Below are 144,179 nucleotides of genomic sequence, written 5' to 3'. Positions count from 1 at the left end.
TTTTTTACAGGTTTCAAGGTATTTGTAACTTATGATATTACAAACTAAAATTGAAAATAGTGAAATAAGGCTATGACCTAAATATTTACCATTAACTACCCACACTTTTTTATTTGTTTATGCACCTGTAGTCGTCTCCCTCAAGTGAAATACGCTTAGTTAAAAGATAAAAAGTATTCTACGTCTTAACTTCTGGTATGAACTCAGTTTATACCCGCGCAACTCAATGTCATCTTAGTGCACTTAACATTAAGACATTAAATAAATTTCTTTAGTATCCATAATGACAAATAAATATTTATAATTTAATGCAATCCAAAATTATAATCATTAATTGGAGTTAGTATAAACATTTAACCGTTATTATAAAAACATTTACAGGTTAATCTCGTGTTGGTTATAGTCATCGGAAATCGTAAATTTATTTATATGATTTTTTTTTTTATATTAACTAATTTTTTTTAGCTACATTTAACCAAAATATTAATAAAATCATTATTTTATCATTATAAAGAAATTATATTAATATTTTAATATTGTATTAGCGTGTTAATTTTGATCGATCCCTACTCATCTGTTCTATATAGACAGAAAACTTAGTCATAGGATGTTTAGAGGATGATTAAGAATAGTACAGCTGTTATTTACTCTCTTCTATTACGGTACATATTATATAGACATATATATGAAGTTATATATAGTTCTCGACTGGAGGCCACGGTTCGGTGAACGTAGCATTGCCCTCCAACCAGATGTACCGACGACTTGTAGAGGGTAGCAGGTAATAACAGAATTTTGAAATCAAAAGATTTTGTCTTGTGGCATACTCAGGGGCAGGCTTGCGTCCAACAATGGACTGTAATAGGCTGATGATGATGGACTTATTGTGCTCACGGTTTTGGGCCACTATAAATTAGCTTCTGTAACTGTGTCTTGGTCTTACTGGGGTTTTTCTGTGTCCAGTCGGTCTTCATTGGAATCTTAGGGCGGAGTTCACCGACTATCGTTTAACCAATGTTTGAGTAATCAGCCGATGAATCCCTAAACATCGGTTATGCACCCGGTAAAGTATTCACTGTTCATCACGAATATTTTAACCGTGGTTACTAAATCAGGCAATCACCATACGCTCACAGCGAATGAACTACTAATGAATGAATGCTATAAGTCTACTCATTAGGGAAGTCACATAGTTTTATTTAGTCGACACGAGTTTTGGTGCCATCTATAGTTAGTAGCATAAAATAAAACGCTTTCAACTTGAGAAGTTCGAGAACGCATTGGATACTGTTACGTTAGCTTGTAGTGTCCAATTTGGATGGGTAATAACATCACGGCGCTGCCATTGTCAAGTGTTTTTTTTATTATTTCTTTGCACGTGCTAACATTCTCTGTGTTGATTATTATTTTGTTCTGTTGTGAGTGTTTAATTTTTAAATTACGGTTTACTTGAAAAATGGCAGCTTTAAAAAAGAGAACAAACGATTTTTCAAGCGATGATTTTGACAAACGGAATCTAGTTTTAAATGAGGAATCATTGTATTCTTCGTAATAATTACGACGCATTTGAAACAGGTACTCTAGGTCTCCTTGTTTTGGTCTCTATATTTTCTAGATTTTCAAGAAGGCCTAAAGTCTTGATAGTTATCAATTAATACATTGAAATTGAACACTGACTGCGTGTTTATCTCTTACCAAAAACTTTCAACTAATAACGAAATGTTGCAACTGTTGTAAAGTCACAGCAGAATCTGTTGACCAGATGTCCGAATATGGCATTGATGGACGGTTAAACAATGCTGTAGAGTTCGGTTATAGTAATCGGCTGTTTAAGGGCTGTAAACACTGGTTAACGTATGGTGAACAGTAAAAATGATTTAATCAGTTGTTTAACTGATAAACACCCGTTTTAAAAGTCGGTGAACTCCGCCCTTAGTCGTATATTCTTATCGTCCATTTTATAACGAAACTTATGGTGCTTGGTTTGAATTTATTAATGATATTTAGTTTTTTTTTCTTACGAGTACCTATGTACTGCTCTGTCTGCCCTATTCTTGCTATAAAAAACACAGTTATAGGCAACCAGTATTGTATCCAATATTATAACTACTTTAAAATAGGTTCTGGCGTAACTAGATTTTTTTTACGGTACTTGGCATACTGCAGAAGTTTACTTCTTGATATTAATAGTATTTGTTGTTGGGTTGTGAGTGAATTTTTTTCAATAGTCACGCGGAGGACATTCTTTAAGATAGAATAGGAAATTCGATTATATATTTTAGTCGGTTCTCATAATTATTCTAAAAGCCGATGGCTTATGTCTAGGTTTTACACTAAAATTACAATTTTAATCTTATTAACTTGCTGTGATTACTGGCATTATACATAAATAGGTACTACATGTATCATACTCATTTACGTACCGTTTTCCTGGTAGGGCTCATTTGATTATCTATTTGTTTCAAACATAGATTAGATAAACATGATAATCGTATAATATCGTCAAAATAAATGTCCGGTTACGCGGTCTTTTAAAAACCAGTTTGCGCTGTTAAGCTCGTGCGTGGGGACGGTAAAACGGGCAAGAATACTCAAAAGCGCGTTACATTGTTGCGTTGCCAAAAACCATTTTTGCATAGTTTTGAATTTGTACAGTCGCTTTGCCGAGACAACTGGAGCAGTAATGTATTTTGCGTAAAAGTGATCTCCGATATTTCGTGCTTTTGCGAACTTGTACATATTATCTACGGGACAAAAAAATAGTCACCATATTAAAATAGGACTATTAATAGGTACTTTAAGTAAATTCAACCGTCGTACTGATGAAATCTAGTCCCATTTATTAATTTTATCACTTGACACCTCATTCCTTGCCACTTATCAGCCACTAAACCTATACGATTTACTTTCAAAACCACATTAATGTCAGTCTTGGAAACTTCTGCTTTATGTAAAGTGCATTGATAATAATCTGATCCATTCTCAGGTGCGAGAACGAGATAGAGATATGGGTAGTTTCGGGTGCGAGCAGGATAAGTTATTTTGAATAGAAACATCAAAATTTTACAGCGTTTTTACTGCGCCCGAGCCGATCTGTTTACTTGTGAGCGTCCGGTACACTTTTGGCCCATGGCGAAGGTGGAGTTTTAGATGGAATATTGAGGTAGGTACGCTGTTCTAACCCGGTTTATTTATTATAAACATGTTATTATATAGAGGTGTAAAAATTTTATAGAATAAACGATTTTTGTTTTAAATTTTGTAACGTTCAGGTGTATAGGTGAAATACTAGTAGGTAGCATATTTAAATTATACTTCTTATTAAAAGCAGATTTTATAATAATAATAAAAAACGTACAGAAAACGTAAAAAGGAACCTGCAATCCTAAACTGTTTCATTTCAGCCTATCGCAGTTTACTGCTGGACATAGATCTCCCCAAGTTCACGTCAAATATCGTGAACTCTTGTATTTTGCCCATTAGTCACTGCACTGGGCAGACGGTGACGGTGACGTGTGACCGCAGGGCTGGCTTTGTTGCACCGAAGACGCTGCTACCCGTTTTCGGGCTGTGTATTTTAAAGCCCGCAGTTAGATGATTATCCCGCCATCTGTCGGCTTTTGAAGTTCCAAGGTGGTAGTGGAACTATATTATCTCTTAGTCGCCTCTTACGACACCCACGGGAAGAGAGGTGGTGGTTATATTCTTTACTGCTGTAACCACACAGCAAAAACTAAAAAGCGCCTAAACTGCTCAAGGTTCCTTAATTTAAGTTGTATTGAATAATAATTTTTGACATTCTAGAATATTTATACTAATATACATTTTTTTTATTTAGAGTAATGTAAGCTCATTTACAATTTATTTAAAAAAAATATACCTATATTCCCTATATTCCTGTATTCCCTATATTATATGGGTAACTATCAGATATCTATAATAACAATCAGGACCGAGAACTTTTTTAATAAGTTATCCAGGCACAGTGAAAAGATCTGAGGGACAGATTCTCATATCGGTAAAAAGTATTCGTACAAATAAAAATAACTCCTCCGAGTGGGAATCGAACCCGCGACCGCCTGTGTTAAGGCACCTACATGGCACACGCACAATTGCCACAGAGCCGAGAAAAGTAAAAAATTATGAGTTAACACACAAAATAATAATTGTGTTTGCTCGCAAACGAAAAAAAAACCGACTTCAATTACATCGACAAGTAATACAACGTAGATCGACGAAAAAATAGTCAAGTAACTACGCGTTATCAAAGATTACTCAAAAAGTAGTTATCAGATCTCAATAAAATTTATATGTGACCACATGACAAACGTCAGCTTTCGATTAAATTAAAAATTATTAAAATCGGTACATCCAGTAGAAAGTTATGCGGTATAATACAACGTAGGTCGACGAAAAAAGCGTCAAGTAAAAACGCATTATTAGATATAGCTCGAAAAGTAGTTGTTAGATCTCAAATAAATTTAAATGGGACCAATTGGCACACACCACCTTTCGATTAAAACAAAATTTGTCGAAATCGCTCCACCCAGTCAAAAGTTCTGATGTAACATACATAAAAAAAAAAAAAAAAAATACAGTCGAATTGAGCACCTCCTCCTTTTTTGGAAGTCGGTTGAAAATACAGTAGAATTGGGAACCTCCTCCTTCTGTAAAATCGGTTAAAAACTAGTAATATAGCTCTACTCAGTTACCCAACAAAAAGCAAACAAATAAAAGAAAAAAACTGACAACCATCAAAATTTGACATAAGTAAATCTATCAAATTTTTTATAATGTTCATTGAAATAAGATGATATCTAGAAAAATCATTTTTTGATATATATATAATTATTTTAACGCATACAATCAATGAGAATAAAGTTGATTTGTATATTATCTTTCTTTTAGTTTTTTTTTATGTATTAGGAGAACAGGAACTTTGTGGTATAGGTTTCCTTACACATTTTGATATATGAAAATTTTAAATTAAATGCCTACCTTCCTTCTAATTTCCTTCTTAGAACTTAGTCACGAAATAGATAATTGATATAATTATACCCGACAATTTTTAAATTATTTCCATGTTTTTTTTTAGTTCCTCAAAATTATATTGTTGGAGTGAATTAATGTATACTTTTTCCTTTAGTTTATAGTCCTCAAAAGACCCAGAACACAATTTTTATCGTTAGCTGACGTAGGTAAAAGATATCTTGACTCTTTTCGTTGTTAACTTTGTTAGCAAAAAATATAATAGCCAACTTAGTTCGTACCTACTAAAGAAATAATATTTATGGCTTTAGTACAACTAATATTAAAAAAGGGTAATAAAATAAAATATTTATATAAAAGAAAATAATACACGCATCCTTCAATTGTTCGATTATTTCATCTAGTGTTACTGAGCACTGCTGGTGTAGTGGTATCATGCAAGATTCCCATTCTTGCGACCCGGGTTCGATTCCCGGGCAGTGCATGCTTCTTTTGCTATATTTTTTTACGCGTTTTAATTTATATTTTTAATAAGTTTTTTTTTTAAGTTTTCTTGAAGATTAAAAAATAGTAAGAATTCTTTATTCTATAATTCTTGTCTTTCTAATCAGTCTGTCCATAAAATTAATAATGTTTTAAAATATTTGTACTATGGTATTGTTTTATTAATCGTAACAAAATGCCAATCGTATTTCAAGTGTGAACGCGGTAGGTTGACATGGGAATCGAACCGCATACAAGCGCCAAAATTCCACCGAAAATTCCAACATAACTATGGGAACTTAACAAATTAAGCGAATTCGTTTTAGCATACTTTCGCAAATGTGAGTCACATTGGAGACAATCAGAACTCATACAATACTCACGAATTAACAAATAAACTTAAGTGTGAAATTTCAAAATATCGTTTATAAGTGAAATTATAAAATTTATTTACGGTTTAAAAAACACTAGATTTGACCTAAAAAATTACCAACATTACAAGATAAGCTTTTAAAAGTACGACAATAAAACATTAATAAATAAAATTCAGTATTTTATTTATATGTGTATTACTATCATATCTTTAAAATCGTGAAATATTAATTTAAGAAAGCCTAGTCATATTGCTTTTAGGAATAAGGTAAGTAAGTCTTTGAATTGTCATTTTTATCAAAATTAACTAATTTTTAAAAGCTCCTCTTGCTACATGTAGGGTTTTGGAAATATTTACTCTTTTTATACGACTTCATAACAGTCTTCACATCGGTTGCACTTTTTTATGTGTTTTTTTATACGGTTGCTGTTATCTGCTCTTTTTTAAATTTGAATGAGATCTGACGACCTTTTAACTGAGGTACAGCACAAACTGACAACACTCTTACAGACGATCACAGCTAAATAATACTTTTTTTAAGCAGTGTTGTGTTCCTGTTTATGAGTAAGGTGACCAGAGCTCCTGGGGGAATATAGGGTCGGCAACCTGTTTGCGATGCTTCTGGAATTGCAGGCGTCTATAAGCTACGGTAATCGCTGAACCATCAGGTGAACAGTACGCTTGTTTGCCGACCTAGTTACATAAAAAAAGACCTACGTTGAGATGTTCTCAATTTATTAATTTTTGATGTACTTTGGAGTTGGTATTTTTCATTGATAGCAAACTAAGAATTTCATTTAAAAATGATATAATAACAACCATGGTTAATTAGATTTGCAAATTCAACTCACTATAAACATATTTAACTCTCGTGTATAATTTATTAGCTATAAATTATTTATATATGTAAATTGTGTTTATTTACGTTAATCGTTAGTGTCATGTTAATGAATGATAGGGTTAAAAGCTACGTTTAACTCAAACACTGACTGTTATTAATACCAGATTAAAGCTATGATAGTATTGATCAAATTTTTTTATAGTTTTACCAACGAAATTACTTAACTATTTTTGTTTGTTTATTATTATTATATTAATTAAAATCGATATCATTTATTGAAAATACCTTTTTGTTTGCTTATTCAGTTACACTGTATACAAATATCCTACCGTACTTAGAATTACAGAATGTATGCTAATTAAGATTAATAACGAAAACGAATCTTAAATTATTTTTGAAAAATATTCAAACATCTTTATAATTTTTTAACAAAACTTAATATGTAAAATAGAATATTTAAGTGTATTCGTTGTAACGAATATTAATTAGTATTTTAATGGAAAATTTAATTTATACTTTAATATAAAGCAGTTGAAGAGGAAGAAAGAGGCGTTGATTTTATACTGAAATTTAAATTGTATGTGTATAAAAGAAGAAAAAATATAAAGACATTGGCTACGAGGTAATATATCATTAGCTATACTACCTTTTGGAAATCGCTATGGTTGAATTGCTATAGTCTAAATATGAGTATAACACGATGAAAATGTATAATTTATATTATTTTGATGATCAATTACAAGAAATAAAATTTATACTTTAATTTATCTAATCGAACATATAAGATCTTTTTTGCGATTTTTTTTTAAATCGCATGCTAATTAATAATTAACGCTTTGTTGTATAGGTACTAGGATTATTTCTATTATCGATATTAATCAATCTTGAGATATAGTCATTAAATTAAATTTAAAATTCCATTATTGAACAGCTAATTTACGATGAATTGAACATGACGAATTTTCTTCGAAAATATAGACACTTGCGTTGATGTATCATCATCAAAATCCCCAGCGTTTCAAGTTCATGGAAATCTTTAGGACCAATTCCTTTTGGGAATTTAAATTAATTCAATAAAAGTACAACAGTGAAGTAGTAAGCTTGAAATGAGTATCATAATAAAATTGATTACTCTATAAGTGGGTAGGTGTATATATCATTTTTAATCGACGTTAAGAAAAGGATGAGGTTCAGGTCATGAAGTCCCACTTGTAGTGAAATAACAAAATCCAGTTGTTACAAATAACTTTATTCACACTTGATATCCTCCACTTCACACAACTTACTTCAACTTTACTATTACAACTTCTTTTTCGACTTCTAGTCTGTGCCGTTGATATCAGAAGACTGCCCTTTTTAATAAGCCAACAACTATTTATAACCAACGACCGGAAACAAATGCTTTTGACAATCCGTATTTAAGAAATAAAAAGGCAATCTTCTCAAATAATTATTTGCTTACAATAAGTATGAAAATATAAAATAAAATGTATAATACAAAATAAATTTGATTTTACAAACAATTCATTAAAAAGTAAACCCAGATCCATAGCACCAAAAATAGTCAAAATCACTACTCATTGTAAAGATATTTTTTAAAAATCGTATAAAATATTTGAAATTATTACAAAATCATTACATTCGGCCGTCCTACTACGTGCGGTCTCCTGACGCACGTACAAATATAACGGATTATTATTTAATAATCATTGTTGAAGTTTTAATCATTACATTCGGTCATTATTTGGTCTCAAATTGATTTTGGTTTTATACACATACATATATTGAACCTAGAATTATCTGATTAGTGCTTATGCCTCGCAACTGCATTTACTATATGAAACCTGTTGAAGTGAATGAGCTACCTCGATCCGACACTATTCGTGATGGTAACACAAAGTCATAAAATATTTCATAAATACAGTAGTGGTTTTGTATTTTAAGAGGCTAATTGGCCATTTTTACATCGTGATGTGTCGTCTTTATTATATGCACATTTAATACATGTTTAATCATATTTTTAACAAACTATTCTCTATTTCGGAAACCAGTAAACATATTGAATTGTATCAGTTGTTTTGGGAAAACCTAAGTAACCGGAGTCATCGTAATTAGACCTACTATCTGCCAGCAAGCACGAGCAGGTACAGCTAGATAAGTGCTTTTTGCCTACTCTCCTATACACCCTATTATTCTTAATAACGTAATTTTTTTTTATATCTTTAGTTCCTTCATCAGACTCATGATTAATTTAAGAAGAGAATTTTAACTATTCGCGAAATATTTTGGGTTAGTTATTTGTAAGGTTAAGTGCTAATCACTAGTTTTAATACTATACACGTTTATTGAGTTTTCAGTCACGTTAGGTGATAGTATTATAGATAAGTATTGTGGCTATATACATCTACATGACCCATACGAGCCCCTGGAAGGTATTCTATACTGGAATTAAATTCACTAATTAAAAATTACAATCTCGCAATCCGGGGAATGAGATCGCGCTTGGTTAGTGTAGTACAGAGAGCTTTACAATCTGTCACTACCTAGAATTCTAACCCTCATAAATAAAATCTAAATTTCTTTAACGCGCACACGACTGCTAACGTTTCTAACTCGAAAGAGGGTAAATTGAAACAATCTTTTCTAGTCTCATTATCAAGGGCCCTATAATCAACGCATAACCTAACTACGTGACATTTGTCTGGAAACTTTTAGGTCTGATTATACCTTGTCTAACCCGCTTGACAGTTCACGCCTATAAATGTACCATCAAATTATGAGTATAAAAAGTGAAGTTCCCTATGCTTAACAAACAACCAAAACTAAGGAAACAAAAGAAAGTATCTATGATTCCGATATTGATTTTTTTTTGCAAGGAATTAAGTCGAAATCTAGTTAAGTCTAATCTCTATTAAAGAACAATAACTCTGTTCATTCATTTATCCTTTAAAGACTGCCTTAAAATGTAAAATTCAAGAGCTAGTGAAATTTAACTTTCAAACGCACAGTTAATAAAGTGTAACTTAAGTTTACTAATAAATATACTTAGAAAATCACATGCCTACCTACTTATTTGTTTAAAAAAACAAGCTGTTAGTTTGTTTCGCTTTCACGCGAAAACTACTTAATCAAACTCAAAAAGTACTACATGGATTTACTTCAAATTTGGCACGAATATTATTAAGAAGTCGGGTCAACATATAGGCTACAAATTATTACGCTATCACCTACGAGGAACGAGCAGTGAACCCTTATTTCTTCAACGCATTCTGTAACAGCGTGTAATCTAACGACGCAACGGGTCGCTAGTAACTAATAAACGAATAATTAATATTTTTAAACTAAAATATTTCATTAAATCGATTGAAAATTGTTTTTAAATAAAAGCAATTATTACTTCAAATCGGATCGGTAACGTGTGAGGGACTCGCTAATTTCAAACTTTTTTGAACTCTCAACAAGAAAAACGAATGGAGAGGGTATGGACAATTTAGTTATTGCTAGTAATTATTTACCATTATCGACTCGTATAAGAACGCTGCTGTATTTGATATTATTTTTCAGTCTTATAGCTATATCATCACTAAACTTTGGGTCAGATGTGACAATTTCGACTAATTCTGACATCGTAATATTATTTTTAGTAACCAAATTTAACTGTAGGCAATCCGAAGACTGAGATTTATCATTAACATTAGGACTTGGGTAAAATAATAAACTGATAATAATCAGTATGATATATATCATCCTTAAAAACAGTCTCAGATGATTGTAGAAATCAGATCTCAGTCAGATGATTGTAGAAATTCGGCTTTGACTACCAACATCTCTATGCTAGCCACAAATTCATCTAATTTTAATTCAACGCTACTCCTAAATATAGGTAAAATGTAAAACCTTTTGAATCGCCTAATCCTTTGATAGCAGGTAAGTTTAAGTATTTTAGCAAATAAAAACCTTTAAGAATCAGATTCACGAAATAAGCTTGAGTCGCTACCAAATTCGATAAAAGCTACTAAATTTGTATTATTAACTTTTACATGTTTATAAAATTTGTTTCCAGCATTATTTGTGGTCGAAATAGTATATTTTGTTTGATTTCGTTTCGTAAAGTTAAGGGATTAAGCTTGAAATTATTATCGTTATAGTCTTCTCTGTGAAACTGAGCATTTAAGAAGGGACTTGGGCATCTAAAGTAAGAGCGTCCCTAAGCGGCAATTGAGAAACTAATAAGGTTTTCTATATATTAATACATGAATCAAAAACTTTGTAACATTTTTTTTTTACGAATGTTGCGCGGACAGAGGAGTTTGAAATTTTGCACACTTATAGTTTATATAGAGAAGGTGTGTAGACTACCACTATTTTATTTTTATTCTTATTTTTTTTTTTTTTTTTACATTACACCCACTACCTTGTATTTGACAAACACGCATATATACTCTTTTTTTATTTTTATAGAAGAATAGGCTTGGACAACTAAACCATAATAATGTTCAAAATCATAATTTAAATTATTTGAAGTTGAACGCTACTTGTTCGGATTTGACACGATATTGTCGCTACGTCTCCTACCTACAAATGTACCGAAAACTTATATTGGTCGTTGTGAACTGAGAAAATTCAATAAGTCTTCCGGTTTCATTACATCTTAATGCCTCGGCACTATTTCTAATTGACTTGTATGATATCGAATCACACAATCTACGGCCTTTTACCTCTCATTTCACAGCTATTAAAATAAAATACCTTATCGTAAAATATTCGTGTAAATTTTCATTATTCCTAGTGATTCGGGCTAACATTTCTTCAAGAAGCTGACCATAATTTTACTCGTTAGGAAACGCCCTCTTAACGCTTGGAAGAGGATCAAACTACCTCTTTGCCTAACCAGAAAGTTTTTGTAAAGTAAAATGTATGGTCTGCTTCTTATTTCATTCGTAAATGGCAGCATATTCATGTACTTTCTTAATACCACTATAAATAATTTGAGATTTACTAGCCGGACCGAATACCAACATGACAATTATATTATAACAATTATATTACCTTATGTGACGTATATTTTTTTTTGTAGGGTATCAAATAGTTGCAATACCTCTTTTGTGGACCAATTGCAAGTTCTTTTTCATCTGACCTGTCGTCACTCTAATATTCACTGCTGAACGCGGACGGGCTGGGCGCCAGCCCGCCGTCTCCTCTTTGATTTAGTCCCAGACCACACCTTATCGGTCTTAGTCGCGGAATTTCGCTTCCTTTGATTTCTCCTTGACCTTGGCGCTCCTCCTTAGGAGTCATCACTTTGTCGGAGTTCATTGCCACAAAAAAAATCAATATTAGATTCATATCATTAAAATAAAAACTAAATAAAAGATGTACGTAAAATATTTTTCTATACACATAAATCCTCCTAAGATTTCATTTAATTTGATAGATTTAGCTTGTTATTGATATATCGATAAGCACACTTGGCTTCTAAATAATTAGAGCTCACATGGCTCGCTAGGTACACATGACCTCTGTCGATAAGCACACTTGGCTTCCTAAATAACTAGAGCTCACTTGGCTCGCTAGGTACACATGACCTCTGTCGATAAGCACACTTGGCTTCCTAAATAACTAGAGCTCACATGGCTCGCTAGGTACACATGACCTCTATCGATAAGCACACTTGGCTTCTAAATAACTAGAGCTCACGTGGCTCGCTAGGTACACATGACCTCTGTTGATAAGCACACTTGGCTTCTAAATAACTAGAGCTCACATGGCTCACCAGGTACACATGACCTCTATCGATAAGCACACTTGGCTTCCTAAATAACTAGAGCTCACATGGCTCGCTAGGTACACATGACCTCTATCGATAAGCACACTTGTCTTCTAAATAACTAGAGCTCACATGGCTCGCTAGGTACACATGACCTCTATCGATAAGCACACTTGGCTTCTAAATACACGTAAAATTATTGCTGGAGCATACATAATAATTCTAATATCACTTCATTTTAATAATCTTTAATACTTAGTAAAATTCATAACCCAATAAAATGTTACATATATGTGGGTAATCTATAATAAAAACTGAAAAATTATTTATCTAAAGTAACTTTATAGAAAACATCCAATTCAAAATCATATATAAAATCCATTATGAAGAACCAAAAATCCTAAAAACTTATGGTCATAAATTTTTTTTTTTTCATACCTTAACTTGGGTCCTGATCGCACTTCTGACTTGTAGTGAAATAACAAAATCCAGTTGTTACAAATAACTTTATTCACACTTGATATCCTCCACTTCACACAACTTACTTCAACTTTACTATTACAACTTCTTTTTCGACTTCTAGTCTGTGCCGTTGATATCAGAAGACTGCCCTTTTTAATAAGCCAACAACTATTTATAACCAACGACCGGAAACAAATGCTTTTGACAATCCGTATTTAAGAAATAAAAAGGCAATCTTCTCAAATAATTATTTGCTTACAATAAGTATGAAAATATAAAATAAAATGTATAATACAAAATAAATTTGATTTTACAAACAATTCATTAAAAAGTAAACCCAGATCCATAGCACCAAAAATAGTCAAAATCACTACTCATTGTAAAGATATTTTTTAAAAATCGTATAAAATATTTGAAATTATTACAAAATCATTACACACTTAAATTTGATCGATATCCGACTAGTAGGTAGGTTTTAATTATCAATAATAATGCGTCAAATACCCACTGCCTATTTTTTTCGACTACCTACGTTGTACTTGTCGATGTTAATTGAAGAAATTTTTTTTTTTTTTCGTTTGCAACCAAACACAGTTAAAATAGTAATTCTCATTTCAACAAGTGATGAAATTGACTTTACCAGCACTTACCTAATTCTAGGCTTAGAGCTCAAACAAACAGTTTCGTGGTTCTATTAAATATACGCAATCAGCTCGGTTCAACACCATTGTTTAAATGTAACTAATTAAGTAACCGATTTCACCGCGAACCGGTGCTAATAAAATATTATGTTATTATGAAATTACTGTTGAAGTTTGCGACTGAACAACATTAAAATATTCCATGGAAACGTAAGTTTTATAAGGATACGCTTGAATGAAAACGTTTTTCCAGTTTTATAATAGTTTTGTGTAAAATAGGTTACATCAGATTATTATATATACGGTATATATAATTTGCATGCACCCAAAATGTAATATGACATATAGGGAAATCTTTTTGTTTATGTTCCATATATGTAACTTCATCAGTTCAAAATCCGTTGCAAGATACAATATTTGTGTATCATCGCTGATTTCAAAACCATATTTTAGATTAGACGGAGTGAAAAAAATTTAATACAGCTTAAACACGTACCTAATTTAAAATAAATAAATATATAAATGACTATCCACACTCATCTTTCGCGTCATCAAAGAACAATAACTCGTAAATATTTATCACCCGTTACAAATGGACATTTTTCAAAAGGCACTAATTATTTCCACAATCCGCTCAAATCACAAAAACAATTGGTTTGAGGCCGGTTTTTCACTTTGAGACCGTAATTACTGCGATTGTTATTAACGATTTATTTTTCACGCGAACTGATTGAAAAGTAAATATTAATAGCTTATGCGTTTAGAGATAATGAAAGTTAACTAATAATTGTGTTTGCTGGCAAACAAAAAAAACCGACTTCAATTACATCGACAAGTAATACAACGTAGGTAGACGAAAAAATAGTCAAGTAAATACGCATTATCAAAGATTACTCCAAAAGTTGTAATCAGATCTCGATGAAATTTAAATGTAACCACATGATAAACATCAGCTTTCGATTAAATTAAAAATCATCAAAATCGGTACACCCAGTAAAAAGTTATGCGGATTTTCAAGGGTTTCCCTCGATTTCTTTGGGATCCCATCATCCCCTCCTCCTTTTTTGAAGTCGGCTAAAAATATAAATAAGCCTTGACCATTAACGCGTTAGACAAAGTAAAAAGTTAATTTCTTGCGAGCTTCATCCATGTCCTTGTACTAACTACTTCACGCATCTTATTCTACCAATACATTATCAAACTTCCATCCCCAGTTTGATACTCTTTCACGCAAAATGGAAACTTGGTACATAGGTTGCAATAGATCCTAAATATCACAAATTTAATTTTTATCTAAATATTCCCAAGGCATCGGAAATTACGTAGTAAAAACCTCGAGCTAGTTGAATATAAACAAAAATATTATAAACAATTAAAACTATATGATTATAATAGGTCATGAAAAAGACTTCGTATTTTCTAGTAAAAACTTGCAATAAAATCTTTTTGGTTGTATTGTTTGTAAACTGGCTCATTATGATACTATAAAAAGGCGGAATTTTAAAAATTAAATTCAAAAAATTAAAGACAGTTTTCCGCCACTTTTCTGTTAATAAATTATTGAACTTTGTAAAATCGAATGAATTTCTATATTAAATACGAAGAAACTTTTTCGCCGACTTAATATTAAAACTGTAATATAAATAAAAATATTTTAAGACCCCATCATTTTACAATTAAGTAAATTCTAACAATAATAACGTTAAAAGTAAAGATTAATACACGATTTTATTATACTGTATCAATTACTGCGTGTCTATTATTTCTTTTCCATTTGTCCCTATTTGGTTCGTAAAGGAAAAAGCAAGTAAGACATCATGGATAATGAATTTATAATGCATTCTCATATGACGGATAGATTTTATTTTTTTGCCCGGGATTTGAGTCTCCGTTCTTTTCTAACAATTATAAGATTTTATAACATCTGTCTAATGACGATACAAAAAGATATTATTTCCTAAATCAGAAAATAAAGAATGCCTTTGTATTTTTTTAAATATTTTATGAGAGTACCTATGTTTTAAAAAAGCAATCAAAGATTAAAAATGGAAAGTTTTAAATTTATATTGTTCATTTTTCATTAAAAAAATCAAGTTTGAATTGTATTTTTTTGAAATGTTTGCATACAATTTACAATTAAAAGTTTTAAATGGATCTAAATTATTTACGTTACTAAAAATCATCGTAATTTTTTTATGAATTCTAATAAGTTGATTATCATTTAACCTGTAAAAGTTATAATGTATTATAAGCATTGTTATCAACATAATAGGATCAATATGATATTTAAATTTTCATAAGGTTAAAATATTCGATTGTATCTCAACTGTCCTTCCATTAGACTATACGCAGTCAATATTCTTTCTACGTGCGTCATTATAAGTCACAATTCATTAAGTTTTTCGTCAAGCTCACGATTTCAATAGGGATGTCGAGTGTCCGTTATCGCATATATCGATATCGGAATCTAAGATTATTATCAAGTCATTCCTGCACAGTCACTTGCCTGGGGTGGCATCATGTCTCATTGTATTACATCTATCTAGTACCACATTAAGCGTTTAATGTATGGAATTTAATTTCTAAAACCTGCATCAGGTCAAAACGACAGGTTGTTTTATTAACCGTAATGGCGTTTAAGACGTTTGGTTTAGATTACAGATTATGACATTGCTCGTAAGTTGAAAGCTAATCAAAATGTTTTAATCGATGACGCGATAGGATCAGTGATGTGGCTATTACACTGACTCGTTTATCGATAACGCTGTTTTTATAACTGTGTGTTTTCATTTATAAGACGATAAATCATTTATAAAATAATGTTAATGTGTTTATTTATTTAATCATAATACGATATTTATTCTTAATTTACTCAACAATTTTGTTATCTGATTAAAATACAAATTTCAATATCTTAATATAGTGTTAGGTATGTCGATTTAAATACGTAAACAGAGAGAAAAAATCTTCCAGACAAGGAATTGATATGGCGTAAATTAAATCAGTTATTACTTAGAATTTATCGGAAAAATTATTAGAGCAGCACTATTTCATAGACCTCCGAGGAATTTTTGATATCATGGAGAACATTGACATGAAATATTCACGTCACGAGAGGTGAAGGAATTCTTTGCATTATTTTAATTGATTTGTATGATATATCTCGTTAGGTGAGCCTCTATTAATTGGTATCAGATTCTCGAACAGAAAACAGTTGTTATGATACAATTTATATAAAAAGTAATAATAAAAACGTCTATAAAATGTTTAGTTTATAAATTCTTTTGAAATCGTAAATTTAATTTTTATGAGATAGTTCACTTATTAAAAAATCTAGCAGTGAATATTTAGTGCTTTTTTAAAGAACGTGCTAATTCTTTAAAAACAGACTAATTGATTAAAAAATAATTAAAAGGAATTGATTCAAAAGTTTGTTTAAAAATGTTTAAATAAAATTAAAATATAAGTAGTACTAATTTTTGTTGAAACACATGATTATTATCTACATACAATCAATTTTAATATGCATAAATGAGTTAAGCTTAATTTCATTAAATTATTAAACGTAATTAAGATATTTTAATATGACAAGACGTTAAAATAACAAAAATGCATTACACCGTTCACTACCGAATCCCTTCCAAATCGATATCTCGTGAAGCGGACCGTCAAACATCGATACGAGTAACCGATTATTCGATTGGCTTTACGCTTGAGAAGCAAAAAACGTCGAGCGTTGAGTCCGACATCAGAATGGTTTTAACTCAAGAGCACTCGATGTGTTTTGTTTGCGCGAGAGTGTTGGCCCTTTGCATTCTAGAACTAGCAAGTGGGCTATTTAGTTTGTCGTGACAAGTGCTGTCGGTATTATGTAAAGGTTTATAGTCGAGTGGGATGAAATCGATTTTATTTTGGTTTAAATTTTTATCGATAGTTGATAATGGTCTATGAATAATAGCTAACCTACCTTACACTGCGTAAATTTGAAGAATTGTGTCGATATTATGTGTACATATACATAAGTATGCTGTGTGGTTACGGCAGTAAAGAATATAGCCACCCCCTCTCTTCCCGTGGGTGTCGTAAGAGATAACACTGAATGTATGGCTTAAAAAACAAAATTATGAAGAGACTAAGGCTTTACTTGAAGTAATTACCAAAAAATATACCAAACACAACACTCACAGACACACACACACACACACATTCATACACAATCACAGAACTCATACACACAGAGAGACATGCATAAATAATTTCTTTTTTTTTGATTGAATTATAATAATATTAAGTTATTTATTTATTTATTTATTTAATTAGAACCACCAACAGAATTGCATGTTTAAAAAATTTACAATTAGATATATGCAAATAATTTTTTTTTTATTTATAATTTTATAATTATGAATGTGGAAGAGTGGGACATCCTGACACAGGTAAAACACTTACTTAAAAGGTTGTCCCAACAACGGTATCATGTTATGTAAACGTTTTTTTAAATATATATATATATATCACTACATAGTATAAAACAAAGTCGCTTTCTCTGTCCCTGCACATGTATGTACGCTTAAATCTTTAAAACTACGCAACGGATTTTGATGCGGTTCTTTTTAATAGATAGAATGATTCAAGAGGAAGGTTTATATGTATAATAACATCCATTAAATAGTGGAGAAATACTGTTATTTTTGAGTTTTCTAATGTTATGTCGTAAATAATTATTATTTTTTTCGCTTAAATTGCAAACGCAGGCTGAACCTTACGAGATTTATCAAAATAATGTACTAAGTATTGTACACATTGAAAAGGTCTACAGAAAACTCCGCGATGGTATATACCTATCTCTTATGGATATCCCACAATAACATTTTTTTGTCATTTACTTTTTACGACAAATAATGGCTAATTTTCGAAGCGATTTTAACCAATACAGCATTAATCCTTATCCAATTAAATACCTTAAATATATTTTTTATTTAATATAGATCTATATGGCCCTTTACAGCATATGATTTAAATGAATATTTTCGAAGATATTACAGAATTAAAAATTGCAGTACGTAGCGTTTGCGGCGGTTCCGGCCGGCTTTTACTCTAAGTTAACGCGTGCGGGCCACGGGCAGTAATGAATAAATCAAAACTACTGGATCGATTTTAATCATTTTTTCAGTGAATGACATAGGCTATAATTATATTTTATACCCGTGCGAAGCCGGAGCGGGTCGCTAGTATATATATATTTTATAAGACACTTCCACTACAACCTTGGAACTTAAAAAGCCGGCCTATGGCGGGATAACCATCTAACTGCTGGCTTTGAAATACACAGGCCGAAGTCGGGCAGCAGCGTCTTCGGTGCAACAAAGCCAGCCCTGCGGTCACCAACCAGCCTGCCCAGTATGGGCAAAACACATGAGTTCACGCCGTTTTTGACGTGAACTTGGATAGGCCTATATCTAGCAATTGACTGCGATAGCCTGAAGTGATACATAAATAACAGGAAATTATTACCATTTTACTAAATAGTAAAAGGAGTCAGTACAAATGTGTGTTTATGTGTGTATAATTTTTTATTTAAATATGCATAATACATATATTTTTTTATGTATTACTCATGTTTAAAAAAATAATGATAATTTTAAAATTCAGCATTAGCGATTATAGCAATTATTGGTACTAGATCTGCAACTACAGTACTGAGTTTCATACTCGCTTTTAACGAATTTTCAAGGCTATAAGTATTAGTAATGATCCTGGTATTTATTGCCGTGTTTGTTTTCAGATGAAACTACATATATAAGCACCGTCGAGTGTGATGTTCTGTTTCGTGATTTATAATTAATTCTGTAAAACACCGATGATTATGTCGTGTAACTTGGAAATTGTTTTAATTATTAAATTGTCGTGTAACGTGTAACTTGGTTTAAGATTCCTAAAATGTTAAAATATAGATTTTATTTACACAAATAAAAAAAAATTGGCGTGTCTGTTTGTAATATTAAAATAACCTTTTACTAAATGCATATGGATATATACACGGTACATATACCGAAATAATTTTTTATGATTTTTGTCTGTCTGTCTGTCTATCTGTTTGTTCCAGCTAATCTCTGAAATTGCTGGGCCGATTTTGACGGGACTTTCACTGGCAGATAGCTGATATAGTAAGGAGTAACTTACGCTAATTTTATTTTAAAAATGTATTTATTTTATAACTCTGCGAATAGCTTTTTTGTTAAATTCCACGCGGACGAAGTCGCAGGTACAGCTATTTTGAAAATAAAATCAGACAAATAATATTAGTGACAAATAATTGTTATCAATATTATTAGGACTAGTTTCTAATGCTCAAAGATATTTTTTTTAAATATGTTCTTTCAATCATTATACTGTAAACATATGTACATTGCATTAATTAAAAGTACACATTAAGAATCCTTCTCCGACCTACCTGGAGAATGAGGACTAGCAGTGGGATGTCAGCTGAGTCATTTGTGTGTACCTCTTTAAAGTCCGAGTTTTAACGTACATATAGACAATGCTTGTCAATGAGCATTGAAGACAATGAGCTTTCAAATATTTTTCGGTATAAATAATTGTTTTAATGATTATATATTTGGAAGACAAAAATCGTCTGCTTTACGTACGTTTATTACGTTTTTATATACATATATAAATACAAAAGTGTGTCAAATAACTTTATGAAGTATCTAGGAAACAGCTGTGTATTATCACCTGAAATTCAAACATGAAATCAAAAGCACTTTCGCCGTAACGAGGTATTGTTTTATTTGATATTATCCTTTGACGAATACTTTTCAAACAGTTGTAAGCGCACTTTGATGTTCTAAAGACGCTGAATATTCTTTTGAAAGTTATATTGTACACAACTGGTATTTCGTAACGGTTCCTTTACATTTTGCTATTGTTGTGTTTATATATTTAGAATTATCTACCGGTACATTTACTCATGCGATTCATAAGGTGCTTTGCGGTCAAGGAAATCATGAGAAAACTTGTATATTACTAAAGAAATGCATAAATAAGAATGAATTGGAAATGAATGAAAAAAAAAACGATTTAAACGATTAAATCTTTCTTTTTTTCATTTATTTTATTAAAAATAATATTGTGATATACCTTAAATTTTTTATGAAAAATATTTAATTATTACTCATCCAGCACTAACTACTCCTTTTACTACCAACAACCGTTTTGTGTGTTGCGGTTGCGGTTTGCGGGTTCGATTCCCGCTCAAGATGGATATTTAGATTTGGCCAAATATTTTTCTCCGGTTTGGATGTATATCCTTGTGAGACTCCCCACCGTGCCTCGGAGAGCACGTTAAGCCGTCGGTCCCGGCTGTTATCAATAACTTATCATAAATAACTGCTAGCGATCTTACTCATAGCAGGGATAAAATCCGTCAACCCGCAATTGAGCAGCGTGGTAATCTACAATGTCAGTAGCCAGTATGCCCAGTAGTGGGTTGTTACAAGCTGAATCGTGTTACTTATCCAAATTAAATAATTAACTAATAAGTTTATTTAGTTAAAATGTGGGGGATTTTTATTATATTTGTTACGTCTTAGAGTTGTTGTCTTTAACGAAACTGATTTCATATATTCTGTGTGCAAAATTTAACAATAAATAATTTAGCAATGTTAAACAAAGTTTCGATAAAAATATATGATCAAATAAAAGCTTATATATATTTTTTTGTAGTAAAATATTAACCGTACAACTTTAGGAAAGCGTGCCGCCGCAATAAATACGTACTGTGTTTATAATTAAGAATGCTTTTGACATTAATAGGGTAATAAAGGCATTTATCAGTTAAACTGGTTTTATACATTACCCACTATATTTATATTAGCTTCGTTAAGTTGAAATCTATTCGATGCTTATAATAAGAAAGAAGGAAGAAAGAGTTAAATAGCCACAAAAGCATATTTTTTATTGATCTATGTAATATTAGGTATTCTTTATATTTTAATTTTGATTTGCCACTTTTGTATGTAAAGCCGACTAAAATTAGAGTGGCATTTATTGGAAAACATATTAATAATTTTAAGGGTTGACCCTAAAACTTATCTTTTACTTACGAAACGTTTATATACCTATGTGCATGAATGCATTAGTAGTGTCCTAAATTACTCTTTGTTAGACTTGTTAAAATGTAAAAGAATTAGCGAAAAATAACGAAACTATACTAATAAATTTTAAGAGCATGACTTTCCATTTCTTATATTATTTGACACATTGATTACAAAACGATAGCTATTTTTTGTTTTGTACAAAATTCATAAAACGAACGGTCACCTGCCTGCCGTATTTGGCATCGTTCCTGTGAAACAGAGCGCTAGTGACGTTTGCACTCAATGTATCAATTAAAACGTATTATTGACGGTCGATTGGATGCCACGACACCCATGTAGATACGGGGCCGTAACCGAAAACGCGATCAGCGATACTGACGTTTTTGTTAATATTTTTGATATATTTCAAGGCATCCTATGAGCCGTGCTTAGCGGTTTCAGGCATGATATTAAGTTTATTTTAAATTTCCTAGTTCAATATGTGCTTTGACTACCTACTTTTATAATTTTAAAGTTATTTGAGCGTTTAGAATCTAAATATTGATTTCCAGTATGTCCCCAAGTACCTTTTGTAAGTACACATAGATACACTAATTTGGCGGTAGCTTGATTAAGTGATTTTAGTTTAACAGTCATGATGTTTCAGTTTTGTAACGTACCTATTAATGAATATTCCGTTCAAATGTAAGGTTGTCGAATTCTTCGCGATACAGCTTCCTGAATAAGTAAAGTCTGAGTGTGAATGGAGTTATTCGACATACTTTTGCCTCTTAACCTATTTACTTGCTTATAACATTAGTCATTCGTTACCAATGTCAATGTCATGAAAATTAGATGAATAATAGAAATAATATTCAATTTATGCGACTAATCCGCAACCTAAAAAATAACAACTTTTGTTATCTTAATCAATATAAATTTATATTTAATAGTGAACGAATTTAAATGTGGTTTAAAAAATTGATCGCGCTAAGTTGAAGAGCGTAACTCCGATGGCAGAACCTGGCAATAATAACTGGGAACAATAACGTTAAGCAGAAGAAGAAGTAGATTGTATTAAAATATTGTAGTGTATACTACGACGTCTAAAACAATTGAACCGATCTAATTGCTTATTTTATTATTAAAGTAATAATTATTATACTAGTCATAGTAATTATACTAACAAAACTGTAAGACGTGACAAGCATGTGATTCGAAGAGATTATAAATTAACATTTGATCCAAACCCTTTACATCATATCACCGCTTGTCAATTCGTGCGTTCGGGCAAGTGTGTTAGACTGTTTTCTTAACACAATTAGTTTCGCACGTGTTTTCCGCGTGCTATTAATAGACGAAGCCGCTTTCCCTGTCCATCACTTCTATCGTAGAATATCTGTTTCGTATTAGTAGCTATTCGGATTAATGAAAAAATATGTGCAGTCAATTAAACAGCTGTTTACAGTGTCGATCAAATTTACGAAGACCAGGTCTTTCTGATGTCATAATTGTAACGTTAAATTATTTTACGTTTTATTATTAGCGATGATTTTTCTAGCTATAAGTTGTTTTGGTTAACATTAAGTATTTTTGCTACATGCGTAATATCGTTCAAAACAGAATATAGTTTCGTTGTACTGAGTATGGAATGACAAGTTATAAAGTTTCTTTATGCTTGAATTGGAACATAATGAACAGATATTAAAAAAAAAAAATTAAAAATCTCAAACAACTGTTTACGAGCCAAATCTTTATTGATGTCATATAGAAAGAACAACATAATGACACGAATTTAATTATACTCAAAACTAGATTATCGAGAACTCGTTCATGAATCGCTAAAGCGCATACCCGTATATCAGATCGCCCACGCGTGTGGTCGCAACGAGAGCCAGTATCCCCACCTTAGTATTTCTAATCACGCGAAGCCTAATCCGCTAAATATTAGCCAAAATAGCGCGAAAATCGTTTTGCGCTGCGCGTGCGGCGGGGTGGGCACAGGTGAACGTCAGTCCGCGCTGCGATCTCCCGCCGACAGGGATCCACGCACGCAACGCCGCGAAATTTCGGAACCGTATCGAAAAGCGAACGATATTCGGTCTATATAAAAGATCGTCTATCGTATCTGACTCGTTTAATTATTGTACATGAGCTTGTAATAAATGCATGGGGTGCTGTCACAGTTAGGGCCTCTGAGTAGGCAGTGATGTCCCGTGAGCAATGCGGCCGGTCCTCATAGCCGCCTGCCTACTGCTGCTTGCGCCCATCACCGACTCATGGTGGTGAGTCTATTGAACATAAGAGTGTCGTTCGCCCTTACGAATATTTTAAATCGTTGACCCGTCGAGAATTTCTTGAAAAGCATGCTGCTACGTGATTGAGGTTAGATTGCATCAAGGATGCTCCGTAGCGAGATTTATGAATACGGGGGTATTCTCTCATGTTATTGCCTTTTTACTAGATTAAAGTAAAGATTAATTTGTGTATTGCATGAAAAAAGAAATGTGGTTTTATTTTCGTATGAAGAAATCAGATCATTCGAACCAGTAATTTTGAGAAATAATAATAAATTATGAAACAAAAATAGGGAACTTCATTAAAATATTAATAAAATAATCCGCTTTTGTTATACATAATTCAATTTGATAAAAATTAATCCTCAAAATTACATACAAAAATATTCGTTTATATACATACATCCAATTAGGTTAGAAACATTTATTATTATCGACATTTTTTTACATAAGCGCAACTAGCAACAACTGCGTTGTATCTTGAATATATATATACCTAATATCATCACAGCCTTTTAGTAACATTGCCTTTTTTCTTGCAGTATTAAAATTGCATTTATACATAATTATAGGTTAAGCACCTTTTATGGAGCCTTGATTATAACGTTAACTAAATTGGCGATTACTTACATTTATTGCCATCAAATTAATATTTAATTGTGATATTTTTGATATAATTATATCTCTCTTTATGGTCCTTTAGAAATAATACGATATAATATACTTTTAGTTATAATATTACGTTTGAAATACACAATTATATCTGATGATAATATCTCATGATAAATATAGAGTTAGACTCTTCCTAATTACTATAGACTAATTATATTAGTATCAACATAAAGTAGTTAATGGATTAATTATTATTTCGCTTTTAGATGAATAAAATAATACAAAACACCTTAGTCTGACCTTTAAAACATTTTTGCTAATTAATTTATTTTTAATAGTCTGCCCGTAGTAGCTCTATGATATAAAAACTCGTTGAGGCTACAGCTTTACTCAACACAGCACAGTCAATATCGAGTATATTAAATAGGGATCACTTACAACATTTTAATAATAACATATTTTAATTTTTTAAATATTTTGTAAGACTTTGAAACGTCTTAAAACGGTTGGTGTATAGGACGCGAAGCGCTTTAATGAAATTATCTTTTTGTGTTATTGATTCAAACTCTTAATTGAACTCATATACTATATTTTAGCTTTCATAACCATTTATATATAATGTCTTACTTTATTCTGGATTCTCTACAGAGATGTCATATATGTAGGCAGTATATCGTGCTACAGAGATGTATGTACGACGCGGTGACGATGACCGTCCATATCCAAGATCAGCAAACAAGACCTATTTTCCTTCGCCGCTGAGTAAGACAGGGGGATGTATTGTCTCCTCAACTGTTTACCACTGCGCTCGAGGATCTCTGTAAGACCTTGGATTGGGAGGACAAGGCATCACGTTAACGGCGAATACATCTCTTACCTTCGTTTTTCCGACGATATCGTTATCTTTGCGGAGATGTGGAGGAGCTTAGCCCAATGATGGGCGACCTTAATGTATATACGAAGTTATGTTTAACAACCAAGGATAAAACGTAAATTACGTTTAAAAACCAAGTCATACCGAGACCAGTATCGGTCGATGATGCCCTTTTTTTATGTCACTAGGTCGGCAAACAAGCGTACGGCTCACCTGATGGTAAGCGATTACCGTAGCTTATAGACGCCTGCAACACCAGAAGCATCGCAAGCGCGTTGCCGACCCAATCCCCAATTCTCCCAGGAGCTCTGGTCACCTTACTCACCAACAAGAACACAATACTGCTTGAAAACAGTATTATTTTGCTGTGATGTTCTGTAAGGTCGAGGTACTACCCCAGTCGGGCTGCTCCATATTTTGAGCAGGAAATTCCTGCTGTGCCCTACCTCAGTTAAACCCTGTCAGCCCTTCTCGAAGTTGTTCAAGATCATGTCTACCTAGGCCATACCATTCAACTAGGCGGAAACAACTTCGAGACGGAAGCCGATACTAGGATTCGGTTTGGTTGGGTGGCGTTTGGCAGGCTTCGTCGAGTCTTCACTTGGAAGATTCGGCAATGCTTGAAGACAAAAAACTTCGAGTAATGCGTCCTGCCTTCTTCGACATACGGTACCGAGATGTAGCCTGACGAAGGAACTAGTCCACAAGTTTAAAGTCACTCAACGTACAATGGAACGGGCTTTGCTTGGAGTTTCTCTCAAAGACAAGATCAGAAATGAGACTATTCACCAAAGAACGAAAATAACCTACTCAGCTTGTAGAATAAGCAAGTTGATGTGGCAGTGGGCTGATCACCTATGTTGCAGGACCGATAGTCGCTGGAGCAGACGTGTCCTGGAATGGAGATAGTCTATTGGCAAACGCAGTGTTGGGCGTCCTCCGGCCCGCTGGACCGACAATCTACATAAGATAGCCGATGGAGGCTGGGTGAGCATTGGCGGAGGACCGCGACGTTTGCCGAGAACTTGGGAAGGACATGTCCAGCAGTGGACTGCGATAGGTTGAATTAGTAGTAGTAGTAACAGTTGTCTTACTTTATATACTAAAAGTCCTTTGTGGTATCCATGGAAATTAAACAATAAAGACAATTGAAAAAAGAGAGACAGACAGATAGAGAGATAGAGAGAATTTCGCAACTATTTATTTTTTATTGAACTAGACTACTTAAAATACATAGTTATAATAAGAGAGTTGAGATAAAAAATAGATCTATTACAGTACGGAGAATCATTCAACGGACGATCATCAATTTTCATGTATTTGTTACGAGCCAAAACAAAATGTCAGGAGCTAATGAACAGTATACGCTCTCAGTCTACCCAAGAACTCATAAACAGCAATCTAGACAAGCAACAGGCATATTACACTTCAATGCTCAAATTTATTACAATTTTTCCATAGACTAGGTGCTCGGCTATGTCTGCTTTGAGTTTTAAATCAGACCTATGTTATGTTGATAAAACATAAAAAAATAAACAATCGCCTCCTCCTTTTTTAAAGTCGGGTAAAAGTACATGAGATATCACAAACCACACCTCAATCAGCAATCTATCTTCTAAAATTAAGATTCAAAAAGGCACTTTTTATTTTATTATAATAAAAAAAATGGTATAAAAAGATGAAGTTAAGAGAAATTAAAACTTCTTGTTTCCGTGTTTTTTTTTTTTGTTTGGTAATAAGTTTTTCATTTACGAGACTAAGTTATAGTATTATATTTAGCACTTCAGAAATTTCAAACTTGTATTAAAAACTCTTCGATAAAAAGGGATTACACTGTTTAAGATTGTAAGTGGGATAATAAAGTAGCGTAGGTATAAGTATTATGCCTACATTGTTGTTAACATAACCGTGATCGGTTAGTACTTGAGTTCAACAACATTGTATAGAAATATTTTAAAAAAGTAACAGCTGAACTTAGCTGCAAGCTTAAATAAAGTGAGAAACTTGTAATTGATAATTAGAAACTGATTTTATGATTGTCGTCAAAGTGTACTTTGAGTAGAAATTTTGCCGTTTATATTGTGCATTATTAAAATGTTCAATAGTATTTATATATTAATAGTAGAGAGGACAATGAGCTGTTTGTCTATCTCTGCCGTGGATCATGCCAAAATTAGTACATTTAAAAAAAACACTTTCCCGGTTTGAGATCATACGGCGGCTTACTGAGTACTAAGTAGTGTATTACTAGTAGTGTATTACTAGTGTATTAAAATTGAATAATCCCTACAGATCTTAACAAAAAAATTATTGAAACGTTTAATGTGTATTAATTTTTTATTCTAAAAAGTTCTACGTTTGGAGTCTGACTGCTTAATACTTCTGATGATGTCATTGTCGTAGTATGATGTTTCAATTGAATTTGTATATTCTTATATGTTCGGAAACAAACTATTGCCCTTTATTACATTGCCGCCTACGTATAATACGTAACGACCTACTGTTTCACCCACGTTGACATTTATGGCTTAGAGTAGCCATGGATTTTATCAGTCAGTATTTTTAATGGTCTCTTCAAAATTAATAGGAATATCTAGTTGTCAGTCACTAGCTTGCTGCTTGTGTTGCGGAACGTAGACGGTAATCGCTCTACGGAAAAATCAATTACTATACAAACTCAAACTACAAAAATAAGCAGCATTGGTGAAAATCTGAGATTAGTGCTATGTTTAAGAGAACGAAATCTTTTCAAGCTTGCTATCAGTCAAAGCTCAAAATTGATTTGTGTTGTTGCGTTTAGCTGCGTTTTGCAATAAAGTGAATATTGAAAACAGGAATTTATTTGCTCTTTTTTTTTTAAATATTAAGAGTATTTTTATTTACTGATACTATAAATTTATATCAATGTTCCTCTGCACTAGAGTCATTCTCTCTTATAAAGGAATAAGGTTGGAGATTAATATGCCACGGTAAGCTAAGTAACTAATGACAAAAAAAAACATCATAATTGTTATCCTTCTAAATTATTATTATTCATTACACGTTGAGTAATATTTTTAAGCTATTTAAAGAACAATCGAGCATTGACAAATTATTTAATTTTTTAATGCAATATTAACCGTCACTAAACATTTTCAGTCGACAGTCGAGCTGTTTATAAAATCTCGTATATTCTCTGCTAAGAAAACCTATATCCAACCTTCTTTATGAAGCGACGCACCATTAATCTGATTAATGTTTAATTTAAATGTAGCTATCAACGCTTCCCACTTTGTTTTTAAAAACAAATTTAATTTGCTCTTATTATTTTTTATAAAATGGTAATGAATATTTATATAATTAAACGTCGACGGCCATGTCTGTGCACTGTATTTATTTTTTATTTATTATAACACTATGAAATAAACAAAATATTTTGACAGTTTTTTTTTTCGTTTAGGAACCGATTTTAATAATTCTTTTTTTTTTTTGTTGGAAAGGAGATATCCTAAGGGTGGTACCGTGATACAGAAACCAGGATCTGATGATGGACTCTCAGATAAATCAAGGGAAACCCTCGAAAATCGTAGTGGCTACTAGTGCGTTTGTTAATTTTTTTCGTCTACTTACGTTAAATTACTTGTCGATGTAATTGAACGCGGTTTTTTTCGTTAGCGAGCAAACACAATTATAAATATGATTGTATAACATAACATATAAAATTTAATAGTAAATATTTCATATTATATGCAATATACGAAAGAAATAAATGTAGTCTTTTAAGGCCAGAATTTTTATTGAATCTCAGGTATAATAGCTATACATATATCTATTCATTTTCCGAGAAACGTATGTAATATATATGTAAATATAATCTATCAGTATATTTAAAAATGTAATAAAATATTTATATCTAGGTATAACCTGAGTTATATTTAAATTCAAATTTTTTATATTACCTCTTAATAATTCATATTTTAGCTTTTTTGATTTACAAATTGGCATAGAGTATTGGCATATTTTGTAATGATCCACTTACTCATAATAAGTTATTGGCTTACAAAATAACTAATGTTTATTTTTGAAATGTAAATAAATAAATCAGCAGTGATAAAAGTCTACTACGATTAGTCGTTACATAAAATATTTAATGAACAGACAGTAAGATTTTTATTACATGTATAGATAAGAATCGTATGATAACATTTTAAAAGCTCAATTATACAGCTTTATAAGATATTATCGCAATATATTTTATTATATTTCGTTGCATTTGATTGTGAAATTAAATTGGTTTTTTTTTTTTTTACTAATAGCTCAAGACGTATATAAAAAGGAAAATCATTCATTAAGTGCGAATAAATATGTATAAAGTTTCTATTATATAGTATCTTATGTGTACTAACGTTTTCGTTACATAGCTATGTTTTAATAAATATTTGTTTCATATTGAACGGCACTGATTACATACTTTGTCAAGAGTCCAAAAGTTCTGTAGTATAAACGTCTGTAAGTCCCACGTGTTTTTCATTATAAGCAACATAATTTCCGATAGTAATTGTACTAATTTTAATTTGTAAAGTGACGATTTGAAAAACTGCAATAATTTTAATTTGTAACATGGCGACTCGAAAGGGCTTTTGAAGTCTATTTCAATAAAGTTATTGTTTAATTTTAATTTTAATTTTGATAGTCATTTAAAGCAAGTAGTTTTTTTTTTGTATTTGCTCAGTATAAAAAGTCCGTAGACTTCTTAAAGTACCTATCTATGTACATTATTGTCACATTTACAAAGCTATGTTAAGAAACAAATTCAGAGCCAGCCTGTATACATACTACTCCTGGACATTGGACGCTTTCTCCATGTAGGAGAAAGAAGGAAGACAAGAAATTTAGTTACTTGAAAATATATGATATACCCACATGCCTATCGTAATATTTACTCACCATAAATCGATAATTATCAATTTCAATGAGTATTCTCATGAAATAGTCACGAAAAATAAAATACGTAACTCGTTGGAAGAATTGAAAGATTAGCGTTTTTACTTAACGTGATAATCATAATTATGAGTTTAAATCCATTATAACTTACTAGATATCATCTCAATTTCGTTCGCGATGTTTATCATACCTAGTATGCAGCAGTTCAGCTATTTTAATATAATCAATCTTTCTCTTATCTTCTCTATTCAACGTGACATTGGCGAAACTATGAATTAATTAAACTTTTTCAATACAGTCGTATTCAAATGTTCATTCAGTGATGCATATTATGTGAGATTTTATTACACGTAGGTATATATTTTTAGTCTTCCTTTCTTTGCCTACTAGCTACTGTTCTATTTCTACAACAGCATTATGAAATCATTCTAACATCAATGACTTAGTAGTTTACCAAAGAGTAATGTTAATGAAGCTATTAGAAATTATTCGTGCTATGAAAGCACAATTAATAGCAATTAATTCTAAGGAATCTATTAACTATACTATTGTTTGACCACTAATCTGTAGTTGTTGCTCAATTATAATATCATAGTCGCGTATTTGTTCTTCTATTAGTGTACGACACAGTGACAGAAGAATAAATCAGATGTTTTATATAAACCCATATATTATTTAATGATTAAATGGTTAAATAATAAATATTATAATTGGTTTATTATTTTTCAAATCCTATCGATTACAAGCAAACAAAACTCTCATTAAAATATATGTTGATATTAGTGCATCGAGATTTATTACAGGGAAGTGTAATAAAACCGATTCTGCACGGACTTAATTTGTGCGCACCTATGAAAATGTGGGGCACTCATGTCTTTTATTGTTTAAATTTGATTTAATGGCTGACGCTCGTTATTGGTTGGTTTCAATTCATTATGTCGCGTGTTTGATTTATACGCTACTGTAATGGTATGTAATATATTGTATAACACGTGTATACGATTTTGAAACTTATCTTTATCAGTATAAAGGCTTTATTTGTGCAAGAATGTCAAGCAAGACAATAGACGCAATATATTCATATAGATTAGTTGCTGGTTGGTCCTGATCTCTATATGTAACGATATTAATATATGTATACAAAGAGGTTTTATTGTTCTTTTGAAAATTTAGTACTTAGAAATACGGTTTGGTGAGAATGCAAGATTAAATATCGCACATGACGCTAGAACCACCGTTTTCAATATAAAAATATATATATGAAGAAAAAACATCATCAAAATTTTCGCAATTACCGTTCAACTTTCGAGGGGTAATCGATACACCTTATCCGACGATAAATTCGCGAACCGAGACATAAATCACCGAGCATGAAATTCAATAAAGTTATATCGAACGGCCAACCACCGCGGCGGGCAGTTTAATTTGCAATTAATCAAGAAAGAACCCTTAAATTAGGACTTTCGGTACAGTCAATAAAAATTGATGCCGCATAAGGCGTTGAATACAATGTTGTGCCTGTAGCCCTGTATGGACGTTGTATAGCTTTGGTTAATTAATTTTGTAAAAGTAATTATTATGATATTTTGTATGTGTTCATTGTTACTACATAGTTAAAGAACCCCAATCCCTACTAAAGATTCGTTACGAACAATTAAATGTTAAAGTACGCACGCAACAGTACAGATTTTTGAATATAATTATAGTAACAAAAAAATCTATTACCTATCACTGTATTTCTTAGTTAACTTTGTCGCATAAGTAGGGCTATACAAAAGGGTACAAATAGGGTGTACAAAAAACATGGTTGATCATTTTATCCTTAAAGTCCTAAGCGAGACCGTAGATTCACAAACGCAGATTCGTAGTAAGCTTTGTTTAGCTTTTATTTGTATGTTTTTTTTTTTACTTTGGATATTTACTTACTTAACTTAGACAATAGTTAAGTAAGCGAAATACGCTGTCAGGTGCTAATGTAAGGAAGCGATGCGTCTCGAAACGATGCGACCTGATACGACTTTACACGAATTGTTGAAGTGACGTGAATTTATACAGCAGAGTAGCATATGTCTTATCTTATAGTATACTAAATTTTAAATATTTTCGAATGTAAGACAAATAAAACAAGAATTGTGTGGTTTTATGAAACCACGATGTAAGTGGAACTTTAGTGAATAAAAACATTTACATAATACACAAATCAGAACACACAAATGCCTCGGAACAGTTGCGACATGCGACATGCGATAGATGACTGAAAAATTTTGGAGCGATTGAATAAGGTTTAACTTAAAAAAGCGCTACATAGTGTTTTAAGTGTGTGTGAGTATAATAGTCTCTTACTTTCCAGAATGAAATGGCCTTTCAACAAAATCGTTTCTATTTAATCTTATGGTGTACTGTGTGGCTACGGTACTAAAGAATATAGCCACCCCCTCTCTTCCCGTGGGTGTCGTAAGAGGCGACTAAGGGATATCACAGTTCTGCTACCACCTTGGAACTTAAAAAGCCGAGAGAAGAGCTAGAGGCCTATGTCCAGCAGTGGACTGTATAGGCTGTAATGATGATAATGATGAATCTTATGGTTAAGATTTAGTTAAGCCAGGTAATGAACTATTAACTCCACAGTTCCATTTATATAAGCTAACCACCTGTATAGAGGCATCACATATTTAAAAGGTAAATATGTCGATAGTTCATCGTTTACATGATATTTCTACATACCTACTTTCTTATGTCTAAATTTTCTTCCAACAATTCAACAAACTTTAAATTTCAAAAGTTAAATTTATATAATGTCATTTTTTAAGTGACGTCTTCGAACCGGAGTCGATGAACGCGATGAAAATTCCAAACCAGAACATAATTATGACGAATAACTTAATTGTACTTCAACATCGGTCGAGACAGATTGATTAATCGATATTAATAGCGGGAGGGAACATTAGCATTTTTTTATCATTCGCTAATGAAATCAACACAATTTAAAATCGATGTTTACGTGATTAGTGTTGGGTAGCCCCTTTTTTTAATAAATCGAATCTTTAATAAAAAAAAAAAAAAACAAAACTATAAATGATATCAAGTTTATTCATGTTGATTGTTTATAAGCAAAAGATTTTCCTTACAGTTATCGTTTATTTTGCTTGGTAACGACAAGCAAAAATAATTTACTATAGAACATAGTATTATCCCACCAAAAACATTTTCATGTAAAATGTTGCCAAGACGAGATCATATGGCTCGCACTGTCAAAAAGTTATCAGATCTCATGTAGAGCCAAGCTTCAAACTCTACACGCCCTAACTTTACAAGCCGTAACTTTACAAACTCTACACCTTAGTCAAAATATGTGGCTTGGCCGTTTCGCTACCGTCACGTGGGCTTAAGGTGAAAAATTTATTCATTGTTTATTATTCTTCTTTTTATTTTTTCTTTAATAGAACTATTGTATAACAGGTAGCGACGGTAGCGAAACGGCCAAGCCACATATTTTGACTAAGGTGTAGAGTTTGTGAAGTTAGGGCTTGTAGAGTTAGGGCGTGTAGAGTTTGAAGCTTGGCTCTACATGAGATCTGATAACTTTTTGACAGTGCGAGCCATATGATCTCGTCTTGGCAACATTTTACATGAAAATGTTTTTGGTGGGATTTCACTTCTTTTTGTAAGTTGCTTATGGCAATATTATAGTTGCATTTTACCTCCGACACATTTTATACCACAAATATCATCCAATCTTCACCATATTTGGTTTAAGCACGCTGTTTTTGATTTTATGTTGAACTGATATGCAAACGGTGACCTCCGCCAAAACTTAAATACCAAAATTACAAAATGTAAATTTTCGACATAAACTAATAACCGATTTTTTTTAATGTATTTTATTATTATTATTTATAACAAGCAGTAACAAGGAGTTTCTATATCAATTTTCAGACCTCTAGCATCAAAATTTGCGGCAGTCTCATACAAACTTCCACCCCCTAGTTTAAGGGGTTGGGGGGTAAAAGTTTCAAGTTTTATAATTTTTTTGTTGTTTGTGTACTAATACTAGCTTACATACCAAATTTCAGCTTTCTGGGACTTCAGGAAGTACTCTAAGAATTTTGATGATCATCAGTGAGTGACGAAATCGGGGTTTTTTAGACATCAATAAAATCTAAAGTATAAGAGCTATGCAATTGAAACTTTATATGTTTAATAAGTCTACTATCGACATCATATCCTGAGAATTTTGTTTATCTGGTGTAATCCAAACCTAAGTTATGATGGTTCAAAAAAACGACGAAGCACTTCGAGAAAAGATAGGTAGTGCTTTTCGTTTTTTTTTTTGGCTCGTCTTGGCGGGGGCACTACCGTGCCCGCAGATATACTTATAATATTTTTGTATATAATACCCAATGGACGTAAAACAAAAATATTTCTTTGAAATTAGTCATAAGCCTATTAAATTCTAGAGACCTTTTTTATAAAACTATCTAAATGTTACGCCTCAGGGCTAAGTCTGAATGTATTCAATATTAAAGTTGACACCGATATTACACGTATCAGACAGTATACAGTTATAAAAAATAATTACCTGTAAAATTCGTTTTGACTATTTCGAACTGACGACGATGTCTGCTAATATGTTAGTAGCCTAACATACACATCTTGTATGACCTTTGAAATAGTTCGCAAAAGACTGTTAATACTTTATTTTCAATCATTTTGATCAAAAGTGCATAAACTTGCTTTTTTTCTTTATCGTCATCAATTTTTTTACGTTAACATGTAAAAAAGCTAATCTTTTAATGGACAAAAGATACCTTTGAAGATACACAGAAAGCTGAAACAAAGCTATATATAGAATGTATCTACATTTAATTAATGTTAAAAATTATTTCAAAAACAGGGTTCACACATTCAGGCTTCATGATAAACACTTAATTTTTTAGATAGAGTCTCAGTCACGTAGACCAAGTTGTTAAACGAGTTCATCACGTCCCAAAGTACTTACAGGTACATCTAGATCATCGAAGTGACAACTAGATTGTATCCAAGGTTCTTATGAACCGTCTGATAATGTTTAGTTTTCACATTTGTGATTGGCTACATCCGTTATGGTAGAAAATTAAAAAAAAAAAGTAGTACATTCTTAGTAATTCTAATATAGCTGTGTCTTGTACAGTCGGTGAAAGAGCTGGTAGTTAACTTCTCATATCTTAAGCTAATTTCGTCTTTCCTGATGCTGCTTATTATTAAAGAAGATAGTTGATAGTAGAGCAAAATATTGCAATAAAACCAATGTACAAAAAAGCGACACAGGAATGCAACCGAAGGAAATCGAATTCGTGGCGAGTCGATTGATTTCTACAATTTTCGATTTCGTTGATGTAATACTCGAGTCAATCATTTAACCAATCAAGCCTTTCATTAAAATCGTCGACTATAAAAGTTAAGGTGCTGACGACGTGGGTGTGGTTCATGTGCGTACACACTACGTTACATGTTTAATGTGTGTAGTTGTGCGCCGACCATAATATCTGAGTAGGTTCGGGTCATCAACTATTTATATACTAAGATTCATCGCTAACATCTTTAGCGTGAAAAAGTATTAAAATACAATCATTTTTCATATCAACATAAACTTTATAATTTTTTAAATTATACAGCATGTATGGAAACAGAATAATTTGTAAACCAAAATGCGTCGATTATTTTTATGCTAATAAATAGTCTTAATTTTGCATATCACAACAGACTTACGTACTGTAATAGATTGTACTCAGTAAAGTAGTTACGTATTGGGGCGAAATTAGTCACGCTATTCTGTAATACATAAGTGAATATAGTAGTACAAAATGTCTTCCTACGTTATTGTGACCGCTAAGAACAGCTTTAAGCACTTAGGTACTTACTAGACTTGGAAATTTTTCGATGTTAGATCGACGTGTGACCATCGAATTTCTCTATATTTAATCAACTGTTCGTTTAGACTGAATGTTTTTAATTTATTAAAATTAAAGTAAATTTTGCGATTGTTTTCCAAAATTGTTTTAAGGTAACTGTCATTTGTTTGATTACGATACATATTTATTACGCGGGGCTGAGTTAAGTCAAGATAGAGAACAATACGCTATAAGGACACACGGCCGGGGCACGGACACGTCACGGTCTAATATGGATCAGTTCACACAAAATTATAATATACGCTATATATAAGATCTTGGCCGTCGGAGCAAAGGAAGTACGATATGGTTCCGACACGGCAAATATATATTTTATTTGTGTTGTTCATGATCATAAAAAGAATCGGTAAGTAATAAGATTACGGTACGCTTAAAATACTCGTATTAACAAATGAATCTGGTCGGTAAAATAGCGACAAAATAATATTACATAACGTGATACAAAAAGTTAAACACAATAAGTAATGGAATATTTTATTCAATAATCTTCGTAAAACAAAAAAAAAAAACACAATCACTAAAATATTAATCGCTTTGAATACCAAATGTGTACGTATCGCATCGATTTCGTTCGCCCACGATTTGATATAAAGCTAAAACATCGATTACCTAATTAATTACATTTTTATTTTAATGTATCCATCCGTGTAACAGCGGATCTCGTGCCCGGACACTCGATTAAATCAAACAACATTATATCTAGAGCTGACATTCTTGCTATCCATCAAATCGATTGACGATTTATATTGATTGATACAATAAATTATTATAGAAAGTGTCGTTATTTTTTTTAAAATATAAATTATGTAATTTTAAAATGAAAATTATAAACTTGTTTAACGCGGTTTAGAATTTACATTAAATTGCCAACGTTATGATGTAATGAATTTACATGACTTTCTTGTCGTTAAAGATTGTTAGCGCCTCGGTTCATCTATTCAATTAGGTTTTTATACGCGTTATTATGTGCCAAACGAGCCGGTGGTAACTTTGTAATAAACTACTACAAAGTTACGACAAAGGATTAAAACTGCACCTACAAACTTAAATTAGCGAGGCGTTTCTCGTGGTTCTATCTGCGTTAATATTTATGGATATTCTGTGGCTAGTATGTGCCATGATTTTTATAGGCTATATTACTTCTAGACTAATTTAGGTGGGAATTTGCAGAGTTATTGTTGTACTTCTGAGGTAAGAAAGGTAGCCATAGACCCCGATGTTTTGCAGTATTAACAGCGGGAGTAAGGTTGGCAACGCAGTGTAAACAGGCGTTCACGGTTGTCAACCGTAACTACTTACTATTGAGCTGACTGTACAGTTGCTGCTCTAGTAGGTTAGCAAACAAAGTACAATACTTACCTTTGTATTGACTGTTAGTCTCGTGGTTCTCTCGCGTTAAGGAAATTGTCAGAGTAACATTTATGTTTCTTAATTAAGTTAGTTTTCCTACGAATTTCTTTTTTCATCTTCTTCGCTGGCTGTTGCCATTATTGATTATAAATTAATATATATTTTAAATAACTCAGCTAGACGCATATTTTCTATAGAGAGGTATTATAATGAAGCGTATCATAACTAAGCAACGTTCCTATATTAAATATGTAGAAACATAGGCAGACCCATATACACACAACTTATAATTTTTATTATATTATTTCGACAGATAAATTAGGTGTTACACAAACGATATATAAATTCTTAACAAATTTTTATATCTCTATTTCCTATTATAATCACATGATAAAAATTTAAAACACATGACGTTTACATAGAAATAATCACTAATAAACAATAATATTTAAATAATTCACTCATTCCCAATATACTGAACAAACTATACGATGTCTTAATGAGGAGTCTCGAATCCGCATCTTAAAGATTTATGAGGTAATTAATTTATTCATTTAACATTAAAAGCCATTTGGTCTATTAAGGCGACAGTGTTTGGAAACAATTTTTTTTTATTTTTTTTTTTATCACATGTTTAGGTTGAACCTTTTTATACGGCAGTACTCATAAAATATTTCGAGAGATAAGGAACATTTCTAACGTTCGAATATTTTGTCGTAAGAATTTTATCGCAGCCGATAATATTTATGTTTTGTTCAAAAGTGCATGTTGTGAAGTTTGAATTTGAATAATTATATATTGATATTACTTATTTATTATATTCTATTTTAATTATATTTGCTATATTTAAAACATTTTATCCAGATGTTCTTCATCACCTGGGACGCTAGTTATAGTTAAATAGTTATATTTACCGACCATTATTGCTGTGTGGCTACGGCACCAAAGAATATAGCCACCCCCTCTTTTTCCGTGGTTGTCGCAAGAGGTGACTAAGGGATAACAAGGTTCCACTACCACCTTGGAACTTAAGAAGCCGACCGATGGCGGGATAACCATCTAACCGCTGGCTTTGAAAGACACAGGCCGAAGACGGGCAGCAGCGTCTTAGGTGCGACAAAGCCAGCCCTGCGGTCACCAACCCGCCTGCCCAGCGTGGTGACTATTGGCAACACACGAGTTTTTGGCGCGAACTTGTGGAGACCCATGTCCAGCAGTGTACTACAATAGGCTGAAATGATGATGATGATGATGATTGCTAATATTAAGCAGTACCTAAGCAATAAGAACGCTGCAATTGGGCGATCGCTTACGCTATAAAAAAGTATTAATTTGTTACTCATTGATAGTTTTTGAATTGCCATACACACTTTTTGTTTTGAAAGTAGCGATGCTTGTAATATAGTAACAATAGCTAAGGCAATAAATACTGTGTAATTATATAGTTGCAATAACTAACGTACTTTTATTCTAAAATAAGAGGTACTACGAATTTAATTCTTTGATGGCTCATAAAAACCACTATATTTTAATAGCAACTTAATAAGCAATAAATCCACAATTTCAGCCATCAGTTGGCAAATTATTAACAGCCCTGCATTTCTAGTAGCTACCTAAGTACATTTCAGTATTACTAAAACTATTCATAAGCGGGATAACGACGGGAACAAGACATTCGCAGTTAATGTCGAAATATAGAGCTCCGCAAAATGAAAAAAAAAAAACATGGTAAATATTCCGTTCAGGAATAGTTTTAGTAATAGAAGTAATCATATATCTTATACATCTCAGTATGTAATATATTTTTTATTGATACCCTCAACCAGAAATGAAACAAAAAATATCTAAAACATTCGAATTGATGAAGTAAAGTCAACTAACAAAATGAATTTAAACCTATTCGTATAATGTCGGTTAAAAAAACTATTAAATGACACAAAATCCCACGCATTTACTAGTACATAATATATCAATGTGATGTAAGCCAAGGTTAATTCAACTAGCCCTTAATACGTCATAAATTAACAAACATATTGACATCCGCTGTTCTCATAGAATCATGTTGTCACAACACCTGTTTCTCAATCACTGTAGGTACACTCCATAGATAACTCAATAATTAGTGTCTAATTAAAATCATACATTGCTCTAATAACACACATCGATAAAGTGTTCTTGTTACACTTTTAAAATGTTATATTAATGATATTCGTATATTTGGATCAATTCAGTTTGGATAACTGTTATGTTTTACTCTTAATTAATGTAAGTTCAATTTATCAATTGACGATTTTGAATAAAAAATCAATTTTTTATTTAATCGGTTCAAGTTGTGAGCAATGAAGCGGCAGTTATTTGAAATAAATGTCTCATTCAAAGTAACTGTGTGATGTTTTGAATGCTGTATTATATGGAGTAGATAAACATTATTTTCTTTCAAAATTTCCTAAAGAACAATACTCAATAGAGATTTGAAGTCGAGAATTGCGGTTTTTAATCTGTGATACTACTTTATTTTAACGTATGTATCTTTGTAGCGGTGATAAAGTAAAAAAAAATTGGAAGGCTTTTCTCATTGCATTGACACGAGAAAAATAAACGGTACATAGTGATAGAATATTAACGTAATACAATAAACATAGTTATTGGTAAGAGCTTTACGTGTTATGTTAAGGACACAATCCCTTAATATAAACATTACGTTAGTCTGACTGACAGCCATTGTCTCAAACATAGTAAATCTGTTTAATAACTAACACCAAAAAAGTTTAAATCTTCATATTTGTAGTCTCTTGTACTCAGTCGGTGTTGATAATGCTAGTCATAAACTGATACACCACCAGACACAGTTGATCTGGTATTTCTGGGATAGATTGAAACGTGAATAGGCATTAAAATTTTATTACTTGCACCATTTATTGTATTGGTTCAGAGATGGATAATTAAATCCAGCTAAACCATTAATTATTATTGTATTTCAACGCATGTTGTATTAGTCTATTAATTTTGTTATAGAACTATGAAATCAATGTATTTCTGAAATAGTTTTAAGAAACCAAAAGCGAATAGAGGTCAATCAATGTTCAGAATGCTGTCACCACACACTAGAATTTTTAGAAGTAGCAGCAATAGCACCTGTGCATTTTAATTGCCCTGCCACAGAGTTATGATAATAAGGAGGTTTAAAGTGAAAGATTATTTAGTAAGATGTATACCTACGTAAAAGCTCATCTTGATGAAATATAATACAAAAAATGTTTTAATTTTTACTTAAAATGTAAACTAATTGCGCTACGTGACCACCCCCGCGAAGTGTCAGTCGTGAGACCAAACGTGTACACACTCATCAGGACAGATTGGTTCTCATTCAGCGGGTGACAATGAATGAGACTGTTTGCGGACACCGGGCGAGGCGCTAACTTGCGACTTCGACACGATTAGCGACTACATGACGACTTAACTGTAAACATCATTACCATTACCAACACACCACTCATTATACGACTCAAAAATACTATTTTGAACCGTATAGCTTGTACAAAAAGAGTCATACCACGTGTATTTTTAAGTTTGTAGGGTGTGATTGTCAACAGCCTGCAATCGTCAGAATATATAGTTCTGTCACTACGAGTGTAAACACTTTTAAAAGTGTATGTGCCGATGAGCAATGTTGTCGCAGGGTTTTAGTGGTCGCATCATAGATGTTCATGGTTCGTATTTGTTAGAATATTTTAAATTGGGTCTAAGTTGTTCGTCTATTGTTGACATTTTTACGCTTTCGAAAATGTTATGGGATTTGATTGTTACATACATTCACGCTCTAAACGTAACAGTGATTTAGTGTTTGATTATGGTTATTTATACGTTTTAAAGTTTGACGGATATTTTCATATGAATATTATTAAAGTACTTGACAGTTATAGAATAGGCTCTAGAAGAGAATTGCTAAATAAAATTCTGTTTTGATATTATTTACATAAATTATATATTTTGTGGGAAATTACTTGAAGTAATAATATATTTAGAGAATTCTATTAATTCTTAAATTAATTATCAAAACTGCGATTCTTTACTCTTGTTCGTATCTCTGTATATTTTTTCTCTTATATCTGGGCCGAAAACTAATGCTGAAAATGCTCAATTATTTGAATGAATCGTAGCACAATTAAGGTCCATACTATAAGATGGGTTACATGTTACATTCTATTCTAAAATTCAGTACGATTCGCTTGAGGTGAGAGTCAACATTTGCAATTGTAATCGCTTGGTACAGTTTATATTTTGAAAAGTCATTAGAATTTATTAAAAAAATGTATCTAATTATAGAACATTTGCTTCTGTTGGTTGTAGGGCTTTATCTTCGGTTCAATTTTTTTTCATTGTATTTTCTGGGGGCATTCTATATGATAACATATTCAAATATTGGTGTTTTTACGTACATATATAACATATATTTAAGTTAGACTACAATAAATCGTTTTAGCGCCACAGTTCACGTTCATAATGGGTCCGTGTGATAATTGCTGGAGCTACGCACAATGACGCGCTCTGTGCATTGAATGGTGCTCTCGGCAAGATTATGAGAGAAGATATGACACATTTTATAATATTTATATATAATTTATCATTTTGATTCGTAGAAGGTTTTGGCTTTAAAATATACACACGAAAATATTTGTTCTATAGGTAGGACTTCAGACTAAAAATCTATGAGAATTTTCATCAATATTTCAAGTAACCCCCCCATAAATAATTTCGCGGTACTGTGTTTTAAGCAATTTAATCGAATTATTTAAAAAGGTCAGGTAATTATGTCTGTCTTTTGCGTTCGTATTGAAACTTGTGTCATTTGAACAAGTTAAAAAACTTTAAGCAGTAGTTAATTCTGCAACATTATATTTGTAGAACAAATATGTTCTGTTATTATATTGAGATAATCATATATTCTACCAAAAGACCTCCATCTTCAGAAATTTATTAAAAAATCTTTAACAAAAAAATGGAATAATCAAGGATTATGTTTAAATTAACCGTTATTTTAGTATAAAATTTTCTCCTAGAAGGAGTCATACACTGGACTCGTTATAAATAAAACAAGAAACCTCAACTAATAGCTAGTAATGGCTCTGTGCAATAATTTAGTCTTTGGTAGTCCGTATCAGAACGACACGCATGTTAGCGAGGGCACGCTAAACGCAGCACAAATATGCGGGCGGCCGCCGTGCGCGACAGGCCATCGCACCATCGTCGGTGCTAAGTGAACTAGTTTAACTTGGTTTGATTGTGACTCGACAGAGATTTTTGGATATGAAACTCTTTTTTCTTGAGTAATAGTATCTGTTCCATATTATTTTTTTGGTATTACGTATGTCGTTACGATCATTTTTATTAAACTAACCGTTTACTAGACAATTTCAATATTTAGCTTCGTTGGTCCTATGTCTATATTGCCTGATATCAAATACGGTACGGTAGGTGAGATATGCCCTAGGATTTGAAAACTTTAACTTAACAATAAATAAACGAAACAATAAATGACATTACCTACCTTTATAGTATGTAATAAAACTTTGACATAGTCTTCGCCTAAAAACCGTTTACTTCTTACAAAAGCTAAAATAAACCTACTCGTAAGAAATGTCATCCTTTCATAATAGCGATAGTTAATCCATTCGTCACAGACAGAGGTGAGATTGCAAATGTTACTATCAATTTCAAGAAGCATCATGTAAATCGGCCAACCTTAAAGCTCGTAACGAGACCAAGAAATGAAAGTGGGCTAAATAAATCGTTGGTTAATTAGTGACTGTAAATAAATCGGTGTGGTCTAATAAAACTGGGTAGAGCTTGCCAAGTATTGTTGCCGTAGGTCACGGCTCGTTCTGATGTCACAGTAATACGAAGAAAGGAAAGTATTTAGGGAGATGCAAAAATGTAAACTAAATAGACCAACAACGGTATCTTTATACTTTTTCAGGTGTAATCATTAGTGATAATAATTTATTATAACAAATTTCTATCTTCTATATATATATATATATATATATATAATGGATGTTTGTCTGTATGTTCTTTATACAAGCGTAAACTATGCATTTGATCATGTCATGATCCTTAGCAAAAGACTGTGCATGAGCCCACAAAGGTTTCTGGTTGGTTAAGGTTGGAACGACCAAAAACGCCGCGTTGGCACAACAGTCACAGCCATGGATTGTACCTGTTGCGATGGCGGTTGAGGGTTCGGTCCCCGCACATGACAAACATTTGTATTGGCCATACATGTGTTTGTCGTGGTCTGAGTGTTTGTGCAGTCCTAGTGGGTCTCCCCACCGTGCCTCGGAGAGCACGTTAAGCCGTCGGTCCCGGTTTTTATCATGTGCACCTGATAGCGATCGTTACTCATAGTAGGGAATATATCCGCAAACCCGCATTAGAGCAACGTGATGGATTAAGCTCTGATCCTTCTTCTACATGGGGAAAGAGGCCTATGTCCAGTAGTGGGATATTACAGGCTGAAGCTTACGACCAAAAAAAAGTGAAGCAACGCGCGCAGGGTACAGCTAGTTACCTACTTATAAACAATACTTTTTTTAATTTAAAATTTATTTTATGCGGCTTTTGATTTTATTTATATTATTATTTTATTTATTGCGAAAATATTAAAATCTTTCAATACAATGCTCATAAGAAATAGAATAACTACGAAGCATAAATTATACGTAAAATGTAAAAAAGTAGTAAGATACCGTAAAAATTTTAAAATAAATTTCAATCTAACAAAATACAATATTTTAAAAAAATAATTTAGAATAGAATCGGACATTTATTGGGTTATTTTAATTAATCAAATTGCGGAATTAAATCGGTAACTTTTGTTCTACATCAAACAAGATCTGACATGTACGAGCGTGCTGTGAATATTTAAAAATATAAAAAAAAAACTAGTAATCGTTATAATATACGCGTGTCCATCGTTAGGCTACTTCCTCGCTGCGCTTAGCCGACTTTCTCACCAGATGGTGCTTTGAAGAATAATTAATTGACATACAACTTATCACAGTTAATTTATTCGTCTGGATAGACAGAGGTTTGTCACTGATTTGGCAATATTCCATTAACTTTATATTCAAGCAATTATATTTCTTAAGTATATTTCTATAAAGATCAAATTTGCGTAAATATTTTAGTTAAAATTTCTTAGTTCACTGAAACTATCCTGTCACTAAGATACACTTAAATTGAAGCCAAAATAAACCGAAAATTCTCATTGACGTATTTCGTAACTGTAACTCGGAAGCTTGTGACAATAATAATGGCAAATAAGTGACGAACCTACTGACTCATTTAGCATACAATGTGCTAAAGAAAATATATTATTGACTTCATTCGTTGCAAAAATCTTTATAAGTATTTATGGACTGAGTTACATAAGCGAAATCGTATACGATTGCAAGTACATTTAGTAAAGAATAAATAAATATTTAAAGGTATATTTTTTCATCACTAAACATTGAAGCTTATTTTGAAATTAGCAAAAACAAGAAATTGTTTCTGATGAATATTAAAAAAAAATTTATCAGTTTATTATTATCTAAGGCTTTAAGTGTCCCATCCAAAACTCTTATGAGTTCACTCGGCACCGATGCTCAACCATCATATATAATAAAAAAGGTAAATTAAATTATTGTCTATACAAAACAAGTACCATAAAAAGTTTTGAACAATTCAGAAATCTTGACTCGATCGAGTCACAATCTCGTATTTTGAAAGGTGCGTATCTCAGCCGAGACGGACGTCGCTAGGTGTCAGCGCGGCCGCATTCAGACGCCACTCGAGACCGATTGATTCAACTAATGTAAGCGCTGGTAATGATTCTCCTGGAATTGTACCAGTATTATGTTAGAAACTTTTAAATTGATGCGATTTTGTTTTGAGATTTTGAACTTAAAGGTATTTTATTCAATTTAAAAGTCTGGTGTGGCACTGCTTTAAATTTAAAAAAAATGTCAATTTAGAGATTTGGTTGTTGGTTTTATGTTGAACGTTGCTGATAAAACGTTTCAATTTCATTATGAACAAGCTACAACGGTTTTCGTTTTAACTGTTCTACAACACGTTCTCTTATAACTTTCACACGAACTTAACGTTTCTGCGATAATTATCACATAAATTATAAAGTGACTAACCGTCCATATTACGTTGTAATGTAAATCTCGCTGCTACAGAACGCCGGTGATAAAATTCGTTATAATCGCGTAAACATTTTCAGCGTATGGGGTTAATAAAATCGTTTCGTTCGCCTTGCATTTTTGGAGTCGGTCATAACTTACACTCCTCCAGACTTTTACTGTTGTAGAATTTTAACTGTTGTAGTAAAAACGCAAGGTCGATTACTAGATGTTTATAATATGCGATCGAAATATATATACCTATATATTTTATGTAAATTCTTTAGCTTTTTAGTTAATGAGTAATTCAGATCAAAACTTCCTGATATACATCTGTGGTGGTTTTTACGGCTTAAATTTTTATAGCTAATATGTATTATTTATGACGTAAACATTTTATTAGTTGATGTCCTTCGTTGCTTCACCTGTATCGAGATTTTGATCGACGAGATCAGAATTTCTGCTATATCCTTTATCAGTTGTAAATTAGTCTTAAATATTCAAAATATATTCTACAGAAATCGCATAGCTGTTGTTTAACAACAAGTAAATATATTAATTTAATATCAAGTATAGGGGAGCGTGGGGTAATTACGAACACATAAGGGAAAACTGAAATTGAACAAAACCTGACTGAGTTACGAATGTCATTTATTAATTAACGTTTACTTCAACTAAACAACGTTAAGTTCAAATATGCAACACGGATAAAGTTTCAATATAAAATAAAATATCAATAGGAAAACAAAACTATGGGGTTCAGGATTACCCCACAGTACGGGGTTAATGACGGACGTTATCTAACCATCAGATATAAAACCTTTTGATGTACTTTCACCACTCGTTTACTTTCCATGGACCCATAAATTACATTTGTACTATTTTATCCAATCTTCATATGGAGGATCTTCATATTTTTCATCACAAACTAAGCAAAAATACTCATTTTCTTTCATAGTTACTTCTTTGGCCTTTTTTTGCGCGGTACGTCCTTTCATTGAACCTTTATCTTAATACCAGTATCTGCAAATGCTTGACGATTCTTTACATCTTTCTTGGAACCTTAAGTGGAACTAGCAGCCTTTTCGCTTCTTTTCATGTGCTCCTTATTTTTCTTTTTTTCTTCTTTTTCTTCTAAAGTATTTTTCATAAGACTACTGGTTACTATAGCTGAATGTTTTCTCTCTATGACTTTAGTAATTTTGTGGCACCTGAAACATATTTACATAGTAGGTATAAATAAGTTCCTGAAGGTACAGGACTGAAAGCAAAGAAACATAAAAACAAACTTCCACAAATGTAATTATTTCATCTAAATTCATCATTATTATCATCCGCGCAACGCAGTCGACTGCTGGACATAAATTATAAAATAAAAGACAATAATTTAATTGTTTAGGGATAATTACGAACGTTCGGGATTACCCCACTCAAATCGTCCGTCATTACCCAACAGACACAGTAACACAAAACTATATATTTTTTTAAAGTTAGAATTGCGTGATACACGTGGCAAGTCCTTAAAAACGTTCTTGAATTAGACGTTAATTTATAAAAAAATACCGAATTTTTATGTCACACCAAAAATATTTTACATTTATTCAATTTTAATCGAAAATTATATGAAATTGTCGAAAAAACAAAAAGGTAACATACCTTGTACACCGAGTGCGTTGTTGCTTTGCCACTCTTTGTTCGGCACTACGTTCGGGGTAGACTCACCATTTCATCACTTGGAATATCTTCTACCCTTTTCTAACATAGCCACACGAACGTTCCCGCGATTACCCCGCGTCCGTGATTACCCCACTCTCCCCTACTATTTAAAATAACACCAGTTGTGATTGATTATTATTTTTCTTACATTATCTACAAAAAGCATATGGTTAACATTTCGACAGCAAAAAAATACACATATTAATGTAGTAAGAACAAATTGATCTTAAAATGTTTCTTGGAACTAGAGTTAACACTTGCATTGTATAATTTTATCGTATATGCAAGAATATATGTAAATTAAAGTATTTCTTTCTGAAGGTGGAAAATTTTAGTATATTTTTACTAAACTTGCAGAGAGAGCCTCTTAAATCGATTGAATCGAAATTTAGTTGTCATTTTTGTTTATTTTTACTTATTTTCCAATTATCACTTAACTTGATGGATTTTTAACTTTTAAGTACTTTGTGATAATGTTAACATTATAATGAATTGTAACATATATTTAAGACTTATTTATGATTATTATCTTTAGGTAAACGCTTACCAAACGTATGCTATATAATTATCACCACAAAATTATGTAACAAGAAAAAAATATTAAATGTTGAGTAATTTAGGTCGACGGTGATAGCCAAATTTATTTCGCATTCAAATTTTAATTAATTATTATTACGATATTTAATATAGGTACATATACCACATTCATGAGAATAATATTTTTTTTTATTCGAGATAATCGGTGGTATATTTTATAAGAAAGATACGGTAACTGATACTCCGGTTGATACCTCTATTTTCCATAACGATCAAACCAGTTCCACATAACTAGGGACAATCTATCGAATTCAATTCTAATCTGACGTCTGCCCATTATTATCAATTCGATAGATTAAAATGAATGTAATGCAATCGATCTGTATCGAAACCGGGTTCCCGGTAAAGTCTTCAGACACGTCTAAATTTATTTGAACTATCTTCGCACTCGGTGTTCTGACAATGAACTCCTATAGAGTAAACAATTGATCCATCAGCGCGACCTGGCGCTCGTCTCTCATCAAATCCCGTGGCGGATCGTAAATCGATATTTACCGGTTCGAAGTACAACACTACTTGTAGTAAGACGATTTTTACGACCGTTTCTGTAATTAGGAACGTTCTGAATTTGAAATTAACGACATTTGGGTGCTTGATTGGTGTTTTTTTTTAAAATAAAACTCAGTGATAAATAAATCGTTTTACTGTATAAAAATAAGTGTATGAGGTACATAAAGTTGTGATGTAACTATAGTAGTAGTGATTTGTCATAATTGTTTATGAGAACCGTCTTGTAGGATGAAAATGTTCCGATACAAGTTCGCCACGTTTGACGCATTTATATTCCTTGAAGTGATCGCTGAGGAAAATTCGCCCACTTAATATGCCGGAAAAAAGTAAACAATAAACAAATGCGAAAATAAATTATATTCACCATCAGCTACTCGATTTTGAAAACAATATAAACTCCCGGTTAGCTAAAAAAACAAATTTAATAATATTTGAGCCAAAAAAAATTGAGTTTCATTCAATTTATTGTTATTTTTTTTAAATCTTACTAGCTGACCTGGCAAACTTCGTATCGCTTTATTTTTTTTCTTAAATATAATAATTACATATATCAAAACAAAATATACCCTATCTTTCAAGTTAGATCAAACTGCACACGGTGTGCAAATTTGATTAAAATCCGTTAAGTAGTTTAAGAGTTCATCGCGGACAAACATTGTGACACGAGATTTATATATATTAAGATTGTTGGATGAAAATGTTCCGATACAAGTTCGCCACGTTTGACGTATTTATATTCCTTGAAGTGATCGCTGAGGAAAATTCGCCCACTTAATATGCCGGAAAAAAGTAAACAATAAACAAATGCGAAAATAAATTACATTCACCATCAGCTACTCGATTTTGAAAACAATATTAACTCGCGGTTAGCTAAAAAAACAAATTTAATAATATTTGAGACAAAAAAATTTGAGTTTCATTCAATTTATTGTTATTTTTTTTTTAATCTTCTATACAACCCTTTACGAGTTTAAAATGTGAGTTCTGAATTCTTAGTTTAAAAGTACACACTTTGGTAGTTAACTATTAGATATACCTATTACCAACTACGATTACTATGTTTTTGTGTTTACACATTTTTACTCGCTCAACATCATTGCTAAAATCACCTTTTTTTTTTAATTTGCACCTATTCATTTTTTGCGATTTCGTGGCCAAAGTATATTAACAACCTTTTTAAGAGTCTGATGTGGATCAGTCACATCTATTATCATAAGACTATTTTTGAATTTATATAATTAATAGTATGCTGTGGTCCGCACCCGGTTGTGCTCAACACAAAATTAGGTAATATTTTAATGTCACACTCATCATTATTATTGAAGACGCTATAGCCACGGGTATATCTCGGCCTTGTCAAGAATACTTCTCCAGCCCAATTAGTCTACGGCTTTCTCCATACAACTTATAGCTTTGATACTAATAGCTTTAGGTTTTATTCCACTTCACCCAATTACCCGAGCTTTGGTCTGCCGCTACTCCTTCGGTCTCCCAGCTTGCCATTTAGTCATTTAGGTTTCCTTAAAGCCTAAGCTAATATGCTTTATTTTGTCCAGGGCGTCTGGCAGCGCAGTAATCCTGGACCCTCGTATGGTTTGCAAAAAGAACCGACGCACACGTGGTCGTCTCGCACAGATCTGCCGGAACGAAACCGGTCTACTGAAGGAGATCAGCCGTGGAGTCACACTCGGGGCGACGGAGTGTGCTCATCAGTTCAGAAACCGCCGCTGGAATTGTACTACGCAGAGACGAAGCATGAGGAAGATACTCATGAGGGGTAAATATATAAATAACTATTTATTAATAAGTTGTACTTTTCCAAAAGGTTTATTGAGTTTGGACAAATTTGAAAATGTCTAGTTTAAATTTCAGGCAGTCCAACTGGGTCCGACTGGTTACCTCATCCTCTTATATTTTCCTGTAGAGGGTGAAGTAACCAGAGCTTCTAATAAATGCAGAAACACGCTTATAATGCTTCTGGTAATACAGGTATGGGCGTCGGTATCCGCTTACCATCAGGCGGACCGTACGACTGTTCGCTTCTTTTGTGGTATAAAAAAATTGTTACGATATTTAGAAAACAGACAACATTGATCTTACGTCCTTGGTAACGTGTTAAAATTGAGATGTTATCGAAAATTTGCCGGAAGAGTATTTGAGACACGTAGGAATACATTCGCATAATTATTCCATTAAGCTCCGTGACCTTGTCTTTGGTAAAAAAAGAAGTCTTTGACCCACAGTACAAGCTGTTACTTTAGATTATGATTCATCGGTAATAGAAGTTTTAGAGAAAATATGTTATGTCAGATTATACTCGTATATAATAAAATGTATCCCTTATTTACTCGCTTTTGTTGTACTTTATACTAAATTGTCATTAAATACCTAAAGTATAAATATTCAATATTAATGTTAATAAATAAATATTAATTTGAAATAAACAATATTTACTAATCTGCTAATTTTAATAAAAAAATAAGTTAAACGAAAAAAAAAATAGTTAATTAGAAAAAACATTTTTTACAATGTTTGTCTGTCTGTCTGTTTCTTCCGGCTAATCTCTGAAATGGCTGGACCAATTTTGACAGGACTTCTACTAGCAGATAACTGATGTAATAAGGAGTAACTTAGGCTATTTATATTTTAGAAATTTATTTATTTAAAATTCCACGCGTATGAAGTCGCGGGCACAGCTAGTATATTATAATGAAATGGCCAAAGGCTATTATCGTTTCTTCATCTCAAGTTCATAATCTTAAAAGGTTAGTTAGATCTGTTTATATTTGCTTACAAACGAAAACAAACCAACTTCAATTACATCGACATGTAATACAACGTAGGCAGACACACACATGTCAAGTAAATACGCATTATTAGAGCTAACTCAAAAAGCTTTTATCAAATCTCGATCAATTTTAAATGTATGCACATGACAAGCACATTGATTAAAAAAAAGAATTATCAAAATCCGTATACCCAGTAAAAAGTTATGACGTAACACACACAAAAAATACAGTCGAATTGAGAACCATTTTCTTTTTTGAGGTCGGTTAAAATGTTGATTTAGTTCGATAGTCTATTTACCGGTATTCTGCGCAAAGTAAAAGTCTCTTTTTTGGGTTATAGTATTCGCATGTATAATAAAATTCCATAAACGATATTGAAATTGTCTGAGAATAAATTTAAAGTTTGTATTAAAAAGAAATTAATAGCTAAAGCTTATTAACGCGACTGAATTACATAGATAATAAAGATGTGTGGACTTAGTGACACTGTACTTAGTGTGCAGTCCTTGTGGGTCTCCCCACCATGCCCCGGAGAGCACATTAAGCCGTCGGTCCCGGTTGTTATCATGTACACCTGATAACGATCGTTACTATTAGTAGAGACCTTCGCCAACCCACATTGGAGCAGCGGCTTTGATCTTTCTCCTACGTGGGGAACGAGGCCTAAGCCCAACAGTGGGATGTTACAGACTGAAGCGTTACCAGCGAAGCTTATTGCCGGTTTGTCCCTGCAGAATATGCGTCCCGAAACAGTAGTAGCATTTAAGCTACACATTTAAAAATAATTAATTTGTAAAATGACGATTCGAAAGTGCTTTAGAAGCCTTTTTTGAAATAATGAAGATAATAAATAATGAAGACAATAATTTAAGAATAAATGAAGATAATTTGGATTTTGATGAAAGTAAAAGTTTCAATCTTTACCCTTATATTGTAAAATTACTATAAATCGTTTGATAAAGCAAGTATTCTAAAAAAATATTGACAATTTGTATTATTCATAATTTTAAATAAGTAATAAATAAATCAGAACTTTGCATAAAATTTAATTTTTCGTATGTTACACCTACAGTTTCAAGGTATTTGAAAATAATATTGTATTTAATCATTCTAAAATGTATCTTCTTTTTTGTGTATGCAATAAAGTTTAATAAATAAATAAATAGTTTTAAAAATACAAATCCTGAGATGAGTTAAAATATAATCTACCTATAGAAAAGTGAAACTGAGTTTTCGTCTTTAATAATTAATAATATAATAATAATAATAATTACTAATATTGTGCGCGCATGCTAAAATTTTTGCGTGTTATTGTGGTTTTTATTTTTATTTACAGACTGACAATTGGCATTTGCATAGGTAACACCAAAATTTATTGATTTTGCACGTCTCGTTCATTTTTGCAAGTTTATTTTATAATTATATAACACTAATAAAAATTAAATCACACACTTTTAAAGATGTATTTCTTGATAATAAATATTTTTTATTGCATGACTTAGGATGTATGAATTTTTCAAAATAGTTAAAGACAAGGTGAGAAAAATTAACTTAATCCGTATTTGACATTCACACTGAGAGTAGGTCTTGTTTTCCTAAAAAGGAAATACTAATTATACACATATGTCTATGTATACATACTACCTATACATCAGTATACTACACAGTCTTAAATAGTTTTTCTTGATAGTATAGAATGAATATAAAATTTACTTTAATTTTTAGAAGATGCAAACAATATCTACTCACCGCCTTGTTCCAATCTGTATTTTACCTATTTAAAACGTTATAAAAAATAGTACATATGATCTGAAATGAACTTAGAACCTAATTTTTCTGGATTGTTTAAATTATTTTATTTAGTTAATCTATACATATAATAAAATGGTACGAAAGTCAAAACTGTACATTGAATATTTTTTTAAAAGAATACTTGGGGTGTGATCTAAAATCGATACCGAAGCCAAAAATATGGTTTTTAGAATTTTTGTCTGTTTGTCTGTATGTATGTCCGTGATAAACTCAAAAAGTACTGCATGGATTTACTTCAAATTTGGCACGAATATTATTAAGAAGTCGGGTCAACATTTAGGCTACATAATATCACGCTATCACCTACGGGGGACGAGCAGTGAACCTTTATTTCTTCAACGCATTCTGTAACAACGCGTAATCTAACGACGCATATTTGAATGTTGTTGTTATTATGTTAATAATAATCATGCTATAAACCTAGCTTCACACTATAAATAAAGACATTCTGTAGTATATTTAGTATCAGCATTGCACCCGTGCGAAGCCGGGGTGGGTCGCTAGTACTTACATAAAAATATAAATATCATATAATTAAAATTAATTAATCAAAAAAAACTTACTCGATTGCATTATTATTAAAAAAAAAAAAATTATATAATATAAACATAATTATATATATATATACCGATCGCAGTAATGATCGCTATTAAAATCGTGATTGCCAATGTAAAATTGAAACAAACAGAAATTAACTTGTTTAGGTAACGTCAGACCGGGTTCGCTACCTGCCAGCTTTATTAGTCGACGGATAAAAGAATGCAAGATGTGTTAAATCGCACAGATAGCTATTAGTGCCTAATTCGATTAGGCTAAAAGAGTTGATTTTTATGCGACCGCTCATTAATCCTAAACTTACTCGTTGTAGAGATACGTTAATACAATGGATGATATTACTTCGAATCGTAAAAAAAATAATACCACAAAAAAATATCAATTTAATATTTCATTAGGGACGATATTCCTAAAAAAATACAATAAAACTTTATGTGTTTGACTTAAAATACTCTAAAAGATCGTATCGCATTCGAATGAGTTAAATTCTTGCATAAAAGCGCTCTGAATTTGTCAAAAGCGTAATATATGTTGTCGATATATTGTTTTGCTTAAATTAACATCACTATGGTCCTAAACGCTGACCATTAGTTGTCGTCGTTGCATTTATTTGGTATTCATTAGTGTAAATTAAGCGGTATATGTCAGAAATTCGCCTGCATATTGAAAATATTCGTAAACCCTCACCTTACCGAGTTCTTAGGACGTTTTGTGTTATCGCCACTTTATCGTTATTTTATTTTTGTTTAAAAGAAAAAATAGAAACAAATTATACTCGTCTATATATTGTTCGAATATAAAATACGACTTTATTTAAATGTCACCGCTTCTTTTTTTGAGGCTTTTTGGGACATTGGGATCTGTTTTGCTAATGTAAGGTACATAATTAACTGTTTTATTGCTCGGAAAGATAGCTTAATTTGATCCTTTTATTTCTGAATTACGACATATTTGGTTAAAAGATACGGACACAGTAGGTAAAATAACACGATATATAAATCAAAACATCTTTTTTCTCTTCTTATTCTATTTCTTCAACCCCCGACGGTCATCCAATATCGAACGTAACATTTCTGAGGGGTTCTATAAAAGTGAAAGTCATATTACGTAATAATTGTGTTTGCTCGCAAACGAAAAAAAAACCGACTTCAATTACATCGACCAGTAATACAACGTAGATCGACGAAAAAATAGTCAAGCAACTACGCGTTATCAAAGATTACTCAAAAAGTAGTTATCAGATCTCAATAAACTTTATATGTGACCACATGATAAACATCAGCTTTCGATTAAATTAAAAATTATCAAAATCGGTACACCCAGTAAAAAGTTATTACGGATTTTCGAGAGTTTCCCTCGATTCCTCTGGGATCCTATCATCAGATCCTAGTTTCCTTATCACGGTAACCAAACTAGGGATATCCCCTTTCCAACAAAAAAAGAATTATCAAAATCGGTACATCCAGTAGAAAGTTATGCGGTATAATACAACGTAGGTCGACGAAAAAAGCGTCAAGTAAAAACACATTATTAGATATAACTCGAAAAGTAGTTGTTAGATCTCAAATAAATTTAAATGGGACCAATTGGCACACACCACCTTTCGATTAAAGTAAAATTTGTTGAAATCGGTCCACACGGGCAAAAGTTCTGATGTAACATACATAAAAAAAAAAAAAAAAATACAGTCGAATTGAGAACCTCCTCCTTTTTTGGAAGTCGGTTAAAAAGCTAACGGCTTTCCTTACCTTATAATATCCTTAGACATCATTTCACCTGGTTAGGGGTTTGCCAAGTCGGCACTTTCAAATGTAAATTTGTCATAACATCACCTTGTTCGTCATAGGAACACGGAATTCTTCAACCCTTCACCTTCGAACAATATACCTAGATATGTCAGTTAGTTGGAAATAATCAGCAAACTAGCAGGTGTTCATAAATGTCATACAAAACGAGTCCCAAACAATTAGTTGACTTCAAAAGGTGGAAAGCAAAACCTTAACATACTCTTGTAAAAGAAAAATTTTGCTATTACGATTTTACACTATACTAGTGGTCGCCCAGTGGTCTAAATTCGACCATAATTAATTTAAATTGTAAGTTTGAATGTTAATGTTCTGTTGTCAAAGAAAATACTTCTATAATAATAAACAAAAGAGTGCGTGTGTGTGTCAAATATATGGTTTTATGTGTAATGTTTTTTATTATTATTATTGATTTGATGTTCTTTATGCATATTTAAAAAAAGTATTAACATTATGCCCTTCTTCTCTATATAAACGAAAAGTTTCCGAAATGTCATAATCCTCCGTTCACGCAATTTTCTTAAAAAGGGGTACAAAGTTTTTGCTTCCCCTATCAATATATAAATACTAAGCTGTGTACACTTAATGTATGTAACATGTGCGTACTTGGGTAAATCTTGCTGTTTTAAAGGTTAAGGAAAATACGAACGCAATATTGACAAGTTTTGGTATTTAAAGAGCTTATAATAAACAAATAAGTTTATAAATCAATCGCTTCTCAACACGGAATTGCGTATCAATCAATTAAATATTCCTATTTAATCATATCAATAAATCGCTCAGGGAATATGAATTACCAATCATTGATCGTTAATACTAATGAAATATTTATGAATAAGACGATATATTTAAAAGAGTTATATGGCAATTATTTCTTTGTAAATAATACGAGCTATAGTAAATCGTTTTTGTACTGTTTAAAGTAGTAAGAAAATAAAATCTTCTGTAAGTGTATTTTAGTTATATTAACTAAAAAAGTAAGCAATTGACAAATTTAAATTACACAATTTATGCATATACTCGTACATATGGACGTTTCTTAAATGCGAAGTTAGGCTTACGACGTAACGCGGAAAAAAACACGTAGAAAGACAGACAGAATTTCTACGATTAAACTTAATTTTTTTAATATTACATGAGGTGAGTCATCAGATCAGTGGCCTAAAAATATTATAGGTGTATAATTAATTTTTCGTAACAGTTTGTGTGTGTGTGTGTGTGTGTGCGTTCTGTTTACGTGCGTTCATGTGTGCATGCGTGTGTATGTGTATAAGTTTAGACGTATGCTGATTAGTTTTTATCATACACAGGTTTATTGCACAGATTATATCATATTCAAAGGCACCCACTAGTATTGACTTATGTTGACTTATGTATCGGGAATTTGGAAAAACACATGATTACATAAGCCTAAAAATACCCGGACCACGCCAAACATCTAATTCGCTTCTGCCTGTAATTTCCCACTGCTGGGCATATGCCCAGAGGCCTAGAGGCCTCTTTCCCTTTGTAGAAGAAGGATCAGAGCTTAATCCACCATGCTGCTTTACTGCTGGTTGGCGGATAACATCCAAAAATCACCAGCGTGACCGCCACCTCAATAGCCTATATAACCTAATAATAACCTTTTCAGTCTGTGACCATTTGTGATCGCCAACCCGTGGTCAAGAAGTTATTTTTTTTTCAACCTTATCTACAAAATAATTGGGCACGTCACGGCTAAAATGACGTTCGATTACATTATCAGCTACGGACCTCATCCTAATCCCGCATTGGGAAAGAGATAAAAATGATTCAACGACTTTATCAATGATTTAATTAATTATTTGATTGGACGTTTAATCTAAAATCATCGTTTGAAATAAATAAGACTTATTTAAATAATAAATGAAACATTTGCTATCGCAGTAGGTATACAATCTGTGTTTCCGGATCTTTAAGTCGCGAGTGAATAGGTTACTTCTAGGTAAGGGTGCTCCATCTTTGACCGCATTTTCACTTATCAACAGGTGAAATAGTGGTCAAACGTAAGCCTATCATTGTATAAAAAAAAAAAAACAAATATATTATTTTGCATAAATTCATATAATTAGCGTTTTTTTTAACGTATAAAAAACAAAGAAGATAAATAAGGGCATTATTAATATAATTTAAAATATTTTCTGTTTATTTGATTTGATATCGCTGATAGTTCTTTCCTTGCCCCGTCAATCCGCTGTATAGCAGTAAGTTGAATTTGTTCTCAACCATATAGAACAAAAGACTCTTTACAATGGGCCATTGACTTGCGGTTTCGGTTAGTTGATAACTTTATTAATTCAAATAAAATTTAATATATCTCTTTATTTAAAAAGTTGGTGCTTATTCCTTTGTGAATAAAATAAAGTGATTACTCTTTCAGTCTCTCGCTTTATTACTTTATTTGTTAAGAGAAAAGGAATAAATATGAAATGGCAAATTTAATATTATTATGATCAATATTGTTTTTATTAAAAATGTTTTAATAAACAATTCTTGTATTTGATGTTCAATAATACACGTTACTATGTTATTTGTGGGCTAAAGTTAGGCTACTAGTCATCTATAAAACCATATATAAATAGTTGTAAAACTAGCTTGCATCAGTCGACGGTAGAACAAATGTTTACTGTGCATAATTTATGACGGGATATGTAATTAATACCGATCGCTAAACAAAGATGGCAGTCGTGGGCGGTTAATACGGGGGAGCAAAGCAACAAATTAGGTTAAAAGCCTATAAATTGATGTGAACAGCTATGGGTGGCTCACACGGCATTGAATTAGTCCCGGATTTTTATCACTTGGTGACAAGAAAAAGTGATGCATACAGCGTGTTCCTCATTGACCTTACTTGAAAAATTGTTAAATATGACCTTAATTAAATATTTTAATGTTGAGAAATAATTTCACGTGATATTTACATATACTTATTATAATTATTAAACATTAATTTCGTAGTATTAATTAATTTAAAGTTTTAATTATGTAACGATAAGCGTCTTTTAAGAAACTATTAATCTTCGCATATTAAAAGTAAAAATGTAGGCAAATTGAAATAAAAGTTAGCCAAACAGCAAGCCATACTAGACTCGATATAATGTATCCCATATGTCCAATTGTTATTCGAATTTTATAAATATTAAAATTATTTCAATAAAAAATAAACTAATATACAAAATAATAAGCCCGCTGTATCACATTAGCCATGAGAAAAAAATAATCATCGTTAATTGGTCCCTTTCATTAGTAAGTCCCTGCATTCCTTGCTTCGTTGTTTTTTCGGTGTCAAATCTTTATCAATGAAAAAGGATTTCATTTTTATTTAAATTGCCTTATCGTACACCTATACTTACTGTCCGATGACCGGTGAGCGGCCGTGATATAACTCTTAATGAAGTTCCTGATGTATTTTGTTAAATATACTTTAAGTATTTTTAGTCATATGTGTTATATAAATTATGTGTCGTTACCGTAATTATTATTAGTATAGTGTTATAAGTACAGTGCTCTAATTAATATCTAGTTTAATTAATTCTCGTTCACTTCCTTAATAAGTTATTAAATTACTTTTTCTCATGGTAAAAATATTATAAAGACGATATCTAATCATAGTATGATAGACAGAGAAGATAATAAAAAGAGAAACGTTAATGTTTACACACAGATCTATAAACTTATGAAAATAGATAAACAAACCCTTAAAGCTCCCAATTTCAATGGTGCGGTGACATAAAAACTGATCATAACAAAACGAATACACCGTACCCGCAATCAAAGGCAGTCCCGTGATATCAAATCGTAAATACCTCGACACCTTATCTGGCTAGACCGACGACGGTACCAATTCCCACTTAAACAAAACAGCCTAATTAAGCTATAAACAAACCGAAAAACACGGACTCCGAAAATATTGGGGTCTCAAGCTGTATACTAATCTGAGAGAGCCATTAAGTGTCGACAGGTCGCCGAGAGGAGTCAGCGGGGACTCGTAAAGATTACCACAAGATAACCCGACTACTGCAGCATTCGGACCTCACACGTACCCGAATATCCTCACATAAATACCCGGCGATGGCTTCATATCGACAAAAAACTCGGCGATAAATTTGGCGCCCCTAACACGTAAATGTTCTTAATTATAATGTAATATCCGGGAAGTATTTTCTTTATATCTAATCTGTTCACTCTTATGGTCGCTCCCATCCAGCCTCCACGCGGATAACGGTCGTAATTTCGACGATATCGATTATCGTTTTGGGTTCAACCACTTACAATACTTAAAATTTAAGTACATCTTAATACGTTTCCAGATATGCTAATGGCAATAATCGAACTGGAGCTCGATACGTTAGGTGGCTTAAGGAATACGTTAAAATTACTAAGGCCGACCGTATAATTATTTTGTTGTGTAAAATGTTACGTGTACATTTTCAATTATGCGTAATGATGATTAATTTTTTAATATTTTCATTGGGTCGTATTATATAAGAGAATTTTTGAAACATCAAAAATTATTTATGTTACAATTTTAAATTTTTGATCTGTTTTGCCATCTCCTCATCAGCTCGTGTAAATTATTTAAAAGTCAATCATCAAGCTCGAGACGAAATCGACGATTCAAGCACAAAATTATCGGTAGATATCTCGCGACCATCTCGAAGAATACCCCTCAGCTTGTCTTTTCAAAGTCGAACGTCTCGTTCATCTTCGATTTAAATATATATATCTATCTCACTTGCAATGAAGTGCAGGGTTATTCCACTTTTATTTTTTCCTTTTCTCGACGACAGCCGTCTGTCCGTCACGAGTGACAGGCGCGCGCGAGCGGCCGACAATCCGCACTTGTCACTGTCGCCAGTTGCCGATGCCAAATTAAAGAAAATACCCTCACTACGCTAAAATAGGCTGCAAAACTACAATATTTTTTTTTTCTTTAAATGACATTTAAGGGAATACGGTACATACTTTGATTGCTGCGTAAAGCGTTATTAAGTTAATTGTTGTGGATACACATTACTGGTTATTTGCGGTTTTTGGGCTCGCGCTTAACATCGACAGGTGTACACTTGTCACTGACATTCTCATATCTTTCATAAAGACGACAACGATTACTACAAAAATATTTGAACTGCAAAAGTTATTTTTAATTATCTTTTAGATGTACGATAGTACACAGATTTATATATGTTATCGTTTTCGATTTCCCCTAAAAAGTAGTGTACAGCGATAATTAGGCGTTAACTATGAGAACAAAAGTTAACTGCACGAATCACTTACAACGGAGATGTACCGTCGTTGTCGTTTCTCGTATTAATAGCTAATTATTCCCATTAAACGGGCATAATCCATTCAAATTAACCATCGGACGTACTTTGAATAAAGTATTCGCGTTTTGTGCGCGGCTGAATGACGCTCGGCCCCTTCCGGTGGGTGGTTGCTGTCACAACACGCAATGCGCGTCGTGGACGCACCGCACCGCATAATGAGACGTTTACTCGCATTAGCTAAAGAAATTGACAAGTGAACAATAGTGGGTCGAGGGGAAAAAGGAACGCGAAAACTGCAGAAAGAGCCGGACAGTGTCGTATCGTATTACCTGACGTAAAATATCTGGGGGAAAGGAATGAGAAACGATCGTTCAATTTAAATACGGGTACGAGACGGGAGCGTTCGCGTGCGTTCAGTAGCGTGAGAATGCGCTTTATTCGGGCGGCGACAGCGGGCCCCGCGTCGGCTGGGCCTCGGCGGGACGTCGATAAATCAGGTGCACGGTCGTTGTGACCGCGCGACGCTCGTATATTGGCCAAAGGGCCCACAATGGCCCCGTGCTGTCAGCTTGACACTGACGCAATTGCTCGCATGCGCCGTCCGCTGTCCAGAGTCACTGACAGCCGCGACAGCGTTACGAGCCGCGTCCACCCCCACTCACCCTGCGCGTATTTATTGCGCTAAATATTTGAATTAATCAGATGAGATAAAATGTTCGCGTTCGTTTAAGCATTCCGATGCGGTCGCGTTGACAACTCGATGTATTGTCCTTGTATTTGTGATCCGCTTTTTAGTTGCTATCATTCCTCTTTTTATCTTGCTGCGTAATTGCATTCTAAAGATTTTCTCTATAAACTTACATATAAATACTTGTCTAAACGTGTTAAATTATAAAATAAAAAATCAAGTTAAAATGTAATACTGTCAAAACCCGTTTTTTTACTTGCATATTAATTATAAAAAATATGTGCTTGCTACTAGGGTAATAAAGAGAGCAGGATCGTTTTATGAGCGGGTCACGGTGCAAGAGCGGTGGTAAGGTGGTGTACATGTTTATGACAGCGGGTTCGCATGACATACGATACTTGACAGCTCGGCTAGGAAACATCACATCCCATGTTTCACTCAAGTCCTAAAGGCACAGGGTTGAAGGCGTTACGTGCAAGAATTCGCTTTGAGACATTTGTTTAAGATGTTTTATGCGAATTTTGTTAACTGTTTACGTTCTAGTTTGGATATTACTTATATTCAACAACCGCTCTGGTGTAGTGGTGCGAGTAAGCCTAAAATACCGACGCTTTGAGGGTTCGATTCCCGCTCGGGATGGATATTTGTAAGTGTACAAATATTTCTTTGCGGTTTGGATGTCTGTCTTTGTGAGTCTCCATATCGTGCCTCGGAAAGAACGCTAAGCTGTCGATCCCAGTTGTTATCATAAAAGCCTGATAGCGATCGTTACTTATAGTAGGGAACATATCCGCCAACCCACAGTGGAGCAGCGTGATGGATGGAGAAGGAGGCCTATGTCGTTATTGTTATATTTTATAAAACAAAATAAGCTATTTTACAGTTATAAGCCAGCATATGTGTTTATAATATTTGATGAAAGTCGTTTTAACTATTATTTTCAAAAATGGCGAATGCAAAAAGCAACCATTTCAAGTCTAGATCATAAATCGCTTATATGACTTCGCTAGTTCAATTTTTTAATACTTACCTACACTGTTAAAAATTTCTTTGGTAAACTTACTAAAAATGTGTGGGAAGTTTTAACGCAAAACAATTTAGTAAATTTACTAAACAGAATGCTTCAACTCAATTTGAGAAAATTACAAAATGTTTTTGGAAATTTACCAAGCAGTTCCAGAAGATTTAAATAGTAATTTTATCATACAGTTTTGTAATTTTACTCAAGAATGTATCATGAAAATGCTTAGTAAATTTACTATGCTATTTTGTAACTATACTACTTAATTCACTTGAATTGAGTTTGATAAAATTGCAAAATATTTTTGGAGATTTACCAAGCGGTTACAGAAAATTTGATTAGTAATTTTACTATACAGTTTTGTAATTTTATTCAATTGATCATAAAAATGTTTAGTAAATTTACTACGCAGTTTCGTAACTACACCAACCAATTCATTTGAATTGGGTTTGATAAAATTACAAAATATTTTTGGAAATTTGCCAAGCAGTTACAGAAAATTTGATTAGTAATTTTACTATACAATTTTGTAATTTTAATCAATAATTGATCATAAAAATGTTTAGTAAATTTACTATGCTGTTTTGTAACTATACTACTTAATTAACTTGAATTGAGTTTGATAAAATTACAAAATATTTTCGGAAATTTACCAAGCAGTTACAGAAAATTTGATTGGTAATTTTACTATACAGTTTTGTAATTTTAATCAATAATTGATCAAAATGTTTAGTAAATTTACTATGTAGCTTTCTTATTGTACTGTACAATTGATTTCAATTGAGATTTTTAAAACTAGAGACATCTGATGTTATTTTACCAACTTATTATTGTTGCTGTTATTTTATTTTTGATACTTCCTAATATCCTGGAAGTCGTTAATTTAAATAATTTAAACGTTAAAAATATAGGACTTAATTGATTAATTTAAAATTAAAATATAAATAAAAATTATTACATATTGTTTACGTTAATAAAACCATTTATTGAGGAAATAAAATAGTAATACTAATAGCAGCATAAAATAATATTGATACTTTACAAATTCATTATTGTTGAAATTCATAAAATAATATTTAAGTACTTATGTTATACATATAAGAAATAAAATAACTTAAGCGCCTATATATCAAACAAAATTTATGTTTCGCGTATTATATGTGCTTCTAGATATTCATTTTGTATTTAGGTTCTTAAGGATTCGTGGTTTTCTTTTTTAGAACTTGCAATTGTTTTTATTTTTAAAATAAATAAACTGTATGAGACTACATAAACTAAACAAAATTTTGTTTTATTATCTAATTATATAGTAGGTGCCTGGATGAGCGAGGTTTGCTCGATATGTTAGATAAAGATAAAAAATTAAAAGTAATCTGACTGGACACATCTGAACTCGAACCTGGGTCATCTAAATTCTGGATAGCCCGATTTCCCACCTGAGCAATTATAACCTTATAAGGAATGGCGAAATTTACATTAGTATTGTAATAATATTGTAGGTAGCAGTTTTTCATTGCAAGAAAACAATGATAAAACGACATTTTCTAAACATGAATCCTAGCTAGCTAGTTGGAGCCGTTAGCCAAGAATGAGATTATATATATACAAAAATTGCTCGTTTAAAGATATTATTCTCTCGTTTAAAGGATTTATTTTGTATATATTTTTTAATCATTCATTAATACATTGTATCGGATGTTATTTGTTAAAACACGTATAAAATATAGTTACTGCCGACACCACGAATACCAACTTGCTTATTTCTTCACAATCCCGCTGGAATAATTTTATTCTTCTGCGATATATCTAAATTACATTGCAAATACATATAATTAATCCGGGCTAGCGAATCAGTTTCTAAATGTAATAATTATTATCTAATACTGTATTTAATACTGGATTAATTATTTTATACGGGAAATATTGTGTTATTCATGTACCGTGTCATATTTTTGTGTACAGTACACAATAAATAACACAATATTTCTTCATAAAGCTTTGAATTTTTTATAATACAATTATTGAATAAGTTTTTGTTTATTTCATTAAATAATAATAAAATAAAATAATTCGAAATAAAATAAAATAAAAAAAATCTTTGCTTTTGATTAGGATTCGAACCTGGCTTTCCCTGACGCTAGGCAAAAAAGTGCAACTCATGCTACCGACTTATATTGAACATCAATGATCACGGTTTCAATAAAAACCTTGCTTGAGACTTGAATTCGTACAAAAAAATAATAATATTTCCACGATCATGTTGAGTTTAATAATTTAACTGATTTATTCGAAATAATTAAAATTATTTGTAAACATAAAAAAATCATGGATTACATATTTTTTTAGTTAAATGAAAAAAGTGAGTGTTTAAGAAAGAAATAACAGATCAAATGATTTTACCGATGATTTTTTTTTTATGCATACTAAGAACTTTTAGCCCATAAAACCGTCAGGGAATATTTAATATTTTAAATGATAGTTTATACATAATTATTCTCCTTATATTAGAACTTTAACTGAGAAAAAAAATCATTACTTTTAACTGCAAGAAAAAAATTAAATACATATATTAAGATTGAATGGAAAAAAATTAAGTATTCGATAATTCATTTTCTAACCAGCTAATTCACCAACATTTTCTAACTTTATAACTTGTTAAAAAAAAAATTCGAAAAGAGGATGACCCTGAAGGCCATCCTTGCAACTTCCCGCTATCTACACTCGAAGCGCGCCGAAGTAAGTTCAGGAGTGCTTTGTTGAGCTCTGCGAGCTCATCAACACTTCAACATTAATGATTTTTGAGCTCTTCGAGCTCAAAAATTTTTTTTAGAACTTTTGCAACAACGACCCGAGTAGAAATTTTTTCGTCTTCCTAGTCAGGACCGGACCGTGCATGCCTGATCAGGACTAGATAAGGCATGTAACGCAGATGATGTACCTGGACCTGATCAGGAAAACCTGATCTGGACCTGATCAGGTTTTCCTGATCTCAGGTCATACCTGATCTGGACCTGATCAGGTTTCCCTGGTCAGGTCCAGATACATCATCTGCGTTACATGCCTTATCTAGTCCTGATCAGGCATGCACGGTCCGGTCCTTGGTTGCTTGATTCAAATCGAGTATGCCCAGTGCGGTCTTTTTACCGCGATGCTCGGCGACGACGAGTCCTGGAAGGCGATGGTCTCCTTCTGCGAGACAGTAATGTCCCAGAAGGAGAACGACGAGCGGATGAGAGAGGGGGCCGCCGACGAGGCCTCCGTCCGCAGGCGACGAACGGGGGTGCGTACGAGGCGCTACTTAATGCGTTTCCAGTAACGCCCCTGTGCCCATGTCGAGCCGGGATGGGAACCCGGTCCTGCTAGACATGGCGTCGTCGGGATTGTTCAGAGGTGAGCCGGACAGTCCCATGGAGAAGTCTGGTCTTTTCGCCGAGGCCAGCCTGTCGCTGGAGGGATCCTGTTGCCTGCAGATCCGGGACCCTCCAATTAAAGCGGCTGAAGGCTCCCGCAGGGGTTTTGGTCGGTAGTGCACCCCCAAATGCTAAACCGACATACGGTCTAGGAATGCCTACCCGGGCATCCTGGATATCACCCGTAAATGGGTTACCCTGCGATATCAAAAAAAAAAAAAAGTGCGGTCCTTTTAAATAAAACACGAATGTACAGTCTTGACAAAATTGTTTATTAAAAAACTTGGTTGTCTGCAAAGTTGGTTAACAGACGATAGTTAAACGTGACAACCGTCATAACAAAACATCTCCTCGGATGCATAGGCCGATCAGATAGATGCGGCACAAGCATACATATGAGCGTAACGAAGCCGGCGTTAATCGATTTATTAGACGTCACGTCAAAAAAAAAAAAAAAAAAGAAATGATATTATATTACTTAACATACTATGTATATTTAAAATAACATATTATATATATTTAAGTTAACATAACATAACAATACACTTTATTGTGCACTTAAACAGAAATAAAACTTATCCGATTGAAAAAAAAATTATTTCGATTTATTTTTTCAAATGTATTATTTATTTTTGTTTTAAATATCAATATCAATTATTTTTATGTTATAGTTAATAATAATAATAATGATTGTTATTAAATATTATGAATTAATTTTTCTTTTTGTTTGCTTGGCAAAATATTTTACACAGGAAAAAGAAAAAGATTTTAAAAATTAGGTATAAAAATTAGGTATAAAATAATAACATATAATTAAGAAATAATTAATTAGGTATCAATGATAGTAATCCTCCTGCACTATATAATGATTAACATACTTTTTATAGAAGTGAAAAAGTCGTATCTTTGAAAACTTTTTTTGAAGTTGCTCTAACTGCTACATATGACATCTCTTGATATATAAACACGAGTAATATTTCCCATATTACGGGTAAAAGTATTTTTTCCATCGAGAGAAAAGTATATACGTTTATTCTGGAAAAGAAAATTTATTACAATTATTTGTATGATTAATTAATTATTATGATTAGCATTTTATCAAATATGACAATTTCAATATTGTCAGATAGAGCAACTATATTAGATCTTTCATATATTTGTATATGAGAATATAGTTTATTAAAAACTTACCATTTTATTTTTATATTTTTGGCCTTTTAATTTTTCATTGAATTTATCAAAATAATATCTTCCATTGTTGATAGCGGAAATTCTAATTTTTGGACCACTGGATTTCCTTCAGGATCTGTTAATAAACTGAAATCTAACAGCTGAGTACTGTTATTTTTTTTATTTCAGATAGGATTTGGGAACGTCAGCAGATATGGCCTTTTAAATTTGCTAATTGTTTTGATAGACTGTTATAATTATGTTTGATACATTCCAGCAAAGAATCTGTTGAAAATAAATTATATATTATTTTTTTTTAACTAACACAATGATTTAAATTTCAAAATTGTGACACTGATGTTAATATAAATATTGATAGATAAATATTATCACGATTACAACACTCCACAATTTCAGAATGGAATCTATATTATGATTTTGTAAATAATTATAATAAGTATAGATATCCTAATAAATTAAAAACAATATATATTTTTTTCTTACCACTGGATACAGTATTTTTTGTTGATGATGATCTAGCTGCTAATATATTCATTTCAGCTTCTGTTTGAGATTTATGATGATGATGAAAAGGGATTATCAGCAATTGTTGCTAATGTATTGTCTTCATGTGCTATTTCCATATGCATATTTATGTCCTTCAAATTCGAGTTGATTTTTCTTATTTTTCTACGTTTAGTTGATGGTGATGATGAAGATGATCAAGGTAGTATGGTGTAGATTATGAACTAATTTTTTTCCTTTTTTTTGAGCCAACTATGTAGTTAGTACTGTCATTAATTCGTTTTTTTTAGTTTCATTATTTATTTTCGTAGGTTTACATAACAATGACGGTGGTGATGAAGATATCGAAGACACTATTGATGTAGATGACCATTCGAGACTATGTTTTTAGGCTTGTTTCTTCACAATTTTTTGGTTACATTTTTATGGCTTTTATTTCTTGGGTTCTAGTGGAATGAAAAAATTTGAAATAAAATTTCAGTATTATAACTTAATTGATAGTATAAAAATTAACGATTAAAAATAAATTTATATCAATTAATATATATGCCTTGTAAAAAAAAAAACATTAGTAAAAAATTATTAGAAATTAATCAACAATATTTACATTTTAAATAATAAATATTACCTGCAATTTCAGTGGGTTCGTCAGTTAACTCTAAAGCTATTTGGCTAAATATATTATCTATTTTTAATCAATCCTTTGCTAATGCTTTTAATTTGAAAGTTTTTTCAACAGCAGCCGCTTTTGCTTTAGCAGACTACTCATTATTGGTAGAGAAGAATAGGGGTTCTTTTTAATCTTATTAATTTTTCCTCTGCCTCTTCCATTGTTTCTGATAATATTAATTGTAATTATGAATTACTTTCTTATTATTATGACAATGAAATAGCAATTCATAAAAATCTATAATTTAAATAATAATTTACCTGCTGTGCCACTTATTTGAACATAAAACGTTGGCCATGTCGGTCAGACCCTTCACAATGTTTAACTATCGTTTGTAATAATTTACAATACTTAGTACTTTATAACAATGATTCAGGCTATTTACACCCGGTACCACGATATTCAATATATCAATTTCTTTATTGGACGAATCATTTAAAAATAAAACTAATGCATACATAAAAGCCATCTGAAAAAAACAGATTATTGAAATATAAAATTATTTTAAAAATAGTAAAGAATTGTAATGTAGTTTTTCAATGATTTTTACTAACCTTAAATGTTTTACGTAATTAAACATAAAAACGAAGCTTTACACACAACACAAATTTTTATCTAGCTAAATTAGTCCACAAGTTCGTATTTTGTACACAATACACACCGAGTGAACGTCTAGAGAGAAGTTTATAGTACACTTTTTTTTGTTTAACACAATATTATTATGGTTCAGTTTTTGTATTGAACTTATTTAACAAATAACTTTTAAGTTATATAAAAATATAATTATACACTGATATATACTATATTAGATATATTACACTATATTAGATATATTACACTATATTAGACACAAAGATTAATACACTGAAACACTGATGTGAGTGATGTGCGTCTTAACGAAGAACACTGTGAACAAGATTCGACATGTTGCTTCGTGACGTCACGCGTTGTCGCTTATTATTTCGTTCCATAATATTATGTTGTATTTATATTAATATTTTCGTTAATTTTTATTTATTGTATATAATTCAATACAAGATTATATTATGTTATATTCGTTATTATATTCATGTTATTTAATAGAAATTAAAGGCAGTTTTTTATATATAATATACTCAATTGACTGGAAGTGAAGTGACCTATGAATAACAAATTAACAAACAACTAAAGACTATCAAATTGTGCTTGTAAATCTTGTAATACAATAAATGAATAAATTGATCATAATTATGATAAAAATAACTTTACGTCATGTAATTATTGTTTCTATAAATTTAATGAAAAACGGAAATAAAAATAGTATCTAATTAAGTCGAAATCTTGGAATTGAATTTCAAATCAAGAGTAAAGAAAAATAACTCTGTTCATTGATTTATTTATTTTTTGACGGCTATCTTAAAATTTAACTATGCACGCGTTAGTGAAATTTAATAAAGTCTAAATAACAGATTAGTATATATGTAGCTAGGTCTAAATCAGGCTAATCAGGCAGGGTTTATATCAAGAGTTATGGAGCAAAAATACTTGGAAAATCACATACCTACCTACTTATTTATCTAACAAATTTAGAATACAGAACAAACACACAGTTTTTTTCTGTATTCTGAGTTAACAAATTAGGTACGAAATTGGGTATGCAAATGAAACAAGTAAAATTATTGGTTAAAGTAACAAAACAAGTAATAAACGAATAAATAATTAATATTTTTAATCTAAAAATATTTCATTAAATCGATGGAAATTTCTTCTGATTATTATTTAAAATCGAATTTGGTATTATCTAATCTCTGAAACGGCTGGACAGATTTTGACGGGACTTTCAAAGGCAGATAGTTGATGTAACAAGGAAGTAACTTAGGCTACTTTTATATGACATGGCCCATTTTTGTATGGGCGTTCGAACTTAGTGTAATCGATGACGTTTGGTGTTTTAAACTCGTGATAATAGGCACATTAAAATTTTATAATCATCAAACTCACAGAACTTGTCATTACAATAGGATAAACGTTAACATGTAAGAATATAGGTTATGATTTAAAAAACTAGGCGCTTTCAAACAGTGAACAGTTTCGAATTATTATAGACTACAGTAAACTGTTATAGTTAATAATAGGCATTTAAACAAGGTAAAGGCCACCTACTCATCGGTCGTATCCCTTTTATTGCAAAGGGAAAGGAAACAAAATAAAAAAAAAAAGAGTAAAAATTAATATTTAGGTCATATTTTACTTAAACGGCCTCTAATTTATGGGGTGAAATGGAGGTCAGGGGGTAAAGGGTAGTGGGGAGGGTGGGTTTTTTACCCCCCCGTAGTGTGCTTTTCGCGTAAACCGGGTTAGGGTTATTTTTTTTTTATTTGTAACGAAATTATGTCGATAAACGGTGTAATTTTAAACTTTTAAAGTTAGATAGGTTAGGGTTATTTTTTTTTATTTGTAATGAAATTATGTCGATAAACGGTGTAACTTTGAAGTTAAATAAGTTAGGATTTTTTTTAACGAAATTTTTTTTTTTTTGTCTATTTGTCAGTCGTTAAACGTTAGTTCGTATCGTTTGTTGATCTTGCAATCGAGACGTAAATTTGTTCGAAAATAAAGTTGGTGAATGGAGCATATGAGTGCACTTCCCGCAGCACCGGAGTTAAGGTGGAGTCAGACGCGAAGCTCTAAGGTATTGTAATATCTCTGAATCACGTAAAGTTAACCTCAAAACTTCAAACACGATATCTTCGTAACCAAAGGGTTTACGCGAAAAGCACACTACGAGGGGGTAAAAAAACCCACCCTCCTCCCTCCCTTCACCCCCTCTCCCCCCAGGACCCCATAAATTTGAGGCCGATTATGTGAAGTATTACCAATATTTATTTAATTTTTAATTTTCTTGAATTGCTATAAGTACGTGGTCTAAAAATCCTACTGGAGCTTGAATATTGTTTTAGTGCCTTGTCCAACCAATTTACCAGACTACAGTCATTACATGACAACAACAACCAACAGTTCTGTTTGCTAAAAGGGAATAACAATAATAGCCTAAAATAGCTTCCAGAACAGAATCACTATTATGTTCAGTGTCAAATAAAACATAGGCAAAAGCACGGGTCCATAATATTAGTGAATAATCGCAAAAACAAACACAGTAGGTACAACGAACGCAAGCGTAGCGAAGAAACGAACGGCATTCCAATCAAATAACAATAATTATTAATTAAACAATATCGTACTCGCAACATTGCCGGTGACTATGACACTTGACACAGTATCAAGCACCTAAACACATTTCATTTTATGTATTATGAAGAATGTGGGAGTAAAATTAAATAATACTCATATTAATATTGTTATTTTAATACATTGTTTATTTTTTCATTTATTGGATGAAAAAATATCAATAAAGACAGTTTCGATATTAATAAAATGATCCTAATAAAAGCATTTGTTATCAAAAAACGTGTCTACATTAGTAATACGCAAGAGTGAGGAACGTCCATTATTTTAAATAAATTTAATCTTTTCGCACAGAATGGCGGAAGTTGACGAATTCATCTTGTATTGCTTATTTTTTTGAAATAAAAACTGACAAGTTCAGAGAGGTTAAAAACTACGTCATAATTCATCTTTTTTTTTTTAATACTTAGTAAATATTTATATGTATGTGTACGTGGGATGTACTTTTTTGGCCATGTCCTAAATACGAATAACTACGAATTGAACAATTTTTTTTTAAAATCCCACGCCGTCGAAGTTACGAGCCCAGCTAGTAATATAATAAAATTTTATTAAATAAATACTTATATAAAAATATAATAAATTTAGATATACTTAAATATATAAATATAAGCGGATGGAAGATTACGATTATAATAGTTATTATTATGTACTCAGCTATATGGTATTTACTAGACTAATAATATTAAACGATTAGATTCATTAAAATTTTTGGTCAAAAATATCTTGAATTGAATTAAATTGTTATTTATAATTGTTGACAAATAAATTTTATGCTAGCTGAGTTCAGTTGAAAAAAATTAACACCAGATTAATCTGATTTGATGCAAATACAACTTAAATCATCATCATCATTTCAGCCGATCACAGATCCACTGCTGGACATAAGCCTCCATAAGTTCACGCTAAAAATGGCGTAAACTCGTGTGTTTTGTCCATAGTCACCACGCTGGGCAGGCAGGTTGGTGACCGCAGGGCTGGCTTTGTCGCACCTAAGACGCTGCTGCCCATCTTCGGCCTGTGTGTTTCAAAGCCGTTAGATGGTTATCCCGCCATCGGTCGGCTTCTTAAGTTCCAAGGTGGTAGTGGAACTGTGTTATCCCTTAGTCGCCTCTTACGATACCCACGGGAAGAGAGAGAGTGGCTATATTCTTTACTACCTAGGCTGTTCTTATTTGATCTAGACCAGGTCCTGATGCAGTATGCTTTACCATACTTGGTTATATTTTACATCAGGCTACCCTTGTCTGGACCGGACCTAGTCCTGATGAAGTATGCCTTACCATACTTGGTTATATTTTACATCAGTCTATCCTTGTTTGGACCGGACCTGGTCCTGATCCAGTATGCCTTACCATACTTGATTATATTTTACATCAGTCTATCCTTGTCTGGACCGGACCTGGTCCTGATCCAGTATGCCTTACCATACTTGATTATATTTTACATCAGGCTATCCTTGTCTGGACCGGACCTGGTCCTGATCCAGTATGCCTTACCATACTTGATTATATTTTACATCAGGCTATCTTTGTCTGGACCGGACCTGGTCCTGATAGAGCTTGCCGGATCAGGCGTACCTTATCCTATCCTGATCCGGTCCAGATACATGATCTGGTTGAGCCTGACCTTTTTTCTACTCGGGCGATATCTTACGCATCAATTGACCGATTTTAACTTTCTGAATGCTATTCGACGCAGTTTCTCGAGTACTAAAAATGTTGTGAAGAGAACAAAATCGATAAGTCTCAAAATTTCAAAGTCATCTTGGAAAAACTTTTTTTTTGAAATTTTTGAAATGCCATAACTTTGGAACGTGTTGTTCGATTTTGACGTTCAAGACGGCAATCGACGAAGTTTTTTGAGGCGTAAAAATGTTACAATGAGAGCGAAACCGATGAGACGTACAGTCTCCATGTTATCCTAAAAAAACGCTTGTTTTTGAATTTTTTCGATTTTTTTGGTTTTCGATATCTCACGAACGAATCAACCGATTTCGATTTGTACAACGGCAATCGACGCAATTTTTTGAGCACTAAAAGTGATGTAAGGAAAACAAAGTCGATAAGTCTCAAAATTTCAAAGTTATCTTGAAAAAACGTTTTTTTTGGAATTTTTGAAATGCCATAACTGCAAAACGCGTGGTTTGATTTCGATGTTCAAGACGGCAATCGACGCAGTTTTTTGAGGCCTAAAAATGTTACAATGAGAACAAAATCGATTAGACGTAAAGTCACTAAGTTATTCTAAGAAACGCTTGTTTTTTAATTTTTTCGATTTTTTTGGTTTTCGATATCTCACGAACGAATGAACCGATTTTGATTTGCAAAACGGCATTCGACGTCGTTTTTTGAGCTTAAGAGCTGATTAGGTTATGGAATTGATCGGTGCAATAGCCAAAAAGTTATTCTAAAAAAACATCATTTTCGAAAAATTTTTTTCGCGGTTTTTTTTTAAATTTCTCAAAATCTACCGAATCGATTCACTTCAAATTTTCAGGAAGTCTAAGTTGAGTGGAACCCTTTCGAATGCCACGAGTCTCGTTTCGATCGGTCAAGCCGTTCAAAAGTTATAAGAGGTTTACATGCGTACACACACACATCCACACAGACATACAGACACCCTCGTAAAAATAGTCAGGGAAGCTTTCTAGGGCCTTTAAACGTCGAGATATGATGAAAACTCGACTTTCGAAAAACGGGGTAAAACCAATAACTTCCCGATTTTTAAAAAATTTTTTAATTTTTTTAGAGGGAAGTTAAAAATGCTTTATTAATCATAACTTTACTATATATAATTTTCAAATCAAAATTTTACATATAAATATGATATAAAAATATTGATAAATTTTTAATAATTTCAATAATATGTAAATAAACATTTTTTTTTGTAATCTTTCAAGAAACTATGGTAAACCGAAATACTAACAATTTTGGTTCATCTAAAAAAGTAGTTACCCTATTATACTGTTAATTATACAAAACACTGTATAATTTTACAGTCAAAATAATAAAATTAATGAGAAGATTATTGAATTTCCAATGAATTCATTAGAATTCGAATTTAACTATTGTTTCACAATCTTACTAGACCACAGATTAAATTAAAATACGCACAATGTTTGTAAATTTACGAAGCTTGGAAACGAAAGTCGACAGCGTGTTTAGTAAAATTAAACAAGGCTAAAGAAAAATAGTATTTTTTAGTAATTTTACAATACATTGTGTAATTTTACAATAAGAATAGTAAAAATACCAAAAAATTTTTTTGAATTTTCAATAATTCCATTGTAGTTTCAATTACAATATTGTTTTGTAAATTTACAACAAAAGTAGGAATTCAAAACACAAATAATGTTCGTAAATTTAAGGTGCTTGGTATCGAAAATTGATAACCTGTTTAGTAAAATTACACATGGCTACAGACAAGTAGTATTTTTTAGTAATTTTACAATACATTGTGTAATTTTACAATAAGAATAGTAAAAATACCAAAAAAATTTTTTGAATTTTCAATACTTTGATTGTAGTTTAAATTACAATATTGTTTTGTAAATTTACAACAAAATTAGTAATTCAAAACACAAACAATGTTAGTAAATTTAAGGAGCTTGGTATCGAAAATTGATAACCTGTTTAGTAAAATTATACATGGCAACAGACAAATAGTATTTTTTAGTAATTTTACAATGTATTGTGTAATTTTACAGTTCAAATTGTAAAAATAATAACAAAATTTGTGAATTTCTAAACACTTCACAGTAATTCGAATTATAAAATATTTGGTAATTTTACAAAAAAATATAGTATCTCAAATTACTAAAAATTTTGGTAAATCTTCAAAGTTTGTTATTAAAATTTAATAAACTGTTCCGTGAAATTACAATACAAGTAAGATTTATACTCTAAGATTGTAAAATTAAAGCGCATCTTAGCAAATTTTCTCATATGTCTTGGAAAATTACTCAAAATGTGTTATAATTTGAATTCATACACACTGATTAGTAATTTAGCCATCTCATGTTGAGTAAAAAAATGATAATTTTACAAAAATTTTTTACAGTGTATATATCTATTAAATAGTTTACTCTATACAATTATAATTAAAGCAATAGATGACTCAACATCTAAAAATAGCGATCAAAACAATTTATCATACAATTAAAATAAATTATCTGAAAATCCATTCTATAAAATAAAATAAAAAAACTTAACACCTGCATCGATACTACGTTGCAAAGGGCAAGCAAGTGTCGGAATAATGTCGCTTCCATATCAAATCTAAAATTCCACCGGTTAGCGAGTGAACAGTTAATTTAAAGCAGGAGACTACGAAACCGATCGGTATCGGTTTGCGAGCTCAGTTCATCGCTTCTAGCGGGCAGAATACGTCCGGTCCGGTCCGGTCGTGGTACAAGCAATATTCCCGGATATTATTAATTATTAATTACATTAAAACTATCATAATAATCCTGTTTAACTCGATGTTTGTATCAGAAGTCGTAAAGTGATGTTTTAATTGAGTTTACAGTTATATCTGTCTTTATGTATGCAAAATTAGCTCCGTTTCCAATAGGCTTTCCGCGTTAAACTTTCTAATTACTCCATGTATCGAAGTTAATTAACTGGTTCATTATCGTAAACGGAATAACTGATGATTGAACGAAATTCGAACAAACTTTTTTTTAATTCGAAGATGGTAAACTATTCTATACGTATGCAATAAATTATAACAAGAAATGTATGAGAATCTATACTAATATTATAAAGCTGAAGAGTTTGTTTGTTTGTTTGTTTGAACGCGCTAATCTCAGAAACTACTGTTCCGATTTGAAAAATTTCTTTTAGTGTTAGATAGCTCATTTATCGGAAAGGTTATATATCATCACAGGCTATATATCATCACGCTAAGACCAAAAGGAGCGGAGCACCAATGAAGAATGTTTCAAAATCGGGGGTTTTATTTTCCTTTTGAGAGCTTTTGCTGCATGCGCTGTGAAAACAGTTAAAGTTTCGCAAAAACCATTTATGACAGAATCGATCCTCTTTAAAAGTTGTAAAAAAAAGTTCGCGACAGTATATATCTATCTTTTAAGGTTGGCTCACTGTGTAACCTTTTTTATGCTAACCAAGTTTGTTCTAAAATAATGCATTATTTGCGAAGATGTTTTTATAAACATGATATTAATCCTTATCTAAATAAATACGTTATTCATCACAAATATTTCATTTAAAACAAAATAGCCCAATACATAATTCGATTTCAATGAGTATCTCAGGAGATATCGCAGTTTTAAAATAACATTGCAGCAAAATAATGATCAAGACGTATTGCGCGCGCCTCTGTTCCACGTGGACGAAGTCGCGCGCAGAAGCTAGTAAATAATAATGAAATGAAAATTAAATGTATTATAGGTTTCAATTAAAATACATTTAAATAGTTCTATAACGAAGTTTAATTCATATTTATAAATGATATATTTTTATAGACAATCCTGACAAATTTCGTCTTGTAATGTGTAAATACGTTAACATCGATAAAAGCGTGTGGGTAAGCTATTAGTATAATTCACAACGACCTATAATAATCATATCTATGTTAAGTTTTCAACAAAATCGTGCCTGTAACAGATCTGACTTGAAATGTGACTATTTTGTGCTAGTATTTCTTTTACAACCTATCTATTTGAAACGTTGCATTATTACAAATTATATCTTATTATTGTAGATCTACGTAAGATTGCCGGTGTAGGCTGGATAAAGATTGCGGGAAACCGGCGGACTTGGGGAAGCCTATGTCCAACAGTAGACTGCAATAGGCTAAACTGACTGACTGACTGACTGACTGACTGACTGACTGACTGACTGACTGACTGATTGATTGATTGTAAGTCATACTACTGAACAGAGTGAGAGGTTTATTTAAAAGAAAAATGTGTTTCATATCGACATCCTAATAAATGAAGACATGCAGAATATTTTTGATTTGTTTTTTTAATATGACAAAATACCATAAGGGTTCAATAAGTAGTTAAACATACAAGTTTTTTGAAATTGGCCTATTCATGGAACAGAGGAAAATTATAAAATGCATTATTTAACCACAGTACGAGTAAAATAAGCAACTACAACATTTAACACATTAATAGAAACATTTAATACTAATCAAATTTAATTTAATTTTTAGTAAAAATAATTTTCTAAATTAGATGAATAAAATTGTTACCAGTAATTACGAGCTTATAACACATAACACGCGAATTCTCTTAACTTGCACATCAGTGTTATAAATAAAATTAAAATTGCAAAATTCTCAGCGATTTTACTTATGGCCTGCTGTAGATGATCTCGGTTCTGTTATCAATTTGACATCCGCGGTGTTTTCACTCGTTTATATCAATATAATTTATGCCCCTGTTGCTATTGATTAATGTTGTAATTGGCTCCAATACAAAATACAATCATTAAAACATTCGAAAGGTTTATTAGGGATAATTATGTGTGATTCATACACAGTGGCGTAGTTGGGGGGGGGGGGGGGGGCATGGAGGGCCCTGGCACGAGCTAAGCTTGCTACGTCACTGTATCATACAATGTGTTGTAACTACGGTTTTTAGATTATTAAAAAGTTTATTAAATACTTCATAAAGGTTTTAATAAATTTAATCGGTAAGGCACATAGGTACTGAATAATACATGTGCTAATCACTAAGCGATGATAATGACGTTACATGACGATAATAAGAAATTCAGTTAATAGTATATATTATTGTTAAGTAGAGTAACACAAATAGATCCGTGCATTATACGTCTAATTTTTTATCTGTAAAAGGGTCACATTCAGCAAGAACCACTTATTTTACTAATAATTCATACGTATGGATTAAAAAGAAATTTAACACAAAAACAAAATAATTATGATTATTGAGAAAGAAAAATTATCACTAATCATAAATTTTGACAAACTAGAAATAAAAATTTTAATGCGTACAATTAAAAAATCTTATTGTTAATTCGCACGATTTATTTTTGTGTTACCCGCCACATTAGAAAATCCTAAACAATTTTTTAAAAATGGCGAAATTATTTTTTTATATCATATCAAAAATCGATTTTTGATATGATATAAAAAAAAAACTTATTGTTCTTGCAACTTGCAAAAGTACAAATGATTCTTTCTAAACTACGCGATGAATTTTGACACGGTCTTACACTAATATCTACTAAATGCAGTGAATAGCAGGGTTCAGTTATGTTTTTGTACACTTTTAGATGTATCAAGTGTAAAAACACAAAAATATTTAAAAAAAAACTGTTGATCTAAAGATCTATTAAATTTTTACATGTGTCTATCTCATAAAAAGGGCACCTACAGTCACAATAACTATTTTTATCTATAGCATATCATTAAAACTGTACGGTAGTTGCTAATGTATTTACTTGAAATTATTTTTAATCTTTATGTAAATTAATGTAAGTTTTCTTGTACTGTTAATACTTTTTTAACCGTTTTTACGTTGTTTCAATCAAATTAATACTTCAAAGAATGCCACAGTCAACCGATAACGTATGTTCAAAAAATTAATTCAAAGTGTAACGGTAGGATCGCTCGGCAACGTAACCTACAAATATAACTAATCCATAATATGTGCGAAGCTAGTAGACAGGAAACTACTAGATTTATAAAATATTTATATATATATATATATATATATATATATATATATATATATATATATATATATATATGTTTTTTTTTATTTACTACGGCAGATATCACAAATTAGTTTATTATATTGTCAATAATTCATTTCAATTTTACCATATCCAGAAACCTTCAAGTTATTTATCTCTTGTCATGTTTCGTGAATTAAATATTAAAATGGTGAAAAAGAAAGACATACTGCCTCTTTTCTTTGTTCTTGTGCCCTTGTATCTTATTCATGCGCTTCCCTCGCATTTCCAGCAAGAACCGGTCGCGAAGTTCCACCTACCGTCATCATAGAAGGCACTTGTTTCAAAACTAGTTGTCAATTATCCAATCCAAGAAAAGAGCAAACAACATTTTCATGAGATGGTTTCTGAGCACGTGCTCTGATCGACTTGTCGTGAATGGTGGAACAACTTTCGAGTATTTTGACACAGCAAAAAACGCGTGCGACGCGTTATGGAAGCCATACAATCTACAAGTGTGAATCAATTTCATCCATTGGTTTTATTGATTGATTGACCATTTCAATGAATTATTCAAGTGGACACGAATACCGACATTCCACGTGCTTGTGGCGGTTCAGACAAAAACCAACATCACGTAACCCCAAATACAAGGCTTGATGGACGTCGTGGGAGTGGCTCGATACGAGGCATATTTTGAGATCGGAGACGCTAGAAAAACGGGAACGTTTGGTGATGAGAATGTCATGTCCCTCGTTCCCAACGACATATTTGCGAGTCGGGACCGCGTTTTGCGATAATTACAGCGCATAACGCGAGAGGAGCGCGAGGAATGCTCCGCTCTGAGCTCACCGCCTCGGATTTATAATGACGGTCGAGTGTCGCGACCGCGCTGTCCGATCGACAGCGCAGCATATAGAGGAGAAAAAGCGTGGCTTCTTCGACATGGGCGCGGGGCGGACCTGTTCTGAAGCCACCGCTTCTCCTCCTCCTTCGGCGTTGCGATTTTTTCCCCTATGAATCGCTAACCGACTAGCGAAATATCTCGAAATTGACATTCCTTTCATAATTTCATCTGAGATATATCCTCGCCGATGTCTGACGAAATTTAATCTGCCTGATAGAAATACTCATGAAATTCACCGACGACAACAGTGACGTGATGTAATTACCGTCTGAATTCTGAGTCGGATGGGTGTGCACTCTCGCTTTTTTGTCGCACGTCAATTATATAAATTGTTTGTGCAATAAATTTCACTGTATCTCTTTGGACGGGTGGCGGTCTGGTCATGGTGGAATGCGACGACGATACAGCGTCGCTCTCCACAGTATACGGCTCCAATTAGCATGGGATCGATAGGCGCGCCCGATGCCGATCTCCTGTCAACTGCATTGCACTGCGTAAGCCACTGTTATCTAATCTGAACTTAATGAATGCCTCGCTACTATCACAAAAGTGAGTTAACTCCTTATATAAAATAATAAATATAAATATAAATTTTAATAATATTATAATATATATATATATAAATATAAAATATTGTGTTGTCTGGAAGAAATGGCTAAATAGCCATAAGTCCGCCGATTGTACTTCACAGTCTGTAAATGTTTTTTTTAATGTGTTTATTGTTTAAAATGTAGTTGTGGTGTACACTAAAGTATAAATAAATAAATCAAAAAGATAATGACAAGTAAATTGAAATTAATTATGATGCTTGATAACCTCATTAGATGTAGGTATGTATATTTTACTTAAAATGCTCTAGAATTTTTGGGATATATACTAGTCATCATTAAAATAGCAGTCTTTAAATTATTCTACAAACATCGGTTACAAGCAAAAAAAAAGTAAAATGTCTTGAAGGTAAGTAACGCCTGCTATTTCCTTTCAATGTATTACAAAAACTGAATTTTGTAACAATTACGTAGCATTATTCAATTTCAACTTCCTGGTGTCATATCAAACAAGGTCCATTCATTTTGGTCTCATAAAAATTCGAAACGGAGCAGTCGTAATTAAGGGAACAATTAAAAATACATACCAAAAGTGTAATTATTTACTATATTATACGAGCTTTAATTGTAAATACGTTTCGATAACATCGTGTTTAATTTAATGATATTATTCCACTGCAATTAGCTCAATATTAAAGATTAAAATCCTTACATTAAAATTTTGTTATTAGCACTTTTGTTATTACGATCGTATTTTAAACTAAAAAAAGTTAGTATCAAAACGACATTTTCAAGATTTTAACCAAAAAAATCGAGATCGGAAATAAAAACTTAAACATCATCTTACATCATCGAGTCTTAATTACGTAGTTGAATAAAATCCACAATTAATTTAGTCACGCAAGAAAAAAAATCTATAAAACCAATCTAAACTCAAGCCATCGATATCCAATAATATGAAGTCATCGACCTAAACAGAGACCATTTAAGCGATGTCCGAAGCTCATTCAGATGGGCACAACAATTTTCACATTATTCATGCCATCTGAATATTCCAACATCAGTTTCACCCGCCATTAATTGTTATAGCCAGGCCTACGATGACACATTGTCGTTGAGAGTAACTAACATACTGTTATAAAATACATTTAACATAAATATAAATAATCGTAAAAAATTAAACCTCATAAAAAACATAACATAACATAAAACTATAAAACAAATATTTTCCTTAAAGATCTCCTTATTTCATTCTTTTCTTCTTTTTCTTCAGGGTTAATGGCTTTAAATAGTGCCAAATGAGCACAGATAATTTCGCCAATGTCACGTAGAATTTTTTTTCTTTTACTTAAAGTTATAAAATTAGGCACACGACGTTATTATTAAAATTACTTTCTATTGGATGAATTGCAAAATTATTTAATTTTGAGCCTTTATATCCATTGAAAATAAATTTAAGAATATAATTTACTCGTAATTTGTTTGTAAGCTTGGAAATGTTTTATAAGCTTCATAAATTAGAAATGTATTCTTTAACATTAGAAATGTGTTGTTTAAATAAATGTTAAATGGCAAGCAAGAAAATGTTTTTAATGGAATTTCTTTTTATTATTTAGTTTGATCGAATTGTATATTTGAAAAATTATGGTTTTGAATAATTAAGTACTGTCAATAAATACTCCTGATTATAAAGAGCAGTGTGTCACGCTCCCATGTTTTATGGATGCAGCCTTCGATTCGTGAAGCCCATCGTTGTTTATTACAGCGGCCGTGTGAATATTGATTTTTAGGTCAACAGCTTAACTCTGTATTGTGTTGGTGCTTTATGCTTCAGGATTTTATTTCTGTTCAAGCCCTAGCTCATTGCTGTGACGAATCGTCGGCAAAAGTGTCCATAAAATCCTGAAGTGTCGTTACATAATCATTGTCAGTTGTAACTGCATTTGAAACGTAAATTTCTTTCAAACAATAAGCATTGAATGGGTCATTAGAATCGTAAAAGATTTTGAAATACTAAACGCATTTTAACGCATATGTATGCGCTATGATTACTGACATCAGTCAATAAAACAAGATTGATGAAGTAGCTAATCGCCATCACCTATATTTTGTAACTCTCTGGCTTCAATCATCTCGAATCACTAGCTTATGATAAAATTGTTGTTCTTTATTTTTTTTTTATTATTGATAAAAGAAAAAAATTATAATTAATACTCAGATATCCTTAACCTATATTAATATTACCTCTATTTGTTCCAGATACGAGGGAAACGGGGTTTGTAAATGCGATCACAGCGGCCGGCGTTACGTACGCCATCACAAGAGCTTGTACAGCGGGATCGCTGTTGGAATGCTCGTGTCAAAAGGTTTGTTTTATTCTATAAAGAATTGTATATCATACAAAAAAAAATTAAATAATACTTGGTTTTTTGTCTCGAAATTTTATTTCGCTTCAAATTTTGCCATCGTGAGCTAGTCTAAATAGCTAAAATTCATTTATGGTTACTTTCATTGATATTAATGGTGAATACTATGAGAAGTATAGCGTTTTCTTTATAGATTTTTAGCTCTAGCAATTATTTATTACAAAACCAAGCTAATATTTAATTTTTACAGTGTAAATGAATCACAAGAACTGATCGATTACTATTTTTAGGAAGTCCCGAAACCCCGTCGTGGGAGGGTGGCTCAAATACCCCAATCCCCGTCTTCTGCGCAGACGGATAGGTGGCAATGGGGAGGGTGCAGCGACAACGTTCGCTTCGGCTTGCAGAAGTCCAGAGAGTTCATGGACAGCCGGTACAAGAAGAAAAGTGACATAAAGAACTTGATCAAACTCCACAATCACAACGCTGGGAGGTTGGTTAGTAAGAATTTTTCATATCGGCTAATGTTAACGAGAGGATTTCCTTTAACTATGTAGTGTATAATATTTATTAATTAAATCAAACATGATCTATACTAGTAAAAAAAAAAAATATGACATTATTTTATGTAACTATTTTTACTGTTCTGTATATTTTTTATTTACTTTTAGGCAATAAAAAATAACATGAGGGTGGAATGCAAATGTCATGGTTTATCCGGTTCTTGTACTCTTCGAACTTGCTGGTGGAGAATGCCCACTTTCAGAGAAGTGGGCGATAGATTACGAGATAGATTTGAAGGTGCTGCTAAGGTAATAAGTTATATGAAACTTTGAAAGTATTAACCTTTATAGTTAAGTAAACGACTTCCTTTTTTATTTACTCAACGCTACATAAAATACCACATATTAGTTGAAAGTTTGTACTAAGTAAGAATAATACTTCGAGAAACCCTGACTATCACTTAGTGCCAGCCAATTGAAGTAACAAGAAAGATTTTATTATTGAATTGTCAATTTCTGTGTAGGTTATTTCAAGCAACGACGGTGATAGCTTTATGCCAGAAAGCCCTAACATTAAGAGACCTGGCAAGAAAGATATTATATACTCCGAAGAATCCCCAGATTTTTGTACTGCGAACATAAAGACTGGGTCTCTTGGCACCGAAGGACGTCAATGTAATATAAGTTCTGCAGGAACAGATAGTTGTGACCAACTCTGTTGTAGGAGAGGTTACATCCAGACGACTATAAGGGAGGCTGAGAACTGCAATTGTCAGTTCAAATGGTGCTGCGAAGTTATTTGTGAAACATGCTATGTTAAACGAGACATACAAACGTGTCTTTAATGTGATAGATAATAATAACGATAAATTTTAAATAAACTAATTTAAGGTTAAACGTATTTTTTATTTTCCTTCAACTTTTATGACATTCCTTTATATATTTTTATTAATTTCGTCGTCACCTGTTTCATAATCCGATTCGTTTAAAATACTTTCCTTTTTCTTTTTTTTAGCTAAAAGTAGCTTCTCTGACAGTTTTTCATAACTTTCTACATCAATATCATTTTTCATTTGACTCACTCTTTCGTTTTTATTTTTATTTGGTACTTCAGTCTGGTTGTCACCATAATCGACATTATTTTCAGCTGAAAATTTTTGGCCACTTTTATTTTCATCATCATTATCGTCACCATAATCATTGTTACTTTTATCCATAAGCTGGCCTGAACTATTTTTCGTAAAAGCGTAAGCAGTGTCCGTTACATATGGTTTTTCTGTAGGTTTAGCATCTTGAGGCCTAGGATATTTATTTGACTCTTTACTTGAGTCGACATAATCAGTCGTGTTAAATTTGGAATACGTAGATTTGGAACCTCTATGAAAAAGTTTATCGCATCCTGGTACACTAGCAGAATTTTCTCTTTTTGTAATTATGTTCTTGTAAAGCATATTAATTTTAATCAAATCTATTAAAGAAAATTCTGTGACTAATCCTTCAGATAAATTTTCCACCTGTTAAATACGCTAATTAAGTGTAAATGTAACTAAGCAATTTAATATAGTGTTAAGAGTTCCAAATGCTATTTATTACCTTTTCTGGCTGCGACACATATGTTATAGTATCACCTCCATTAGATGTGTACTTGTGAGTACAATAATGACCAGCACTATAATAATCATATGTAAGATTATTATTAAATAACCATACGTCATCTTTTACTTTTTCAAATAAATATAATTTATCTAAAATATTAATTATATTATTTATAACCTTACTTTTTAATCCTTATATTAAAGAATCATATGGTATTAATAGCACCATATGTCAATGGGTAAAATAAATGCGAATAAATTAAACTAGAGTATGAGTATAATTAAATATTACCTGGTAAAATATTTTTTTCATTTATTGTTATAAATTCATTTCTATTCGGGGCATTATGCTGAGGAGGTACACCAATGAGAGATAATATTACTGAACTCATTTTTCTATTTGCAATGCAGTCGTACCCCAACACTACTCTCTGTAAATACAGTATAAAGTAAACATTTTAGTTTGTTTATGACAAACAAATGCAGTAATATCTGAGACTTTTCAATAGGTAATAATAATAATAAATAAATATCTACACAATACACACACGGTCGTCTATTCCTAAAGTAAGCAATTTAATGCTTATGTTATAGATAGCAGCCGACTGGTATAGCTACATATTATTTTTTCGATAATCATACTTATACATACTACATATATGAATATGTAAATACATATTTATATTACACCCAGACTCGCGGTGGGAATCGAACCAACAAACCTCGGAGCAGAAAGCAGGGTCACTACAAACTGCGCCAACGGGCTAGTCATAGTTACGAGTATGTGTGCAGAGTATAGTAACTTTATAAATCTAACTATATCTGTCTATATTTTCTTTTACGGTGTAAAATTTTTCTCTGATAGTGTACAATAAAGAGTATTTGTATTGTATTGTATTGTATTGTATTGTATCTACGTATGCAACTCTGGTAATTTTAATTACAAACTCTTATTAATTAGATTAAATTATAAAACGAGTGAAACTGCACGTGTATCATTGTTTAACTATTCTTATATCATAAATATGTATGTATAATTTATATTAGGTGTATATAAGTAAATTATTAACTTTCTTGTATCGATATGGCTCGATAAACATTTTGATAATCTACTAAAGAAATGGGTTACGATATTTATCCTTTGAAGTAATAAGCTAGACTTTAGAAGAGAAGGGTTATATTTATGAAATGATGTCATATCAAAAACTGTTAACTTTCTTATATAACACTTTTTAAATAATTATATAAAGTTTAGGATTACTTTATAAACCAGCTGTTTTATTTCTAGTAGAAATAACTCTTGTACTCGGTTGCCCCTTAAAAACGCTGTTAGTGATAAGGCGGTAACTGCATATTAGTTTAAAATTTCGCAAACTGGTACAAACCTATGTACTTTAATAATGTGTGCAATAAAGTACTAAATAAATAAACATATAAAAACTTTCAATTTGGTTACACGTATTGCTTTACAAGCTTCAGCCTGTAATATCCCACTGCTGGGCATGGGCCTCTTTCCCCATGTAGGAGAAAGATCAATCTATCACGCTTCTCAAATGCGGGTTGGCGGATATATTTCCTACTATGAGTAACGATCGCTATCAGATGTACATGATAACAACGGGGACCGACGGCTTAACGTGCTCTCCGAGGCACGGTCCCCACCATGGCAGTCCTTGTGTGTCTCCCCAGACACACAAGGACTGCACAAACACGCAGACCACGGCAAACATCTGTATGACCAATACAAATGTTTATCATGTGCGGGGATCGAACCCGCAACGGCCAGCACAACAGCAACAAACCAGTGCTGTGACCGTTACGCCAACGCTACGTACACAATCGGTGTGAAATAGTAACTATTCTAAATACAAAGAGACCAACAAAAAAATTACATCTAAACGTTAAACGGACCAGATAACTTTAGTTTAAAAAATATACAGTACCTGCACACCGATGTTTGAGAAGTTGTGAAAAGCTACATCATCACAATCAAGCTGGCCCCTTCGGTTAATGAAGAAAACCCATCTACTATCCTCATCTTCAGGTGGTCGTGGTATTTCAGTAAAAAGAAGACCGGTTATTCGGTTTACGTTATCGAAATAAAGTCGAATTTTATCTCTTAACGCTTTATCTATGAAAAAGTATTAGAGTGAATTTATGTAAGTAAAGTAAAGGTCAATCAGGGCCGGAATCCAAGCATTGGTTTATACGGGCATATATCACTGGGCCCTTTATAAAAAGGAAACCCCATATATATTAAACATATCCAAATTTCAACGGGTCAAAACTTTGGAACAGAAGGAAATATACTTTTTATTGATTTCGACTACTTACATTTTGATTGAAACAATTTTATTTGTTCTTTATCAATTTTCGACAATTTTTTTTTATTTGACCTTCACTCTTTCATGGCCACTAGGGCTCAATCCGGCCCTGTTTTTATTACATTAATCTATATAAAATTTACCGAAAGATAAGTCATCAATGTAGTATGGTATAACTCCTAAAGCCCAGATATGCAATTTACGCATTTGTTCTTCATTAAGGTTAAGTCCTTTTGTCACATTATTTGTAGATTGGTCCAAAGAAGAGTATTTTGATAGTGTATTGATAGGCATGAGAAGGGGCATGGGTTGCATCCCTTCAGGTACTTTAATCGCATGAACTGAAAAGTTGATTGTTTTTTAACTTAATTTAGTTTATTTTTTATGATTAATGACTTAGTTTTGTGAATTGAGCACGTAGTACCGCATCTGTAATATAAGATGTAGTTGACAGGGAGAAAACTACATGGCGCTGTTTTTTTATATCATTAGGGTGGCAAGCAAGCGTACGCTCTACCTAATGGAACGTGGTTGCCATAAACTAAAGATCTTTGCCAGGAGCTCCGATTATTTATTTATTTTATTTATTTACATACTTTATTGTCCAACAATATAAACAGTTGTAACAAAAGACGGACTTAATGCCTAGTGGCATTCTCTCCCAGTCAACCTTTAGGCCAAACAGAAAATATTGCAGGCGGTAACAATAAGGTAGTAAACATATTATCTATATATAAATACACTACGGACATATATAAACACACACACATATACACATACATACACACAAACATGCAAATAATTTTTCGATTACCTTCCTCACAGCAGGAATACAATGCTACTTGATAACAGCACGATAAATTTGTAGCAGCTTAGTTAAGCTGTGTGTGATTACGACAGTTCAGTGTGGTCAAAACTATTCATCAGTTCAGCCTATCGCAGTCCACTGCTGGATATAGGCCATCACAAGTTCGCGTCAAAAATGGCGTGAAGCCATGTGTTTTGTGGTCACCACGCTTGGCAGGCGGGTTGGTGACTGCAGAGCTGGCTTTGTCGCACGGAAGACGCTGCTGCCCGTCTTCGGCCTGTGTATTTCAAAGCCAGCAGTTTGATGGTTACACCGCCATCGGTCGGCTTTTTAAGTTCCAAGGTGGTAGTGGAACTGTGTTATCTCTTAGTCGCCTCTTACAATATCCACGGGAAGAGAGGCGATGGCTATATATATATTCTTACTGCCGTAACCGCACAGCTAGTCAAAATTATTACCTATTAAAGTATTTTAACTAGCCCGTTGGCACAGTTTGTGGTGGGCCTGCTTTCTGCTGCGAGGGTTGTGGGTTCGATTCCGTGTATCCGGTTCGGTGTAATATAAATATTTATTTATATATTTATATATGTATTATTTGATCGAAAAAAAACATATGTAGCTGTACCGGTAGTTGCTTACTTTAGGAACAGACGACCGTGTGTGTATTGTGTAGATATTTATTTATTAAAAAAAATATACAATCAAGTTGATTTATTTTTGTTTGAAATATGATGCATTTTTTACTAGCTTAAGGAACAAATTTAAAAGGCAAAAAACGATATTTTGTCAAACTCTTAAAACCATAATGCGGCATGACTATATATTTTTATTTTCGTATTAAAAATAACATTTTCGGGATAGCTTAAACGGTATTAAATGTTAAGTTTATTAAATTAAGACGTACCGTTATTGCAAACACAGCATAGTAACACACAAATAAATATACGTAAGCTAAATTTACTACACATTTTATTTATCATAACTTTTTCGAAACTATTTCCACTTTTATAACTCCTGTTTATGTTAGTAATTTAATGAAATGTGTTGATTTTCAATTTGCGTTCAAACCTCTATATACATAGAATAAAAATTGTGAGTGATTGACGTCTGTCTATAATATGTAGGTACATGACGGATAATTAGGAAAAATGAATTATAGATACCTTTATAGTACCTATCAATACTAGAATAAGCAATTACTTTTGGATTTTTGACTGGAATCAATTTTTTTCTCTGTTTGTCTGGATATTGAAACTAGCATCAAGCAAAACCTTTTATTTATTTATTTATTAATACTTTATTGCACAATACATTAAAGAATTCTACAAAAGGCGGGCTTAATGCTAAAAGCTTTCTCTACCAGCTAACCTTAAGACGTACAAGAGCAGAGGTTTGTAGGTGTGCAAAATCGGGTACTAGTAAATATTCTTCTAAATCTTCTGCAAAAGAACTGCATGTGAATTTTAACGAAATCGTTTTAAAATTTTTAATAAACAGCGCAGAATTCATAAGAATCAGCTAGTTACAAATAAAATTCTATTTACTTGTATCGTTATAAAAGGTAATGCAATTATGGATTTGATATCGTTTGATTGTATTTGAAATACAAAGAATTCTTTGTAGTACTGAAATTACAAAATTATCTTAGATATTTATATTGCTTGACTAAACAGCACACAAAATACAATTTTCGATAAGAAAAGAAGCAATGCGTTGGGCTTACTCGATACATATAACAATCTATAAAGTCATTACGAAGAAATATAAATACAAATACAACATAAAATAAAACGGTTATTGAAAAGCAAAATAACTTTGCGTGAAAAATTATTTACGCTATTTCAGTTCCGACCATACCATTCATATCTCTTATGACATATTTCTCAGTTCATAAACATAAATTTTCCCCAGCGCGATACTCGTGGGAACAAGCCCGGGGCTCCGTCGACCACCAACACCGATCGACTTTTCACTTTCGAGTTTTACACTCATGCAAAAATAGACCTTAAAGTTTAAATATACAATGCATTTTACATATAATAATCTATCCTTTGTTAAGAAAATAAAGCCGTTTCAGAAAATTGCGCGCAATCCAAGCCTCTACGGTTGCATTCCCAATAAAACAGAATGGCGGATATATGACATTTCTCGTCGCGTTTTAAAATACACTCGCATAAATATCGAAATGGTAACATCATCGTATATCGATATGGACATCGATAGTTGTTATTAAACAAACCCCTTGCAACGGTTCGCAAATAAACGTTTGATTTGTTATCTTGCATTTAATGTTTACCAGATTAAATTTTCATAAGACTTGTGTTTTTTATATTTACAGCTGTATAAACTTAGTCTTTTGTGATAAACTTTATTTTAATGGATTTGATGAAAAGTGCCGCTGTTTCTAGGAAAAAGGATTTTTCTAGAAAACTAGAAAGTTTTCAACAAGTAGCTCGATAAATTTCAGTATTTCCCTAAAAGAATGTCTCCATGATTTTCACAAGGTTTTTTACTATACAGTTACATTTATAGCAAAATTAAAAGTTTTTGTACACACTATAGTCAGAATGTAAGTCCGTTCGTATGTTTGCCATTATTTTTTTGTTGGGTTACCACGTTACCAAAATAAGTACTTTTAAAAATAGTTGTTTTTGTCTATACGCATATGTATTAATTTTTTTTTTGTTTGTGTAAAAAAATATTTTAACTATTTCGTCTTAGAAATCGCCGTGTTATTCAATTGTATTTACCTTCGTAAAAAAATCCATCAAAATATTAAGATTATACCCAAATTTGAATCATATTAAAATTTCAGAATTTGTGCTATTTATAATATCATTTATTGTAAAAAAAAGGAAATTTCTTGTTCGTTTGAGAATTTCAATACTTAAGACTTATTTTAAAAATGCGTTTAGAAATTGAAGATGAAACGTAAATATCCAAAATATTTTGTTTTAAGTCGTATAAATGTTTGTCGAGTTATTATTACAAGGGTCTAAGGAATTAAAAGAACAAGGTAAATACCCAAGAAATTGTATAGACAACTAATTTATTGCTTTATACGATACGGTTCAGCCTGTAACATCCCAGTGCTGGACATACTCGTATACCTCTTTTTTAGGAGAAGGATCGCAGCTTAATCCATCACACTACTCCACTGAGGGTTGGCGAATATGTTCCCTATGTTCCTATGAGTAGCGATCTGAGGTGTTTGTAATAACAACCGGGACTGACAGCTTAGCGTGCTCTTCGAGCCACGGTATTTGTATAAATACAAATATCCACACCGAGCGGGAATCGAATCCGCAATCGCCGATGCGTGAGCGCTTGCACGGTACACGCATCACTATCATCACGCCAAAGCGACGTGGCTTTTATATGTTTTTTTTTTTATATGAAAAATAGAACACTTATCGAAATATGCTAGTGTCACTAATTTCAAAATATTTCAATTTACCGAGTTCATTGAACTCTTTGGTAGATGTCATTGTAGGTTTTCTTGTGGAGAGATATTTAGAAATAAAACAAAGATAGAAAAATGTATCAACGATCTTGCTTTATTATTATTAGAACTTTTTTTCTAATTGATTTCGTACAAGAAATATTAATAAATAAATATTTATGGATGTATAAGTATTAGTATATTATAGATGTATATATAAACTATACATTTGAAGTCCGTGGTATTGATTAAAAATATTTGCAATCGCCTTTTCCCTAATAGGAATGTGCAATGCAAAAGAGGGTAATGAGTTTTCCAGCAATAAAATATTGCTTTGTAATAAAAGATTGGAATTTTTCGCATTTTATATTTTAGTAACAACTAATCAGTTTTTCATCAATCATAAATAGAAACTAATATACCACCGATATCATTACAATAGTTTGTCAAACCTAAACAGTGGTCACATGACAAAAAATATGTTCAAAATTATAAATTCAATATAATGCCTTTGAGATTCAGAAATGTTCAGCTGATTTTAATCATATTGTTATCTATTCTAATATTATTAATAAAATACTACATTAACATAAATAACTTAAAAAAAATCATTATAAAATTATATTTACATGCTCATTTTTTACACTGGCAATTTGATTAGGGCAAGGACGCATGTTAAAACTCAGGATTAACTGTCATCGATAAAAGATCGAACGGAACAGATTATACGGATTCCTGAAAGATAAAATATAAAAAAAAATCGATTTTATATTCGATACGACGCTAAAATTTAAAATGGTTCAGTGGTCCGATTACGATCTCTATGAAATGTAAAAAATTAATTTCAGTCTTGAAATTCGTAGATAAAAATCGAAATACTGTTTGAAGCGAGCTGTTTCAAATATTTACCAAATGTTGAAATAAAAGTTCTAAAAATGTATATCACAGATTAAGGAATTACTTGGTTCTGACAAACATCATACCAGTCCATGCAAACAATAGTTTCTAATTTTAAGTCCACAAAACAAGCCTGTGACAGCGGATAGTAAGTTAACGTTAGTTTTAACATGGTATTACTACAACGACTATTCAATTTCACTTTAAATTGAATACGATTTAAGGTGAAATAATATAAAACTTAGTATAAAATTTAATAAATATCTTAAAAAAAAAAAGTGTATTCGCGTGCTTATCGCCATATCTTACTACTATATATAAAGAAGCTCGATGTTTGACTATCACTTAGGACATTTATTTCTAAACTATTTTTATATCACATATGAAATATCATTCACTCTGATACAAATAATTACGATAAGTAAAGCTTCCATCTTATAACAAACTGTCAAACATCAGTCTAATGAGATATTTATTAAAATGTATTTATATACTAGTAATAATTATTAAAAATTGTTTTAGAATTAATTACAATATTAACAAAAAAAAACCTAACACTAAGCCACTTAGACTTTAAATACAATATATAAATATAAAATGTCAGCTTTAGGATATTGGTAAAGAGGTAACAATTTGTAAGGCGAATGTGGTTGTTACTTGATATCGGTGTAAGAATATAAACAGTCGAAATCAACATTTTGCGATATCTCCACTAATTAAAAATATATAAGGAACAAAAAAATTTTTGTACATGCTTAATAAATAATGGACCATTTAAAAGCACGAACGAGCGTTTAAAATGTATAACAAGTGTCAATCGGGCTTACGTGCAACTTTATCTCGGAGAATCGGACGCAGCACGCATACAATAATATACGTATAATACTGATTATTTAATTCATTTAATATTTAATTAAAATTCTCGAGAGCGTTTATCTCGTAATGTGGGACACTTTTACGATGGCGCTACTTATTCAATGATAAGGCTTAAATGCAACCTTTAAAAGCGAACACCCAAGATGACGCTTTATGCAAATGCAGTTAAGCCACAAAATCCATTAACGACTTAAATAATTAATATAAAATTATAATTACAAGATAATTTCGCTCTTGGCTCTTACACAGTTATATACATATATTTATAACAGTTAATACGATCGTACACCTGACGCTGAACTCTATAAAATAGAAATTGTATAAAAATGTAATTTATCAATAAACGAATTTTATGGCTTTGTTAAAACATAATAATATAAATTTTCAACTTTACAATGATATTAAAAAATATCATTAAAAGTAGTCTGAGATTTCGGTCGCCCGGGTGAGTAGTCACTGAGAGAAGCGCGTCTAACAATAATAATTCATACATTCGACTGCATAAGGAAACTAACAAGTAATAAATGAATGAATAGTTGCTCATTTTTATAGTAACAGCGGATTAATGACGAATAAGGTGATAAGACAAAGACCAATAGGTAACTATTTACATAGGTCAAGATGAATAACAAGTACTGAGAGGTATGGAGACGACTTGGAAAAAGGTACTTCGGAAGAAAAATTAAATCAATTATTTACATATTTATTTCCGACGAACTTTACTGTTCAACTTCGCACTTAAGTCCAAGGTCGACACTAATTTACTTTCGATCACGTACGTGCACGCGTCATTAGGATTTAGTGTCCGCTTGTCTATAAACACGTGTGAACCACTTTTTCCGTTCGACAAAATTTACATTTGACTTCGCAGCACCAATGAAATGTGCAATTGCATCGTTCCACAACGAACATCGTATCGGTCCTGTAACCACGGCCGCAACACATAAGATCGCAGCCGTCGACACCTATGCTCGTGTCGTTACAAGCACGCCCATGCGTGCCGGGAATCCCCAGCCTTGTGTTTTTTTCACAGAAACCTGGCGATGGTTCTAGGTACACTAGGTCTTTAGTGCCCGGTGTTTTATGATCAGGATTAAGTGGACGGAGTTGGAACCTATAACGATCTCGTCGTGGAATTCTGTGCGGTGCTGCATCGTTTCGCTGTCTTAAGGGCACGTCACTCTCTGTACTTGGCATCATGACCCGTGAAGCCCCATCAAAGCGGTCTTTAAGAGCATCACCCACGGAGCGGAAACTAGGCAGCCTCATCCAGCAGGTCTTGACAGTGCAGGACCCAGACATACCATGGCACTTACATTCTTGGCGCATCTCTGTTTGCACGTGCTGTGGACAAATGATATAATTAATAATATGTCAAGAATACGTCGAATTTCTTAATTTATTCATTCGAGTGAGGGGTTTTATAGTGATATCCAAATATTTTTAAATTCCTCCGATAAGCGCCGATACTGGTGATCGATGATCACTAAAGCACACTTCATCGATAGAATCTTATGATCGAGCAAATTGTTACAAATCGAGAAGAGGTGGGTCGGTCGTCACTGCATGTGGACCGATCATAAATCATACTCTAGATTCATTCATCATTCTAAGAAGGTAGATAAATGACGCGAGGACGAAGATAGTAAATATTTTCCTATCCTCAAAAAGCACGCTTCGTAGAAAATGGTTGTCCAATTTTTTATTTTTATGTAGATGGAAGGATGCATTATACAGTCTAGTGTCTAAATATGTGTTAAACAATCGATGGAATGTTGTGAATATTCATCAGGTGGACACCCAGTGTGTTTGTCGTGACAGGAATTAACCGCGTAGGTTAATGAAGCGTTTGGGTGGCTTGAGACGCCCGACGTCCCTTTTTGATGATTTTAGGAAGGTACGGACAGCGGGTATGCAAATGTGGGTGTGCGGTGGGAGGGAGATGTGCGAGCGCAACGAATGGGTGCCTGTTGCGCAGTCCTCGTGCGATGGGCCGATCCGTTTGACGCATAATTAATTTTAGACTTAAGCGACACATCAAGTGGCTGACAATCGATCGTCACCCGTAATGTTACTAATGTAAACACGAGGCGATGACACGTCTGTTGGCCGGTACTCCAGTCGGTTTATTTAATGAATGTTTATGAGCTACTGTAAGTATCGATTGAAAGGATTGGTGATGTATGATTATTAAGTATAAACTAACCATTCTGCCAGCTTCGTTGTTGTGTAAGTTCATTTTTTCTCTAACTGTTTTGCCTCTTTCTCCTGTGTCGACGAATTCTCTGCTAAATCGAAATCCGAAGCCGATGTTATCGCTACAGCCACCCCATTTCCAGACTCGCACGTTGGCTGCGTTGGGTGCTCGGGAGCGATGTGGTGTGCGATCGACGTGTGAGTAGTCACAAGTACAGGACTCGATCGCTCCCTCTGCGCAAGCTCGGGACACGGCATGCGTCACACCGGCGCTCGTGATCGCGTATATAAACGCGGTCTCGCGACAACCTAAATCAAAGAAAAATACAAAAAATAAATAAATTATTCCTTCACAAAAGAATACATATTTTAAAAAAAGATGATGATATAAAAATAAAATTATATTGCATCCGTAAATATTCGATCGATATTAACACGGATCCAACATTGAAAAATTTGGCATTTAATATGCCATTACAATTAGCGTTCTTTGTTTGGAAAGCCATATTTTATATTAAGACAGTTTCGCAGAGTTTCGTGATAATAGACAGCTATAAACTTATAAAAAGCAGGTATCGGATCTCGCTTCTGGCATAATGTTGTTGTTTTTGTAATAATAATACTCAGTTTATAATATTTTAGCATAGGCATGTTTGACATTCACATATTTAATTAAATTTTATTATGGCTTAGGGCTAAAAGATACAAATAGGTAATACATTTGGTATCTCGACAAAATTTTACGTACATACGTATGTTTATTAAAATTAATAATTAATAAAATATATACAAGGAAAAATATATCGTTCGTATTGTCGTAGAGGTATCGTAACTTCGTAACTCTTAAATATATTCAAAAACTAGCTGACCCGGCGAACTTCGTATCGCCTTCGTAACAGTCGATTCTTTAATTTTATTATTTTTTTTTTTTAGAATTTTTCTCTCCGTAAGAACCATCCTCGTACTTCAAGGAATATTTTAAAAAAAGAATTAGCGAAATCGGTCCAACCGTTCTCGAGTTTTGCGCTTAGCAACACATTCAGCGACTCATTTTTATATTATAGATAATATTGATACAAATATCAAGTTAATATCAATTAGTGACTCGACATTAAACTTGATGAATATTGACTCAGTCTAACCTAATCTCGAGTAATTATCGAATGAACTCAATGCACGGTCACAAAAGGATCGATCCATACATTCATCTCCTGAACGAATACATAAATCCATTCTCTCATCCCGTACCGAATACTATAAATAATTAATGGCCCGGCATTAGAATCAAATACTCATAAAATACAATTAAAAGAGAGAGGGTATATCTCGACGATTGAAAATAAAAGAAGTGACTCTTACCTACCCCGGAGATTATTGATCATTACAAGCTGTAGTGGCGTGCAACGAATCACGGTAATATCGATTTTCAAGTCATGGTTGTGTCTATCGATAAAATTGTTTTCTTACGAATTTTTCTTATAAATAATAAACATTAAATTAAATTAATAATTACAAAAATATTCAGTTTGTATCAGTGTAACTTATGTGATAGAAACTAAAATATATATTTTTAGTTTTTTTTTGAATTTATTTATGCGGCAACACAAATTAATGTTAATAAATTAACTATGATATGTACGACTGAGTCATCGGCTCTCGACGTTCAAGGTTACAATTAAATTCCTCGGAGTTTAAAATCGAAAGTAGTTCGATGGCTGGCCGTTTACCTTAAGCCTAATTAAAAAAATGATCCGTTTCAATTTCTCGCAATAATCTGTTCCTGTCATAATTAAATGTTGAAAAAAAAAACAGCAGATTGTTCATTAGTCAAATTTTTCATTTTAACCAATGACAAGAATAAGAATAAGAAAATACTCAATACTTTTCTTTTAAAATATTCAAATTGTATTCGAATTTAAAGTTTCAAAGTCTAATTAAATAATTTATATTCAAACAAACATCTTTGGTGGGCTTCCATTCAAGCAATGCATGCTGATGTAAAAACGTAAGAATTAAAAATAACATGAAATTTATATTTATTATTATTTAAAATAATAATGTATGGAACGGTCTCGGAGTCCACGCCATCGTTATTAAGGACTCAATAAGCAAATGAAATCATTTTTTTATTGAGTTGTCATCGTGCACCGATATAAATTACGGTGAGCGCATACCGCCGTAGCCGGTCTCACTTTTTGTGTTTCGCTTTGGGATGTTACACAAAAGTATTTTATACAGCAATTACTTGAGACGTTCGTCCCGGAATTTTAATGTCAATTTCGCCATCATTCAATGCTCGGGGGAAATTAATTCAACTGCTACGAATACAATCCGATGTGAAGCATTCATCTTTTGTAATGAGTTGGAAAGAGATTTCTCGTTACAAAAATAGGTGTAGATCAATTATATTTGACACATATGAATAAAATGAGGCTGATCTTAACAAAGTTATGTTATCACATCTATGTTCACTAGATAAAAGAAAGAGCTTCGTAATTGCTATGATTATATGTCGCGGTATCGTTACAGATAGGTAGGTATATCGAGGTCGTATTAGTGAGTCACAGGTCAGACCCCGGGGTGTCATCGCCAGCCAGGTGGCTCAACCACGTGCGCTTCATAACACGTAGATATTCGTCGAGTGTAGATGTTTTGACGTCTTTCTGCCCGCTGTGATCTTTATTTCACTACTATTACTCTATCTCCGCTATGACATAAAATAAAATAAATAAAATAAAAAGAGCCTTTATTCAGACTTGATTTTACACAATAACTCTTAAATAATATACTATAACATAATAATAAACTTAAACCGTATTTCTACTGAACATATATAGATAACTTTAACACTTAATATTATAACATAGTGATTTCTTGAGTTTTATTTTTCGTTAATTTTTGCCTCGACAACCTTGTCTGTTTGCCTATTTTAGGCAAAGGCCTCCTCCAATTGCCTCCACATCTGTCTGTCACGAGCTTTTCTTGTCCATGTGTTACCTGCCACAGCTTTGATTTCATCGACCGCTATGACATAACGGTAAGTATTTATCTTACCAATTAGGAATAAAAATATCGACCGAAGTATCATTTTTAATTGGTCCGATATGTTTATAAACTTCTGTCTGAATGATTCACGACCAAACCTAACCCGTTTGACATGCTCGCGTGGTGATTCTTTGTTCTGTTCTAATACGAGACGAAATATTTATGTACATATAAATAATTCAATAATTTATTTCGTTGGCGTGCTCAACCATCGATTTCCACAGATAACAAAGAGGATTATCGCGATTTGCGAATAAATTGCGACGTAGAAAAATTATGACAGATGTAAAGATGTTTCATTCGTGGGACCGCATTAGTCACGGTATTAAATAAAATTTAAATTCCTTCTATGGGCTTAATTAACCACCCAAACAACGATAATCTGACACCGATCACGTATAAGCCCCTAATACAAATAACGATTAGTATCACAGTCCCATAGATCGTCAGATATATAAAGCGTTTATAATTAAGGCGCACTATTATTTTATTGAGGCAGTTCCACCGCATCAAACTGCAGTCAAATAAGAACAAACATGAGTAATGTGAATCTATAAAAGTAAATTATTATTATAACTGATAATAAAGTGCTGTCGGTGGATTATCTGTATGGATAATAAATGGTCCCGAAGTCGGTTTACAACGCGAGCAGTCGAGCACCGAGCGATAATTTCATCCCGCCGGATTGGCAGTTAAGGCGAGGCGTTGAGAATTTATAAAAGTCAAAAACTCGTAAATCCTATGAGCGATCGTTCAGCCGCTCTGTAAAATAAAACTAAATCACTGTTGACATTTGATGAACACCTGGCCTCACAGAGAAAACCATTAAATAATTCGAATTTAATGCACTAATTAAATATGTTCCCGTCCGCATTAAGTCATCACGCCGAGGTGTTTCCGAGAGATTAATTTGAAAGATTGACTTATGACGATTTCGCGCGTCGCGCTTCGTGTTTCTTATAATTTATGGCAACTCGCATTATTCAAATAGGATGAGATGTAATTACTCAAAACAACAATAAATCACCCGTTTTATAATGTGATGTTTGGCCGGTTTAGACGTCTACCTATCGAGGACGAGCGTTAACAGAGATGAAATCATTTATTACTGTTTTAAAGAATTTTACGACGATTTAATAGCATATTAGTAACAGACATAATCATGTCATTCGACTCGATTCTTAAAAAAGACAAAAAAGAAGATTTAGTGATATTTTTGCCGTGAAAGCTCGGTAAGAAAGGGGCGATAAAAAGCAATAATTCATTTTCGTTATGCTACATAAGGATGATAATTTCACACTCAGTCCTCAACCAGAGACTTCGTTGCGACAATTCAAAATTACGTCGCTCATATATCACTCATTGTGAGTGGCACAAAGAGTTCGGGGCTACCACTCGCTACCATCCAAGGTTTTAACTCCCATTCATATAAAGGACAAAGACATTTATTTTCAAACTGAGAAACGAAACACAGAAAATAAAATTAACATCAACTTCATAATTACAGATAACAAAATAATCGTTAATTTAGAGTGTTTTGTAAAAACGATATTCGCATGGGTTTTAGGGCATATTAAATTCATTCAAACCTTTTTTAATGTCACGAACTGCTATAACTTAAAACAATTCAAACTTCACAAATATAAAACGCTTATCTAATTGAGAATTAAATATTTCGTCGAGGGCATTTTATATCCGTTTTATTTTTGGTGTTGATCGTTTTACATTTTTTATCCACCCACGACGATGGAATCTCGGGGGCTACATACGAAACCTTCAAAACAGGAAATATTTTGGGAAAGGTCGTTTTGTTGGCCGAGTTACCTGCCATTAGACGCTGCGATAGGTGTAAACGTGGCTTCCGTGGAGCGTGTACGAGCAGTCGCATGCTCATCGCCAAACCGCACCGCAGGAGGCATCGCCGCGGGAATCCGGTCCATATATTTTTCTATTCTCGGGTCAACAATGACCCGTTCTATAAAGAGCGGGCCATTGTCCCGTTGTCATCATTTGTGTTAATACGATCCTTGAGGTTTACACCACAAAGAGATGAAGATGTCGCATCAACTCATCAATGGCGTGTGGACGTGTATATTAGTAATTATTCTTGTTCCATCTGGGGGGGCTTTGTCCGTCGAAACTGTAATTATGACAAGCAAACCCTATTCAAAGATTTCGGTGCTCGATGAGCTTCAGCGATTCGAAATCATATTTACGATTTTTTTTTTCTTAATGAGTTCCGTTGTATGGAGCTCCCGCCGCGATCGCTTGTCCGTTTTTATGCGTTTCTCAAATGGACGTAATTGCAATGTATTAAAAAAGTTTATCGGCAGATATTTGCGGCCGGTCTGTAATATGGGCTCGCGCGATTCGCCCGCCCTGCCTGCCCTTAATAAAGTAATATGCTCTAAATGCACACGCATATAACATAAATTATGTACAGCCTTTTGCTCTTTTTACAGATGGAAATTATTACGACGGTGGTCCGCAGTGCTATATCTGGGTTTTAATTTAGAAAAATGTTGAACAATGTTTGTAAATAGATTGTGTCGGTATTTGTATTCGCTCTAGGCGTTTCAGTTACGTCAGTCAGGTTTTAATTATTTTATTGTCTGCTCCGTTGTTCTCGTACTTAACTAAAAAAATACTGACTGTTGAGTACTGGCCGGTCTCGCATTAATGAACTTTATCACCTTAATTGTATCTGTCTTAGCCATTTAATTGTTGTACTGACTTAAACGAGACAGAGCTAATCGTTCGACTCTAAAATGGTTTTGTCAATGAACAGGTTCATTGAAGTCTCTGAATCGTCTCTACGCCGCCGGCTACCGACGATAGAACCCGTTTTTTATTCGTTCGATAAAAGTTAATGTTATGTAAACATATGAATTTATTTGCTATTTGTTACCAATTTACAATTAATGAATATATTTATAATGATCTCCATCTTATCTGTAGGTGATTTGAGAACATAATATATCGTATTAACTTTAATTTGGAGCGACCTTCCCTCGACCTCGTCCTCCGCAATATATTTTTCGAAGATCGTAGCAATACTAATGATTTTGCTTAATTTGGTGATGTTTCACGTGCTTAGCACAAATATTTGTGTCGACTTATTTTTTACCTAATTATTTGAACCTGTCCAATATTCTCATGTTCTGTTTGTTTTTAAATGTATCTATATTCCATTCGAACTCTTTGCTTGGAGAGTAATTTTTAAAATAAATTTAGCTGAGAGTGAAGTGCAAGTTAATAGAGACATCATTTACAGAAAGCGTTTGCACGTTTCATTAACGTAAGAAGCAAGGGGTCAATAACCGTGGCGCACGCACGAACAGTCATACACACATATATACCAGTAACGTCGAATTCAAAATGAGATCGAATTAGGCCGAGATATGGAGGCGAACGCTTTTAATTCTCAAGATAACCCCCTCGACGCCGCCTGACCCCAAGGAAAGCTTATAATCTAATTCTATTTTGATCCAACAAAAATGTTACGTTCGGTCTCAATCGCGTTTATTTTTGTTTGTTATAAAAAGCTGAGATAGTTTTGATTAACAATGAGACTTCTTTTTTGCTTAAAACGAATAATGTGAAGTAAGGACCAGATGTTCGCAGTTCGCAGGCTCATAATAAGGCATATCGCGCACAAAACATCGAAATCGGACACCGGAGATAGGGCAGCCCTGATTTCATGAGCAAATTTATTTTTACATTTGCGAAATTCATGTACAATCTATAATCAAACTTATGACGCTTGTAATAGGGTATTCAAAAGGTAATGTTTGCGTTTAAAAAACGTACCAAATCTTGTTATGAACATTTTAATTTTCGTAAGTGCACCTTTTATAAATTTAATCTCGCCTCTTTATTATAGCCTCCTAACCAATACGGCATGTTCGCCAGCTACAGCACGATACTTTTTCTATAAATTATCATTTACATGTTTACAGTGCAGTCTTATTTGTTGATTTTTATCTTGAAATCGATAATATCTCCATTCACATCGGCTTAATGGGAATCTATACTAATTCTATTGTGTGTAGCGTTTTTAAAAATGGAACACTTTTTCTTTCTTTTTTCTTTTTTTCAAATTTATCACAGCGAATAATTTTTAAAACAGTATTACGTTCAATTCAAAAATCAAAACATTTTTTCTTATATCGGGACTTGAGACAGTGTCGCCGTCCATTAGAAACTAATTAAATCGTTTAACGTGAAGTATTCGAAATGAATTCATAATAGGATAAATAAAAAGGCCATCGACAAACAGGATTGAGTACGTCACTCGGACGCATGTAATTGATCCTGTATGCTTTATCTTGATGAACCCTTTATAGGTGCCCCTGGCGCGCTACCCTCCCGGTGAATACAGATAACATCTCTTAAAAGGGTTGCCAACTAAAGATATCACTTAATTTGTAGCCATTCTTTGTAACTCGGATTAGGGGCTTGTTGTCAAAAATCTTTTTGTACGGGACTTTTTTAATACCAACCCTATGTTGGATTGAAAATTTTCGATCTTGTTTTAAAACGTCTCAATGTATCGATATCTGCTTTCTTGATATATTTAAGATATTTAGAGATTATCTCCTTAAGTTCTTTTTAATGTTTAGCTTTTTTTCATTTGTTTGGGACAAAATTGAGACAAACGAATGACGCGTGTTCTCATATTCACTATTTAAGCTCCTTGTTTTTTTTTATCTTTGCCAAAAGGATAATCGGAGCTCAGGCATTAACTTGTCAGTCTTTATCAAAATTTATTCGTATTTAAATTCATAATAAACAATTTATAAAACTAAAATTTTATGTTTATTGCGGCAATACGCGCTGTAGTAGGTAAAGGCAACAAGCAATATTCTGAATACATTATTATGAAATTAAAATCGTCTTAGTCTTGAGTTCTTTTGACTACATCGTTAAATACTTCTTTTTCTTTATAGTTTATTTCATTGTGAATATTCCTATAGTCGACGTATATTTTAATTTTTATAACATATCGTAGGTTACATTACACACGCTATATATTAAATTACCCTTATATTTTTTTCCAATCCTAGTGCTATTTTAATAATAGGTTGATGAAAAAAGGGTCGTTTCTTATTTTCTTAGAGAAAAGTTGTTATAATTTTTTTTTTGTTGTATTGTTTGTAACTGACTGACTTTAATACTATGAAAAGATGACGTTTTAAAAATGAATATAAAAAGCAAAAAAACAGTTTCTTTTCATTTGTTTTTTAGTTAGCCAAAATGGGTGAATCCAAATAAAAAATTCGGTACATTTTTAAGTTTTACTTTAAGAAAAGGGAAAATACGAACAACTCAAGCTACGAAAATACTTTTTGACGTTTATGGACCTATGCAGTGTCAGTAAGAGTTAGCACAAAAAAAATTGGTTTAAGCGTTATCAGGCAGGAAATTTTAATATCAAAGATGCATTTCGCTCTGGTCGCCAAGTTAATTACGAATAAACGTGACGACACTTTTGAAAAAGTTTAGCTAGATCGACATTTGAGTAGTTAGTATATAGCTGAAGATCTGAGAATTGACCATAAAACAGTTTTGAAGAAGGCTGGCTACAACAAACCTCGATATATGGGTGCCACATGAACTTACTGACAGAACTAACTTACTTTAACTGAGGTAGGGCACGGCAGGAATTTCCTACTCAAAATATAAAGCAACCTGACTGGGATAGTACCTCGACCTTACAGAAGACCACAGTTAAATAATACTTTTTTTCAAGCAGTATTGTGTTCCTGTTGGTGAGTAAGAGCTCCTGAGCGGGGGGGTATTGGGTCGGTAACGCGCTTGCGATGCTTCTGGTGTTGCAGGCGTCTATAAGCTACAGTAATCGCTTAACATCAGGTGAGACGTACGCTTGTTTGCCGACTTAGTTATATAAAAAAAAAGAAATCTAATGGACCGCGTACACATTTGCGATTCTCTCTTGAGACGTAATGATATCGAATCATTTTTTTAAAGGGTTGATCGCTGGTGGAATGGAAACATGCCGTGTGGTGTCGGCCGAGTAAAATACCACCACACCCTTTCTTCCCGTGGGGGTCGTAAAAGGCGACCGAGGGATAAACCTGGCTCGAAATCATCAGGGTCCTGGAGAAGGAAAACTTCATTTGAGACCCGGAATGGGGTCTCCGTCAACCAAAATGCGAAAGACTCCTGCAGCCGAACTGGCTCCACACCTATCGACTCGTCGTTCCTGTGGGCTTAGCCAGTGAGGTCGAGAGGGTGGCGCAGAGCTTATGCAACCCTGCGTTTTCCTGAAGAGTGTCCTAGGCGACACAGTGTCTGTCTGACACTGTCTAAATCGTCTGCAATAGACGGACTACGACCAATGACATGATCGCTGGTGACGAAAAGTGGATCACCTATGATAAGAATATACAAAAGAGATCGTAGTCAAAGGTCGGTCAAGCTGCACAGACTATCGAGAAACCCGAGTTGACTCGCAAAAATTACGCGTAGTGTAAAGTTGACATCAAAAGAGGGCTGTCAAAATGACTCGTCACGGTTTTTTAATGAGAGGTCCCAAAATTTCAACTGCAACGCAATCCTGTCACTACCTACGAGATGGTGGCAAGTGATCAAACAAAATGGTACATATTATTATTGACGACGCGTTAGCGCAGCGGTCATAGCACTGGCTGTTACGCTAGCGGTCGACCATATAGATGTTGGTCGTGGTCTGGGCGTTGTGTTTGTGTATTGTATGTGTTTCCGGACCTCCAACACAGGAGAAAATCCTACTGGGGGATCCGTTGAGTGTGAAGCGTTTATTATTATTATTATTATTATTATTATTATTATTAATGTAAGTAAATTAAAATCTCACCTTGAATTTCTATATAAAACACGAAAATACTTTGTCCCAGACCTGATATTAATTAAGCAACTAAATGACTTTTTTAAATGATGTAAAAGAATAATAATAATAATTTAGAACTGTATTCTACGTCAAATTCATAATTAAATTCTCAGGCTTTATCTCGAATAATTTAAAATATTAAGCAAAGAAGAAAAACAGAGACAAAGACTAAAAATGTTTAAAAAAAAAAAAACAAAAAAACTAACCTCTGTCAACAATTTTTCCAAATAAATTTTTGCCACGCAGAAAGTTCCGCGTGGAGCAGTTCCATCTTCTATATTTGAACTGGTGTTGACACTCCAATACCGCCATGTTAGCACCCTTGGCCACAGCGGCTAGAACGCCAGGGTTCTCGCGCGCCAGGCGCCGCTGTTTTCTCCTCAACGTGGCGTGCACTGCTGGGTCCATGTACAAGACACCAGGCGACACTGGCGAAAGACTGTTCGGCTCACCGGCCTTTGCTATACCCCTGTTAAAATAAATATATTTATTTATAAGGGTGATTTTTATGGGCACGTATTTAAAAAATGCAATGTGTTAGTTCACCTTGATGATAATTACAACAAAAAAAATTTACAACTATATGTATAGAATATTTATATTTTGCCAACAATAATCAAAATAGATCAAGGTGTCAAGACGTATAAAAAATATGATAGTAAATTAAATAAAAGTCTGATAAAATGTATTCTATACGTTCTTGTTAAATTTTATTTTTTTCAGCATCGCGAAAGACAATGCCAAACATCAACGAACGTACCCTGAGAACTTTGTAAAAAATAAAACAAATATCCCGAACGCCACTTAAGGCAATGGGTGCAACTCGAAATGAAATGCTCATTTGGGACGGTAAAGACAACAAACAATTGACGACCGAACTGTCAATCTGCAGACGTTTAGATAAATATTTGCGTCGCGCATTAATCCTCGAGGGCTGAGTGAGTAAACACGAGACGAGAGCGATCGACATCCCGGCCTGTTGACTCGGCCTCGGAACTGCTACGGCTCACCTAATGTGTGCATACCCACGGCGACTCGCTTCGAAATCAACTAAAACCACGTACATTGCTCGCGAAGCTGTCTTAAAATAAACTCTTTTGTTTGGTAACATGAGATGTATACCCTTTAATCGATTAAAAACTGTATGGTATCCGAGATAAGTTACATATTAAAAGGCAGGGCTCACAAAAAACGAGGCCCTGAGAGTTGGAAATCGTATTACTTCTCTATTTGCGTTTCTTTGTAGTCAAGTGTTACGTAAATATGAATGTGTTCGTCGGAAAGTCTCATTTCCTTCGAAAACTCGTGGAGACGACGCGACGTTTGTTCGTGTTCTTGAAACTATGATGTGTTTTAGTTTACATACTTTGAGAGTGACCGACATAGACGAGGAATGAAATAATTAAATAGTTTTCGATGAACTTTAACTACATTATTCAAAACAACTATATCAATAGACCAGTAAGAACACGTGCTAATGACTACCTACTCAATATAAACACTTCATTGAAACAATTCAAGTTTATTGATAGAAAAAGGTCACCTCAAAAAAACTCTTGATATGTGCCACACTGAACGTGTTAATTTAATTAGCAGAAACAATGCCAAGGATGTCCATATATGTGTCCGTTAAGTTACACTTGTCACGTTGGTAGGAAATCAAATACGAGACACGAGGACTAAAGGAAAAATAATGAATAGCTTTCACGAGCAAGCGCTATATTTGTACAGCGATAAAGACTGTGTGAATGTGTCAAAATAACAAATATTGTCTTTTCTCGACAAGTCTCGTTGTTCAACAACGTTCACACTAATGAAACTGTGACAGGTTGTGCGTTTAGTTGACGATAAACTTTACATATTACGGAAACTAATGAGAAAAGCTCATATATAACGAAAGCATTAATACTTGGTTTAATAAATATCTATTTTCTTCACACGACTTTAATTTTATCATATACTGTATTATATTATAATACCGGTAAGTAACTATAAATAAGATTATATGGATTAATAAATAGTTCATTAATTGTAAATTGAATTAACTTAGATATTAATCGTAAATGTAATTATACTTCTCATTACTATAAACGCTACTCTTTGAGCTTATAAAAAAAATCTTTCAATAATAAATAATTATCTATACGTTTTTTATTTGATTCAACAAGAATTTGAAAAGAAAAAATATTTGAATATATACGGTAATGAAAAAAGATTTAATCGACATCGTTCCAAAGATTTTAATAATAACTACGCACCTACTCCTGATTTTTTATACTTACCTTTAAATTTCTAGCTCAAAATTGTGATAATGTATCAGTAACAATTTTACACGTACGATGGCCATCCTAAGTACCCGCCATTTGTACTAATATTACTTAAAAAAAAATTAAGAAATTAAGCGAATAATGAGTTTTGAGGTTCCCTGTTTGGAGATGCGTTCAGGAAGATGCTTGTTACGTGTTGTAATTATTAAATAACTAAAACTCGATTTGGCTATAAATATGTTCTGCGTTTCCTCACGACGATATTCGTAATTAGTTGGTATGTCTCCATCCTAAATACCTTTACAGTAATTAGGTTTCTCTTTCGTTTAAGTACATTCGGCACCTTTAATGTTTAATTGATGTTTGTAATCAATATCGTTAATTCTTAACGACGTTTTAATACACATAAAATAACTATAACATATAATTTGCAATCATTCTGCGTTATAAATTTAATAAGATATGTGAGTAAATTTTTATTACAATAATAATTATCGTTAACTAAACATAAAATTTTTTATACAATGTATAAAAATGTAAAAGGTTTAACTTCCATTTAGAATGTACAATTTTTTCCCATTTAAGCGTAGGTGGCATCAAGATTCGTACTGATACAGAATAAGAATAAGTGTCTTAATGTTTGATTTGTTGGTTTCTTACGAGGCGTTAAAGTATGGCGTCTGTTTGACCAATAAAGTATGACCCTCAAACTCGTGTTGAAAATGTTAATGTTTTCTTTTACCAATCAACGAGAAATTACGTATTTTGTTCGTATTTAATTATTTTTTATTAATATTTAGGGACTCAGCGGCTTAAATATTAATATTATTCTTTATTTATGCAATGTGGGCGCTTTTACAAAAAAAAAAAAAAAAAAATACAAATTATGGATATTAATATAAAAATTACACTTATGTGTAAAGTAAACTTAAACAGCTCCTCCTCAAACAATGTCCCACTGCTGCATTATAATCACTTACAAGTTCTTAATTCGTACATACCCTGCTCGTGTTAGAACTTATTCTATAACCCTAAGCCACTAGTGTCATTGTATGATTTCCTTATGAGGAGTACGTATCACTTTATAAAATTAATATAACAATCGTGACCGACAGCTTTACGAGCCTTCTAAAGCACGATGATATCAACAGAGACCGAAATCCTTTACCAGAAACAAGTATTGGTAATCAAATATCTGTTCCAAGTGGAAGTCAGAACGATTGCAGTTGTTAATTTAAACATACTCTTAGTTTTCATATAGATAAAGTATACCTACATTTACGACACATATTATATACGATACTAATTCATTTATTTACATCTTATTATAAACAATAAGTACATAATCGAGGCTGGCTTAATTGAGGGCTGAGTTATGGTTAATGAGCAGTACAATGTACTAATTATCCAATTCATCAAGACAACCCATGAAAGGTATATTTTTTTAGTAACGAGTGGGGCAAACAAGCCGACATATTATTATGCAAAAATATCTACCATCACTCGTGCGGCCGATGGACATCTGCAACATTAGAAGAATTAGGGATGCTTTGTCTGTGTACTATTGTATAACATAGTTTAATATTTTAGTAGATTTTTTTTTATATTTGATGACAAGTACATTTGAACTGAGTTCTCGTTAAGATGGTGTAACGTTATCAGTGATATCATGACGCCAGCACGCGATTTTAAGCGTAATGCAATATCCTCGACGTGAGATGAATAACAATTAGCAAAGGTGTGGCTTTTTTATATATGTATTTTATTTGTGCTGTCGTTCGCTTCTGCCGCTTAATAGATGTGTGTTTTTAATACAATAAAAAATTTGTCTTTGTAAAATGTATTTATAAAAAGAATACTTTGTCAGAATTATTAATTATTACAATTATCTTTTGCTTATTTTATAATTTTTCTATTATAATTTGCATAATTTTGCTAGTGTTAGTATCGTTAAATGTATATAAAATGAAAAGTTGAGGTTTTAAGCCCGGCCCAGCGTGATTGATACTTTAACATATTTTTTTAAGTTTATCTCATTTATTCTTGTCTATAAAGGCTGGACTATAATATCTCTATCTCTTAACTGAGGTAGGACACAGCAGGAATTTCCTGCTCAAAATATGGAGCAGCCCGACTGGGGTAGTACCTCGACCTTACAGGAGATCACAGCAAAATAATACTGTTTTCAAGCAGTATTGTGTTTCTGTTGGTGAGTAAGATGACCAGAGCTCCTGGGGGGATTGGGGATTGGGTCGGCAACGCGCTTGCGATACTTCTGGTATTGCAGGCGTCTATAAGCTACGGTAATCGCTTACCATCAGGTGAGCCGTACGCTTGTTTGCCGACCCAGTGTTTTTTATGAATATATAATAAATATATATATATATATATATATATATATTTGGCAACACAAATTCTTATTTAACCATCCGTTGGCGCAGCGGTCCTGCTGGCTGTTGTACTGGCGATTGCGGGTTTGACGATTGACGGTTTGTTGTGCTGTGTGTGTTTTCAGATCTCCAACAGAGGAATAAATCCTTTTAGAGGTCTATTAGTAACATTTTGATAATTTTTTTCTTACAAGTAGGATTACTTTAAATTAATATGTATTTATTTCAAAAAAGTTTTTGATGAGAGATATATACCTACCGACGGAGATGTTACGTTATTGATAATGAAGAGATTTTAACTATAATTAGTTTATAAGAACATAAAATATATTCTCTAGTAGATATAAAAAGTCTGGACCCAAAGTAGAGTGTAATACTAATTAGATGATTAAACAAACAGACGAGCAATATTTATTTAATGCAATGCGCACGCGCCGCTGTGTCTCACTGATAGTAAGTGATAAGTCACTTTTATATTACTTTGAATTTTTAGAAGAGACAAAAAATATATTCATTATTTTTGTCATTATGACTACTGTAGCTAAGTTAATACTGTGTCATAATTTGTTACTTGTGACTACTTCAGCTATATTATTATTGTGTCATAATTTACTATGAATATACATTTATTCTTAACTTATTATTATTCAAATGTTACTAATATATATTATGATTTCAAATAAAAATGAGTTGAACGGAACGCGTCGCAATAGTCACTGTAATTATATCTACCTACCGTAAGCGGTCGCGGGTTCAACCTGACTCATGACAATTGTTTGTGTAGGATATAAAGATATTTATCATGGTCTGGATATTTGTTCGTATTGTGTTTACATAATTTCAACCTACTGAGGACTACTCAATGCAAAGGATTCATTTATTTAATTTAGTTACAACTGTTTTTTTTTTCTCTTGCTGTCACATAAATAAAATAAATTTAATTTTAAGAATAACATTATAAATTAAAATTAATATAAAATAACTCTCAAATATAATTTATTAGTTGTATTAAGAATTTAAAACTAAATGTCAAGCTTTTAACATCTTAGCATTTAATCATTATCGTTGAACACAGCGCTTCTGTTGATTGATTACAGATTACCGACGGCGTAATAATTTTAGTGTTCAGTCATATTAATATTGATAATAAATTTAAAAAATATACATAAATGATAATAAATTAATTTTTAATATTATAAATGTCTCAATATTAGGATGACTTTATTTCAGATGTCAGGTATTATTGAATTTATTGAGCATCCGCCAACCCGCAGTGAAGCAGCGTGGTGGATTAAGCTCCGATCCTTATCTTACAAGGAAAAAAAAGGCCTATGCCGGGCAGTGGGATTTTACAGGCTAAAGTAGATACGTAATAGAAGACGAAGTTTATTTCCGCCGGTAAGATTTTTGTTATTAAAAAAATATTTATTGTAAGAAAAATTTGTACCTTAAGACTAACGATGAAAATTTTTCATCCTTCGTATTATTAAGTACATTATATTTTATACTACTAAAATAAACTGTTTAAGACTACTCTTTATTAATTTATGGTAAAAATACCCCATATCTTAATAATTAATTTTACATTATGATCAACCTTAATTTTCCACATCAAATAACTTAATGTTACAATAAAAATTTTAATGCATGTAATTAAATGTTTATCTTCACATTAAATTAGGCAATGAATATAAAATATATATTAACCAAATATATATAAAATAAATTAACTTTGATTGCAAATTAAAAATTATACTTTACAAATAACGAATTTAATAATTTATTAACTAATTATTAATTATAAAATTTTGTTAATTATAAATAATCTTCAAAATTAATTCAATTTATATTTGTTTATTTTAAAAGTAAACATTTGAATTTGTGTTACATTTTTTTCAATACTTCTTCTTCAATTGCAAGCATCCCTTTTATATTATCTACATATTCTTATTGTTATTCTTTTGTTTTGTCTGTTGTACCATGATATTTCCGTCACTGTCAAAATACAGAAGGCGACTTTGCTTGACTCAGCTAGGACTGTCTACGATATTTAGCTTACCACCATAATTTTATTTTTATTTATAGTACCTATACCTACTTATAATTAGTAGACATTGAAGTATTAATTTTCTAATAACATTTTCTTAAAGGTTACATTATGTTCATACTCATTTATAAAGTACCTAATTCAAATTTGTACGATTCTAATAGACCTTGAACTCTGTGCGTTAGAGATTAAGGTTGCCGCATACCAGAAGCCGGGCGATAGTGTGTGCAAATACAGTTTTGACGTCCGTCACAAGTCAAGCTGGCGACAGCTTAGTTTTAGTGACACTTCATTACATTCTTATTACATACGTAAAGAATAAAACTAAAAATCCACATTAATTTGGCTTAAATTAAACACACGGAAATTAATAATGGTAAAATAAAAGATTAATTATTATTAATAATGCGAAAATTTATCTATTAATGATTTAGAATTATACTTTTAAATCTCTTAAAATAAATATGAAAAACTATAATAATTTGTGTATGTCGTGACGTTTCGAGGAACATAATCCGACATACTTTATTTATAGCGCAATAATTCAAATAATGATCGTAAGACGCAAGTTTTAGGACGCATCAGGTTTAACGGCACCATTAGCGTCATCGCGCGCGTGTGTTTACGCGTTTTTAACGATTTGCTAATTATTTCTCCCCTACAGACAATATTCGTACCGGTAAACAATGTATTATCGCATAATCGAGTCCATTTCATAACATAATGATAATGACAATAAAAATGAAGGCTATAACTAAAATAGTTAAATTTTTCAGTGTGTAGTGACACTTCAATTTTATTTCGAATTACGTTTGACATATTAATGTATTATTCAAAAACTTTAACTATAAGTTATAGCTTTATTAACTGAGTCAAATGAATAGCTTGACGATCTTGACTTTTCCTGATTTGTAACTGTTATTTTACTTGAAATAAAAAGATATTAAAAACCAATTTTTCATCTTACCACCACATGCTGCCCCGTCCTCTCCTCGGCTTGTTGGCAGCATCACAATGGAAACACAAAAACGTAAGCACAAGTAAACACATCCATTCAATCTTCATTTCGATGGGCGTACCCGCAAGACCGATGCCGGTCACCGCACGATACAGTCTGACGACCGCCGGTAAGACTGCCGAGGCGGAGTCGTATGGAGGGAGGTTTACCTGCGCTTGCCCGCCCGATTGCCTGTTCATGTTTTTTTTAACCATTATGCAATTAGATAATGGATTAACATTAACATGGACGCTGCTTTGTTTTTCATTCATAAGTCTAGCGACGGTGTCGCTTACGACGTTTCGTTATCTTTATAACGTTTTGTGAATGATGGCTGTTTCGTTTTACGGGATATTTTTGTTTAAAGTTAACGTTCAGTGTTTAAACCTATTCATTAATTAGAAAATTAATAAGTTTTCAATCGTAATGACTTTTTATTATTTTACGAATATTACTGCAACTATTATTTTAAATACTGGTAAAATCTCTGTATGAAATTACCTACTCTTAAATTAAACTGACGACGCTTCGGCGCAGCGGTCATAGCACTGGCTGTTACGTTAGCGGTCGCGGGTTCAATTCCCGCTCACGAAAGACATTTGTATCGACCATATAGATGTTTTTGAGGTCTGGGCGTTGTGTTTGTCTATTGTGTGTGTTTCCGGACCCCCAACAGAGGAGAAAATCCTACTGGGGGATCCGTTGAGTGTGATGCGTTTATATATTATATTATTGTAAATTTTATTTTAACATTTGGACTTAATCTATCAAGATTTAAAAAAAAATGCGAAGACAAAAATAATACATTTTAAATATAACATTTGGATCGCTATTACCCGAGTTTGTTTATATTTGCTTATAATTCTAAAAATATTATGTGCCTAATGATCAATTATGTAAGAGTTTTACAAATCTTTTATCAAGTGTATATCTCTTTAAGTATATAGGCAATAAATTTACTATTTACCAGATACATAGATATGAACACAAATATATAAATAAGTCAGCGAGGTTAAGAATAAAAACCAAATAAATTAATATAAAGCGTGTCTTTTATTGTTTTAAAATATATTTATAGCTAACGATGAGTCAATGTTATGTAACTCTGAACTGTACCTACAATATTTCATAGGCGATTATGTTTATTTGTATACTGATGGTATGCCTTTATTACGTTATAATTATACGTTAAAATTAAATAATTTCTTTATTTTTATTATTTGTTACAATTAGATCATCGTTATATTATTTAATCCAATATCATAAGAATTTGAATTTTGTTGATTTATATAACTTTTGATTACATACAAGGTATACGTTAATATTATATTCAAGTATACTCGTATATAAAATATAGTATTTGACAAATATATCGATAATATTGACTTAATCGCGGTGTCAATAGCGATGTGGTGCTGGGCCGGGCGCGTGAGTCATGCGTGCGCGCAGTGGGAGGGGCGGAGGCGACCAATCGCCGCGCCGGTAGCCTGGCAAGTTGCACGACCACGTGTGTTCTTGAATACTAACATTTTATTACTTTTTTTTTAGTTTTTATGACAGTTACCGAAAAAAAAAATATAGATCATATTTATCGATCCTATACCTACTATGTCCTTAACTAAAAACATTTTTCAAAGAAATGAAGGTCTTGTTAAATACATGAATAAGGAAAGAAGTAATACGGACATTGTTTACTTGATTTTATTATTTAATTATTACGTTATTAAAATATTGTATCTCGTACATATAAGATAATACTCAAGTTTAATTATTGCGTAAAATTAGTTATACCTACTATTAGGTACAATTTTAAAATTTATTACTAATATCTATTTATAAATAATATTTTATTTATTTAATTAAAAAAAAAAAATATTTTATAGTTCTATGTATTTTATAAATTATTGGAAGAACATATGTCACTATTATCACATAGGTACCTATCTACCATCTTGTTATAACTTGTATCAAAATTAGACCAAGTATTATGAATCTTCACTTCTGGTTATAAAGACATCAACGCGTGCGGTCTCGTTTCTAAGGTAGATTTTTTCCTAATGTATCACAATGTTGCGGCCATTTGAACATTTCTAACGTAGGCATATTTTAGTTCAACAATATTTTTAAATTGCTTATCTATATACTACTACATGCCACTTACATATAATTATAATTCTATGCCTACATTTTTAAATTTAAACAAATATTAGTACCATTGCTATATTCATTAGATTTTTAATCGCTTTGTCCCTCTTCAATAGTTATAGATACTTCACTGGAAGCTATAAATTCATCACTTTGACCTTCTGTTTTTTTTTTTAAATTCAAACACGCCATATGAGTTTGGGAAATTCCTTTGACGTAAACAAGCTCATTATACGCTACTTTACACACGACTATAGACAACACCACATGCATATTGACGCATATTGTGAAACAAAATAAGCGCGACGGCTTTGTGGTATTGTGAGAGGGGGAAGGAGGGGGTTGCGTTGGGTGTGAGCGGGCCGCAGTACAACAGTTTCACAAAACAAATCGGTGAGAGCGGAGCTCTGCTGTGTTTGACAGGAAAATACGATAACTGTCAATTACTTCTAATTTTTAAGTCAAATAAATAAAATGGTTACGAAAATCACTTCCAACTAAACATTATTTATACTTTTACTTATAGGTACAGCACGGATATCTCGTGAATTTGGTGATTTTTTGGCCACAACGTTGTCAAAATATGGAGCTACAAGGTGATAAGCGCGGTAAGTCAAAAATGTGGAAAGTGGCCGTGAAATGTAAAAATTATATTAAAATATTATACCTATTTATAGTGCTAAATAATATAAGATGGACTGAAAAATAAAGGATGGAAACACCAAATTAGGAAGAAAAGTCGCAAGAATGAAAACTTAATGAATGATGTTGAAGGGATGATGTCTCACAAAAAAGTTTGCGACCAGAAACACTCCCCTTACTCATCTCTGGAACTCTGACTGCCTTATTCATCGCTACTCGAGAACAATGTCATACGGTTGTGATCTTCTGTAAGATTAGATTGTACTTTCGGGGTTGGCCTTTTCCAGATTAGAGCAAGACATTTCCTACTGTGCCCTCCCTCAATAACTTAAGATAGGTATAATTCACTGACTGTGTTCATCATCTTAGACAATTTATTATCTGTTACCTTTCGACAAGACTTTCACGATGCTCATCAACATCAATGTCTAAATGGATACGAGCAAAACCCGCATAACACATTAAGCCATTATAGGCTTGATCTGTGATCTTCTTTTATAAACAGCTGAAGCTGTTGATAATTATTACAAACTTACAGAAATTCACCCATTTCATAAAAAGATTTTGGACTCAATTTCTGCCCAAGAAGTATAACCGTCCACAAAGTACAGCCAAAAGTTCATTTTTCAGTTCCACGTTTGCTTTGTATGATCAAGCTCGTTTTTTCCTAAACCATCAACCTTTTGTGACTGTCAACCGTCAACTAGAACTGATCTTTTTTGATTTATAGCTATGGATCAGCCACACAGATTAGACAGCAACACGATGATACGGCACAGATTATATATCACAAATGTTAACATGATCTGCTTCAGCTAAGAAGAGATTTAATCTACAGCCTAGCTCCGTTACCAGACGCAGTTATCAAACAATTAGCTCCTAGAAACAAAAAAGTGGTGGAGTATAAACTCACTTCATCTTTATATCAAAATGTTCTATAAGAAATGTATGTTTTTGAAGAAAAAACAAACAAGAAGAAGTGAAGAATAGAAAAGCAACCTAAGAGTAGAAAAATTCTTTGTGTTAAGATATGAAAAACAAAAGTGGCTAAGGAAAGGGAACCTTTAAATCTAAAATAGTGATAAAATTGCGTGAACTGTTTAGAAGACTATGACTGGTTTCAGTACTTTATAAGTTACGGATGGTCTGATGATACTATGGCTCACATTCTCAAATATTTGGAAACTATTATTTATTTCAGATTTGCTTAACTTCAAGGGTTAGATGCCTTTGTGTCCATTGATACAACAGTCAACCCAACAAACTCAACAAACACTACAAATTCAACCAACGGCAAGTTAGGTTACATTTATGTTTTATAGTATTTTTCTTCAAATGAAATTATAAAACTTGTAAAGTCATTGAATAGCATTGTATAAAGTATGTTATATTTATAAACACCTAAGTTCTATTTATAGTAATTTACGTTACCAAACAATTAAGTCATGGAACATATGTTTTATTTTTTAGTCAATTTCTTCCGTTTATTCTAAGTCCCTTAAGTGTTCAATATAAAAAATCGGCGCGTGCACACACATATGCCACTCACGTGACAAAATTCTGTCACGCTTAATTGAATATTCGTGTATAGTTCAAATTGTATAGGCAGATGTCATAAATGTACTTACAAGTTGCGACCGCAACTAATTGCTTCACCGGGAACACCTGGTATATCTATATTTAAAATCAAAATCATAAATTTTCTTATCGAAGCAGGCTTCAAAAGCTTTGTTAAATTCTAGTAAAGTATATATGTACATAGGTACGGTATTCAATTAAATAATTAACTTATTTTTATGTGCACCTACTATTGATTCAGACTATAGATTCTACGTGACGCCGCGTTGGCACAACGGTCACAGCCATGGATTGTGCCTATTGCGCTAGCGGTTGCGGGTTCGATCTCCGCACATGACAAACATTTGTATTAGCCATACAGGTTTTTGCCGTTGTCTGAGTGTTTGTGCACTTGTGTACTTGTGGGTCTCCTCACCGTGCCTCGGAGAACACGTTAAGCCATCGGTCCCAGTTGTTATCATGTACACCTCATTACTTATAGTAGGGAATATATCCGCCAACCCGCATTGGGTCAGCGTGGTGGATTAAGCTCTAATCCTTCTCCTACATGGGGAAAGAGTCCTATGCCCAGTGGTGGGATATTACAGGCTGAAGCGATAGATTCTACTAAGAATAAAAAGCAAGAAATTTAACAGCAACTGTCTAAAATTCTTCAACACATTGCTTAACCATTACAAATTATGTCTTGCTTGAAAACGGTAGACACTAACGGTCTTATTCATAAAAAGTTATGGAACACCTAAAGTGTTCTATAAGCTCGCTATAAGAACATTGGCAAAAAATTGTATTCATAACAGCATTATAACACTAAACAGTTCTATAAACCTATCACAAAGTTATGGACCCTACTATAACAGTACTATAAGATGCAAGATGGCCGAACTCACAACAGCTGATTAATAAGAAACTGGCGTTTGACACACAAATTGTTTGTCAATGTTATTTTGTAAAGTTGTTTGTTGTAATAAATAAATAACTTTAAAAACTGCATTATTAAAAATCCAAGCTTTACACAGCTTAGATGTCATTGAAACTATTGAACTTGAAAATAGCACGCGTCGAACAAAAGCAGGAGTGATCCGTTTTCTTTGAACGACAAAGACTTTCGGAAGCGTTATCGCTTTAAGAAATCTACTGCGACTTATATAATTAACTTCGTACGTGATGATCTCAACTTAGATAGAAGAGGTTCTGGTACATCACCTGAAATTCAAGTTTTAACGGCAATAAGATGTTGGGGTCGTCGAGAGGTAAGTTTTTACAATCTGAACAATATATTATGTTATAACATCATAAACGAAATTATTGTAGGTACGACATGAATCCTTGTGTAAATCCTATATTGCCATTACAGGTTCAAAAAGACGCTGGAGACCACCATGGATTGCAAGCAAGCAACCATCAGTCGGATTTGTACCCGAGTTGCACGTGCACTTGCACGACACTCAGCTTCAAGACAAATTGCACGACGACCGTTGGTTTGAAAACACTTGACATTTCGTAAATAAAATATGCCAAAATATGCTTTTAAGCCGTAATATTGACTATGATCAGACGTATTTGGTCAATCGATACGTGATCGATACACGTTATCTGTGGTCGATTCAGTAAGTTCGTCAAGTTTTTTTTTGCGAACTTCACAGTAATGGCAACATTTTTGCTTATAGATGCTTATTAGTTAAAGACGGTTTATATAACTGTAATGAATAGACAATTTTATCGAACGTTTTATAAGCTTATCGAGCATTTTAACTAATGAGGTTATAATCGTTCTATAAGCTTTTTTTTATGAATAAGACCGTAAGTCTATAAATCTTTGCAATTGTTATAACGTATTAACGAATATTCTTTCTAATAATATGCTTTATAATTTTGGACAGGTTTCATCATCTTCTACTAATATGCTTCTATAATTTTCAATAATGTTACGGAAACGTAGTCTACTTTATCTACATCACAAAAGCGTCAACTTTCTAGTCTTTTGCTAATATCATGAGTTAATGGGCAATCTTTTAAGGACGGATATTTATTATTGTGAGCAAAGTAAACAATAGCTGTCTACGTGATTTATTGATGATCATCATCATTTTATGGGGTAGCTAATAAATTTGACCAGAACCTGGCAATCATGTTTAGATTATTACAATACAGTCTTAAACAGTAGGAGAAGTTTAACAATTACTTACAATAGTTTTTTTTTTTTTTTTTTTTGTATTTCGTTGTAAAGAAGATAAATTATCAGAAATCACCCCCAAGAAACACATTAAATAACAAATAAAAAAATATATCTACTACAAAACCTTAATAGCTTAAGAAAAACTTTTTTCTTATGACAACTAAATAGAGTTTATTATGCAATAACAAGTAAAAATGACAGTTTACGTTCATTCATAGAAACAGTAGCGTTACTAATTAGAGATGTCTATTTGTTTCTACAATTTTATAAATGTCATTAAAATATGAGTCTTATCATCTTTTATTAGAGATTACAGTTCTATGGATGTATGCGTCATTGACTGTCGTTTGGAGTTTGTCCATTAAAAAACTACCATGAAATTCTACTCTTGAATGAATAATAAACATTACTTTAACCATTACAAATTATGTCTTGCTTGAAACGATAGACAGTAAGTCTATAAATCTTTGCAATTGTTGTATTGTACTAATGAACTAAGGCTTCGTCGAGTCTTCACTTCGAAGATTCCACAATGCTTGAAGACAAAAGTCTTCGAGCAATGCGTCCTGCCTGTGTTAACATACGGAGCCGAGACGTAGACACTGACGAAGTGACTGGTCCACAAGTTTAAAGTCGCTCAACGTGCAGTGGAACGGGCTATGCTTGGGGTTTCTCTCAAAGATAGGATTAGAAATGAGACTATTCGCGAGAGAACGAAAGTAACCGACATAGCCCACAGAATTAGCAAGTTGAAGTGGCAGTGGGCTGGTCATCTGTGTCGCATGACCGATGGCCGTTGGAGCAGACGGAACCTGGAGTGGAGACCGCCTCTTGGCAAACGCAGTGATGGACGTCCTCCGGCCAGTTGGACCGACGATCTACGTAAGATTGCCGCTGTAGGCTAGATGAGGATTGCGGAAAACTGGGATGTCTGGCTTGAACTTGGGGAGGCCTATATCTAGCAGTGGACTGCAATAGGCTGAGCTGACTGACTGATTGACTGACTAACGAACATTCTTTATAATAATAAGCTTAATAATTGTGGACAGTTTTCATCATTTATATTATCTTCTACTAATATGCTTCTATAATTTTCAATAATGTTACGGAAACTTAGTCTACTTTATCTACATCACAAAAGCACAACTTTCTATTGCTAATATCATGAGTTAATGGGCAATCTTTTAAGGACGGATATTTCTTATTGTGAGCAAAATAAACAATAGCTGTCTACGTGATGTATTGATGATCATCATCATTTTATGGGGTAGCTAATAAATTTGACCAGAACTTGGCAATCATGTTAGGATTATTACAATACAGTGTTAAACAGAAGGAGAAGTTTAACAATAACTTACAATAGTTTTTTTTAAGTAGTTCGTTGTGAAGAAGACAAATTATCAGAAACATCCCAAAGGAACACATAAAATAAAAAATATATCTACCTACTACAAAACTTTAATAGCTTAAGAAAAACGTTTTCCTTATCACAACTCAATAGAGTTTAATATGCAATGACAAGTGAAAATGACAGTTTACGTTCATTCATGGAAACGGTAGCGTTACTAATTAAAGATGTCTATTTGTTTCTATAATTTTGTACGTGTTATTAAAATATGAGTCTTATTATCTTTTATTAGAGATTACAGTTCTAAAGACGTATGTGTCATTGGCTGTCGTTTGGAGTTTGTCTACTAAAAAACCACCATGAAATTCTACTCTTGAAGGACTAAAGACTGATAGACCAATGGTCATAATTTCAAGAATTCTTTTATTCATCACTTTAAAGTAGATTGTATTCGTGGGTGAGTTATGGTTTAATTTCGCTTGAAGCAATTTCAATTTAAATTTTTAGTTACGGAGTCCTGACAAGTGTGAAATACTGGCATTAAATAAAATTTTATTCTGTGAGGTGGAGAACAGCGGGAAATATCCTGCTTAAAATCTGGAGCAGCCCGAGTGGTGAAATACCTCAACTTTATAGAAGATTACAACCAATTAATTCTGCTCTTAAGTAATGTTATGCTCATGTAGTGAATATCGGAACTATTGGAGAAGTTGGTGTTGGAGACGTCCAGAGGCAACGGTTGCCGCTTACCATCAGCCCGAGTAGAAATTTTTTCGTCTTCCTTATAAGGACCGGACCAGGCATGCCTGATCAGGACTAGATAAGGCGTGTAACGCAGATGATTTCTCTGGACCTGATCAGGATGAGATGAGATTTCCTGATCTGGACCCGACCAGGAAATCTCATCTCATCCTGATCAGCCGGTTCGGTCCGGTCCTTTTAAAAAACACGAATGTATATTCTTGAAAAAAATAAAAGCGAATTTATATTATAAATATGTTACTTAACATCATTGTTATGATATTTATTTCCGTTTACTTTTCCAATGCATTATTTATTTGTTTTTACTTTAAATCTATATACTCTATCTATAATCTATAATCTATAATAATCTATAATAATCTATCTATAATATATATAAACGCGAAAGGTCATTCATCAAGAAATCTCCGAAACTATAACACCTACAAACTTGAAATTTGGCAGGTAGGCTCCTTATAAGACGTAGGCATCCGCTAAGAACGGGTTTTACGAAACTCGAACCCTAAAGGGGTAAAACGGGGGTTGCAAGTTTGTATGAAAGTCCTATGTTTTTGAAGTAAGAGACTTGAAATTTAAAATTTATGCTCTATAGATGGTTAGAAGGTGTCCAAATAATGTATCTTTAGAAAGCAACTCCCTTTTGGGGTTGAAACGGGGGATGGTAGATTGACTCACTTATCACGAAATCTCCGAAACTATAACACCTAAAAACTTGAAATTTGGCAGGATAGCTCCTTATAAGGCGTAGACATCCGCTAAGAACGAATTTTACGAAATTCGACCCCTAAGGGGGTAAAACGGGGGCTGGAAGTTTGTGTGAAAGTCCCATGTTTTTGAAGTAAAACACTTGAAATTTAAAATGTACGTTCTTTAGATGGTGAGAAGGTGTCGAAATAATGTATTTTTAGAAATCAACTTTTTTTGGGGTTAAAACGGGGAATGGTAGGTTGACTCCCTCATCACAAAATCTCCGAAACTATAACAGCTATAAACTTGAAATTTGGCAAGTAGGTTTCTTATAGGGCGTAAACATCCGCTAAGAGCTGATTTTACGAAACTCGACCCTTAAGGGGATAAAACGGGGGTTGCAAGTTTGTATGAAAGTCCTATGTTTTTGAAGTAAGAAACTTGAAATTTAAAATGTATGCTCTATAGATGGCGAGAAGGTATCCAAATAATGTATCTTTAGAAATCAACTCCCATTTGGGTTTAAAACGGGGGATGGTAGGTTGATTCACTTATCACGAAATTTCCGAAACTATAACAGCTATAAACTTGAAATTTGGCAGGTAAGTTCCTTATAAGGCGTAGACATCCGCTAAGAACGAATTTTACGAAACTCGACCCTTAAGGGGATAAAACGGGGGTGGAAGTTTGTATGAAAGTGCGATTTTTTTTAAAGTAAGAGACTTGAAATTTAAAATGTATGCTCTATTCATGGTGAGGACGTGTCCAAATAATGTATCTTTAGAAATCAACTCTCTTTTGGGGTTAAAACGGGGGATGGTTGGTTGACTCACTCATCACGAAATCTCCGAAACTATAACAGCCACAAACTTGAAGTTTGGCTGGTAGGTTCCTTATAGGGCGTAAACATCTGCTAAGAATGGATTTTACGAAACTCGACCCCCAAGGGGATAAAACGGGGGTTGGAAGTTTGTATGAAAATCCTATATTTTTGAAGTAAGAGGCTTGAAATTTAAAATGTATGCTCTATAGATGGTGAGGAGTTGTCTAAATAATGCATAGCAATGTATATATATAAAAAAGAAACGTCACTGACTCACTTATCGCGAGAACTCAAAAATAGCTGGATAGTCCCATCCATCCAGGATGGACAAAGATGAAATTTGGCAGGGAGGTAGATTATAGTTAGTAGACGTCCGCTAAGACCAAATTTTGCGATATTCCACCGCTAAGGGGGTGTAATTGGGGTTGATAGTTTGTATGAAACATTTACAACAGCTATAAGTTTGCCTGATATGTTTTTTATACTGCAGCCTGAAAATAAAACTAAAAATGTGGTGTATAGAGAGGTTTTATAAATATAACTATTAAATTTTACTAAATTGTGGCTTTTAAAAAGTTACCCAGTGTGATAAGCATTTCAAGTGACTGAAATAAAAAAATAATTGCGTTAAACATCTTAATAGTAATGCATATCTTCACCATGCGAGCGTAGTCGCGGGTAACAGTTAGTGTATTATAAAACAAAGTCCCCAAAAGTGTATGTGAATTGTGATCGATTCCCTTAAAATCTATTGAACGGATTTTCATGCGGTTTCACCAATGGAGAGAGGGCTTCAAGGTTTACGGAACGGCTAAGCCGATTTTGATAATAGTTTCACTGAAAGTTTGCTGGGAAAACTTTGTGACACACTCATATCAACGCGGGCGAAGCCGCGGGCACAGCTAGTAATATATATAAACGCGAAAGGTCATTCATCACGAAATCTCCGAAACTATAACACCTACAAACTTGAAATTTGGCAGGTAGGCTACTTATAAGACGTAGGCATCCGCTAAGAACGGATTTTACGAAACTCGACCCCTAAGGGGGTGAAATGGGGGTTGCAAGTTCGTATAAACGTCCTATGATTTTGAAGTAAGAGACTTGAAATTTAAAATGTATGCTCTATAGATGATGAGAAGGTGTTCAAATAATATATTTTTAGAAATCAACTCCCTTTTGGGGTTGAATCGGGGGATGGTAGGTTGACTCACTCATCACGAAATCTCCGAAACTATAACACCTACAAACTTGAAATTTGGCAGGAAGGCTCCTTATAGAGTGTAAACATCCGCTAAGAACGGATTTTACGAAATTCAACCCCTAAGGGGATAAAACGGGGGTTGGAAGTTTGTATGAAAGTCCCATGATTTTGAAGTAAGAGACTCGAAATTTAAAATGTATGCCTTATATATAATGAAAAGGAGTCCAAATAATCTATCTTTAGAAATCAACTCCCTTCTGGGGTTAAAACGGGGGATGGTAGGTTTACTCACTCAGCACGAAATCTCCGAAACTATAACAGCCACAAACTTGAAATTTGGTAGGTAGATTCCTTATAAGGCGTATTTTACGAAACTCGACCCCTAAGGGGTAAAAGGGGGGTTGATAGTTTCTATGAAAGTTCTATGTTTTTGAAGTAAGAGACTTGAAATTTAAAATGTATGCTCTTTAGATAGTGAGAAGGTGTCGAAATAATGCGTCGTAATCTATATATATATAAAAGAGGAAGGTCACTGACTCACTCATCACAAGAACTCAAAAACCGCTCGATGGTCTATCTATCCAGGATGGACAAAGATGAAATTTGGCAGATTATAGTTAGCAGACGTCCGCTAAGAACGGATTTTACGATATTCCAGCGCTAAGGGGGTTTAATTGGGGTTGATAGTTTGTATGAAACATAAACAGCCTCAAAATAAAACCTAAAATGTGGTGTATAGAGAGGTTTTATAAAAATAACTATTAAATTATACTAAATTGTGCCTTTTTAAAAGTTACTCAGTTTGATATGCATTTCAAGTGACTGAAATAAAAAAATAATTCGCGTTAAACATCTTAACAGTAATGCATATCTTCATAACCTCGCGGACGTAGTCGCGGGCAACAGTCAGTGTATTATAAAACAAAGTCCCCAAAAGTGTATGTGATCGATTCCCTCAAAATCTACTAAACGGATTTTCATGCGGCTCACCGTTGGAGAGAGGTCTCCAACATTGGCAAGGGGAAGGTTTACGGAACGGCTAAGCCAATTTTGATAAGAGTTTCACTGGAAGTTTGCCGGGAAAACTTTGTGACACACTAATTTCAACGCGGACGAAGCCGCGGGCATAGCTAGTATATATAAAAGCGAATGGTCACTCATCACGAAATCTCCGAAACTATAACACCTACAAACTTGAAATTTGGCGAAAATAACGAACGAATACGAAATACGAAATTCAACCCCTAAGGGGGTAAAACGGGGGTTAGAAGTTTGTATGAAAGCCCTTTGTTTTTGAAGTAAGAGACTTGAAATTTGAAATGTATGCTCAATAGATAGTGAGAAGGTGTCCAAATAATGTATCTTTAGAAATCAACTCGCTTTTGGGGTTAAAACGGGGATGGTAGGTTGACTCACTCATCACGAAATCTCCGAAACTATAAACACCTACAAACTTGAAATTTGACAGGAAGGCTCCTTATAGGGCGCAGACACCCGCTAAGAACGGATTTTACGAAATTCGACCCCTAAAGGGGGTAAAACGGGGGTTGGAAGTTTGTGTGAAAGTCCCATGTTTTTGAAGTAAGAGACTTGAAATTTAAAATGTATGCTCTATAGATGATGAGAAGGTGTCCAAATAATGCATCTTAAGAAATTAACTCCCTTTTGGGGTAAAAACGGGGGATGGTAGGTTGACTCACTCATTAGGAAATCTCCGAAATTATAACAGCTACAAAATTGAACTTTGGCAGGTAGGTTCTTTATAGGGTGTAGACATCCGCTAAGAACGCATTTTACAAAACTCGACTCTTAAAGGGATAAAACGGGGGTTGGAAGTTTGTATCAAAGTCCTATGTTTTGAAGTAAGAGACTTGAAATTTAAAATGTATGCTCTATAGATGGTGAGGAGGGGTCCAAATAATGCATTGTAATCTATATATATATAAAAGCAAGGTCACTGACTCACTCATCACAAGAACTCAAAAACCGCTGGATGGTCCAACCATCCAGGATGGACAAAGATTAAATTTGAAATTAGATTATAGTTAGTAGATTTCCGCTAAAAACGGATTTTGCGATATTCCACCGCTAAGGGGCTTTGATTGGGGTTGATAGTTTGTACGAAACATATACAGCAGCTATAAGTTCGCCTGATAGGTTATTTATACTGCATCCTGAAAATAAATCTAAAAATGTGATATATAGAGAGGTTTTATAAAAATAACTATTAAATTATACTAAATTGTGCCTTTTAAAAGTTACTCAGTGTGATATAAGCATTTCAAGTGACTGAAATAAAAAAAAATTGCATTAAACATCTTAATAGCAATACATATCTTAATAACCACGCGGACGTAGTCGCGGGCAACAGTTAGTGTATTATAAAACAAAGTCCCCAAAAATGTATGTGATCGATTCCCTCAAAATCTACTAGACGGATTTTTATGCGGTTTCACCAATGGAGAGAGAGCTTCAAGAGGAAGATTTACGGAACAGCTAAGCCGATTTTGATGAGAGTTTCACCGGAAGTTTGCCGAGAAAACTTTGTGACACACTGATTTCAACGCGGGCGAAGCCGCGGGCACAGCTAGTATCAATTATTTTTATGTTATTAATTAATTATTATTATTAATTAAATTTTATTTATTAATTTCTAATATTTAACTACTAATTAACTATTTCCTATTACTTACGACTGCTCCACCTGTAGAAATGGACTCCCTGCTAGACTGTCCTAATAACTATATATATACTAAGTGCGCTTAAAAACATTAATAGCGCGATTCAGGCTCAGTTCTCGTAATTTCTTTCAGGCTATCCTGATCTGGACCGGACCGGGTCCTGATCCAGTATGCCTTACCATACTTGATTATATTTTACATCAGGCTATCCTGATCTGGACCGGACCGGGTCCTGATCCAGTATGCCTTACCATACTTGATTATATTTTACATCAGGCTATCCTTGTCTGGACCAGTCCTGGTCCTGATAGAGCTTGCCGGATCTGGCATGCCTCATTCTATCCTGATCCGGTCCAGATACATGATCTGGTTGAGCCTGACCTTTTTTCTAGTTGGGAGGTGGCACTGTACATTTGTTTGTAGTTGTATAAAATAAATAAAAGTTATTTCTGATTAAATATTGATGTAGTTTCGATATAGGCTTGTAATGAAATAACGAATAAATAAACTTAATTTATCAACATAAGTCCAAAATCAAATCGTGGATATATTACATGATTACATCATGGCATAAATGTTCTTTCCCTTGAAAATTTTCCAAATAAATTCTCAACTATGAAGTAAATAAAGAATTTAAGAAAATTGCCCCATAAAAAGGTGAAACTTTATTAACTGAAACCTTAATTTTAGTAAAATTGTAACCCACTAGGTACATATTTCTATATTGCATATTAAGGGCTTATTTCACCAGTCGTGGATTTTTATTTTATTCATTATTTGACGGATGCCGATACAAACAGACTGTGATAGCGAGAGGTAGAATAGGCCATTAGAACCTGTTTCTCCTCAATCATTTAACTGCAAGTTTAAGATTAATATATCCGAATAAAAAATTCTCATAAATATGATAGAATTCGATGGTAAAAAGAATAATGAATCAAAAACTTTTTCTATCAGCTCCATCAAATAGCGTTATCCAGAACTGGTGAAACAGGCCCTAATTGTAGGTACATATTTAGTTCCTTGTAGGTTATTTTTTTTTAAAGATTTAACATCTTCTATATTATTTGGTTTCACTTCAGCCTATCACAGTTCACTGTTGGACATAAGCCTCCCCAAGATCGCGCCGAAAATAACGCGAACTTATGTGTTATAATCACCACGCTAGGTAGGTGGGTTGGTAACCGCGCAGGGCTGGCTTTATCGCGCCGAAGACGGTGCTCTTCGGCCGCTGCAAGGACGTGGTCTTCGGCCTGTGTATTTCAATACCAACAGTTGGATGGTTATCGGTCGGCTTTTTAAGTTCCAAGGTGGTATTGGAACTGTGTTATTCCTTAGTCGCCCCTTACGGCACCTACGGGAAGAGAGGGGGTGGCTATATTCCTTACTGCCGTAATCACACCACATAAAGTCATTTGTTTTATCATGTGGTTACTTCTAAATTTAAGTCCATCTAAATGTAATATTAAAAGGTTAAAAAAAATGGTCCTCGTATAAATTTTTGGGAAATAATACTCTTGTCTACTTTAATTAGCACGTTCTTTTACCAACTTATAACCGAATCTATTAAATAAATGTTTGAACTTGTCTCTTGAATACCTATTTTTCACTCGTCCGTTTGACGCAAAATATGACTTAATAACCTCGACAACTCGTATACTACTAAGAAATACAAACAGCCTACCGCCGATAAATAAATATGAAAACGTCGAATGAATCACGAAGCCTTTTCAAACTTATCTCTTACGAAACGTAAATATCCTTCTAAAACAATACGCAACTACAAATAAGTCCCGAAAAGAGGTAATTAAAAATGACATAAGTGTCATACGACACATTTTTAGAAGTGATCCCTATTACCTAAACATAAAGTATATTATTGAATTGTCAGATTGAAAAAGCGAGCACTGGATAGCATTTTTACAGTACTTGCTTATTGTAAATCTATTGTTTGGAGTGAACGTAAATATTAAGTTTTTATTATGTTTACTGATAGGGCCGGTGCTATTGAAGTCAGTGTGGCCGCCTCCCAGTGCGAATGATATGAAAAAACCTTCCGTCCCTTCTGGACTTTTATGAGCACTGGTAGCCGTTTCTTATTCTACATCGAATTCATCACGCGTCTGATGAATTGTCTATGACGGGGCAGTTTATGAATTATTTCGAATAAGTGTAAATAATAAAGCGGCTCTCCGTGTGATATTAATAAAAAATCGAACCTAATAAAAAGTAAACTAAACAGAAATATTCTTGTACAACGCTGACAACTACCTGTGACTTTAAATTAAATACCTAATTACTTTTTAATGAACTAGTTGATCCAACAGACGTTGTCATGTCTTGCAAACTGTCAAACGCATTTCAGTTGAAATGATCGTTGTTTAAAAAATATTTCTAAAAAGCAAGGAAAACTTAAAGAAATAGCCGAATCAGTCCAGCTGTTCCCGAGTTTTTACCCTTAGTTCAAATTTAGCGATTCATTTACATAATTTTCCAAGATTTATACTCAAATATTTAAAAAATATATTTAAATAATTAATTTAAGCTTACTATTTACAATGAAAAGCCGATTTCAATAAAAGTCAGCATGGCTAATGAAAATACCTGATGTCATCCTTACTTAATCCATTCGTTATTTCATGCATGAACGCTTAACAATCATCGAATGAGTGTGAATTGAAACTGAGTAAAGTATAACCTTTTTAATTGTGTTTTACGTTTGTTTATAACGTTTAATTACTAATCCATTCGATTTATTTTTCTGCAATTCAATAACTTCGGGTCTTAAATCTTCTCATTTTTTTCAGATTTATTGCAAGTTTATAGGCATGTGCAACAAATAAATTTTCTGAATGAGCTGTGAGGAAAAATTTAAAACAAAAACCTAGAACTACAGAGTCTCATTGATAGATAATCCAAATAAAGATTAAAAAAAAAAAAAAAACAAATAATATGTATAAAGAATAGGTACGATTGCCACCAACAAAGCGCGAGAACCGGGAGGTCCGCTCTGACGCGAACGTCGAATCGATTCGCACATAAACAATCATCATACAACCCAACATTCATTTCGCATTAATACAACGTCCAAACCGTTAATGGCACTCCGAACATTGTTTTCGGCCTCGCAAAAACCATATAAAAAAATCGAGACATCGAAATTCCTGTCCGCATTTAGGAGCGATAAAATCACCGCCCTAAAATGATATATCGTGCCTCAATCTATACTAATAGCGTTTTAATATCACGGCTTAGTCATTGGGGTGCAAAAAATACAACATATAAAAAGTGGATCGGTTTCAGTGGACCTAATAACTGGTGATGGGTGTTAGAAGTGACATGTTCGTGGCCTGCCGACTCCGATATATTAATTGATTTGTTAAAATGTCGAAATATATTGTAATGAAATAATCAATGGGTTCCAATAATTGTACAATTTAGATATTACCGGTACTTAGGGTTCGTTTATACGTACTATATACGTTTATAAATAATTTTTAGTAAGTTCTTAAGGACGTTTAAATTATTATTTTAGAAAATCATTTTGTTATATGTTTTACGTATGTCGATTTAAGGTTTACTTGGTCTATTTAGTCGTCTCTATTAACGTATAAAGTTTAAAAGATGTAATCAAAATCTAACATGATTATTAAGAGTTTATGAATTTAATGGCTTATTAAATAACACTAATTTGATATTAGTAGGTACCCATCAAACAAAAAACACCAGGGTCGTGCAGCTGAAGGTCAACTACACACTCGGTGGTCAGTAATAAATAAATAATTAATTAATCTCAGTTTTTGCGTATCGATCTAAACTGTCACTTATGTCAAAATCGTGTCACAAGTCAAAGCTTCGTATTACAATAAAATTATATTAATCTATTCGCAGCATGATGGCCGGATCAATTAACAATATTATAATACGTATAAAAACTCTATAAGTGTGTTTAATTTCGTCGCAAGCGGAGGTAGCTTTTTTGTTGATTAACACTTGAAAATATTACAGCGTTTTGACATATGTATTTGTAGCGTTTTATAACGGCTTCCTGCCCACACAACGATATGATATAATTGTGGCGAAATTGAAATATGTCGTTCGTTTTTGGTAGATTTAAATTTGTATACAAGTTTTTATACAAATATTAAAAGACATATAAACCTACCAATGTATAATGGATTTTGAACATGCAATAATTCTTTTTAATTATGTTACAATTGATAAAGTGACATTAAAATATTATTATTAGACATTAAAAATCTGCTAAGAGTATATTACCTTAATTGTATAATTTAAAACGTATTATTACTGCAAGTTCTTGGTAGTTAAATTTTCAATTATTTTTGTTGTATTTCCTAAGTATTAAAAAAACGTCCTAGGCTTTCCATCAAAGACTTCCTTACTCGAAGGTACTTAAAAACGTTAATTGTTTCAAACATTTTTTAACATTTATCAATAAGTATATCTGTGATTTCCGCACTAATTAAGCGATTGTTATCTATCCATTGACCGCAAAAACTGTTTTAAATATAAAAGCAAATTACGGCTATATTTAATTAGCAGAAGTTAACTTAATAAGTTAGTAACAGTAAAAACCCAAAAAGGTAATGATGAAGTAATTAAAATATAAATAAATGTAACAGCGTCAATAAAGATTAGGTTTGATGCCAGAGACGGTAATAAACGAAAATCATGATTAATCTATAATGACTAAAACTAGTTTTATACACTTAGCCTAATTGCCTAAACATCAATCTTAGTTAATCATAGTGCTTTTTATAATGAAACATTGTGGTGTTCCTTGCTCAAGGTCGTCCAAAGGTGCAATCTTTGCATGATCGTCAAATGTTTTGAAATGAAATTAATAAAGAAATAAATAAATAAATTAATTTTAAATCTCACTATCAACGATTTCATTATATATATTGAGCTACAACGTTTAATGATTTTTGTATAGATTATTAAAGGAAAACTTCTTTATGCACGTTTGACTTGGGGAGTAAGATGGTGAATGCGTGACGAGAGCGTTACGAAAAGTGTGATAGTGTGAGGTAAACGGAAGTTGAGAGGGAGATATAAGTTGGATGGAGCTAAAGAAGTTTTACTTCAGTCGTGTGGTCTACAGCACACTCGTTTTTTGATTTTATTTATTTACTTTTGTAGAAACAAATATCATAATAAATCGTGATTATTTTTGACGTTTTGTTGGTATACGTGTTAACATAATATATTTAAAATTTGAAAAGTTTGTATTTGTTGTATATCATTATATCTATTTCTTTAAGGTTCTGTTATTATACTTATTTTGACTACTTATTTTTTTATAATTTTTTAACTATTACTATAACATGGCTGGCTAATAAAAAAAAAACTTTCTTTCTTTGTATAGTTATTGTGTGATAATAATTATATTTAAATATATTCTAATTGTTTACTTTTGGTCCGACATATGTGTTAATATTTTATGGTAAGTATTTTATATTATCATTTTTATTCAAATAATCTTTTAAAGAATAAATAAATTATACATTTTTAGACCATCTTAGGAAAGGAACACAACGTTTCCTCGGACGACGAAAACGATCTTTGGTAAATGCTACTACCTATAGTAGACAAAAAATTCCTGGTGTGGTAGAATTTTTCCACGATGATCAACAACAACAGTCGTCGGTTCGATTTGATGTAGTATTTCTGGCTTGAGCGACCGTGTGTGACTCTCGCTATTTTACCTCGGAGATCATGAAAACTAGTTGAGTTCAGATCCTAATTTCGGAAGATTTGAAACCCGAATAAGTTTTCTTAGAGAAAAAAGCACATCTTCTGTATAAGAGCATAGAGAATATATTGACAAGCAGTGTGACCAACGTCTTACAAATTTATATTCGCATTGACAGGATATTTCAGAATAGTTCAATTTTGAAAATATAATACTAGTAATTGGGTAAAAGACCATATAAAGACAAATAATTCGTGTTCGTTCGAGTTGTTATGTAAATTATTATATTTGCGATATTCCGTGCAAAATTGTGAAAGTACACTGAAATTTTCGCCACTTTTGCCCGAGGCTGCATCGACGGCGGTCGTATAGTTTTATTAGCACAAAGGTGTAACTGATTCGTCAAGCTCTGACCGAAACACTAGAATATACATCATAAATGCCATTTTATTGTTTTACGTAAGTACTTCTTTGCCACTTTCATTTTTATCACCTCAAAATATGTTACAATTCTTTATGCGTAAGCTATCCGGTTTTACTGCAACTTTTTACGCTAATGTAGCTTTTGTACATCGTCATTTTTTGTGATTGTATGCTTTCCTATTTTGTGTCCGTTATTATTTTTTCGTATTTTTGAGCAATTAGGAATAACAATGATCTATATTACAGGGTCAATGTTTTATAGATTTTTAAAGAAAAATAAATAATTACTTAAAAAGTTGCAAACAATGTAACGATTATAAAATGGAACTAGAATAAAATTCACGTTTTTTTTTTTTTAATTTTACATCCACAGGTTCAAAATACCCATGCCTTTTGTTAATCATGCATGCATTATTATAATGCCACAGGCGATTTTTCATTATATACATTCATTATAGACATATCACTACAACTACAATAAAATTCAAGTTAAATAATCCTAAATAAAAAATTAATTTCTAGAAAAAATTTATTTATCTATACAAATAAATAAAATTTGAGTGTCTATTTGTAATATTAGAATATCTGCTTTTTACTAGACGCATATGGATGTATACACGGTACATATACCAAAATGACATTTTTTATAATTATTGTCTGTCTGTTTCTCTGTTTGTTCCGGCTAATCTCTGAAATGGTTTTGATGCCACTTTCACTGGCTGATAGCTGATGTAATAAGGAGTAACTTAGGCTACTTTTATTTTATAAATTTATTTATTTTTTAACTCTGCGAACTGAACAATAACTTTATTTTGAATTCCACGCGGATGAAGTCGCGGGCACAGCTAGTTAATATATATAACTTAATACATTACATTTCTTTGTTTACATCATGACATCTAAACTAGGCTACTATCATCATTATTGTTTAAATAAATTTTGAATAGCACCGATAAATACGATCGTATACTACGACGTATCTACCTACCATTTAACAAACATATAGTCGCCTATCTCTAAGAAAAGCAACTTAACGATTCATTTCAGCCTATTGCAGTCCGCTCCTGGACATAGGCCTCCGCAAGTTCGCGCCAAACATTATGGCGCGAGCTCATGTGTTTTGCCCATAGTCACATTTGGTAGATGTGTTGGTGGCCAGCGGGCTGGCTTTGCCGCACTGAAGATGCTGCTGCCTATCTTCAGCCTGTGTATTTGTAAGCCAGCAGTTGGATGGCTATCACACCATCAGTCAGCATTTTAAGTACCAAGGTGGTAATGAAACTGAGTTATTCTTTATTTCCCCCTTACGATACCCACGGGGGCCACCCAGAGAGGGAGTGGCTATATTCTTTACTGCTATGACCAAAATAGCTAACTTAACTTAACGATTAAAATAACCGATATAACTGCATAATTTTTCGATATATTTACATGTAAAAATAATTCATAAATGTATAAATAAATAAATACATATGTTACATCCAGACTCGGGACGGGAATCGAAGCAGGGTTACTGCAAACTGCAACCCACGGGCTAGTTAAAAGCAATGCGGTAAAATGCATGTATTTACGTATTTAAATGTGTATGCTATAATATTATACATACAGCCATTGCAATACACACCTATATTCGCGAAACACAGCACATATAATCCATATTGAGTAAATGTATGCATCTATCACACATAATAATTTTCTATGTAGAAATTGCAGTTCTGAAGAGATTGGATATTTATATCCGGAGGGAGGATACCAGGAGAACGTGAAGTATAAAAGCGCAATCTCTGCTTCAAGGTAATTGATCCGTCAAGCCCGCGGTATTTCAAATTAAACACGGGTAATATACACAATAGTACCATAAAATACGTATTTGCATACTCTTAACAGCACGACTACATACCACATGCAATGTGTTACAAATACCATAAAGTGATATAGAAATTATGTGTTTTTATCCATAAAAGACAATATATTTAATTATTATATGTATATAACACAGTTTCGATACGAGTATCAAAGTTGGTTTAAGTAATTAAGAAAGGAGTACACATATCGCGTAAACGAAATTAAATAACCCTTGCAATTCATTAGCCTTATCGTCGATTGACACAATTTTGTATACAATTCGTAACAACACATTTTAAGAATATAAAGATAACTGCTAAGGCAACTACCAGTGTAGTCTTGTAATTCTTTAAGGATTTGTAGATAAACATAAAAATACATTAAATCAATAAAAATTATTATATTAATAATATTTGACACACACGCGCATATTATAATCTTTTGTTGATTGTTAAAGTATGTAGTCAAAAAAAGTCTTTATTTTCATTATTTTTTGTATTTTTTTTAATTTAAATGTTTAATTATGACCAAATTTTCACTTTAAATTATTAAATATATAATTGTAATTAGGTTTTTTAAACATGGACACAAACATGTTGGATATATTTTGTGAAACTAAAAACTATATCGCGTAAGAGTAAAGTTGTTCTGTACCGCTGGAGTACTTATTTAAGGCCACGTAAAATTTAAGTCATCGATAACAAGAAGGGCATAACATAGAATTTAAAATATAAATTTTAATATTTAATATTGTAACGTATAATTAAATGGTCATTCTAGTGTAATGGTGACAGTTGTTGAAAGCCACTGGTTCGAATCCCGTTCCATTGTCCAGGTAGGTCTCCCCACTGTGACACGAAAGCAACGTTAAACTGTCCGGCCCTATTGGTCTCTTAAGCAACTGCTAATGATCGTTTTTCGTAGGTAGGGTACTTATCAACCAATCCGCTGTGGAGTAGAATGGCGCCTATTCAGAGTAGAGAGTTACACACAGCAGTTTACGGGATGCTTAAATTTTATTCAAAAAATATGCGGAACATATTATTGTAATAATAATCAGCTTTCTGGGACTTCAGGAAGTACTCTAAGAATTTTGATGATCATCAGTGAGTGACGAAATCGGGGTTTTTTAGATATCAATAAAATCTAAAGTATAAGAGCTATGCAATTGAAACTTTATACGTTTAATAAGTCTACTATTGACATCATATCCCCAGAATTTTGTTTATCTGGTATAATCGAAACCCAAGTTATGAGGGTTCAAAAAAACGACGAAGCGCTTCGAGAAAAGATAGGTAGTGCTTTTCGTTTGAGTTTTTTTTTTTTTGGCTCGTCTTGGCGGGGGCACTACCGTGCCACCAGATATATAATTGTAAACATTTAATTTCTTGCGTCAAAGAATGCACGGAATATTCAGTTGAATGGGATTATGAACCCTTTTATTATACTACAAAACATAGCACCTATGATTATGTTTAAAAACATTATTATAAAACGTAGCGATAGGCTCAGTTAACCAACAAATTAATTTAACCACAAGACGACCGTTTGCGGTATTTCCGACTACCAAAATTCATTAAGCGGAGTCCTAAACTTGTATTAGAATTTACATAAATTTTTAATTTTGTCTCAACCCAAGACTAAATTAGATGACCATTTATAACCGCAATGAACTATTTAGGATCATGTTAATCGTTCGAAAAAATATTCCTAATTTGATAATTAGTCATCAATGTTTAACGTTGTTCATAAAAAAGTTGCTGGAAAATACTCAATGAGTCATTAAAATAATTTAATTGGATTTATTGTGAAATCGTTTCAGCATAAAGATAAATCAAACTTTTTTATGTATGCTATGCTATATGGTGTCCATATGTGTACTGAAAACATAATCATTACTTTGAAATGTGTACGAATTTCTCGAAAAGCAAAATGAGAAATATCTAGAAAATTCTTGGCTAAAGTTATCTTCCAACAAGTCAAATCTTTTTTACATGAATTAACTTTAAATATCATCTACAATCATCAGCAATCAACTTTAATTTGTTAAGATTATTTTCATAATAAAAAACTGCTGACCAAATCATTTAAACAGAAAAAATATATTCCATTAAACAGATACGACTGTCCTCTGATGATTTGAACAATAGCTAATAGCACGGAGCACTTATCAAAAACACCAATCGAAAATCGATCCATCGAAATAATAATCTATTACAAAGTGGGTTTAGCTAAAAATGCCTTAATACACAGAGCGGCAGCGTCTCACTTCGAAGCGTGTGAATCTTTGATTTTCTGTTGAGATAAAATAAGAAAAAAGGACCAAGATGGCGGTCATTGATGAAATGTATCGAAATGTTACTGTGGGAGCGGGCGCGGGCGCCAACTCTTTCTCGTAATAATGAGTCCGTATGTCAAGCATGGTAACATCGTGCACAAGATTGAAATGAGTAATTTAAAATGGAATCTATAAATTTGTAAAAAATTTAAAAGATCGCCAATTAATTTACAATTTTATTTAGAAATCATTAAGTTAAAAAACTAAAAAGTGATAATAACTTATTTTTTTTAAAAGAACACTTCTAAGCGATTTTGTTAACTTCACGATCCGACAAACCAATCCGAAATAAGTATTTTTATAGTAGGTTCACAAAATAATTTAAATTAAATTATTTAAGTGATTTAATTTAAATAAAAATTTTATTTATTTTAAATGAAATAGGAAATACTAATTATATAAGTATTTTTAAAAAATATATCAGTTTTAGTTTCTCGGATACTTTATGAATATGAAATTTAATATGCGTTTTTATATTATTAAAATACTTCAACAAGTAATTATATATATAAAGGTATACCTTTAGTGAAGTCGATACAATACATATTTTGAGTGACACAGGCATAAGGCCGTTTAAATTCTGAATTGAAGTACCCGTTATTGACACTTAAATAAATCAAATTAATCAAAGAAAAAGAAAAGATATTAGAAAAGATTACCTACGTGATTTTTGAGTATTTTTTAAATTTTATTTCGAAATATGTGAAAAATTATCTTCTTAAATATAATTTTCAATCGTTAAGTAATAAGTGCTACATAGTTTTTAAATAACCTTGCCCTCGGCACTTTAATTATTAGGTAATTATTAGGTACTCTAACATTTTATGATAAAAATAAGAACGATTACATAAATTGTTTCAACCAAATTTTAACGTTAAGAGTTGTTTTACATATAAGCCTTCCTTTACCAGTTTATAAAAATAATAATAAGAAAATAAAACAAATTAACCATTGTATATATAATATTGTTTTTTTTTTTTTTTTTGGTGATTGCTGCTGTATCTGACACCTGATTGACAATCACAGGAAGTAAATAACTGAAAATCGATAGCTAGCCGCCATAAAGTAAAATATTTTCTGGATTTTTTGTCATTTATTAACGTGCTATATTAAGTAAGCTTGGAATTCGACGTCATAAAGACACCCTGAATTTGGTATGTCTTCGTTAAGTTGTTAGCACTTCGACTACTTTTATTGGTGTCGGACTTATTTGTAATTTCGGAGGGTTTACGATACCTCATTTCGTGTAATTGTGTATAATTAAGAGGCGAAAGTATTAACGTTATTTTAGAAACTTTTTACATAGTAATTGTGTTTGCAGGCAAACGAAGAAAAACCGACTTTAACTATATCGACAAGTAATACAACGTAGGTAGACGAAAAAATAGTCAAGTAAATACGCATTATCAAAGATTACTCCAAAAGTTGTTATCAGATCTCGATGAAATTTAAATGTGACCACATGAAAAACATCGGCTTTCGATAATATAAAAATAATCAAAATCGGTACACCCAGTAAAAAGTTATGCGGATTTTCGAGAGTTTCCCTCGATTTCTCTAGGAACTAGGGATATCTTCCAATCTAGAGTTATCCCCGAACATACATAAAAAAATATATATAGACAGACGGTCGAATTGAGTAACCTTCTCCTTTTTTTGAAGTCGGTTAAAAATAATTTTATTACATTGGTACTTCAAAACGCTTATATCGGTGCCAGTATAAGAACGCGTTAGTTTTGATTTTGATAATTCTTTTTATGTTGGAACACATTTCGGATATCTCCTATATATCCGAAATGTGATACTATGATAAGAAAACCAGGATCTGATGATGGAATCTCAGAGAAATCGAAGAAAACCATCGAAAATCGTAGTAACAAATAGTGCTTTTGTTAATTTTTTTCGTCTACTTAAGTTGTATTACTTGCCGATGTGATTGAAGTCGGTTTTTTTCGGTAGCGAGCAAACACAATTATATAATGAGATACTACACCTACCTATTATGTCTATTGAATATTTTTTTTTCATAAAAAATAAATTAATATGTAGGCACCTATTTATTAGTAATAAGTATAAAACTTTTTATTTTAAGTCAGTATGAAGCAGAAATGGATTTTTACCTTTTCATTTAGGTATTTGAAACTTACTAAATAGTTTCGTACCAATACAATTTGTACATATTCTCTTCCATACATTTCACCTCGAAGACAAAGGTGGTAACCGGATATCATAATATTTACCCACCGTTAAACTTATTTACCAACTTCCAAAAAAGGCGAAATTTAGCTTCGAACTAAAAAAAAAAATCGGCGCCTTTGAATTGAACAAACAATAGATAATTAGCTAAAAAACATTGTATGAAACTGTGTTACCATGTCTTTGTAGAGATAGATTTTTAAGTATTTTAAGATTCAAAGTATGCAACATTTGGAACTTGACTAAGGACATGTTTCACCGATTGTGCGTATTTATCCTGCTCATAAGTTACATATAGACTTTTAAGCAGGAAGGAAAATAAACCATTTGGGTCTGTTTTCGTCTCAATTAAAATAACCCTTAGAAATCTATACTAATATTATAAAGAGGTAAAGTTTCTAACTTTGTTTGTTTGTAGGGGGTAATCTTCGCAAATACTGAGCCGATCACGAAAATTTTGCAGAAAGCTACACTGTTCAGGAGTGATATAGCCTATATTTTATTGTTATTGAACAAAAAATTCAGTGAAAAATAATAGTTACCATAGTTACCATACTTCTCGGAAATGGCTGCACCGATTTTTATGAAATTTTGTGTGCATATCGGGTAGCTCTGAGAATTGGCCAACATCTATTTTCACACCCCTAAGTTATAGGGAGAGGGGGATTAACGGGGTAATAATATATATTACAAAACAACGTTTGCGGGGTCAGTTAGTATCCTATAAAAATTTGAATTCGTTGATGAAAAAGAAAAATACTACATACGTTTTTATCTCTTTGAATACGGTCATACGTCAGTAAGGGAAAAAGGTAACCATTGAAATAGGCCCTCAATTTTATCAAGCTAACTAAACAATTGCGTTGAAATATTGCTGTCCTGATGGTCATAGCAATCGGCTATTGCGCCGTCGATGATGAATTCGACAGCCGCATATGACAAATGTTTTAGTGAGTCGTATAATTTTATAGGTACTTTCAACCAAAATTCAACCTTCTTTTATAGTCAAACCGTTATTTTTATAGCCGTAATGTTCAAAGCTCATATAGATCGCCGTCCTTTAGTTACACATTTATAATGTTTATAGTAATTTGACCTTAAACCAAAGGACTTCAAGGGTATTTTTCTTTGACGCTTTTTGTCCTTGGTAACCCAACTAAGACCAATGGCAAAATCACCTCTTTTGTTCAATTATTTGAATGATTGTTGTCTTTTTAAAACTCTTGTTCAAAAACGAAAGTATAAGTTACATAAAAACAATGCCTTTGATAATATTGTTTTAAAATATATAAAAAAAACGTAACATTCAAATCTTTGTCTGACAAAACCATAACAAATTGCATGCATTTTATATTATTGACAACAAAATATATGTCCATTATAAAAATTCTTTAAAACACATTGATACAACACGTTTTTAACTTCAAACAAAAAAAGATGAGGTTACTCAATTCGACGTATATACTCGTGTGTATTTATACTCGTATATATATAGACACGAGACACGACGTATATACTCGTGTGTATATATACGAGTATATATACACACGAGACACGACGTATATACTCGTGTGTATATATATACTCGTATATATACTCGTATATATACACACGAGTATATACGTCGTGTCTCGTGTGTATACTCGTATATTTTTTTGATGTATGTTCGGGGATAACTTCGTCGTTTATGAACCGATTTTGATAATTCTTTTTTTGTTGAAAAGATATCCTAAGTGTGGTACCGTGATAAGAAAGCCAGGATCTGATGATGGAATTCCAGAAAAATCGAGGGGAACCCTCGAAATTCATAGTGACGACTAGTGCGTTTGTTATTTTTTTCGTCTACTTACGTTGTATTATTTATCGATGTAATTGAAGTCGTTTTTTTTTTCGTTTGCTAGCAAACACAATTATAATTGTAATATTTAATTTGAGTATTATCAATATTCAAATTTATATATAGGTTCGGGGATAAATTCGTCGTTTATGAACCGATTTTGATAATTATTTTTTTGTTGGAAAGGGGATATCCCTAGTTTGGTACCACGATGAGGAAACCAGAATCTGATGATGGGATCCTAGAGAAATCGAGGGAAACTCTCGAAAATCCGCATAACTTTTTACTGGGTGTACCGATTTTGATTATTTTTATATTATCGAAAGCTGATGTCTATCATGTGTCCACATTTGAATTTCACGGAGATCTGATTACAACTTTTGTAGTAATCTTTGATAATGCGTATTTACTTGACTATTTTTTCATTTACCTACGTTGTATTAACACAATTATATTTTATTATAATATTTAATTTGAGTATTGTATATAAGTTATGGTTTGCCAGTCAGTCAGTCAGTTCAGCCTATTACAGTCTGCTGAAGATAGGCCTCCCCAAATTCGCGCCAGAGATCCCTGTTTTCTGTAATCCTCATCCAGTCTACAAAGGTAATCTTACGTATGTAGATCGTCGGTCCAACGGGCCGGAGGTATTATGGTTTGTATTATCGTTTAATTGTAGGTAGGTCTTTAAAATTTTGTGCAAGTTTATGATTAATTGTGATTGCATTTTGTTTTATTATTATTATTTTTTTGTTTATTTTTTTATATTTATTCGTTTACGATTTATGCTAATTTATATTTACATTTTAGGTAAATACCTACATATTTTTTATTCTACTTTTGAACAGCACGCTTTCGCAGATTTTTATATCCGTTGGTAGTTGTATGATACCGTCATATAAAAATTTACTTTTACCTTACCTTGTTGTTGGTGTAATAACCCGAGTAGAATTTTTTTCGTCTTCCTTAGAAGGACCGGACCAGGCATGTCTGATCAGGACTAGATAAGGAATGTAACGCAGATGATTGGTGTGGACTTGATCAGGATGAGATGAGATTTCCTGATCTGGATCTTGATCAGCCGGTTCGGTCCGGTCCTTTTAAAAAACACGAATGTATATTCTTGAAAAAATTGTTTAACAAAAGAAAAAGCGAATTGATATATGTTACTTAACATAATTATTATGATATTTATTTCCGTTTATTTTTTCCAATGTATTATTTATTTATGTTTTTACTTTCAATATTAATTATTTTTATTTATTTTAATAATTAATTATTATTATTAATTAAATTTTATTTATTAACCTCTAATAATTAACGACTAATTAACTATTGCCTATTATTTACGACTGCTCCACTGTGTAGAAATGGACTCCCTGCTAGATTTTTTTTTTTTTTTTTTTTTTTTTTTTTCGAAATGATAGTAGCTGTTGGCCCTACTGGCCTTTACAGCGTCACCGGTGAGGGGGGCCGGGCACTTAGGCAACCGGCCGCGAAGGAAGATGTGGGCCCTTTTCGGCGGGCACGGGGGTGACGTTCGTCCTAAGGGTGTCTCCTAGCGAGATCACTCCCTGTCCTGCTACCTGTCCCTGCTAGACTGTCCTGATAACTATATATACTAAGTGCGCTTAAAAACATTAATAGCACGATTTAGGCTCAGTTCGCGTAATTTCTTGCAGGCTATCCTGATCTGGACCGGACCGGGTCCTGATCCAGTATGCCTTACCATACTTAATTATATTTTACATTTTATGATTGATTATATTATATGATTATATTATATAATTTACATTATTATTTTACATTATATTATTATAAGATTTCCTGATCTGGACCCGATCAGGAAATCTTATCTCATACTGATCAGGTTCAGACCAATCATCTGCGTTATGTGCCTTATCTAGTCCTGATCAGACATGCCTGGTCCGGTCCTTCTAAGGAAGACGAAAAAATTTCTACTCGGGAAATTTAATATATGGCCCTCTGTAAAATTAAGTTTGACACCCCTGCCTAAGACCTTTCTCCTACATCTGGCCTATGTCCAAAAGAGGGTTGTACAGTCTGAATCAATATTAGCTACTAGCAATATGTCTGATACGATTCGTAAGGAATTTATGTAACAAGAATAGAATTAGACGCACATTATAAAACCGGTCGTTTTGACCAACGAAGAGAGCGATATCTTTCAATAAAAGTAAATAAAGTAAACTCAATCCCGCGTCAACAAATCTAAAAGCAATTTAGTGTGTAAGTCATTCCCGCGATTATTAGAGATCTATCAACTATGAAAAATTTGTTAGGAACTAATTCAAAAAATCATTACAGCCACATACCAGGTAGAAGAAACCTCTAAACATAATAAAGCATAGTAATTAATCTTGAACCCGCAGAGAATTATAATCGCTTACT

General features: G+C 32.6%; 3 protein-coding genes, 2 long non-coding RNA genes and 1 other non-coding gene across 6 annotated transcripts; 3 read left to right on the top strand and 3 right to left on the bottom strand.

Moving 5' to 3' along the window:
• The first annotated feature begins 5,402 nt into the window (after positions 1–5,402).
• On the top strand, positions 5,403–5,473 carry Trnag-ccc. The gene has a single exon. It is a non-coding gene; the product is annotated as a tRNA-Gly (tRNA).
• An 18,387-nt stretch (positions 5,474–23,860) lies between these two features.
• On the top strand, positions 23,861–84,487 carry LOC123669325 (protein Wnt-6). Its single transcript, XM_045602934.1, has 6 exons — positions 23,861–23,922; positions 50,192–50,412; positions 82,981–83,087; positions 83,378–83,584; positions 83,759–83,899; positions 84,115–84,487. Exons 1-6 carry the CDS (start codon positions 23,861–23,863, stop codon positions 84,433–84,435), a joined length of 1,059 nt encoding a protein of 352 aa, XP_045458890.1. The 3' UTR covers positions 84,436–84,487.
• Positions 66,792–68,996, bottom strand: LOC123669326. Its single transcript, XR_006745737.1, has 6 exons — positions 68,923–68,996; positions 68,629–68,837; positions 68,327–68,534; positions 67,678–68,144; positions 67,195–67,458; positions 66,792–67,038 (listed from the first exon to the last, which is right to left on the bottom strand). It is a non-coding gene; the product is annotated as an uncharacterized LOC123669326 (long non-coding RNA).
• A 38-nt stretch (positions 84,488–84,525) lies between the features above and the next one.
• Positions 84,526–85,265, bottom strand: LOC123669717. Its single transcript, XM_045603307.1, has 2 exons — positions 85,184–85,265; positions 84,526–85,104 (listed from the first exon to the last, which is right to left on the bottom strand). Exon 2 carries the CDS (start codon positions 85,039–85,041, stop codon positions 84,526–84,528), a length of 516 nt encoding a protein of 171 aa, XP_045459263.1. The 5' UTR covers positions 85,042–85,104; positions 85,184–85,265.
• An 8,954-nt stretch (positions 85,266–94,219) lies between these two features.
• On the bottom strand, positions 94,220–113,434 carry LOC123669324 (protein Wnt-1). Its single transcript, XM_045602933.1, has 4 exons — positions 113,337–113,434; positions 105,872–106,134; positions 95,739–96,037; positions 94,220–94,876 (listed from the first exon to the last, which is right to left on the bottom strand). The coding sequence occupies exons 1-4, from the start codon at positions 113,432–113,434 to the stop codon at positions 94,346–94,348; spliced, it is 1,191 nt and encodes a 396-aa protein (XP_045458889.1). The 3' UTR covers positions 94,220–94,345.
• Positions 113,435–131,247: 17,813 nt separating this feature from the next.
• LOC123669235 lies at positions 131,248–140,560 on the top strand. The gene is made up of 3 exons (XR_006745715.1): positions 131,248–131,258; positions 132,458–132,463; positions 140,478–140,560. It is a non-coding gene; the product is annotated as an uncharacterized LOC123669235 (long non-coding RNA).
• The last annotated feature ends 3,619 nt before the right edge of the window (positions 140,561–144,179 follow it).

Source organism: Melitaea cinxia, chromosome 3 (genome assembly GCF_905220565.1).
Source record: "Melitaea cinxia chromosome 3, ilMelCinx1.1, whole genome shotgun sequence".
NCBI classification, from domain to species: domain Eukaryota; kingdom Metazoa; phylum Arthropoda; class Insecta; order Lepidoptera; family Nymphalidae; genus Melitaea; species Melitaea cinxia.
This window is presented reverse-complemented; position numbering and strand designations above follow the sequence as displayed.

Bases quoted from the DNA above. Each gene is read 5' to 3' on its own strand.
- LOC123669325 (XM_045602934.1), top strand. From the start codon at position 23,861: ATGCGGCCGGTCCTCATAGCCGCCTGCCTACTGCTGCTTGCGCCCATC. The intron at 23,923-50,191 runs GTGAGTCTATTG...TATTTTGTCCAG, and splicing joins CCCATCACCGACTCATGGTG to GGCGTCTGGCAGCGCAGTAA. The intron at 50,413-82,980 runs GTAAATATATAA...TATTTGTTCCAG, and splicing joins GAGGAAGATACTCATGAGGG to ATACGAGGGAAACGGGGTTT.
- LOC123669717 (XM_045603307.1), bottom strand. From the start codon at position 85,041: ATGCTTTACAAGAACATAATTACAAAAAGAGAAAATTCTGCTAGTGTA.
- LOC123669324 (XM_045602933.1), bottom strand. From the start codon at position 113,434: ATGAAGATTGAATGGATGTGTTTACTTGTGCTTACGTTTTTGTGTTTC. The intron at 106,135-113,336 runs GTAAGATGAAAA...TTATTTTAACAG, and splicing joins GGACGGGGCAGCATGTGGTG to GGGTATAGCAAAGGCCGGTG. The intron at 96,038-105,871 runs GTTAGTTTTTTT...TCTTTGATTTAG, and splicing joins TGGAAAAATTGTTGACAGAG to GTTGTCGCGAGACCGCGTTT.